Source organism: Leucopleurus acutus (assembly GCF_964270905.1).
Source record: "Leucopleurus acutus genome assembly, chromosome: 3".
Taxonomy (NCBI): domain Eukaryota; kingdom Metazoa; phylum Chordata; class Mammalia; order Artiodactyla; family Delphinidae; genus Leucopleurus; species Leucopleurus acutus.
Genome location: NC_139145.1, coordinates 4,881,023 through 5,007,136, shown reverse-complemented (window position 1 = coordinate 5,007,136; position 126,114 = coordinate 4,881,023). Strand labels below are relative to the sequence as shown.

The following is a 126,114-nucleotide window of genomic DNA, read 5'->3' as shown; positions in this document are numbered from 1 at the left end:
GTGCTTTATAATTTTCAAAAGTTTCACACACACGATTTCATATAATCCCATAATAACCCTTTTTTTAATCCTCTACGCCTATATTGCCCCTCTCCCCTTCCCTCTTCCCACTTGTAACCACTAGTTTGTTCTCTGTATCAAGGGTCCTCAACCCCTGGGCCGCGGACTGGCCTTTTTGGAACCGGGCTGCACAGCAGGAGGTGAGTGGCAGGCAAGCAAGCGAAGCTTCATCTGCTGCTCCCCATTGCTCCCCATCGCTCGTGTTACCACCTGAACCATCCCCCCCACCCCCAATGTCCTTGGAAAAATTGTCTTTCACAATTGACTAGTTTGTTGTACTTCTTTAGATTCCACATATTAGTGATACCATACAGAATTTGTCTTTCTGTCTGACTTAATTCACTTAGCTTAATACCCTCCAAGTCCATCCATGGTGCTGCAAATGGCAAAAACCTCGTTCTTTTTCATGGCTGAGTAGTATTCCACCATGTGTATATACACCACATCTTCTTTATCCATTCCTCTGTTGATGGACACTCTGGTTGCTTCCATATCTTGGCTATTGTAAATAACGCTATGAACATTGGGGTGCATGTACCTTTTCTAAATGGAGTTTTTGTTTTTTTGGGATATATACCCAGGAGTGGAATTGCTGGGTCATGTGGTAGTTCTATTTTTAGTTTTTTGAGACATAAAGATTCCTTATCCTTTTAGAAATACATACCGAAATATTTACAGATGAAATGAAAAGCTGGGATTTTCTTCAAAGTAATACAGTGCCATGGGGGGTGGAGGGGAGGGACGAATCACAATTGGCTGTGAATTAGTAATTCTTGAGTTGGTGTGATGGGTACGTGAGACCTCATTATCCTAATTTCTCAACTTTTGTATACATTATAAGGTGTGCACAATGAAAAGTTCAGCTAAATGTATCCGATGAATGAAGCCAAATTAAAAAGTCCTCTGGGGCTTCCCTGGTGGCACAGTGGTTAAGAATCTGCCTGCCAATGCAGGGGACACGGGTTCGAGCCCTGGTCCAGGAAGATCCCACATGTCACAGAGCAACTAAGCCCATGAGCCACAACTACTGAGCCTGTGTGCCTAGAGCCCGTGAGCCACAACTACTGAGCCCGTGTGCCACAACTCCCGCACGCCTAGAGCCCGTGCTCCGCAACAAGAGAAGCCACCGCAGTGAGAAGCCCGCGCACCACAACCAAGAGTAGCCCATGCGTAGCAACGAAGACCCAACGCAACCAAAAATAAATAAATAAAACAAATAAATTTTTTTTAAAGCCCCCTGAATTAAAAAAAAAAAAAGGAAATTGACCTCAACACACCCTCCAGCGACAGCCCGAAGTTCTCTGTTCTCCTTGACAGCAAAATTGCTTAAAAGACTTGTGTAGCTCCAATATTTTCCAGCCCCTTCTCTCTGGCTCCACTGCAATCTGGTTTTTGGCCCCCAAAGCGCCGAAAGTGTTCTTATTTATCCAAGGCTACTCGTGATTTCCGAGGTCCGAACGCCATAGCCAGTTCTCTGCCTGACCACTAAGTCATAGACATGCTGAGGTCTCCTACATTTTTATTTCCAACCCTGACCCCAGACTTACCCATCCCCTGGGATGTCTGGGGCACTTGGACATCAAACGTCCAAAACCGGCTCCTGATCGTGGCCCCCAATCCTGCTCCTTCCGAACTTTCCCAGGAACGTCTTATCTTTCCTTCCATCTTTCTAGCTGCTTTGGGCCAACGCCTTGGAGTTTTGGGAGATGACTTTCTCTCTCAAATTTCACATTGCAGCTGACAGCCATGCCTGTAGTTTTTGTTTTGTTTTGTTTTGGTTTTGGCGGTACACGGGCCTCTCACTGCTGTGGCCTCTCCCATTGAGGAGCACAGGCTCCGGACGCGCAGGCTCAGCGGCCATGGCTCACGGGCCCAGCCGCTCCGCGGCACGTGGGATCCTCCTGGACCAGGGCACGAACCCGTGTCCCCTGCATCGGCAGGCGGACTCTCAACCACTGCGCCACCAGGGAAGCCCCTTGCCTTTAGTTTTTATTTATTTGAAAAATTTATTATTATTATTGACTGCGTTGGGTCTTCGTTGCAGTGCGTGGGCTTCGCATTGCGGTGGCTTCTCTTGTTACAGAGCACAGGCTCTAGGCATGTGGGCTCAGTAGTTGTGGCGCACGGACTTAGTTGCTCCTCGGCATGTAGGATCTTCCTAGACCAGGGATGGAACCTGTGTCCCCTGCATTGGCATAAGGATTCTAAACCGCTGCGCCACAGGGGAAGTCCCAGCCCTGCCTTTAAAAGCTGGCTAGAATCTGACCTCTCTCACCACGTGTCCGGAGCCGTCAGCCTTCCTCTGGGTGATTACAAGTTTCCTCACTGGTCTCCTGGTTTCTGTGCTTGTCGCTCTCCACCCACCACTCTGTGGTTCCTTTTTGTTCTTCTTCTTGAAACTCTCTATGGGGCATCTCCCTCCTTGCTCAGACCTACCAGGCCTTTTACGACCTGTATTCCTCCCCTTCCTGCTCTCATCTTCTCCTCTCTCCCCCTCACTCTCTCCAGCCACCCCAGCCTCCTCGTGCTTCCGCCCATGTGCCAGCCACAGTCCTGCCACAGGGCCTTTGCACTTGCCATGCCCTCTGCCTAGACCGCTGTCTCCCAAGGTAGCAAGCTTGCTCCCCCCACCCTCTGCAAAGACCTCCTTCAGGTCTTTGCTCAAATGTCACCCTCTCAGCAAGGCCTTTGCAGGCCACCCCATCTAAAACTGTCACACACACACACACACACACACACACACACACACACACACACACACACACACACACACACACACACACACACACACACGTTGCATACCTCTTGCCCTGATTTTTTAAAAAACTGTCTACTCCCACAAGAATGTAGGTTTCTTCCAGACAGGGATTTCTGTGTTTTCTTCCCAGTAAGTTGCGGCCTCTGGAGCAGTGCCTGGAATGTAGGCTCAGTAGCTCTGCTGAAGTTAGGAAGCTGAAGGTCAGGGTGTAGGCACACGTGTGCCGTGGTGGAGGATGGAGGGAAGCCACCACAGCCGGGAGCAAAGTCTACAAAGATTTAATTTAAAATCACAGTGTCTCAGCTGGGATACCCACCCGGAGGGGCACCCCCAAATCCAGAGTTCCTCAAGGGTCCCCTCTAGGCTCAGTGTCGAGGGCTGGGCAGGCCTGGCGCCTCCACTTTCCTCCGGAGGGCGAGGGTGAGGGGCAGCTCTCAGGCTTTCGCTGGGGCAGGTTCTGCCACTGCTGCCGCCGCCGCCACCGGCTCCTTCTGCACCAGCTCAGGCTCGTCCTCACCGTCCTGGGGAGGGTGGACCAGAACCTTGTCCAAGATGCCAAACTCCTGGGCCTCCATGGGGCTCATGTAGCGGTCCCTCTCCATGGCTGACTCTGCGGGGGAAGCGGAAGTGGGATGAGGGTGGTTAAGAGTGGAGACCTGGGGCCACGTTTGGGTCCCTGATCCACCCAAGTCCTCCCTGTGTGATCTTGGCCTCCCTGTCTCTGCGCCTCAGTTTCCCCATCGGTAAAATACCTGTTTCAGTTGTGTGTGTGTGTGTGTGTGTGTGTGTGTGTGTGTGTTAACTTATTGATGTGTAAGTGCACATCCAGGAAAAGGTGTGGATCATGGAAGTGGACAGTGTGGTGATTTTCAGACTGAACCCACCCACGTGGCTGGCACCTAGATCAGAGCCCCCCGAAACCCCATCAGGGCCATGTCTAGTCACTAACTGTCCCCACCCACTACCCTAACAGTGGCCTGATGGCATGGATCCGTTATGCCAGTTTTTGCCCCTTAAACACATAACCACAGGGACTTCCCTGGTGGTCCAGTGGTTAAGACTCTGCGCTTCTACTGCAGGGGGTGCAGGTTCAATCCCTGGTTGGGGAACTAAGATCCCCGCATGCTGCGTGGCACAGCCAAAAAAGTTAATTAATTAATTTAAAAAGTAAATAAAAAAACACATAACCACAGAGCATTTACTCCTTCTTCCACTCAGCACTGTGTTTCTGAGATTCATCCAGGCTGTGGACCGGTCCTCATGGCGGTACAGCATCCCACCTCGTGACTAAACACCACCACTGACCACTCCTTCCCCTGCTGTCAGGCATTTCGGTATTTTCCCGTTTGGGACTATAGGAATGGGGCTGCATTCCTGACTACATCTTTGGACAGAAGCACTCAATTCCCTCGGTTATACGCCGAGCAGAACCACCACGCATCTTTCTGCGTGTTCAGCCTCAGTGCCTGACAGCTTTCGGAAGTGGCTGTATGGTTTTCACTGCCGCCTGCAGTGGATAAACGTTCCAGTGGCTCCACGCTCCCCTCAGCACTTGGGGGTGTCAGTATTTTCTATTTGAGCCGTTCCAGTGGATTGAAATGGTATCTCTTCGTGGCCTTGATTTGCCTTTCTTGATGATGTCATTATTAAACATCATCACTAGAAGTGATGAGCCTCTTGACTTCTGTTTCTTGACCATTTGGAATATTCTTTGTGGGAGACCCTGTTCAAAACCTTTGGACCTATTTCTTTTTTTTTGTTTTGGCCGCGCCGCATGGCTTGCGGAATCTTAGTTTCCCCGACCAGGGATTGAACCCGAGCCCTCGGCCATGAAAGCCCGGGAATCCCAACCACTGGAAAGCCCGGGAATCCCCCTGGACCTAGTTCAATGAAGTTTTGGGGAGGCTCCTGTAAATGAGTCTTTTTAAAGTGCTCACAACAGGGGTTCTCAACGGGGGTGGGTTCTGATCTCCAGGGGATGCTGGGCGATGTCTGGAGACAGTTTTGGCCGTCACAACTGGAGGTGCTGCTGGCATCTAGTGGGCAGTGCCCGGGGATGTGCCACACCTCCTACAGTGCCCAGGAAGGCCTCCATCACAGAATGATCCAGCCCTGGTGTCAGCAGCACAGAGGTCCAGAGGCCTGACCCGTACATATGTGTTGGCTACAGTAAAAGGGAGCAGCGGGGGGCCTGTGTGGGGCAGGAGGGTGCTCACCGATCACGTGCAGGCTCTGTTTGGTGTGCTTGGCGTAGATGCTATAGAGCTGCTTCTTGAGTTTAATGATTTCCTCCGCCTGGATGGCGATGTCTGTGGCTTGGCCCTGGGGGGTCGTCCCAAGAGGGAGAAGGTTGGGATCAGCATCTGCCACTCATGGGGAGACTGGAGATGGGACTCGGGAGCCTGCCCGGGGCGTTGGCTGCCAGTTTTCAAGCAGGTGGGACAGGGCTTTGTGAGTCCCTCCACAGCCTGCTTCAACCTCACCGCCTCCAGGAAGGCTTCCGGTATTAACTCTATGTTCTTATTTTCTGCAGCTGGGGCCTCCCTGACCAGGAGGAACAGCCCCTCCCAGGGCAGCTAATTCCTAAAGCTTTTCAACCGCTGTCCAGAGTACACTTTTCACGTGCAAAGCAGCCAATCCAAGCCCACATCCCCAACACCTCCTCTCTTCTCACACCCTGGGTCACCATCCCCCTGCCCCATCGCCCCAGGGTACCAGACAACTAGGGACAGTCCCTACAGCCCAGAGCCCACTGCAACTACTTACGCTAGCCAGTCTTAAGCCTTGCTCATTCCTGCCCGCACAAACCACAATGAAGGCTCTTGCCTGCACTCTCCTCCCGACCAACCCTGGTGCCTCTCTCTCTGCGTGGCCCCCGTGGCCTGGCACGCTCCCTCCTCTTGGGATCTGTGAGTAACAAACTGTCTTTTCAATGGCAGCCCTCTCCTGACCTCTTGGCCTCACTATACCTGCACATTAATAAAACCTACTTCTTTTGTTGTTGTTGGCCAAGCCACGTGGCTTGCGGCATCTTAGTTCCCCGACCAGGGATTGAACCCGCGCCCTCGGCAGTGAAAGCGTGGAGTCCTAACCACTGGACCGCCAGGGAAGTCCCCAAAACCTACATTTTAAAACATTCACACCCCCACGTGACTTCCGTCTGTCCGGCTGGTCCTTCTGTCTAGACCCCCACCCCCATCCCCAAAGCAGCTCACGGGGCCCGGCACTCACCCGGGCGCCCCCGGAGGGCTGATGGATCATGATGCGGGAGTTGGGGAGCGAGTGGCGCATGCCTGGGGTGCCAGCGGCCAGAAGCAGGGAGCCCATGCTGGCCGCCTGGCCCACGCACCACGTGCAGATGGGGTTCAGGATGTACTGCATCGTGTCGTAGATGGCCAGGCCCGAGGTCACCACGCCACCTGTGGGTGGAGGGGGGCAAGTGAGGGGCTGTGCCCTCCTTTCCCTAGGGCAGCCTCTGGCCCTGGGGAGGGCTGGTGAAGCCCTTTAAAGCCGGGGTCCCAAACACAAGTACTGCCAGGGATAGGAAGGTGACAGAAGCAGGTGACACAGGCCAGGTGGGAGCAAAAAATGAGGACTTGCTCCAGAGTGAGCTGACAGTTGCCACACGTGCATGTGGGCCCAGGGCGGGGGCCAGATCGGCCAAATTTTCAAGAGAAACTAGAAATTGGGAGCGTAGTGGCTAAGAGTGAAGGCTCTGGAGCCAGCCTGCCTGGGTTTGACCCCCCTTGCTGGGCAGTTTCTCATGTGTGACCTGGGGCAAGTTACTCAGAGTTTTGGAGCTACAGTGCCTCCTTGTAGATTGCAAATAACTAAATAGTATCGATCACGTGAGGTTGTGTGAAGATAAAATGAGTTAAATGCCTATAAAGTGCTTAGAAAAGTGCCTGGCACAGTAAACGATCAATCAGGATTGGCTATTCAGGGAACTCCCTGGCGGTCCGGTGGTTAGGATTTAGCACTTTCACTGCCATGGGCCTGGGTTTGATCCCTGGTCAGGGAACTAAGATCCCGCAAGTTGCAGGGCACGGCCAAACAAAACAAAACAAAACAAAACAAAAAGTTTGGCTATTCTCCCTTTTCTTGTGGGGGCAGGATGGAATCTACCAATTTAAAAATCTCGACAACCAAGTCAGGTCGGTAAAAACGTTATTTGTGGACTTCCCTGGTGGCGCAGTGGTTAAGAACCCGCCTGCCAATGCAGGGGACACGGGTTCGAGCCCTGGTCTGGGAAGATCCCACATGCCACGAAGCAACTAAGCCCATGGGCCACAACTATTGAGCCTGCGCTCTAGAGCCCGTGAGCCACAACCACTGAGCCTGCGTGCCACAACTAGTGAAGCCCACGCGCCTAGAGCCCGTGCTCCGCAACAGAGAGGAGCTACCGTAATGAGAAGCCCGCGCACCGCAACGAAGAGTAGCCCCCGCTCGCCGCAGCTAGAGAACGTCCGCGCGCAACAACGAAGACCGAACGCAGCCAAAAATAAATAAATTTATTAAAAACAAAACAAAACAAACAAAACACGTTACCTGTGAGATCAAACAGGCAGGTTCAGGTGCCTGTTTAAAAGCAAGGGAAGAGGCAGCTTTTGGAGGTTTCAAGGCATTTTGGGGGAATTCTGAAGGAAGCTCTGCACCCTTTCTTGCTCCAGAGAGAGGACATCCCTGATTGGGGTCTCAGTCCCCCGGAGGACCCTGGCACCGGGGGAAGGCCCTGCTCACCGGGGCTGTTGATATACATGTGGATGGGCTTCTTGTTGCTCTCCGATTGCAGGAACAGCAGCTGCGCGATGACCAGACTGGCGACACTGTCGTCGATCTGCAAGTGGGGCGGGGAGGGGTGTCCCCAGATAGGGGTGAAGGCATAAGGGAGGCAGTTATGGGTCGGCTGAGGATGAGTCAGGGCACCAGAATGGGGGTCAGAGCCCAAGGAAGATGGATCAGGAAGACTTCAGAACCCAGGAGGCGATGTGGTGCGGGGTGGGGCTGGGGGATCCAGACCCAGGTGGTTTGGCTTACAGGAAGGGTGGGGTCAGTACACACTGGGCCCAAGAAGGGAAGGGGTAAGGAGGCTGGGGAGAGTGATTGGAGCCCAGGATTGGGGAGGAGGGTCATTGGTGAGGGAGCGAGTCAGAGATTAGGAAGGGAGAAGCAGAGGATTTAAGGAAGGCGTAGAAAGGGTACTAAGGGCCTGGAAGGAGGATCAGAGGGTTTATGTGCCCTGGAAGGGGGGTGGGTGTGGGTGTCAGGTTGGGACAAGAGCGGAGCCTAGGGAGGAACGTCAAGGGGGGTAAGTCCGGGAATCAAGGACGTGTGAGGGGGAGGGGAGCAGGGGGTCTGGGCAGGCGCAGGGGAGGATCCGCGCACGGGGCACTCACCGGGCCCATGACGCACACGATGCGCTCCCGCAGCAGCCGAGAGTAGATGTCATAGGCGCGCTCGCCGCGACCCTGGAGGAGAAAGATGGGGGTGAGGGTCAGGGACCCTCCGTGCCCCAGCCCTCTCACCCCCGGGCCGTGTCCCCGCCTGGCCACTGTACCGTCTGCTCCACCACGATGGGAACGAGCGGGAGCGCCCGGGCCGCCGTCGCGTGCAGGCTCCGCTGCAGGGCCAGGCTGTTCTCGGGTGTCCGCTGCGGGGGAAAGCGGGCGGCGAGGCGAGACCCCAGCGCGGGGCACAGACCTGCTGCAACCCGGACCCCCCCCACCAATATTTGGGGCCACATCGCAGCGCAAGTTCCTCTGTAAGATACCGGAACTACAACTCTCGGCGTGCGCTGCGCCCACGGCGCTTGCTCAGGAGGCCGCCCACTTCCGGGAAGCGTGGGGGCACGTTTAGGGGTGGGGCGAGGGCGGGGCGGAACCTGAAAGGGTGTGGCCAGAGGAGGGACGCTGGAGCGGAGTCGGGAACTACTTTAAAGCCGCAGTTTGTGTCTCTTTCCCAAAGAATCGTCATAGTTTTCTGCTCTTCCTTGCTTATTTCAAAAATCAATTCCGGGGCTTCCCTGGTGGCGCAGTGGTTAAGAATCCGCCTGATAGTGCAGGGCACACGGGTTCGAGCCCTGGTCCGAGAAGATCCCGCATGCCGCGGAGCAACTAATCCAGTACGCCACACCTACTGAGCCAGCGCTCTAGAGCTCGTGAGCCACAACTACTGAGACCGTGCACCACAATAAGAGAAGCCACTGCAGTGAGAAGCCCGTGCACCGCAACAAAGAGTAGCCCCTGCTCGCCGCAACTAGAGAAAGCCTGCACGCTGCAACAAAGACCCAATGCAAACATCAACAACAAAAAAATCAACTCTGTGCTCTCACTGGGCCTGGGCCTCAGCAATGATCTTCTAGCCTGGTGGGACCGACTCCTCCTGAGACCTTCCCATCAGTCTCTGGTTACGCGTGGGACAGAGGGAGGGACCCCAGGATGCGGAAGCCCAAGGGAGGGAGTTGCGAAATTGGCCTGGAAGGTTGGCCTGGGAAGGCTTCCTAGGAGGAGCAGGCATTGGAGCTGGGCTTTGAAGGATGTATAGGAGTTTGTTAGGTAGGGAAAGGCATTCCTGGCAAGAGAGAAGACAATGGACAAAGGTGTGGGGGAGAAAGAAGGCTCCTGGTTACGGTTGGGACCTCTCTTTGCCTCCACATCTTCTCAAGGTGGATTCTTTTTCATCTTTCAGTTCAAATGTCACCTCAGAGTTGTCCCTTATTTTGTCCCCAGAGCCTAGAACCTTGCCTGGCACACAGTAGGTGCTCATAAACTACACTTTGAACCCAGAGATGAAGCAGTGATAAAGGAGGAAGGTTAAGAGCTGAGGGCTTTGAATTCAACTATACTTCAATAAAAAATAAATTAAAAAAATAAAAAGTTATTCCATTTAAGGTAACTTTTGGGGGTAAATTAAATATTTCAAAACTTAAAAAAAAAAAGTTTAGGGCTTTGGAGGCAGCTGCCCCACATGGCAAGCCTGACTCAACCACTGACTTGCTGTGTGATCTTAGGTGCATTGCTTAACCCCTCTGAGCCTGAAGTTTCTCATTTGGAAGATGGTGATGGTCAAACCAATCTCACAAGGAAGGATTTAAGGATACCTGCTGCTGAGGCAGCATATTGTCATCCCCTGAGTTTAAATCTTGGCTCCACTACTTACTAGTTGTGTGTCCCTGAGCCTTAGTTTCCTCTCTATGAAGTGGACATAATGATAATAACCTACATCCTAGGGTCGTTGAGTGTAAGGTCCTCAGAATGGGACCTGGAATGTAGCAAGTGTTCGATTTGTATTAGCTACTGATGTGTATTACTGTGTTAGATCAGCAACCATGGGCATCCAAGAAGTCCTCCCAAATGAGAGTCCATTTGAGGTGGGTTTTGATGCATATGTAGGAGTTCACAGGCAGACCATTCCTGATTGCTGGACTCCAAACTTGATGCTGGGTGCCCTAGATAAGGGTAGTTTTGTGCCCTCCGTGCCCACAGGGGATCCCATCCTGATGGGGGGATAGAGCAGGACAAAGACACTCCCTGCCTTATGGAATCAAGGGCAGGATAGAGGGAAGGATGTGGAAGTGGAAGAGTTTGGAGGAGGCCTTGGAGGCACCCCTGGTGCTGGGAGTGGTGTTTCCTCAGCAGTGACTGAAGAGGTGGGTGGGCAGCATGGGCCGTCCCAGTTTCTGCTGTGAGTGAGGTGGGGGCCCTGCCCAGCCAGTTCCCCTGAGGCCTGAGCTCCCGCCGTGCCTCCGGGGAGAAGGGCTGTGCCGTCAGTTGCTGCAGCCCCAACAGTCACCCTGCACTGACACTGCTCCACGCCCCCACCCTCACTGCTGTGGTTTCACCTGCTCTATCTAGGCACAGTTCAACTATTATACATTTCGTATCCGCCACCACCGTCCTCGTAACTACCCTCAATAAGGCCTTCGTAAGTGTCGCAACTTCACCCCTGCCCCGGCCTTGCTGTCGTTTCATTCAGCAGCCTGAGTGATCCTCGCCACACAGCTTGCAGGAGCTCAGTTCCCTGACCAGGGATTGAACCCAGGCCCTCAGCAGTGAAAGCACGGAGTCCTAACCACTAGAGCACCAGAGAACTCCCCAGAAGCTAATTAAACCATATCCCTCCCTTACCTAAAATCCTCCCCTTGGTTCCCCATCACCCCTGCTGACCTCTGCCCTCCTTTCCTTCCACCCTCCCTTCCCCGCTTGGCTCCAGGGACCACGCTGGCCAGCTTTCTGCCGTCCAGCCACCTGACCTCTGCTCGTGTCCTCTGCCTGAATCTTGTTCGTTCCCAAAAGTCTCCACTCAAACGCCACCTCCTTGGAGAAGCCTTATGAAATGATACTTATCCGTACTTTGGGCAACGCCTTCTGATATATTCTATTTTATCCTCTGCTATTCCATTTCTTTTAAACTGGGGTTTCTCCACCTCGGGACTATTGACATTCTGGGTTGCATGGTTCTTTGTTGGAGCGGGGCCGTCCTGGGCACCGTAAGATGTGGAGCAGCATCCCTGGCCTCCACCCATTAGATGCCAGTAACACCGTCCCCATCATAACAACCAAAACCTGTCTCCGACATTGCCAAGTCGCTGCCCTCCCCCCGCCCCTGGGGCAAAATTGCTTCCAGTTGAAAATCACTGATTTAAATTAAAGTGGGTGGGGACTTCCCTGGTGGCACAGTGGATAAGACTCCCCGCTCCCAATGCAGGGGGCCCGGGTTTGATCCCTGGTCAGGGAACTAGGTCCCACATGCATGCCGCAACTAAGAGTTCACATGCCACAACTAAGGAGCCCGCCTGCCACAACTAAGACCCGGCACAGCCAAATAATTAATTAATTAATTAAAGTAGGTGGTGACCTGAAATGAAAAAAAAAGCAACTTTGAACAGTACCTGGCATGTTGTAGGCACCCAAATATTTAATGAGTGCCTGATTTCTCCAAACTTTGTTTGCTCTGAATATTCCCAGTGAATGAATGAATGGGGTGGGGGAGAGGAAGGATCGATTCTGACTCTTGGCTGCAAATCAACCAATCCGGATTTTGTTACCACTCAGTGATCAGAGAGAAACTCCGATCACTGCTACCTTTTCTGGGGTGAACGCAAAACAGGCCTGTTGAATTGATAGGAATTGAAAATTTAAAAAAGAAACAGAAACCCTGAGGGCTGAAGAGGCTGTGGGTAAATGGATTCTCCCATTCAAAGGCTCACCGAGACATTGCTACAGCTTCTCTGGAAACAAAGTTGACACCAAATTTCAAATTCTCATAATCTACTTCTAATGACTCATTTTTAGGAAAGGATCAAAGGTAAGATTTAGCCACAGGGCTGTTTATGGCAGAACAGATCTTCCTTGGCTAATGATGGTGGTACATCTGATAAACCCATTGTAGGTTGAAAACATGGTAAGTCGAAAGTGCATTATGGGGAACTCCCTGGCGGTCCAGTGGTTAGGACTCGGCGCTTTCACTGCCGGGGCCCGGGTTCAATCCCTAGTCGGGGAACTAAGATCCTACATGCCACGCAGCCCACCCCCCTGCCAAATGCATTACAAACATCGTAGCTTAGCCCAGCTTACCTTAAATGTGCTCAGAGCACCTGTATTAGCCTGTAGTTGGGCAAAACCATCTAACACAGACTATTTCATAATAAAGTGTTGAATATCTCAAGTAATTTGTTGAATACAGATGGTCCCTGATTTACAATGGTTCAACTTACAAGCTTTTGACTTTACAGTGGTACGAAAGTGACATGCATTCAGCATTTCGAATTTTGAATTTTGATCTTTTCCCAGGCTAGAGGTAGGTCCGATACTATCTCTCTCTCTCTCTCTCTTTCTCTCTCTTTTTTTTTTTGGCCAAGCCCCACACCGCTTGTGGGATCTTAGTTCCCCGACCAGGGATTGAACCTGGGCCACCACAGTGAAAGCGCCGGGAGCTAACCACTGGACCACCAGGGAGTTCTCCCGATACTGTCTCTTGATGCTGAGCAACAGTAGGGAACCACAGCTTCCAGCCAGCCGCATGATCGTGAGGCTAGACAACCACACGCTTACAACCATTCTGTACCCAGACAACCATTCAGTCTCCCTGACAGTCTGGAGGTTGGCATGCAGGGTGGGTAGGGGGGTTGTGGACCACGAAGTCTCCAGAGACCTCCTCCTTCCAGCTCACACCTCAGCCATCCCTGGGCTGGGCCCCTCCTGTCTTCAAGGTCCAAAGTACAGCTTCAGCTAGCACTGAATTCCCATTCCAAGAAGCTGGATGGAGCAAGGGAGGAAAGAACAGCAAGGATGCATGCCAGCCAATCTTGAAAGAAGGCTGCCCCTCACCCCTCCACTTTTTTTGGGTTGCATAGCATTCCATTCTATAGAAGACCCTTAATTAATTAATTTATTTATTTTTTAAAATTAATTTTTATTGGAGTATAGTTGCTTTACAATGTTGTGTTAGTTTCTACTGCACAGTAAAATGAATCAGCTATACATATATATATATATATATATATATATATATATATATATATCCCCTCTTTTTTGGATTTCCTTCCCAGTTAGGTCACCACAGAGCATAAGTAGAGATCCCTGTACTATACAGTATGTTCTCATTAGTTATCTATTTTTTACATAGTATCAACAGTGTATATGTGTCAATTCCAATCTCCCAATTCCTCCCACCCTCCCCCTTCCACCCTTGGTATCCATACATTTGTTCTCTATGTCTGTGTCTCTATTTCTGCTTTGCAAATAAGATCATCTATACCATTTTTCTAGATTCCACATATATGCGTTAATATACGGTATTTGTTTTTCTCTGTCTGCCTTCACTCTGTATGGCAGTCTCTAGGTCCATCCACATCTCTACAAATGACCCAATTTCGTTCCTTTTTATGGCTGAGTAATATTCCATTGTATATATGTACCACATCTTCTTTATCCATTCCTCTGCTGATGGACATTTAGGTTGCTTCCATGTCCTGGCTATTGTAAATAGTGCTGCTATGAACATTGGGGGGCGTGTGTCTTTTTGAATTGTGGTTTTCTCTGGATATATGCCCAGTAGTGGGATTGCTGGGATATATGATAGTTCTATTTTTAGTTTTTTAAGGAACCTCCATACTGTTCTCCATAGAGGCTGTATCAGTTTACATTCCTACCAAGAGTGCATGACGGTTCCCTTTTCTCCACACCCTTTCCAGTATTTATTGTTTGTAGATTTTTTGATGATGGCCATTCTGATCAGTGTGAGATACCTCACTGCAGTTCTGATTGACATTTCTCTAATGATTAGTGATGTTGAGCATCCTTTCATGTGTTTGTTAGCCATCTGTATGAAGAAGACCTTTAATTTATTGAATCAGTCCTTTGTGCGTGGGTATCTTCTTGTGGTGATTTGTTTTTAATCTTGCCAATCATCAGATTTGTCTTATTTCTTTGGCCATGTTGCGCGGCTTGTGGGATCTTAGTTCCTCGACCAGGGATCAAACCCGGGCTCCGACAGTGAAAGCACTGAATCATAACCACTGGACCGCCAGGGAATTCCTAGATTTGTCTTTTTTTTATATATATTTAAAAAAATTGAAGTATAGTTGATTTACAATGTTGTGTTAGTTTCAGGTGTACAGCACAGTGATTCAGTTATACATATTTTCTATGTATATATGTGTGTCTGTGTGTGTATATGTCTATATATATATATATTCTTTTTCAGATTCTTTTCCCTTATCAGATTTGTCTTTTGAAGAGAGCCCCTGGGCTTGATCTTCTTTATCTCCATCCGATCTGCTCTGTAATCTCATCTAGTCTCCTGGCTCTAAATACCTGCGTACCAGTCCTGTGTTTCTCTCTCCTGCCCAGATAACTCTCTCTCTCCCAGACCTTCCTCCCTGCATCTACCGGGGAGGTCTAATCAGGCCCCTCAAAATGTCTGAGATGGGTTACTAATCTTATTCCTTGCCCCTGTGCACTGCTCCTTCAGCCTTACACTCATACTAAAAAACCCAGAGTCATCCTTGATCTCTCTCCCCAGATCTGTTGGCTAATCCAGTTGGTTCAACGTCCCAAGCTTACCCAGAACCCAGCCCCCTCTCACCAGTCCATGCTGCTTCCCTGATCCAAGCTACCATCATCTCCTACCTGGACAACTGCAGTCACCTCCTCCTCCCATTTTTCTCAGCTTCCATTCCTGTTCCCTTGCAAACTGTTCTCCCCCCAGGGACCAGAGGAATGCTTGTAAAACTTAAATGAGCTCATGTCATTCTAAGAACCCTCCTGTGGCTCAACTTGTAGTCCTAAGAATAGTCTGCAACTCTCTACACAATCATAGATGCCCCCTCCCGCCCCATGACTCCCCTCTTACCTCTGTCCCCCTCGCTCACTCCACCGTGGCCACGCTGGCCTCCTTGCTAGTCCTCTAACCAGTCAGGTACACATCAGCCTCAGGGCCTTTGCACTGGCTGTTCCTGCTGGCTGGAATGCCCTTCCCTCAGATATCTCCACGGCATCCCCGTCACCTCCATCGAGTCCATACTCACTGTCCCCTTCTGACACCTGATTTGTGACCACAAGCCCCACCATCATCTCCCAGCACACTGCACCCCCTTTCCCTGCTTTACTTTTCTTTACAGAACTTGTGAGCCTCATCCTTCCCTACTCAGAGTGTGCTTCACCGACCAGCAGCATCAGTATCACCTGGGCTCTTGTTAATAACACAGACTGGGGCTTCCCTGGTGGCGCAGTGGTTGGGAGTCCGCCTGCCGATGCAGGGGACACGGGTTCGTGCCCCGGTCCGGGAGGATCCCGCATGCCGTGAAGCGGCTGGGCCCGTGAGCCATGGCCGCTGAGCCTGCGCGTCCGGAGCCTGTGCTCCGCAACGGGAGAGGCCACAACAGTGAGAGGCCCGCATACCACAAAAAAAAAAAAAACAAAACACACACAGACTGTTAGGCTCCACCCAGACCTACTGACTCAGAGCTTGCGTTGGAACAAGATCCCCAGTCCATCCACAGGCACACTGAACTTTGAGAAGCGCTCCCATTGACTGCTTGTTTTGTTTACTGTCTGTCTCTCCTGATAAAAACATAAGCTCACCAGAGCAAGTGTGACCGAAAGTGGGGTCCGGCTGCTCAGCACTTGAAAGCCAAGGTTGGTGGAAAGGAAAGTTTTGGAGGCTGGCATCCCGGGGGAGAGGGCAGACTCATGTCCAAAGGCCAACTCCCCACTGACAATCAATGGGCAAGAGCTTTTAAAGGGGAGTTTCAGGGGGGTATAGGCAGGAGAGGGCTACATGCAGAAACAGCACAGTCATCTTGAAATTGGTCCTGCGGTGGTCCGATCCGTGTCATCTGGATTGTTTGAAGTACAGTTCGTCTTCAGTTCCACGGTGGGTTTGTCCCCATTTCCTTGAGGCCAGTTCTCAGAATCGTGGCAGCTTATGTCATGGCTACAGTCTGGTCATCATGTAGTTAACTTCTTTCACCTGGTGGTTTCAGTATCTGCAAAACAGTTCCAAGGACATGGCTTAGAATATTATCTATAGCCCTTGAGAAGGAACTAGAGGTTCCTCCTTTAGGAAGGACTGAACTATTATTTGACTTTAATGACTCAACTATTATTATTTGGTCCTGTTGGACTGTTTTCCTTTGCTTCTGCATTTTTCTCACTTCTCTGATTAGGCTTATTCTTTGGCTAAAGTTTTTCTACAGACAAAAGGCAGGCTGAGGACATGGGGCGGGGGGAAGGTCCTGCTCCATTGCACAAGGGTTTTTCTCCACTTTTTTCGCAGCTATACTTCAGCTTCTAGAACAGTGTTCGGCACGTAGTAGGCACTCAGTAAACATTTATTAAGTCCGTGAAGGAATGGCTAGTGGGTGGACAGTGGGTTATGTGAGGCAATGGCGGAGGCAGATGTACCAGCCAGGGTTGTAGGTTGAAAGCAACAGAAATTGTCTTAAGCAAAAAGGGAATCTTGTTCGGAGAAGAGGCAAATATGCCCCAGAAAGAAGGCAGCTGACAAGGGGAGCTAACCGCTAAGGAAGTGGACGTGAGGAGTACAGACGGCATCACCGGGTAATACAACACGCAGGATAGCAAATGATGACGAGAAACACCGTCATAATCTAACGTCGATTACAAGGGAAAGGGGGAAATCCTCCCAAGGGCCCTTTCAATCCTACCAAAGACCTATCTACTGAAACATTGCAAGTCAATGCTCTGAAGCAGAGGCATCTTTTTTTCTGTCCTAAACTACACAGATATCAAGGCAGTAACACTTGGAGCCGTGTAGATTTAAAGAGGTGGGAAAATAGGAGACGTTTAGAGCAGGACCCGAGAAGCATGGCTGACTCTGTGGAAATGGACCTGTATTTAGAGAGTTCTCACAGCAAAACTGGGACAATCGTGCCCTTCCCAGAGGTGCTGTGAGAATGATAGGTGAAAACCCTTTTAAATCGTTAAGGGCGAGCTGCTGTTACTATTATGGCCTAGTTGCTACAAAGGCCTCTGTGGGTGTTCATGTACTTCTCTAGCTTGCACCCCTCACTTTTGAGCCCCCCTTTCTCTTACCTTCTCTGCTTGGGTTGGGTTTTTTTTATTAGAAGATATCATATGTGCAAAGTGTCTGACCAAAAAAAAAAAACGGGGGAATCTTGTAGACACCAGAGGTTTCCCAGCATCTGTGTCAGTCTGGAATCTCCACCTTGGAAAAAAATAGGCAGAAGTTTCCAGAGGCTGAGCATTAGGGGCAAGTTGGCTAGGAGGTCACAGCCACCATGATGGACACTGCTACAAGGAATGAAGTCCCCCCTCCCAAAAGAAATAATTGGATGTTGGAAAGCCAAAAAAGAAAAAAAAAACCCACAAAAAATAAAAAGACATGACAGACATCTTCTACAAAGGGAGATCAGTGACAGGGCAGGTGTAGCCATTCAGAAGAGAAATATGGTGGAGGTACAATCTATAGGGGAAGGGGGATGGATCTGTGAAACGTTTAGGGAGAACAGACAGGGCTTGCAGATTGTGGGATCAATTATTCTCCAAAAGTCATACTTCTCCTTTAGCAGTTACCTACTGCTGTGTAACATGTTACCCCATAATTGAGTGACTTAAAATAATAACAATACATTAAACATTATCATTAAAAATAAACATTATCTCATAATTTCTGTCAGTCAGGAACCTACAGGCAGCTTAGCTAGGTGTTCTGACTTGGGATCTTTCCTAAAGTTGGGGTCGAACTATCAGCCAGGGCTGTAGTCATATCTAAAGGCTCAACTTGGGAATTCCCTGGCGGTCCAGTGGTTAAGACTTGGCACTATCACCGCGGTGGTCCAGGTTCAATCCCTGGTCAGGGAGCTAAGATCCCGCATGCCTCGAGGCACGACCAAAACTAACTAAATAAATAAAGTGTCAACTAGTTGAAGGGTTTACTTCCAAGATGGCTCACTCACATGGCTAGCAAGTTGGATGCCAGACAAGTTGGATGGCTAGCTACTGTCAGGAGGCTTCAGTTCTTCCCCATGTAGACCTCTTGGTTAATTGAGTGTCCTCACAACATGGTGGCCAGCTTCCCCCTAGAGCAATCGATCCAAAAGAGCACAGTGGAAGCTGTAATATCTTAACAACCTAGCTTTGGGAGTCAGACATTGTTACTTCCACAGTATTCTAGTGGTCACACAGGCTAGCCACAATTCAGTGTGAGGCCGGGGACTATGCCAGGGGTGAATACCAAGAGGTGGGCATCATTGGAGATCATCTCAAAGGGTGGTTGCCACACCTTTCCATCCTGGGACTGCATTTCTCAGCATTCCTTGCATCTGAAGAGTCATGTGATGAGTTCACCAGTGGACCCTGCAAGGAGATGATGTATGACCCTTCCAAGCCAAGGAGCTTTAGAAGCAGGTGTGACTTCTCCCCTCTCTTCCCCTTCCACCAGCTCTTGCAGCTGAATGCAGCGGCCTGATAAAGATGGCAGAACTGCAGAAGGAGCCTGGGGAGGGAGCCACCTGCCAATCAGGAACATACATTTTGTATTTTAGATGACCGAGCAACAAACTTCCATCATATTGGAGTCATTAAACATTTTGGGATTTGTCCGTTGTAGCAGCTACTATTACGTGATTAATTCAGGAGTGGATTGAATACGGTGGAGGAGGGGAGGGAAGCTTCAGATCTTTCTGGCTGGGGCCACTGGATGCATGGAGGTGCATTTTACTGAGATGGGGATGTAGGTTTGGGGGAAGATGATGAGTTAGTTTAGGGCAGGGTCTGTCAACCTTGGCACTACTGACATTTGGGGTTGAATAGTTCTTTGCTGTCGGGGCTGGTCATCCCACGCGCCTGGCCTCCTTCCACTAGGTGTCGGTAGCATCCCCCCAGTCATGTCGACCATAAAGGTCTCTAGGCATTGCCCAGTATCCCCGGTTGAGAACCACTGGGTTAGGATCTGGTGAGTTAGGGCAGCCTGTGGATATCCAAGTGGAGATTTCCAGGAAGCCGATGGTTCTGTAATTCTGGCACTCAGGGAGCGTGGGAGAAGGTGAGATCTCCTCTCCTCCACCCTGCCCCAGGACCAGGTTGGAGTGAGAAGAGGGAACCAGGACTGGGGGTGGGGGCAGTCACAGGTCCAAGGAGGAGAATGGGTCAAGCAGAAGAACGAATCTGGCAGGTGCACAAGCTGTTGAGATCAGCCATCAGCTCCTTTTTTTTTTTTTTTTTTTTTGGCAGTACGTGGGCCTCTCACTGTTGTGGCCTCTCCCGTTGTGGAGCACAGGCTCCGGATGCGCAGGCTCAGCGGCCATGGCTCACGGGCCCAGCTGCTCCGCGGCATGTGGGATCTTCCCGGACCGGGGCACGAACCCGTGTCCCCTGCATCGGCAGGCGGACTCTCAACCACTGCGCCACCAGGGAAGCCCCAGCTCCATTTTTTGTTTTGTTTTGTTGTTTTGTTTTTTTGGCTGGCTTTCGGGATCTTAGTTCCCCGACCAGGGATCGAACCTGGGTCCTCGGCAGTGAGAGTGAAGAGTCCTAACCACTGGACCCCCAGGGAATTCCCAGCCATCAGTTTTAGAAGCATCAGCTGCTTTGGGAAGCCATTGTGAGGGGGAGGGGCATTTAAATGAGGTGTCGGCAATGAAAATGATGTCGTGCGTTCATTTTTATTGACATGGAAAGAGTCCCATGGTGTATTTTTTTTAAATTATTGGAGTGAAACATACACTTAGTAAAGTGCAAACATCTTAACTGTACAGCCCAGTGAATTTTTTTTTAGATGGGTGTATACCCGAGTAACCATCACCCCGTCCAAGATCTAGAAAGTTCCTCCATGTCCCTTCTCAGTCAATACATCCTGGACATCCCAAGATAGCACCATTTGATTCCCTTGATGTAATTTGTAAGGGGGAAAACAAGCAGGTAATAAGACAATGCTGACACCACAATCTCATTGTTGCAAATGTATGTGGGTGGGACCACACACCCCTAGACTAGATGCTAAGAGTCTGTGAGTGCAGGGGTTCAGGTAATTTTTATTTTCTTCTTTTTATTCATTTGTGGGTCATATCATGAGCATGTTGTGCTTTTTTAAAAATCGAGGTGAAGGACTTCCCTGGTGGCGCAGTGGTTAAGAATCCTCCTGCCAATGGAGGGGACTTGGGTTCGAGTCCTGGTTTGGGAAGATCCCACATGCCGGGGAGCAACTAAGCCCTTGCACCACAACTACTGAGCCTGCGCTCTAGAGCCCGCAAGCCACAACTACTGAGCCCGCGTGCCTAGAGCCTGTGCTCCGCAGCAAGAGAAGCCACCGCAATGAGAAGTCCACACACCGCAACGAAGAGTAACCCCCGCTCGCCGCAACTAGAGAAAGCCTGCGCGCAGCAATGAAGACCCAACGCAGCCAAAAATAAAATAAATTAATTAATTAATAAAAAATAGTAAAGGGGTGGTGGAGTAAGGGGAGAGAGTCCTGGGTTCAATCTCTACCCCACTACTTATTTCCTGGGGCCTTGGGTGAGGATCTGAACGTTTCATAACTGCATTCTCCTCACCCGACAAATGGGGAGAATCCTCTTCTGGTCAAGTGATTAGGTACATCATAAAAGTCTCTCTCTGTTACTTTACCCCCTATACACACACACACACGCATGCACGCACACACACACACACACACACACACACACACACACACACAGGGTCAAAAATGCAGTCCATCTGGTAGACCAAGCCTTTAAAATTCGGTATTCATGACAGGAACACAATACAAAATGGTGGGAAACCATGAGGGTTTCTAAACTTAAGTCATTCAAATGTGTGCCAGCTATACAATCATGAATAATTTTATTCTAAATCCCCTCATTTAAAACATTTAAATACATTTATTTTAAAATAGAAAATTTAAATGACTGCCGTACATGGAAAAATGAAATGACATACAAGAAATTGAATTAAAAAGTACAGTGAAAGCAAAACACTGTTTTTAAGTGGGGGGAGAGGAGCCCCACTTCTCCATATGCTCCTGGTAAGCTGCCCTAGATATTCACAGCTGACTGCCTCAAAATGCCAGTAGAACCATCAGCTGAGCCCATCGGACCCCTGACCCATTTCTGCCAGTTTCTCAATGAGGCCACGACTCCATCACCCAAAGACCAGACCTCTGTACATCCCTATTTTTTACGTTCTCCCTTCCCTGTCCAAGTTGGTTTAAAGTCAACTCTATTGAAGTAAAATATCCATTTAATAAAATGTATCCATTTTAAGTGTACAGTTTGATGGGTTTTGACAAATCCGTGGTGTCACCATTACCCCAATCAATACAGAGAATATTTCCATCACCCCCAAAAGAATCCCCTGGGTCCCTTTGCAGTCAACCCCTATCCCATCCTCATCCCCAAACAACCACTGATGCAATTTTCTGTCCCTCTAGATTAGATTTCTCTTTACTAGAATTTCATATAAATGGAACCATATAGTATGTAGTCTTTTGTGACTGGCTTCTTTCATTCAGCCTGATGTTTTTGAGATTAACTCGCGCCTTTGTGTATATTCATTGATTCATTCATTCCTCTTCATGGCTGAATAATATTCCATTATATGGATGTACCAGAGTTGATCTGTTCTGGACATCTGGGTTGTTTACAGTTTGGGGCCATTACAAATAAAGCTGTTCTGAACATTAGTGTATAAGACCGTGTGGGGGAAAAAAAGAAAAGAGGGAATTCCCTGGCAGTCCAGTGGTTAGGACTCTGCACTCTCACTGCCAAGGGCCCAGGTTCAATCCCTGGTCAGGGAACTAAGATCCCACAAGCCATGGCGTGGCCAGAAAAGAAAAAGAAAAGAGAACTGAACTTTACCAAAAAAAAAAAAAAAAAAAAAGATTTTGTATGAGCATACATTTTTGCTTCTCATGGGTAAATACCAAATGTGGAATGGCTAGATCATATGGAAAGTGTATTTAACTTGGGAAGAAACTGCCACATCATTTTCCAAAGCAGCTGCGCCCTTTTCCATGCCTAGCAGCAACTTCTGAGAGTTCCAGTTGCTCCACGTCCTCAATATCGTTTTGTATGGACGAGTTACTGTTTTAAAATCTCAGTTCTTCCAGCAGGTGGTGTAGTGATATCTCATGGTGGTTTTCCTGTTCATTTCCCCAATGACTAATGCTTTTGAGCATCTTCTCATGTGCCTTGTGGCCATCTCTGTGTCTTCTTTTGCAAAGTATCTGTTCCAAACCCTTTGCCATTTTGTTGGTCTTTTTTTTTTTTTTTCGGCCGCGCCAGGTGGCTTGTGGGATCTTAGTTCCCTGACCAGGGATCAAACCCGTGCCCCCTGCAGTGGAAGCGTGGAGTCCCAACCACTGGACCCCCAGGGAATTCTCTTGTCTTCTTCTTATTGAGCTGTAAGGGTTCTTTATGTGTTCTGGCAATAAGCCCTCCGTCAGGTATATGTATTCCAAATACCTTCTTCCAGTTAATGGCGTGCCTTTTCATTTCTTAAATGGGCCTCCTCAAATCTTGAGATGCTTCCGTTGTGCCAGAAGTCATGGTCCTTCATAAGCAAAATTCCCTGTATTCTCAACATCTTCAGAGATCACTGTCTTTGCCTTCTCGCCCTAACAGATGCCTGGCTCTTTAAGAGACTGGAAGCTCTTAAGTTGTGGCTGTGTCTTCTCCGCTCTTTGCACTTTTGTGCCTCTTGTGACGAAGTGGGTGCCTTTGCCCCATCATTGCTCCTAACTCTCCCCTCAAACTCTGCAGCTTCGAATCTCAGGCCGCCAAACAATTCTCTCTACTACCTGTCCTTGCTGCTTTGTCCGTCAACCCTCTGGTCACCCCCTCCTTTACTATTTTCCCTCCTGGTTCTTTTCTTGAAAACTCCCCTGGGCATAATTCTTAGGGATTTCAGGATCCACGTGGGCCAGGCTTTCCCAACATTGGCACTGTTGACATTTGGAGATTAACAGTGTTGACATCCACGTCATTCTTGCTTGTGGGGTCTGCCCTGTGCATTGTGGGATGTTGAACAACGCCCCTGACCCCTACCCACCCAACGCCAGTGGAAAACCCACCACCCCTAAGTGTGACAACCAAAAATGTCTCTAGATGTGATCCAGTGTCCCCCGGAGGGCAGACTCGCCCTTCATGGAGAACCATGGAGCTTGATGAGCCTTCCAGGTGTGTGACTTTCAGATCCTTTAACTCTTCTCTCCCAGTGACCTCGCCCTCCCCTCTACCTCAGCCTCCAGCTCTCATGGTCTTATTTTAGACCTTGACGTGTACAGAAATTGCATCCCTTTCCGTATTCTCAAACACTCCACTCATTGACCCACACTTCTTTTCTTTCCATCTCACTCCTTTTGGTGTTCCTGTTCAAACAATCCTTTAGCTCTGCTAGGACCTGTCATCCATGGATCATTGCCCCCTTCCCCTGTGCCCTCACCCAGTTTAGAGCCATGGTCTGTCATTACAATCCCTCCTTGACGTATACCCTCAACTCCCTCCTCTATCTCTTCCTTCATCCCATTGACCTGGCTGGACTTAGTTAAAGCCAGCACTCCATCCACTCCTCACCTGTACCTGGGCAGTCTCGCACACAGCCGTGCCGACTGGTCTCCCTTGAGACTCTAGACCTCTAATCCGCTGCTCAGCACTCCTACCACATCCCCCAGTCCCTTCACTCGCCAACTCTGTCATAGGTTGATGTCCTACCTTCCGTCTCCCCTCAAGCCTCCCCCTTCCTCCTGACTCTCAGCTCTGGACCTCACCTCCTACCTTCTGCAAAAACCAAGCCACAGAAGAGAACTTCCATGGCATCCCAGAACACCTACCCATGTCCCTTCATCTGGGCTGTCAGCGTTGCCTTCTTCTTTGTTATTGTGACGGAGCTGTCTGTGCTTCCAGCCAAGGTCAACTTTCCACCTACACCCTGGATTCCATTCCACTAGAGGCCATCGCTCTAACAAGTCTCTGCTTTCTCTCATAACAGCAGACGTCCCCTCTCTTCTCCATTATTGCCATTAGCTTATAGACATGTGATAATTTCTGTGAGATATATATCTGTATATCTATATATAGATATATATTTCACATCTTCTCTATCCACTCCTCTATCCACTTCTCTATCCACTTCTCTGTGGACACTTAGGTTGCTTCCACATCTTGGCTGTTGTAAATAGTGCTGCCGTGAACACTGGGGTGCGTGGATCTTTTTGAATTAGAGTTTTGTCTGGATATATGCCCAGGAGTGGGATTGCTGGATCATATGGTAGCTCTATTTTTAGTTTTCTGAGGAACCTCCATACTGTTCTCCATAGTGGCCGAACCAACTTACATTCTGGGGGGAGGGGCACAATTTAACCCATAACCCAGCCTTTGAGAGGGGGCTGGGAAGGGACAGGCAGAGTCTCCCCCTGTGGACCACAGTGATCTCAGCTTTGATGTTGAAGAGAAACGTCGGCCTTTGGGGCTAGATTTACAAGTCTGAATCTTTTGAACCTTAAAATCTGGGAGAAATCCCAGCTGGCAATATGTCTCCTCAGTTTTGTCACCATTCCCCTGCAGATGAATAACAGAAGGTGTGCAAAAAAGGTTAATCTCAGAATAACCATTGGGGGTTAATGGATTTCGGAAGAGAAGGCACTGAAAGATACATTTCACAGAACTTTCTCACTCCAGGTAGGAACAGGACAGAGGTTTGGTTAGGGAGATACTTGCAAGTCAGTTGTCAGATTGAGCAAAGAAAAATGCAGAATGCCCATTTCGATGTGAATTTCAGATACACAAGAAATCATGTTTTAGCGTAAGTCCATCCCGCGCAATATAGAGGACACACTCATACTAAAAATCATTCACTGTTTATCTGAAATTCAAATTTAATTGGGCATCCTGCATTTTTTCTGGCAACCCGTTTCCAAATGAGTAATGGAGTTAATCCACGTTAGAAGGCTATTGTGATGGAGTTTTTGAAACTTTGAGGCCACTTCAGGGTGTGGGTGAAGCAGAAACAGTTCACAACACACACTGACCCCAGTGAAAACCCAGTGTGACTCTTACAAGGTGCAACCCCCCCTTCCCCCCTCTGAGGTGACCACTTCTCTGGACTTGGTGTTCACCATTCCTTTGCTTTTTATTTTTAAAAAAGCATTTTATCGCATATGCATGTCCCCCTAAACCTAAGGCAATATTAAAAATATTGGCCAGGTCTTAACCCTTTAGCTGCTGGGTCGTGAAGAAGTCCGTAGGGTCACAGGGGCAAAGCCAGGGTGCTCAGGAACGTGCTGGAGTGAGGGAGGCTGGGAGCAGCAGCTACCTACCAACCAGTTTTGCCATATTTTATCAACTGGTACATTCATACAGAGGTGTGCCTGCTGGGTAGCAGCCCTGCCCTAAATACTATTTGTTGAGTGTAGCCTTATTTTTTTTTTAATCATTCTATAAACAGATATACTGTTTTATGACATGGTTTAATTTCTTCCTTTTGTTTTTGTTTTGGCCCAGCACGATCTTGTTAGGAGTCATTCTCATTAATGTATGTCTCTGCTGTTCAGTATTTTATGTGCCACCCATTGAATGACTACCCCACCATTTATTCATCTAGTCTACAGTTCAGGGATATTCCAGGGTTTTGCTATGGCTAGCAGGGCTGCTCTGAATAATCTTGTGCATGAAATCTGGATCCACGTGTCAGAGTTTCTCAGGGGGACGTAAATCTGGGAAGGGAGTTACCAATCGCAGGATCCGTTCATTTTCAGCTTTACTGGACCTGTCACAAAGAGTCAAGCTCCCTTTCCACGGGGCAAGGTTGTTCCTGGGGAGCAGCTGCTGTGCCAGAGACTACATTTCCCAGCCTCCCTTGCAGCTAGTTGAGGTCCTATGACTTGTTTTGACCAATAGAAAGTACGCTAAAGTGAGGTGTGTCTTTCAGGACTGAGATGGTTAAGGATGCAGTGTGTCTTCCTCATGCCGTCCTTTCCTGCTAGGGCTGCTCTGAAAGCTTCATGCCGGGCGGGTGGAAGCCACATGTTGGGAATGGAGGCATCACAGACGGAAGGAGCCTGGACCACTTGACAGACTGCCTTCCAGGGTAGAAGCACACATTCAGTGGACTTAGCTTATGTAAGAAATAAACTTTCACTCTTAAGATACCGAGATCTGCTGTATTTTCTTATTCCAGCAATTGACTGACCCTGCCCAGTAATATATTAGATCATGTGAAATTGTTTTCCGAAATGGTTGCCCACCTCACATTTCTCTCAGTGAGGGATGAGCGGTTTCCTTGCTTCTCATTCTCACCAGTGCTTTTAATTTGCCAACTTTATTTTTATTTTTTTTTTCTTTTCTGGCCGCGCCACACAGTTTGCGGGATCTTAGTTCCCCGACCAGGGATTGAACCCAGGCCCTGAGCAGTGAGAACATGGAGTCCTAACCACTGAACCACCAGGGAATTCCCTTAATTTCCAACTTAAAAAAAAACAACTTTCTATCTTGAAACATTTCTGTTGCAACAGAAAAGTTGCAAGAAGAGTTCAATGAACTGCAGAGTAACTTTCACCCAAATTTACCAATCACTAACATTTTGCCATTTTCCCCTCCCCCCTCTCTATTTTTGAAGAACTATTTCAAAGCAGCTTGTGAGCATCACGTCCCTTCACCCCTAAATATTTAAGCATGTATCTCTTAAGAACTAGGCCACTCTCTTACATACCGATTCATTTATCAAATTCAGAAAATTTCTACAGATATAATAGTATTATCTAATCAACAGTCCGTATTCAAAGTTCACCAATTGCCCAGTCATGTCCTTCATGGCCTTGGGCATTTTCAGACTTTAAATTTTTGCCCCTCTGTGCCTGTAACCATGATTTATTTAAACATCATCTTTAAATGAATTCACTTTTCAAAAAGGTAATTACATACATTTATTTCAGGAGGCAATTTTACATTGCTCCCCTAAATGGAAAGCTAGACAAGTAAGCAAGTAGAAAGCAACTCTGAAAGCTTATACTAGTGTATATGCACACACACACACACACACACACACACACACACACACACACACACATCTCAAGAAAGGGAAGTTAAAGGCCAAAATGCTAATAATACGGAGGATATATCTGGGTAGTTAGGGTCCTCATATTTTCTTGTATTTTAAAATTTTTGATAGTAAGCTGCTTTTCTTTTTTTAAAAAATGTGCTGTTAAAATATATCTTAGAAATTTAAATTGCACTGATTTTAATTTTCATGATTGTGAGCTCTTGGTCAAGCTTTGTATGTGCCATATATATATATTTTAAAAACCTAATTATTAAATGAAGAACCCCAAAACAAAACAAAACAAAAATAAATGCTTGGGGCTTCCCTGGTGGTGCAGTGATTAAGAATCCACCTGCCAATGCAGGGGACACAGGTTCGAGCCCTGGTCCGGGAAGATCCCAGGTGCCATGGAGCAACTAAGCCAATGCGCCACAAATACTGAGCCTGCGCACTAGAGCCCGCAAGCCACAACTACTGAGCCCGTGTGCCACAACTACTGAAGCCCGAGTGCCTAGAGCCCGTGCTGTGCAACAAGGGAAGCCACCACAATGAGAAGCCCACGCACCGCAACGAAGAGTAGCCCCCTCTCCCTGCAACTAGAGAAAGTCCGCGTGCAGCAAAGACCCAACGCAGCCAAAAATAAATAATTTTATTTTAAAAAATAATAAAATGTTGTGTTAGTTTCAGATGTACAGCACAGTGATTCAGATATATGTATATATATGTATATTCTTTTCCCTTATAGGTTATTACAAAATATTGAGTATAGTTCCCTGTGCTATACAGTAGGTCTTGTTGTTTAAGTATTTTATATATAGTAGTGTGTATCTGTTAATCCTAAACTCCTAGTTTATCCCTCTCCCCTTTCCCCTTTGGTAACCATAAGTATGTCTTCTAGATTCCACATATAAGCAATATCATATAGTATTTGTCTTTGTCTGGCTTACTTCACTTGTGATAATCTCTAGGTCCATCCCTGTTGCTGTAAATGGCATTATTTCGTACTTTAAAAATTATTTATTTATTTTGGTTGTGTCTGGTCTTAGTTGCAAGCACACGGGATCTTCATTGAGGCACATGGGATCTTTTCGTTGTGGCACACGGGCTCTTTGTTGTGGCATTCGGGCTTCTCTCTAGTTGTGGCATGCAGGTTTTCTCTTCTCTAGTTGTGGTGCATGGGCTCCAGAGTGCACGGGCTCTATAGTTTGCGGCACTAGGGCTCTCTAGTTGAGACGCGCAAGCTCAATAGTTGTGGCATGTGGGCTTAGTTGCCACGTGGCACGTGGGATCTTAGTTCCCCGACCAGGGATTGAATCCATGTCCCCTGCATTGGAAGGTAGATTCTTTACCACTGGACCACCAGGGAAGTCCCTCATTCTTTTTTATGGCTGAGTAATATTCCATTGTATATCTATATACCACATCTTCTTTATCCATTCCTCTGTTGGTGGACATTTAGGTTGATTCCATATCCTGGCTATTGTAAATAGTGCTGCAATGAACATTGGGGTGCATGCATCTTTTCGAATTGGAGTTTCCTCCAGATATATGCCCAGGAGTGGATTGCAGGATCATATGGTTGTTCTATTTTAAGTTTTTCAGGAACCTCCATACTGTTCTCCACAGTGGCTGTCAATCACGCTGTTTTAAAAAATCAATATGGAGAAGCCAAAAGGTGATATTAAATTTCTAGCCCAGAAGGGGAGACCAAGAATTGTTAGAGAGGCTCTGAAGACACACTAGCATTCAACCGAGCTTTTCTCATTGGCTGAATCAGCCAGAAAGAGACATCAAAAGATACTGTCTTGGGACTTCCCTGGTGGTCCGGTGGTTAAGACTCCATGCTTCCATTTCAGGGGGCATGGGTTTGATCCCTTGTCAGGGAACTAAGATCCCGCATGCCGCATGGTGAGGCCAAAAAAAAAAATACTAACTGTCTCATAATGGGATCCAATGTTCTTTAAGGCCATTAAGGGGTGCATGTCCCACACTTTGGGGAACATTGTCCTCTCCTTGTGTGTGACTCTGGGGCAGGTCACTTGAACCTTTGAGACCCTCCGTTCTCTCATCTGTGAAGTGGGAAGGCACATCACCCATTTGAGGGGTAGGGACCTTGGTGATTAAGAACAGTTACTTTGTTTTGTTTGGTTTTTTCTCCATGACATGCAGCTTGCTGGATCTTAGTTCCCTGACCAGGGATCAAACCTGGATCCTGGCAGTGGAAACACCAAGTCCTAATCACTGGACCACCAGGGAATTCCCTAAGAACAGTTACTTTTTTTTTTTTTTTAATTTGGTTGCGCTGAGTCTTCCTTGTGGCTCGTGGGCTCCTTAGTTGTGGCATGCGAACTCTTAGTTGTGGCATGCATGTAGGATCTAGTTCCCTGGCCAGGGATCGAACCTGGGCCCCCTGCATTGGGAGCTCGGAGTCTTAACCACTGTGCCACCAGGGAAGTCCCAGAACAGTTACTTTGGAGACCCAGGTTTGGTTCCACCCCTGGAGCTCCTGGGGTATCTGAGACAATGAAATGAGATAATGCTTAGCACAGTGCTTAGAACTGCTAATAAACATTAGCCCAGCACTGTCCGGTAGAAATCTTATGTGACCTACATGTGCAACTTAAAATTTTCTAGTAGCCACATCTTGGAAAGTAAAGAGGAACAGCTAACATGAATTCTAATGACAACATGATGCTCGGTGAAATAAGCCAGACACCAAAAAAAAAGACAAGCACTAAATGATTCCACTTATAGGAGGTCCTAGAGGAGTCCAATTCATGCAGACAGGAAGTAGATGGTGGGGGCCAGGGGGCTGGGGGAGGGGGACAGAGTTTCATTTTTACAAGATGGAGAGTCCTGGAGATGGAGGGTGGGGATGGTTGTCCAACAGTGTGAATGTCCTTAATGCCACTGAGCTGTGCACTTAAAAATGGTTAAGATGGCAAGCGTTATGTTCTGTGTATTTTCCCATAGTTAAAAGCAGGAATAAAACTTAAAAGAATTATAGTGAAGAAGGCTTCAAGATATGGAAGGCTGTTAATGGCATTTTAAGTGAAAAAATTAGGAACGACATACAACGGCACCCAAATCTTTGTAAAAATAAAAATAATAATAATACGAATGATTGTTTAAGCCGAAAACCCTAGCCCAGTATTAACAGCAGTTATCTCTGGACTGTAAGGTTATCAGCGAGTTTCATTTTCTCAAGGCAGCTCTTTGTCAACCTCCTCACCACCCCCACTGGCATCTACCTCCCACCCTTTCAAGCCCCATGGGAACGGATCTGGGGTGAGATGCCCGTGTCCATCGTGGACAGAGTCCCATCCACTGCTTCAATTCCGATGAGGTGAGGTCCACAATCCCATCCCCCACCGTGCTGTCAAGTCCATCCTCATCCCCGAACCCATCCCAGTGTTGTTCTCCACCTCACCCGCAACGCTGTCCCTGTCCCCGTCCCCATTTCCATCCCCAACGCCTTCCATTTCCAATGCTGTCTTTAGCCGCATCTCCAATCCCAACTCAGCCTCCACCCTCCACCCCAACCTGATCCCCAGGCCAGTTCCCAACCCTGTATCCATTCTTATCCCCAAGTCCATCCTCGTGTCTATCTCAACCTCAATTTAGTTCAGCCCCAGCCCCCAGCCCTCTCACCCTCTTCTGTGAGTAGATGATTGGTTCCCTCCAAATGTCCACATCCTTGTTACCAAAACTTGGGAATATGTCACCTTCCATGGCAAAGGTGTCATTGAATTGAGGATCTTGAGAGGAGGAGATTGTCTCGCATTGTCCTCGTGGACCCAGTGTCATCACAAGGGTCTTTTTTAAATTTTAATATGTATTTATTTATTTATCTGGTGCACCAGGTCTTAATTGCGGCATGCAGGATCTAGTTCCCTAACCAGGGATCGAAGCCAGCCCCCCTGCATTGGGAGCACGGAGTCTTAGCCACTGGACCACCGGGGACGTCCCCATCACAAGGGTCTTTATAAGAAGCTCCAGGTCAGAGAAAAGGGGTAAGATTATGGCATCAAAAGAAGGGATGACGCATTTTGGTTTTCTTTTCTTTTTCCTTTTTTTTTTTTTTTTTGTCTGTGATGGGTCTTTGTTGCTGCACGTGGGCTTCTCATTGTGGTGGCTTCTCTTGTTTCGGAGCACGGGCTCTAGGCGCACAGGCTTCAGTAGTTGTGGCACGCGGGCTCAGTAGTTGTGGCTCGCGGGCTCTAGAGCGCAGGCTCAGTAGTTGTGGTGCACAAGCTTAGTTACTCCGGGGATGTGGCATCTTCCCGGACCAGGGCTCGAACCCGTGTCCCCTGCATTGGCAGGTGGGTTCTTAACCACTGCGCCACCAGGGAAGTCCCGGATGATGCACTTTGAAGATGGAGGAAGGGGCCCTGAGCCAAGGAATGCAGGCAGCCCCTAGAAGCCAGAGAAAGCCAGGATGTGGATTCTTCCCTGGAGCCTCCAGAAGGAGCCAGCCCTGCCCACACCTGGGTGTTTGCCCCATAGGACGCCTTCCGAACTCCTGATCTCCAGAACCGTACGATAGTAGATGCGTGTAGTCTCAAGCCACTGTTTGTGCTAATTTGTTGCAGCGGCCGTGGAGACGCATCACCCCTCCACCCAAGCTCTGGCCCTCCATACCTGCTCGCTGGTAGAGGGCGAGCGCCACCCCCTCAGCACCCACACACCTGTCTCATCGTCCTGTTGCCCCTGTGCGCGTGTGCAGTACAGGGTGATTTCCCAAACTCCAGGCTGCAGTGGGCGTGGGCACCTGTTACCACCTTGCTTCCGGCTGCTAAACCCTTAAGCAAGATCCAGGAGAGCCAGATCCTGATGGCTGTGTCCTCACCCAGATTTGACTAGGGAGGGACACAGGAGGCTGTCTGCTTCCAGCTGGGCTGGGAGAGGCTGGGGTGGCAGCGGTGGCGGTGTGTGTGTGTGTTTTAATATTTATTTTTTTATTTGGCCGTTCCGGGTCTTAGTTGCAGCACATGGGATCTTTAGCTGCCTTGCGTCATGTGAGATCTAGTTCCCTGACCAGGGATTGAACCCGTGCCCCCTGCATTGGGAGCCCGGAGTCTTAGCCACTGTGCCACCGGGGAAGTCCCAGTGGTGTGTGTTTGCTCTCCTGGTCCACCTGGGGAAGGAGTTTGGGGCCAGGGCTATGGCTACAGGTGGGTTTTTTGCTGATCTAGGGGAGTATAGAGCCAGGTCGAGCTTTTAATTCAGGCTCTGGAAACTTCTGTCACCTCTAAACGTGACGTCTTTCTCATCCCTCCAGAGGATCTTGAAGGCGGCTCTCTGCGTATCTGGAAGAGTGTGAACGTGGAAGCATTTTACACCGTGTAGATCAGGGATCCCCAACCCCCAGGCCGTGCTCCCCATCGCTCGCGTTAAAGACTGAACCATCCCCCTGGCCCCTTCCATGGAAAAATTGTCTTCCACGAAACTGGTTCCTGGTGCCAAAAAGGTTGGGGACCGCTGTTGTAGATGATGGTCATGATGATGATGGTTTAATAGCCTCTTTGTGCCAACTCTGGGCTGAGGCCTCAGCCTACACAACCTCAATAGTTCCCAAGTTTCGAATTTACAGAGGACCCTCGGGGTTTTCCTATATCCATCCCCCACCCAAACTCTTATTTACGTAAGATATTTTGTCAAATGACACCCCCTTTAAAAAGCTAAATTAATTACTTTAAAAAAATGTGGTGAAATATACATAACATGAAATGTACCACGGCCCGCGCACAGCAACGAAGACCCAACACAGCCAAAAATAAATAAATACATTTATTTTAAAAAGTGAAATAAATAAATACCATGTAAATAATATCAAGACAGTCTAGCTGGATACTGTTGCCTGCTGAAGGGCTTTTTAACAAACAAAGGGATTAAATGTTGAGGCATAAACATGTATTAGCACCAACTGAGCCCCTCTCCTGGAACTATTGAGAACTGAAAAGGGAGTAAGTAAATTTCTCGCCACACAGTTCAGTGATTCTCAATTCAGGGCCACCATCACCAAAAATTTTCTTCCTAGGGAAATGCTGTATCAGCTCATTAAATCTTCACAGTAGCCCTAAGAGGGAGGTACTATTATTATTCCCATCTTACAGGCGAGAAAGCTGAGGCTCAGAGAGGTGCATTCACTTGCCCAAGGCCACACAGCTTAGGAACAGGAGGAACTCAGAATTCAAACTCAGGCCTGTCTGACTCTCAAACCGGAGCTTTCCACAGCCCTGGGAAGCCAGGACTGGGGACCCCAGGCCTAGAACTCCACAGATTCCTCCCCTCAGGGATGCTTTGGTGGAAGCTGGGACACTCTAGGTGTATGAGGTCTTGTCCACCCAAGAGAAATGGCTTCAATCCAGCCTAGCCTTCCGTAGCACAGACAGGAAGACTGAAGCCCCCAAAGGAGTTTCTATCACCAAGGATTCCAAGGGAGCTGAGCGGAGTCTGTTGGGGCAGGTGTCCAGCTGTTGGCCCTAATCTGGGAAGCAGCAGCGTGGAGCTTTGGCGATGTGGAGGTAGTAAAGCCTAATGGTTAGAAGCTTGGAGTCTGGGGAATTCCCTGGCAGTCCAGTGGTTAAGACTTGGCGTTTTCACTACGGTGGCCCGGGTTCAATCCCTGGTCGGGGATCTAAGATCCTGCAAGCCTCACAGTGCGGTCAAAAAAAAAGAAAAAGAAAAAGAAAAGAAAAAATAAATTAAAAAGAAGCTTGGAGTCTGGAGCCTGCCTGTTTTCACATCTTGGTGTCATCACCTTGCATGCTCTGAGCAAATGACGTTGCTCTCTGCCTCAGTTTGCCCATCTGCAAAGTGGGGATGGCAAAGTACTCATCCCAGTGGGATCATCATCATCATTACTTTATTTTTTTTAAATATTTATTTATTTATTTGACTGCTCCAGGTCTTAGTTGCAGCATGCGGGATCTAGTTCCCTGACCAGGGATTGAACCCAGGCCCCCTGCATTGGGAGAGTGGAGTCTTAACCACTGGACCACCAGGGAGGTCCCCATCACCATTATTTTAAATTACTGTTCCAAAAAACAGTCCCCCTAACTCCCACTCATAGGGGGGCAGGGAAGGGAGGCCCCCTCCCCACTCACCCCTGCCCTGCCTGGACAGTGCCAACCCCTCTGCTTATGCCCAGGGCAGTGGCTGGCCGCCACCACACCGGGCAGGCTGTCCTGGTGCCACCAGGGAGCCGTCCAGCAGGCTTTTCCTCTCTGCCTGCTGTGGGGCACCCCACCGTCTCTTCCCCGCCTTGGCTGGGCCCGGCCCTCTCTAGGCTCCCGTGCTCCTCTCTGCCAGACGCAGCCAGCGGATGGCAGGCACCGCGTCAGGATGCCCAGCATCTTTGCCTACCAGAGCTCGGAGGTGGACTGGTGTGAGAGCAACTTCCAGCACTGGGAGCTGGTGGCCGAGTTCTACAACACGGTGAGGGCCGGGCGGGAGCCTCTGGTGGGACAGAGTCTCAGCAAACAGGGGTTCAAACCCCAGCTGCTCCACCTCCCCGCTGGGAAATCCTGCCCGAGCAGCCATCTCTCTGAGCCTCAGTTTGCTCATCTGTTAGGCAACGCCTGCCTTCTGGCTTTCATTCATTAGACTGTCTTTATTAGGCATGAGGCTCTGTGGTAGGTTTTGGAAATGCAGCCGTAACCTGGAAAAGAGCTGCCTCTGCCCTCCCAGAGCAGAGGATACAGGTGCGACTCCAGGTGTCCACAACCCAGGATGATGGTGCTGTAATGGGAGGCGCACAGGCAGCTTCTGGGAAGCCTAGAGGCAGCTCCTGAGCCATTGGTGGAGGGGTGGATCAGGGAGGGCTTCCTGGAGGAGATGGCTGTGTCTGCCTTGTCCTCAGCTGTATCCCCAGCCCAGGGTGACCAACTCATCCCAGTATGCTGGGACTGTCCTGGTTTTAGCACCATAAGTCCCGTGTCCCAGGAGACCCTGCAGTTCCAGGCAAAATAGGATGGCTGGTCATCCTTCACCCAGCCCCTGCTATCAGGACCACACTGGAAGGGCTCAAAACTCTTGGATGCCTCAACGGCAATGGCATTTAACCAAAGCTTGAAAGATGCAAGCGACCAGAGACACGTACAGTTATCCTGTGTGGGGTGCTGGGGACACTGTGGTGAATAAGGCAGTGGGCTTGCCTTCCTGGAGCTCCCGGATTGGTGGATAATGAGACAATGTCCTTTGCTCTGTGCCCTGCACGTAGTACGTACTCAATAAATGGTGAGCATGAATTCACGCAAATAATGGCCTTTACCGAGCACTTACTGTGTGCCAGGCATTGCCCAAAACATTTTGCCTGAGAAAACCTCATTTAATCTTCACCATGACATTGGGAATTAGGCAGCATGTATAGTATATAGAGTTAGTTAATCCCATTTTCCAGATTAAGAAACAGGCATTCAGGGAGATTGAAGGATATGCCCAGGGTAACTGTGGTACTTAGAGGTGGGATTTGAACTTGGCATATCCGGAAGAGGTGTTTTTTTGGGGGAGGGGAGCTCAGTGTCAGGTTGCTCTGACTCTGTTACCTTTGACCTCACCACTTCCCAGAGCTGGGAGGCAAGAGTTTGAGATTCAAAGGGTCCCTGAGGTCGCCCCAGCTTTTGCTTCTCCTGAGCCAGAGATACCGACCCTTTCTGGTCCTCGGTGGCCTTCCCTATAAAATGGGAGAGGGCTGAATGTGCTGGTGCCTGGAGGCTGAGAAGAGGGTGTGGGGTTCTGGACTCCTCCTCTCTGCATTCCCTAGTCCAGAAAGTTCCCTGTCCAGCCCACCCTGCAGAAGGCACAGAGAGAGGGCTGGCTCAGATGTGGGCTGCTTCCGCATCCGTGCGCTCTCATGCAAAATTCCCCTCCATGACATCCTCCTTCAACCTTTTTTTTTTTTTTTTTCCTGCGCCTCAGGGATTGTGGGATCTTAGTTTCCCCACCAGGGATCGAACCTGGGCCCTGGCAGTGAAAGCGCCGAATCCTAACCACTGGACCACCAGGGAAGTCCCTTTTATTTTTTTATTTTATTTTATTTTTTTGCGGTATGCGGGCCTCTCTCTGCTGTGGCCTCTCCCGTTGCGGAGCACAGGCTCCGGACGCGCAGGCTCAGCGGCCATGGCCCACGGGCCCAGCCGCTCCGCGGCATGTGGGATCCTCCCGGACCGGGGCACGAACCCGTGTCCCCTGCATCGGCAGGCGGACTCTCAACCACTGTGCCACCAGGGAAGCCCGGGAAGTCCCTTTTAAAATTGGAAACATCATCCTTAGCACATGGACCACACAAAAGCCATAACATTTTCACTAATCTTTGTAGGGCTTGAATAGATGTCAAACTACTAGGCAGCTTTTAATTTTTTAGTTTTAATTTTTAAATTTTATTTTATTTATTTATTTTTGGCTGCATTGGGTCTTTGTTGCTGTGCGCGGGCTTTCTCTAGTTGTAGCGAGCGGGGACTCCTCTTCATTGCGGTGCTTGGGCTTCTCATTGCGGTGGCTTATCTTGTTGCAGAACACGGGCTCTAGGCTCAGTACGGGCTCAGTAGTTGCGGTGCACGGGCTTAGTTGCTCCGCGGCATGTGGGATCTTCCCGGACCAGGGCTCGAACCCGTGTCCCCTGCATTGGCAGGTGGATTCTTAACGCCTGCGCCACCAGGGAAGCCCTAGGCAGGCTTTTAAAAGCATGCTTTTGGTCTAGGTATGTCAATGAAAGACCACATGTATAGCAGAAAAAAATTTTAAATCTGTTCACATGGATTTTGTCATGATCCACTTAGGAATCACAGCTCGTAATTGGAAAAGAGTGTTCTCTGAAGAATCTTTTGCTTTCTTGATCTACGTGCAAGGAGCTCTGGGCCTGCGGTTGGAGGAAGTAGAGCCCAGCCCAGCACACCGTCAGGGTACAGACGAAGGACGCACTGGAGGACTCGGCTTCTTAGAGGAGGGCACCTAGGCGTTGGCTTTTGAAGGATGAATAGGACCTCGCCAAGTAGGGCAGGAGCCTGGGAAAGAGAGCAGAAGATAAGAAAAGGGTGTGCTAAGTCCTGGAAGTAAAAGAGGGACAACCAGTTTGGGAAAGTATGTCTCTGTGGCTAAAATATGGGGAGAGAGAAAGATGAAGGTTTCAATGCTGAGTTGGAGTGTTTGAAATTTATCCTGTATTCACTGACGGACTCATTCATTCAACAAAAGTGCTGTAAACCAACCTGTGCTGGGTGATGCTGGGGTCCCAGAGAGGCTCAGTGCCCCCGGGTTGTTGGGCTGGTGGTTCAGAATTAGAAATGGACACCCCCACAGTTAGCTCGTGGCAAAGGGAGAAAAACAGGGGGCAGATGTGGGATGGTGAGGAACGGTGGGGTGGAGCCTGACGCCTCTGTTTGTTGAATGGGGAGGGAACCTTGATGCTTAAGGAATGAGTAAATGTTCTCTAAGGTGTATGGGGCAAAGGAAACAGCATATGCAAAGGTCTTGAGGTGAGAGAAAAGAACTGTTAGCTTCGAGCCAACGCCCAGGCTGCCTGCCTGAGGGAGAGGAAACGAAGGAGAGAAAAAGTGCTGATGAGGTTTCCAGGGGCTTAAATCAGGAAAGCAGGGCAAAAGAGTGTGTGCTGCATCGTGAGGGCACGCGGGAGCCATGGCTGACTTCGGAGCATGGGGGAGTTGATGATCTGGGGGCAGCTGGAACACCTGGCTGCGTTTCACAGTCTAACCGAGAGCCAGGAAGGGCGATCCAACAGGAGCAGAGGTCGGGGGTGTGGGAGGGGCTGGGGCAGGTGGGGCAGGGGGAGAAGTCAAGGTGTGGGCCGCTCTAGTTGGCACCTGTTTGCTTTGGCCTGGTGGCCTCCAGGTGTGGCCTCCTTCTGGGCTGCTGACAACTTAGGAGAGTTTCAAGTGGTGTGGGGAGATGTTTCAAGGCCCCCCGCCCCAGGCTCCCAGAGGCAGCCGTGCTGCTGAATTTCTTCCCTGGGATCCTGCCAAAGCTTCAGAGGCTCCGCATCTCATCCTCTCTAGAAAACTCCCTCTCAGATGCCCAGATTCAGAACAAAGGGATGGTGTGCCTGGCGTGGGGAACTGCATAGGAAAGGCACAGGAGTGGGGATGAGTAGGGGGAGTCTGGGGGTGGGTGGGTATCAAAGAGACAGGGAGATGAGAGCGGGGAGGGTGTGGGCTGCAGTGCACACCTCCGACAGCATCCCCACCTTCTTTTCTGATAGCCTTGGCGCTGTTGGCCTCTGCAGTGTGCTAGTAACTCCAGTCTCTCTCTTCCTTGGATGCTGTGTGACCCAGGCGGGAGGCCCGCCCCTCTCTGAGCGCCTGGCTGTGACCAGCAGGTCCCATGAGCTCTAAACCACACCTCCCTCTTCTGCCTTTCTCCTCCTCAAAACTCACAGCAACAGCAATTAATTACAGGGCACCTCTTGTATGCCAGGTCCCGCAGAACCGAGGAGGGCATGGTTCCTGCCCTCAGGGAGGAGAGATGCGATTAATTGAATAATTGCACGCATGAAACTGGTGACCATGCTCATGATACATCCCAGACCCAGACTCGATAGGTCCCTCTGGGCCTCTCTTCTCCTTCGGAAAAACAGGCAGCGCTGATCTGCAACCTGCTGGCCTCCCGGGGCTGACACAGGGGTCAGATTGAAATGACCCCTTTATTTCACTCTTCATTCATTGGGAATTGGTGCAGCCAGTCACTGTTCCAGCTCTGGGGACGCAGTGGTGATCAAAGCAGACAAAAATGCCTGCTCTCGTGGGGCTGGTGTCCTGGGGGATGGAGGAGACAGGCAATAAACAGGAGTCAAGAGTATAGGTTGCCAGGGGGTGGTACACGCTAGGGAAGAAAAACTCATTCATTCATTCCTTTTTTTTAAAATTAATTAATTTATTTATTTTGGGCTGCATTGGGTCTTCGTTGCTGCGCTCAGGCTTTCTCTAGTTGTGGTGAGCGGGGGCTACTCTTCGTTGCGTTGCGCGGGCTTCTCATTGCAGTGACTTCTCGTGTTGCGGAGCGCGGGCTCTAGGTGCGTGGGCTTCAGTAGTTGTGGCTCGCGGGCTCTAGAGCGCAGGCTCAGTAGTTGTGGCGCACGGGCTTAGCTGCTCTGCGACGTGTGGGATCTTCCCAGACTAGGGCTCGAACCCGTGTCCCCTGCATTGGCAGAAGGATTCTTAACCACTGCGCCACCAGGGAAGTCCCCATTCATTCCTTTTATTCAGCAAATATTTACTGAGTACCTGTGCAAAAAGGGGATTTCTGTGAGGTGCTAGTAATTTTTGACTCATAGGACGATGGAGAGGATGATACAGCTACTGGATGTCCCTAATGTCCATCAGTGGATGAATGGATAAACACAATGTGCTCCATCCACACAATGGAATATGATTCAGCCTTAAAAAGGAGTCAAGCACTGACACATGCTACCACATGGATGAACTTTGAAAACATGATTCTCAGTGAGAAACCAGACCCAAAAGACCACACAGTATGCGATTCTGTCGATACGAAACATCCAGAACAGGCAAATGCACAGAGACCGACAGTGGATGCATGGTTTCCAAGGGCTGGGGGAAGGGAAGGGAGAGTGATTGCTAATGGGCACAGGGTTTCCTTTTGGGCTGATGAAAATGTTCTGGAATTAGCAATGATGGTTGCACAACATTTGAATAGATTAGGTACACTTGAAAAGAATGAATTTGATAGTCTGTGAGTTATATTGTAATTTAAAAAATAGAGGTATTTAAAAAAACTCACAGCTCCTGGCACATCCTAAGCACTGAATAAGTTGAAGCTATTATTATTGTTGTTGTTAGAAGTACACATAGCACAGAGAAATGAGAAAGGTTTCATATATTAATTTTATTTGACATGAATTTTGTTAATGTCAAATAAAAGAGCACTGTAATCCTCATAAAATTCTTATTCTCCGCATTTTACAGATGGGGAAATAAAGGCTCAGAGAGGGTACATTTCCTTCCCAGGGTTGCACAGCATGTGACTTGCAAGCATGTGAATGCTGAGAGTGCCAGAGTTAAACCCCGGCCACCTAGTCTCAGAGTCTCTCACTTACGCACAGTGCTGTGAGGCCACTCAGTTACTGAGTGATTAACAATGTCGTGTGCATCTTAATTCATGCAAGTAAGTCCCATGCGGAGAGGGACTGTGGCTGGTGGTCCACGCCCCCAGCCCAGCACTGACACTCATGTGCATGAGTGGAATGGATGCATACGGGGGTCCTCGGCAGGTGACAGGGCCAGGGTTGGTGGTGGGAGTTTGAGCTTCGGCACTGGGGAGAAAGAGAAAGGGGAGGTTTGGCCTTTTTTTTTTTTTTTTTTTTTTAATTTTTTGCTGTAGTTGATTTGCAATGTTGTATTAGTTTCTGGTGTACAGCAAAGTGATTCAAATATACATATACTTAGATATATACATATATATAAAAAGAATATATACTCTTTTTCTTTTCTTTTCTTTTCTTTTTATGGCCGCTCCATGCAGCTTGCGGGATCTTAGTTCCCTGACCAAGGATTGAACCCGGGGCCCCGGCAGTAAGAGTGCGGAGTCCTAACTACTGGACCACCAGGGAATTCCCTTTTTCATGTTCTTTTCCATTATGGTTTATTATAGGATATTGAGTAGAGTTCCCTGTGCTGTACAGTAGGACCTTGTTGTTTATCTATTTTATATTCAGTAGTGTGCATCTGTTCATCTCAAACTGTAGTTTATCCCTCCCACCCCCGGCCATATTTCTTTCTTTTTTTTTTTTGTGGTACGTGGGCCTCTCACTGTTGTGGCCCCTCCCGTTGCGGAGCACAGGCTCCGGATGCGCAGGCTCAGTGGCCATGGCTCACGGGCCCAGCCGCTCCGCGGCATGTGGGATCCTCCCAGACCGGGGCACGAACCCGCGGCCCCTGCATCGGCAGGCGGACTCTCAACCACTGCGCCACCAGGGAAGCGCCCCGGCCATGTTTCTTGATTTGACCGAGTCAACATATTTTTCTCGAGTGCATGGCAGCCTACTGGGTGCCCAGCATGATAGGCTCTGGGGACACAGCTGGGGATAAAACAGGTGTTTCCTGTCCTCTTGGAAGTCACAGTCCGGTGGGGAGGGCAGAGATGATAAAGCAGTAAGCAGTGAAAAAGACTGAGGTGAGGCGTCTACTCAGGTCAATCCCCTTCCTTCCCTCCTTCCTTCCTTCCTTCCTTCCTCCTTCTCCCCACCTTCCCTCCATCTCTCCCCCTTTTCCTCCTTCCGGTCCTAAGGATCCAGCCACATCCACTTACCAGACGTCCTGCTGGGTACGGGTGATCAAAACATCAAAGCATTCTAGAATAATAGTCACCCCGTGGTACACAGCACATGCATCAGACACATATGCGCATTATTGACACGTATTCTTTGCATGCATTATTCGCTACCAAAATTCACTGAGCACCTACTGTGTGCCAGGCACTGTCCGAGACACCTGGGGTTTGTAGCAGTGAACAAAACTGCCGACCCCCCTGGTCCCGTGGCACTCAGTTCTCGAATCCTCACCGTGGCGCTCGGAGATAGGGACTCTGTTTTATAGAGGAGGAAAATGAAGCATAGAGCATCCCCCAAACTCTGACTGGACACACCGTAAAGGCAGTGACTTTGTTTTCAGGCACTGGTAAGGTCCTTGAGCACGTCGTAGGTACTGAAGGAATGATTGTTGAGCAAATGAATGAATGAATGAAAGTGAAGGCACCTGCTGGGGCTGGGACCCAAGGAATCCAGCTCACCTGTGTCCAGAGCTCAGGACTGGCCACGATCTCGGGCGGGTACCTTGCCTGCCTCTCTGAGTCTGGGTAGGGCCGGTGGTTGGGAAACGCGGGGGCTCAGCCCCAGAGGGCAGAGAGGGAGACGCTGCTGTCAGGGTGGTCTCTGATTCTATCACAAACCCCGGCGGCATTCGGAGCCCATTAGTTATAGGCGTTGCCTGTTGCTCTGTCCTCATTCTGCACGCTCAGGGACGTTATTGAGAACACCTGTCTTCATCCTGCAGCCCACTTAGCATGGAGCATTGATACCAACCACAAGCCTGTTATTATTATCTCCTTCAACAGTAACAAGAGCAGCAGCAGCCTTTGCTATTTCTTGAGCCAAAACCATGTCCCTGGCGAAGTAGCTTTTCAATGCCTGGCCTCATGCATCCCCCTCCACTCAACAACCTTCACGGTAGCATTGATGATCCTCTCCGACTTCACTGGCGCAGGAAAGGGGGACCCAGAGACACCAGATCACACAGCCAGGAAGCAGGGGAGCCCCCTCTTCATCTTCACCACCCATCTAGTCCTCCAATCTCTCAAAGCAGGGGGGTCAAAGCAAACTTTGGAGTCCCCCAGAGCTGTGCAACCTCAGAGAAGTCACTCCACCTCTCTGAGACTCAAGCTCCCCATTGCCAAACAAGAACTAGAAAGGCGGACCTTGAGGGGGTGTGCTAGGATTAAGAACAATCTGTAACGTCAGGCTGTCAATAGATTGGAAAGTGACAGTTGTAGCGCCTTCTATTCAGAAGTTTCTAGATGCAAGACCCTCTGCCAAGTGTTTTCATGTGTGTGACAGGTGATCCACCTGAATTCTTTTGAGATCCAGCCAACAGGATTTATTGAGCACCTACTATATTCTGGTTCCTGAGGTTATAATGGAGAAGGGGGAAGCCACAGTCCCCATTCTCAAAGCCAGGTTTAGCGGGAGAGCCGGATGGTTCCAGCCAGACAAGTGTCAGGAAAGTGGGACGGCACAGGGCCACAAAGGAAGGCCACCTGACCCTGCCTTGGGGGATTAGGAAGGCTTTAGGGAGAAAGTGATGCCCAGGTTAAAGGCGGAGTAATTGGCCTGGCAAAGAGGGGTAAGTGGGAATGAGAGTGTTCCAGGCAGTGGGAACAGTATGTGTGAACTCCTGGAGGTTAAAGGATGGCTCATTCAGAACTGAGTTATTCCTTCCACCCAGATTATAAAGTTGAAGGTGGAGAAAGGTGAGTCATGGAGGGAGTTTATAAGCCAAGCTTAAGAACCTGGATTTTATAGATGAGAGTCACGGACGTGTTTTAAGTGGAGGCTTAACAGTCTGGGAGGCTGGATGGCTCAGCATCTTCAGGCATGCCTGATTTGCCCAAGGGCTGCCGTTTGGTTGAAGACAGAGGGACCATCAGAGTTGTTTGGGGTTTTGCCCATTCAGTATCCATGGCCCCATTTTCCCTTCATCAACCACCTGGTTATGGCCTCAGTGGGATGGTCAATCAAGGTGGTCCCCCTCCTCTGGCCAAGGGTGGGATGTGGCCCAGGCTACACTCTCCAGAATTTGAAGCTTGGGCTTGGACAGAAGGACTGGACACTGTTGTTTTCATTCATACCCAAAATTGCCCCCTGAAGAGATTGTCCATTAGAGGGTCAAAGCTGTTCTGGTTTCTGGTTTTCCTTGTCCTCTGCAATTCCTTTGATTAATGAGCTCCCTATAATGAATGAATGAATGAATGAATGAATGATTTGGTTAATTAAATAAGTAACCACACACACACACACACACACGCACACACACACACACATTTATATTTATAGTGTAAGTTCACCAGAATCATTTTCTGTTGCTTGCTACCAAAGAACCCTAGCTAATATTACTAGTGCTGATGGGTTTGTTGGATTCAGGCAATAGAATGGTAGATTAAGCAAAAACCAAAACAAAGAAAGAAACCAAAGGGGGGCGGAGGGGGAGAAAGAAGGCGTTGGAAAGATTGTGGGATATCTTAGAAAATGGAAAGATGAGTTGTTTTGGGAAGGCTGTGACCCAGGTTAGGTGTGCAGGATTCAGAAGAAGGGCAAATACTACCCTCGAGTATTTGCTTTTTTTTTTTCTCACCCTTGTCTTCTCGTGGGTGGCAAGATGGTTGCCATATTTTAAACATCATGACAATATCCCAGGGCCTCTTTAGAGAGTTGCCAGCGGTGCAACACAATTATGGTGACTCCCAGGCTTTGTGTCTGCTCCAAGTTTCAAATTCACCAAAGAAAAGTCTGATATCCTGCTTTGGGATAGGTGTCTATTCCGGTGGGGTAGGGTCTCATGATACACACAGGGCAGGTCGGGGGTGTTCTGTGTTCTGGGCTAGCCACTGTGAACTGGGTGATCCTCCTGGAGATGTGTTTGACTCTGTCCATTGACAAACACCAGAGAACTTGGCGTGGAAAACAAGGACATAGGTGGGACCATGGGCTGGGGAACCAGTTTGCCAAGGCTGGGTTCTCAAACTGTGACCTTTGAGCTGGTTCTCCCATTGCCCCAGGAGAGCTGTGGACTGTCCTGGAATCAGGAGGCCTCCTGTCTTGGGAACCTGTACAGGTGCCCAGGACCTAGGCTAGTAGATGCTGACCTTGTATCAGGTGAATGATTTTCCGCACACCCACTACTGTGCCCTGTATTTTTGAGTCAGCGTCATTAATACTGGGGTTCTGAAAAATAACAGGGCATCCTAGTTAAGAGGGTGCTGTTTCTTCACTTTCTAAGATGGAATGCAGACAATTTAGGAGACCTTTACGAGGGGAGGATTTTTGGGGTGAGGGAAGGGTGTCATTGAGTGAGCAAGCTGGTTGACCTCAAATTGGCAGGTGGATTGAGGCCATGAGAATACCTGTTTCTGAGCCCATGTGAGATACTCACTGTGACCCCAACATATCTGGGGGAGACTTCGAGGGGCATCAAAGTCCTGCATCAGCAGTTGGGGACTTTGAGCCGTTGAAATTCTGGTGCAAATGTTCTTGTGACCTTAATTGTATTTATGAGTCCAGTGAGGCTTGGGGACCTTTGGGTCAACAGCATGAAGAGGCAGGTGGTGTTATGCCTATGTCAGAAATGCAGAGATGGCAGGTTAAGGGATCGAAGTTACCTTCTCAAGGCTCCACAGTTAATGAGCAAGGGAACATGTATCCAATCCCACACCACTTGGATCCCAAAGGTCGTTCATTGGAATGCTTTGGTTTCAAACAAAACAGCCAACTAAAACAGCTTAAATAGAAAGGACAATATCTTTTTTTTTTTAAATGGAAGTTGGAGGTAGATGGTTCCAGAATAGATTAACTCAGAGCCCAACATCATCAGGCTACTTGGTTCTTCCCATCTTTCTTCTCTGCTATCCCTGGAGAAGTGGTCCTCAAAAGGAGGACCCTGCTTGGTGTCCTTGAGACCCTTTCAGGGTTTCCTCAAGGTCAAAATTATTTTCATAATAATATTAAGGTATTATTTGCCTTTTCCCACTCTGATTCTCTCACGAGGGTACAATGGAACCTTCCAGAGGCTGCATGACGTGTGATGACATCATCTATCTGATGGCCAAACGAATGTGGGCTTGTGTAGTCACGTGTCTTGAAAGTTTTGGGGTTTTAGTTTCTAATAAGGTAAATCTTGATAGATGTAACTCACACAAGCAAAAGCTCTTCAGGGTCCTCAGTAATATTTAAGAATATAAGAAGATCTTGAAACCAAAATGTTTGAGACCACTGTCCTCAAGTATTTGTTTTTGCTGTCAACTTTGTTTCCTCATGGTTGCAAAATGGCTGCCACATCTGAAACATCACAACAATCTCCAAAGGACTTTTCACTCAGTCTGATTTCAGTAAAGAGAACTTTCCCAGAAGCCCCTCATCAGATCTTCCATCACGTTTCATTGGCCAGAATTATACCACACATTCATTCCTTAACCAGTCCTTAGCAATAGGGATGATCTATGCCCTGGGGCCAAATCCTGCCTCCCTAAAAGCCATGTCTTCCTGATGCCTGAACAAAAGTCTGGTTTATTTAACAAAGAAGGAAGGGGGTATCTGTAAGTTAAGACATAAGTCCAGCTGCTGTAGCAGAGACCCAAAATAATAATGGTTTAATGAAGATAGAAATTTGTTTCTCTCTTACATAACATCCAATTATAAGCTCCCCAGGGCTGGTGTGAGAGCTTTGGGGTACCAGAGATCCAGGCTCCTTCTATATGGTTGTTTTCCCATCTCTAGGCCATTGCTGTCATTTGTGTGGCTCAAGAAGCTATCCCACCACATCTGCATCCCAGTAGAAAGGGATTGAGGGGAAGGCACACCCCTTCCCTTTAAGAAGACAACCTGGAAGCTGTACTTATGTCTTGTGCCCATGTCTTACTGGCCAGAACTCAGTCACACGGCTGTGTGGAGCTGCAAGGGAATCTGGGAAATGTAGTCTTTAGCTTGGTGGCCTTGTTACATAGAAGAAGGAGAGAATCAGATTAGCTTGTGCCCATTGTTATTCCCCTTTGCCTCCCAAGAAGGATATGTCTTCCTAATACTGAACCAAATCAGTCTGGTTAAGGAGGAAGAAGGGAGGATGGTTGTTGAGCGCTCGATTCCCGCTGTCTGCCATAACTGCCATATTCTTAGTGGTCATTGTTAGTTATCTGAATCATGTGTTATTATCAAACATCGACTGAGGTCTATGAAGCAATTTCTGCTTCTGTGATAAACAGCACTCTGATTCTTGTCTCAAGAAACTCACGTGGGATCTCGCTTCAAATCCTGGATTCTCCAGTTACTGGCTGGGTGACCTGGGCTGGACCATTGGACCACTCTGAGAATCAGTATCTACTTCTATGGTGTGGTGATGCACAACCTACCTGGCAGGGTTGTTTTGAGGATGAGAAAAGATTCTGGGAATAATAAACCTTGCCTGGGCCCCAGAACATTGTGAATGTCTAATTATAAGGACGCAAATCACTAATCCACAGACAACATAGCTGTGCAATCATGGGGTTCTGGACAAGGCATAGCTGTGTGGTACCAGCTGGCCTCCATGCACCTTTCTCCTCTCCTACCCCAGCCCACAGTAATATTTCCTCTTTGTCTCAGCTAGCTGATGTTGCATAACAAATCGCCCTAAAGTTTAGTGGCTTGAAACAATGACCACTTATTTATTTATTTCTTTTTGCTCATGAATCAGTAATCTGGATAGGGTTTGGCAGGGACAGCTCATCTGTGTTCCACTTGACAACTGTTGGTGTGACTTGAAGGGGGGAAGGGGACTGGAATCATCTGAAGGTTCATTCACTTCTGTGTGTGGTAGCTGGGCTGGGAAGAGTCAAACTTCTGGGGACTGGAATAGCTGGGGCTCCTCCAGCATCTCTCTCGATCTCTCTGTGGTCTCTCCACATGGTCTCTCCAGCATGGCAGCTTTAAGGGTACCCCATCTCCTTGCATGGTGGCTAGAGCTCCAATGTCTCGTGCTCTGAGATGGCAACCGTCAGGTGGAAGCCACCTGATGGAAGGCTCCACAGGAGCCTGTGGGTGGAAGTCATGCCCCATCACTTCTGCTTCCTGCTGTTTTTAGAAGCGAGTCACTAGGGTATTACATTGTCTTTCCTTGTCTACAAGGCCAAGGCCAACTCATGACCACCAAGTTTGCATTTCAGTCCACGAGATGTAGAGTGCAAGCCTTAAGCTGCTTCTTAAGGACTGACCTGGAAGCAACAGATTCATTTACATTCCTATCCCATTGGCTAGACCAGGTCCCAAGGCCACAGTGAGCTGCAAGGAAGGCTGGGATATGTAGTCTTTCACTGAGTAGTTGGACGCCCAGCTCAAACTTGGGGAACACTATTGCCGAAAGGAAAATGTGGAAAGTTAGTAGCTAGACTTTGCCACATGCACTGAATGAATGAATGAACCCATAGAATAATGGATGGAGTTATGGATCTGCTGATGACTGGTTGGCTGTTAAATTCAGCTGAAAGATGGATAGACCCTGGGTAGATCAACTGCCTGAAAGGTGATAGGTGACCGACTGGGTAATGACTAAGGGCAGCCCCCCTCCTCGTCCTCTGTCTGACAACCCCCTCCCCGTATTTCCCCCTTCCTTCTCCAGTTCAGCAATGTCACCTTCTTCATCTTTGGGCCTCTCATGATGTTTCTCATGCACCCATATGTCCAGAAACGTTCCCGCTACATTTATGTCACCTTCATCCTCTTCACAGTCGTAGGTAGGTGGGGGGCTGGGACAGTACGGTAGTGGGGGCGGGAAGGGACAGTTCCCTTGACCACCTGCCTTTGTCTTTCGCTCCAGGTCTGTTCTCTATGTACTTTCACATGACACTCAGCTTCCTGGGCCAGATGCTGGATGAGATCTCTATTCTGTGGCTGCTGGCCAGTGGCTACAGCATATGGATGCCCCGCTGCTACTTCCCTGCCTTCCTAGGGGAGAACAGGTGGGGCGAGGGCCGGTCCTCTGTCGATCTTGCTGGAGCCCACCTATCCTCCGGGTCCCCTGCCCAGGCCCTCTTGGGGTGTTTGGAATCCTTCCCCTCAACACCCCAGGACTTTTTCCTGACCCTGCCTGATCTAACTGGACTTCCAGGGGCCCCTCTTCTGAGTGCACTTGCGACCCCTGGAAGTCCTCCCCTTATCTTACTGCTTATTTGGAATTCTTCCTCTGATCCCACCTGGATAGCTGGGACCTTCTCCAGACCCTGTCTGAACCCACTATGGGGTCCCAGAACCCCATGCCTAAGCTTACCTGGGGCCCACAGACCTCTTCCCTGAGCCTGTCACCTGGGTTCCCCTGAATCTTTCATTGGATCCTCCTGGGCCCTTTTTTTGACCTCAAGACCCATCTGAATCTCTCTCCTGACCCTGTGTGACCCACTTGAGCCTTCCAGGACCCCTCTCCTAATAGCCACTGGGACCCCTGTAGTTCCTTCCTTAATCCCACCCGGCTCACCTGAATCCCTTGCCTGAACTCACCTGGGCTCTGGAACCCTCTTCTGACCTGACTAAGCCCCCTTGAGCTTCCCTGAGACCCCCTTGTCATCCTATCCATCCCCTACCCCGGGACCCCCTTTGGACCCTGCCTGTGCCCACCTGGGTTCCCTGGGAAATTTCATGTGATCCTCCTGGGACCCCTGAGACCTTTTACTGAGCCCACCTGGGAGTCTTAAGACCATTTTCTGAGCTTCCCTTTTCTCATCCATCTTTGCGACAAGAGCACCCTATTGCTCTGCCTAAACCCCACAGGAACACCCCCCAACCACCCCCCCACGGCTGATCCCTTCTCTCCCCAGGCCCCAGTACATCTGCCTGGTCATCACCGCCACCGTGGTCAGTACCTTCCTGTCCTTCCTGACGCCCATGATCAACGCGTACGCCCTCAACAGCATTGCCCTGCACGTCGTCTACATCGTGGCCCAGGAATATAAAAAGTGGGTAGTGGCTGCAGGTGCCCGGGGTGGGGGCTCCCCTTTCCCTTCCAAGAACCGCGCCCCCCACCCCCACCTAAAAACCCCACAGCACCTCACTGAGGTGATCACCTTAAAGAGGTGATGTCCCTTCCCCAAGGTCATTCACCAAATAGGGGCAGGACCGGGATTTGAACCTAAGGTTGTCTCTGACTGCAGAGTTTGTCCCTTTTATTCTGAAAACCCCCAAACACACATACAAGTGGAGAGCATTGTATCACAAACCTCCGTGTGCCCACTAACCAGCCCCAGCAAACATTAGCGTTTTGCCGACCTGCGTTCTATGTTCCCCCCAGATTTCATATAATGTCACCCATTCACTGTTCAGGGTTTCACTCACCTGATAAAGAATTATTTTTAGCCCATACTAGGTCTTAGCAGGCTAGAGAGGGGACTCTCAAATGGGGCCCTTTGAGGAGAGTTGAATAAAACGTTTCCTTACAAAGGAGAGGACAGGCTGTAGGAAAATCCCTAGGGATCATTTAGAAGCTCTGTGTTAATAACGGCGGGATTCTATGATCATCGGGAGACCTGGGATGGGGAGTGAGGGGAGGGAGTGATTGCAAGAATCTGGAAGGAGAGAGCTAGCAGAGGGGGGTCTCCTTGGCAAGAGCTGTGGCCTCCAGTTGTTGGTTGTAGCCAGCCCGAGCCAATCCCACAGGGAGGTTGTGTGGACCAAATCCAGGGGCTCCCTTGTCCTTGGGCTTCCAGTTGGGTTGCCCAATGGTTTCCAGTTGGGTTGGCCAATGGGGAGCCCCAGTAGGGAACCAAAGGGTGGATGGAAGATACTGTTGGAATATTTATTTCGAGGTCCACATAGCTTAGCTCCCCTGCCCCTGCTGCCCTCTGAGGCACAGGGCAGAGTGGAGAAAGGCAGGGAAGGATCTAGAGGGACGAATAGAAGATCCTTCCTTAAAATAGCATCTAATACCCATTTTGCACTGAACTTTCCTCAGTTTCCCAAAGACATCTTCTTACACCTGGTCTTGTTTAAATCAGAAGGCAAACACAGTCTCTCAGACCTTCTTTATTCCATAGCAGTCCCTCCCTCCCTCCCTCCCCCCTCCCCCCTCCCCCTTTCTTCACACCTCTGATTTGATAACAGAAACTCGATCGATCGTTTGTCCTGTACAACATCCTGCATTATGGATTTGGCCGACTGATTGCTGTGGTTTCTTTCTTTCTTTTTCTTTCTTTCTTCCTTTCTTTCTTTCTTCCTTCCTTTCTTTCTTTTTCTTTCCTTCTTTCTTTCTTTTTCTTCTTTTTTCCTTCTTTTTTTATTTTTGTATTTCCTGAAAATTAATAGATCTAGATTTACATTTAATTTTTTCATTTCATGTGTGGCACTGGGTGCTGCTTGTTCCAGCCAATCAAGACCCCATGATGAATGTCCCACATTTAGTGCCATTAAGATTGATCAGTAGATTCGGATGTTGTCATCCAGACCCTTCATTGTAAAGTTTTCTACTGACCTTTCCCCTCATGATTCCAGCAGCTGTTTCATGCCGTCTCCATCCGTGATCTCATTAGAGGGTGCAAAAGGGTGATTTTCAGATTCTGTTATTCCTTCTGCATTGATTATCTGGAGTTCATCCATCCAGATAGAAGGACTTTTGCTCATCAACCTTGAAATACAGTTTGGACAGGAAAGACAGGATAGGGCACTGATTCTTTCCCTTTTAAAAATCAACTTCTAGAGCAATGAGTTGGTGCCTTAGCCATCTCTAGTAAGGACCAACGAAGTGGTTTTTTTCTTTAAGTATTATTATGAACTCATGGGTGTTTATATCTCTGAAGTGTTTCAATCCATTGCAGTCACTATCCTATATTTTTAACTTTTTATTTTGAAATAATTACAGGCTCAGAGCAAGTTGCCAAAATAGCGCAGAGTCCTGTGTACCCTTTACCCAGATTCCCCCCCTGCTCCCCCAATGGCAGCATCGGATGTAACCACAGTCCAGCCTCAAAAAGGAGGAAATTGACAATGGGACAATACCGTTAACTAGATCACACACTTTATTCAGAGTTCACTAATTTTAATTTTTTTTTTTTTTTTTTTTTTTTTTTTTTTGGCCACACTGCCCAGCATGCAGGATCTTAGTTCCCTGACCAGGGATCGAACCTGTGCCCCCTGAAGTGGAAGCGCAGAGTCCTAACCACTGCACCACTGGGGAATTCCTTAGATTTCACCAATTCTTATGATTTTTTTTTTTTTTTCGTGTTCAAACTGTCCCATTTTAGGCTAGCGGGCAGGGCTTGTACTTTTACCCATAAAGGAGTTACTGCCCCATTAATCCCTGATAAACTGTTTCCTAAGGGACAGTGGGTTAGCTCTGCTGTTTGGGAAACACAGATTCTAATCTTGAGTTGTCCTGAGACATGGCCTCAGAGAATACACCCTCCCCCACACAGACATATATTCTCATAGCCACATAGACATAAATTCTCCTGCACCGACCCACAGGGGCACACACACTTACACCCCAAAACACAAACACGGAAAGCCTTGTTGGTTACGGGTTCTGCATTCTGATAAACCTGAATCAGACCCCACTTACTAGCTGTGTAACCTTGGGGTGGGGCTGGGACATACTTAATCTCACGTGCCTCAGTTTTCTCATCTACAAAATGGGAATAATAGCATTGTTGTGAGGACCCGGCATCTTGTAAGTGCTCAGCAAGTGTTAGCACAGATCTGGCCCTCTCCCCGCTTGCCCCCTTGATCCTTCCCTCCTCCCAGCCTCATCTCCTTGGATGGAGGAGTTTCCCATCAGCCCCTTTGGGCCCTGCTAGCTGAGTCAGGCTCTGATCTCCCTCCTTCCCTCCCTAGGACCAGTAATAAGGAGCTTCGGCATCTAATTGAGGTCACCATGGTTTTATGGGCTTTTGCGTTTACTAGCTGGATCAGTGACCGCTGGCTTTGCAGTTTCTGGCAGTGGATTAATTTCTCCTACCTGCACAGCATCTGGTAAGCATTTGCCCTGTGGTCTTGGGCCTTAGAAGCAGAAACTCTCAGATGCCAGAGCTTGGAGCAGGAGCCTGGGGGCAGGGTGGGGAGGCACAGATACCGGGATGTGTGTGTGTATGTATGTCTGTGTGTGTTGGGGGACGGTGTAGTCAGGAGATCAGGTCCAGGAGGTCCTTTGGGATGGTCAGGATCCATGAGAGGTAGGGAGAGGTGGGGATGGGAGCATCAAGCTGGCTGCAGGGGCATCTTGTCCCGTCATCACCCTGTCACATAGGCATGTACTCATCAGCATCACCTTCCCCTATGGCATTGTCATCATGGCCATGGTGGATGCCACGTATGAGATGCCGGACAAAACTCTCAAAGTCTGCTACTGGCCTCGGGACACTTGGCCCATGGGGCTGCCCTACGTGGAGATCAGTGATGACAACAAGAGCTGCTGAGGTCCGCCAGCTTCTTGACCACCCAGCTACCTGCGTCCTGAGGACAGAAACCTGAATGGGGAGACTGAGAGACACTCGCAGTTCCACCCTCCAGCTCCATTTCCCCATCCTCCTGGTCCTCCGTGGCCCCATCCTGAGGCAGGGGATGGACTTCACAACCTCTCTGTGCTGTAGTCTGATGACCCTGGGCGGCTGCCTGGCAGAGCTCCCCTCCACAACCTGCCCCTGTTCTCTTTCACTTCCTCTTCCTGGTTCACTGTTGTCACGTGACCAGACTGGATGACCTGGTGCTGTGATTCTGTGGCAGCCACTGGGAATGACCTCAGGCTGGGGCTTGGTCCCCGGGCACCTTATGAAGAGTGGCGGTCACTATGAGACTCTTTGGACCTGTCTTTGGCTGTGCAATGTCACTGGTACTTGGGGGGCATCCCAGAGAAGGGACATGTTTTCCAGTCACCTCATTCTACACTCACACATGCGTGCAGAGACCTCACAGATCCTCACACGGGCTCACACCGGCTCCCATGGAGTTGTGGGGTTGACAGCAGAGCAACTTGGAGGCCAGGACTGGGTGATTTGGGTACTGTTGGGGCACGGGCATCAGTACGGGAGCTGCAGTGGCTGGTACAGGCTCTCAAAGCGAGGGGAGAAGGGGAGGGTGATTTCCATGGCGGTTAAGAGCCCAGGGCTTGGAGTCAGGCAGATGTAAGTTCGAATTCTGCTCCATCATCTCCTACGTGTATTATCCGGGGTAAGCGATTTTTTCCTGCCTCTGAAGTTCAAGGACCATGTCTGTAAAACATTCCTTCCTTCCTGGGATTTCTGTGTAGATAAAACAAGATAACATATAAAGTGCTTAGCATGGAGTCTGGCAAACATCCGTCCATCTACTCATTCTGTAATTTATCCATCCATTTATCCATCCATCCATCTTTTGAACTGTCATTGAACTATCCATCTAGCTCTCCTTTAATTTACTCATCCACTAATTTATTCCTTCATTCGTCCATCCTTTTATCTGTTATCCATCTTTTTTATCTACTGCTTATTCATTAATGTATCATCCATTCATTGAACCATCCATGCGTCCATCTACTCATCCACTTATCCACCCATCCATCCATCCATATATTTATTATTCATCCTTCCATCATCCATTACTCATTATCCTTCCACCCATCCATGTATCCAGCTGTTAACTATCCCTCCATCCATCTATATCTAGCCATCCATTTATTTTCATTTACCCTTCTGTCTAACCATTTGTTTAATTATTTATCCATCCATTCATCCATCCATCCATATTTAGCCATCTGTTTATTCATTTATCCATCCAAATCATTCAGTCATCCCTCCGTTCATCTATTTTCCCACCTGTTCATTCATTCATTCAGTCAGTCAGTCATTCATCTCTTCAACAAATATATACCGAGTTCCTACTATATGTTTGACACTAGTCCTTGGGGATATATGACAACAAAGACATGCAAAGTCCCTCCCCTAATGAGGAGACAACATTAGATAAATAAAAAGACACCTAACCAAGGCACTGATGGGTGCTGCAAAAAAGATAAAGCATGGTGATGTTCTCAAGACCATGGGGTGGGGAGCGCCCATTTCAAATGGATGATCAGCGGGGAGCGCACTTTCCAGCTGAGCCCTCAATAACAAGGAAACCAGCCATTCCAAGAACTGGGCAAGACCATTCTGGGCAGAGGGAATGGCAGGTATGAAACTTTTGGGGTGGGAATGAAGTGGAACAACAGAAAGGAAGCTGCTGTTGGAGCTCAGTAAATGAGAGAGAGTTCAGAGTAAGAGGTTCTTAACCTGGGGGGCCGGGACGGATTTCGTATCCATGAACCACTTGACGTTTTCTGCAGAAGATGGGCTTCTGGGCATGTTATCTAAGCCCCTGGACTGCATCACTCCAAAAGGAGAAGCAGCAAGACCATCTGGCCTGCTGGAGAGATGGGGACATTGGAAGGAGAGGGGCCCCTCATATTTACATGTCCCTGACACACAACATTGAACCTAATAACCCTCGACACCCCCCTCCAGATAGACAAGAATAGTTTCATTTTATAGATGTGGCTCAGAGAGGGCAAGCAACTTGCCCAGGCCCCCACAGCCTGGACTTGAGCCAGGACTGTCCTTCCCCCAAATTCCTTGCTCCACAGTGAGTCAGAAGAAAGACTGTATTTGGATCTCAGGTCTCCTGCTTCTGGGTCTTTCTGACTTTCTTGTTCTAGAAACCAGAATTTCTTCACCTATGGCCTCAGGATAGATTGTGGTGGGAGGAGGGGGTGGAGACGGTGGGAATTTCTACAGACTTGTGAATTGTCTGCAAAATGTTGTGTCCTGGTGTTTCTGGTGGGGAGAGCAGCTGTGCTTCCATGATATTCTCTAAAGGGCATCTGACACTCTGATAGTTAAGAATCTCAATTCAAACTCTTCTGGGGGCAGGCGGATAGAAAAGCATCTGCTTCCTAATCCTCTTGCCTCTATCCGTAAATACATGGCCATGATTTGTCCCCAGCTTCTGTCTCCTGGCCCCTGCTGACTCCTCCTTACAGCCTCCTCTTGGGGCATGGAGGCAGTGGGCAGGTAGGAAGGAGGTCTAGGTACTCATCCAGTGTGTAATTCTAACTAACCATGGGACCTTGGCAAGTCCCAGTCTCCATCATGGAGGACTCTGGGTGGCAAAGGACAAAGTGTTCAACTCTAGCTGGCTGGAATGACAAAAGGATAATCAGCATATATACCTTTGAAGTTAGCCTGCTGCAAGTGTGGCTGGATCTAGGCTTCAAATGATGTCACCAGGGCCAGGTTCCCTCCATCCCTCTGGTCTGCCTCATGGGTAGGAGGTGGCTGCCACTAGGCTTCTAGCCTTCCAAGTAGAAAAGTATACACTAAAGCTCCAAGAGCACATGAAAAGATGCTCAACATCATTAATCATTAGGGAAATGCAAATCAAAACCACAAATATCACTTCACACCCACTAAGTTGGCCATAATATTTTTTAAAGGCAGTAGATAAGTGCTGATGAAAACATGGAGAAATTGGAACCCTTGTGATGTGCTGGTAGGAATGTGAAATGGTACTGCTGTGGTGGAAAATAGTTTACTGGTTCCTTAACAAGTTAAACATAGAATCACCATGTGATCCATCAGTTCCACTCCTAGACATATACCCCAGAGAATTGAAAACAGGTATTCAAACAAGTATGCATACAGAAATGTTCATAGCAGCACTGTTGATAAGAACCAACAGGTGGAAACAACCTAAATGTCCATCGATGGATAAACAAAAGTGGTGCATTCATACGATGGAATAGTATTCCTCCTTAAAAAGGAATGACGCTCTGACACATGATACAATATGGATGAAGCTTGAAAACATGACACTCAGTGAAAATCCAGACACTAAGGGCACATATTCTATGATTTCACTTATATGAAATGTCTGGAACAGGCAAATCCTTAAGGGAGGGCAAAAGCAGATTAGTGGTTGCTAGGGGCTGAGAGGAGGGAATGGGGAGTGACTATTAATGGGTATAGGGTTTCCTTTCGGGGTGAAGAATAGGTCTTGGAAAACTAGATAGAAGTGATGGTTACACAACACTGGGAAGGTTCTAGATGCCCCTGAATCATACGCTTTAATACGGTTCATGGTTAGTTTTACGTTATGTGAATTTTACCTCAATTAAAATTTAAGAAAGCTCCCAGAGTCACTCTTGGCTGGTGTTAGGTCATGCCCTCTCGCAACCGCCTCCACCGATCCCGGTAGCGAGAAGGATGCAGCCCTTTGAGTGGCCAGACTTGGGCATGTGCTTCCTCTGTGGAGGGTGGGGAGCCTCACTCTGACTGTGAGTCTGACTGGGGGGAAGAGGGAGCAAGTGGGGGTCAAAGTCCTCTCTTAAGCTTTGTGCCTGTCATGAGTTGGCATCCTCCCAGGAGGGCTGCCATTTAAAAATTCACACAAAGGTGACTTACAGGCTCATACCGGAGGGAGCCCTCAGATCAGGGACTGTTGCCAGAAAATAAAAAAGGGAGAATGGGTCTTCCCTGGTGGCGCAGCGGTTGAGAGTCCGCCTGCCGACGCAGGGGACACGGGTTCGTGCCCCGGTCCGGGAGGATCCCACGTGCCGTGGAGCGGCTGGGCCCGTGAGCCATGGCCACTGAGCCTGCGCGTCCGGAGCCTGTGCTCCGCAACGGGAGAGGCCACAAGAGTGAGAGGCCCGCGTACCGCAAAAAAAAATAAGGGAGAATGATGCTAGGAGGGAGAAAATTGCAAATGTCCAGTGTAGTGCCCTTTTCTGGGGAAATGCCTTGTTGCACATAGTTTTGGTCTGCTCCAAAACCATGCATGGCTCCCCACTGCCTATGGGATAAGAGACAAGTGTCTCAGTGTGACATTCAAGCTCTGCTCTGAGTTGAAGTTAATCTGGGGTAGGTCTCCAACACCCCACTAGGCTCTGCTCCAGCTTGGTCGTATTCGATACTGCTATGAGTGGCTGTGTGTACATTTGTGGCTGGCAGGAAACGGGAAGGTACAGGAAACGTGCTGAAGGCCAGAAAGAGGGTTCCAAAAAAAGTCTCCGAGGGCTGAACCACCTACAAGGTGAAAGGTAGGGGAATTAATACGAAGTCCTCCCTTTGGGTGCAAATAAACTGGACCACTAGAGGGCGATAGAAACCTAATATAGCAGTTCAGTTACAGACTGGAAGCTAGACTCCCCAGGTCCAAAATGTTACTTTGTAGCTGTGGGACTTGTGCCTGATAACATGTATCAATCATGCATTCTGCCACATGCTCAGATTACTATGTGCTTTTTGTTTCTTAAGATCTACTCCCTTTGCTCACACTGATGTATTTAAACAGGAAACATTGGGTCACTTCCAGAAGTCATTTGTCATAGATCAAAAATAACCATAAAACTAGATACAGTAACAACAAAAAGTGTGATTAACTGCAGCTCAGTGATTTTTTGGCTGAGTTGGGTCTTCCTTGCTGCACGTGGGCTTTTTTAGAAGAGAAATCATCAGGAACTAACCTTCTCACGATGTGATTCACTATTATTTCATGTCATGCAACAGACATTTTTTTTGAGCAGCTACGATGTACCAGGCAGTGTGTTCAGGGTATAGGGAGCAGAGTGAGCAATGGGGAGATAGGGGAGGTCTGTGCCTCCCTGTCCCCCTCATCTGTGACCTTGTAGATATTTATACAGACTTTGGGCTTTACTTTATTTAACAGCAAATTAAATAAAGTTTATCATTATCATCTATAATTACCCAGGACCTGGTCTTCAGATATTGGAGTTAATAACTGTGGAAGACGGTATATTTTCCAGAATGGCTGCAACCACATCTCCCATTCCACATGTAAAGGAGTGACCTTTACGCTCCTCTGTGAAGGAGCCCTTGAATGTGGGTGGGCTTAGTCTATGGTGGAAGTGACTCCATGTGACTTCTGAAGCTAGTTCATCCAAGGCAATGCAGCTATCTCCTGATTTTCTTGGGACACTCACTCTTGGAACCCAGCCACCATGCTGTGAGGAAGCCCAAGCCACCCTGTGGAGGAGCCCACATGGAGAAGAACCAATAGCCGGCACCAACTTGCTGGTGTGGTGAGTGAGCTATGTTGGAGAGATTCTTTGGCCTCAGTAAGTTCACATCATGAGGGACACAGAGAAGCTGTATCTGCCAAGTCCTGCCTGAATTGCAGACGCTTGCAACATCGGGATAACGTATATCAATCATGCATTCCGCCAAATGCTCAAACTACCATTTGCTTTATGTTCCTCTTTAAATCTACTCCCTTTGCTCTTCCTGAAGTCAATAGGAAACATTGTGTCACTTACAGAAGTCATTTGCCATGGATCAAAAATAACCACAAAACTAGATACAATAACAACAAAAAGTGTTATTAACTTCAGCTCAGTGATTCTCAACGCAGTCTGCACATGAGAATCCCCAGCTGAACTTAAAAAAGGGGGGAGGGGGAGGTGGCCCTGTCTTACTCCAGACTAATGAAACCAGAATCTCTGAAGGTCCAACAACTGGGTCCCAACAATAAATGATTAGTGTTGTTCTAAGTCACTCAGTTTAGGGTGATTTGTTATATAGCAAATGACAACCAGAGCAATATTGTGCACAGTGCCACCTTCTAACTTACTATCTAAACATTCTGCATTCCTCCGAAAGAAATCAGAATTCACCTTCCATGCAATTCAAGTCTCAGTTTCAATCTCCTCCCCCCCACCACCACCAGGAAGTCTTCCCTGATATCCTTATTCAGCAAACGTGTACAGATGCTCTTGTGGGGGAGGCTGCTAGTAGGCACTAAGGTAAGACACAGGGCGGCAGATATGTAGCTCTGGACTCTTGGTGGGTCCCTGGCTCTGCCATATACTCAGCATGGGACTTTGGGTAACTCACCTCCTCTGGGCCTCAGTTTCCTCACCTGTGAAATGGGGGCAACGACACCTACCTCTTACAATTGTCAAGATGAAATGAGTTTAAAATTCATCCTCTGGAGTTTGTGTACAGCAGGTGTTGGCTAGGACATGGCCATGCTAATGACAAAATGGGGCAGCCCTCTGTTTACCTCCAGAGGAAGGAAAAGAGTGGTTCAATTTTAGGCAAAGGATGCATTTTTTTTTTTTTTTTTTGCGGTACGCGGGCCTCTCACTGTTGTGGCCTCTCCCGTTGCGGAGCACAGGCTCCAGACGTGCAGGCTCAGCGGCCACAGCTCACGGGCCCAGCCGCTCCGCGGCATGTGAGATCTTCCCGGACTGGGGCACGAACCTGTGTCCCCTGCATTGGCAGGCGGACTCTCAACCACTGCGCCACCAGGGAAGCCCAAAGGATGCATTTTTAACATTTTTACTTTTTATTATAGAAATGTCCCACATGCAGAAAAGGATAGAGACCAGTAATGAAATCCCATATGCCCATCACTTAGATTGAACAATTCTTAACATTTGCCATATTTGCACTGTCTAGTTTTTAAATTAATGTATTTTAAAGGCGATTAGCCTGGGGGCATTTCACCCCTATGCAGCTTTAAAAAATAAGGCCATTTTCCTACACAACCATAATTCCATGATCACACCTAACAAAATACAAGTTTAAACATAATGCAATATAATTCAAGTTCAAATGTCCCCAGTTGACACAGCTGGTTTGTTCAAAGCCAAGATCCAATGAAGTACCCAACATTGCATTTGGTGTGACACCATCTCTTTGAACTCTGGGCGGTCCTCATTTCTTTCCTCCCATCCTGTTGACTCCAGAAAGCCAGGCTGTTGAGAGTTACGCCTTCTGGACTTGTCTGATTGCTTCTCATGGTGTCATCTGCCATGTGCCTCTATCCTTTGTGTTTCTTCTGTAAACTGGAACTAGAGGTGTGATTCAAGTTAAACGTTTGGGGCATGAACACTTTTTTGGTGCTGTGTATTTACCATTGCACCTAGTAGGAACTTGTCATCTGCTTGTCCCACTGCCCTGCTGCTAAAAGTCACTGAACAAAGGTGGCAACGGTATGATGCTTCCATTGGAAAGTTATTTTTTCCCTCTTTGCATCTAGCAGGCAATCTGTGAGGAGATCATTGGTGGACCTGATACTATCCAGTCTCCCGTGAACCTTTCAGTTAATCGTGTTAGCATCCATTGATGACTCTTGTCTGTGATGATTAGTTCATTAGGGGTTTCAAAACAGTGATTTTTCTGTCATCCTTTTAGCATTATTTGTTGGCATTTTTCTGCAAAAAGGGCTTTCTTCCCTCATCAACTGGAGCTGGTTTCATGCTGTAAAGGCTTGGTAAGTGAGGAGTTCATACAATTGTCACCTTCGAAGGTAACAAATGTGCTTTGTTGTTTTAATATCACTATGGACTCATGTATATTTGTATGTTCACAGAGTTAAATGGTCCTTTTTTTATTGTGGTAGAAACATATACAACATAACATTTGCCATTGTAACCGTTTTTAAGTGCACAGTTTTGTGGTATTAAGTACATTCTTATTGTTGGGCAACCATCCCCACCATCCATCTCCAGAACTTTCTCATCTTCCCAAACTGAAACTCTGTCCCCATGAAACACTGGCTCCCCATCCCCCTCCCCCAGCCCCTGGCCCCCACCATCTAGTTTCTGTCTCTATGAATTTGACTCCTCTAGGAGCCTCATGTGAGTGGAATCAGACAGTATTTGTCCTTTTGTGTCTGGCTTATTTCAATGAGCGCAGTGTCCTTAAGGCTCATCCATGTTGTAGCACATGTCAGAATTTCCTCACTTTTTGAGGCTGAATAATATTCCATTGTATGGACAGACCACATTTTGTTTGTCTGTTCATTCATTGATGGGCACTTGGGTTGTTTCCCCATTATCCTTTCTAATACTCAAAAAGTTATACCTGATCTAGTCAGAGCTCCAGGGAGGTAGTTTTGAAAACCCCCAACAATTCAGAATCTCATCTAAGGATAGTTTCCAGATGAGTAAGAGGGAGGAGGCTGAGTTCCTGAAGCTTTTCTTTGCAACAACTGTAGCTTAAAGGTTCTTCACTGCCTGCTTCCTTCAGAGACAAATTTCTGCACTACCCCACCCCCAGCTGGCCACACACCCAGTTTCTGATTCCATAAATCAAGAGAAACCAGAAATTGCATTTGTAACAAAGTTCCCAGAGATGCTGAACCTCCTGGTTCAAGGACCACTTAGAACCACTGATCCACTTACATCCAGTTACAGGATTAAAAAAAAAAAAAAGTTAAAGTTGTACCCACATTAAAGTTGCTGCTGGGACTTCCCTGGCGGAGCAGTGGTTAAGACTCCGTGCTTCCACTGCCGGCAGCATGGGCTCGGAGAACTAAGATCCCACATGCCACGGCGTGGCCACAGAAAAACAAAACAAAACAAAACAAAAACAATAAATAAATAAACAAAATAGATGATGATTAGGTATAATTATGAAGAATATCTAAAAAAAAAAAAGTTGTTGCATATTTTCTCAGCATGACCTCCACCCTCCCCTCTCCCCCCACGAACCAGCTCGCCCTGCCCTAGATTAAAAAGTACGGTGTTACTATGTATTATGACAGTGATCTGGCCCTCTTCAGAGTTTTTGTTTGGACTTACTTCTATCCCAAAATAACTGATTTTCCAGCGCTGTTCTTCAGCGCAAAGCACAGGCCACACCACCTAATGAATACTTGCCTGACACTTAAATGAGAAGTGGAGGGGGGAAAATAGCCAAACAAACAAAAAACCCTGATTTCTATTTATAAGAAGGGATTTAAAATAACTGCACATCGTAGGTAGAAGTCCTAAGGTCCAAGAGACAAGTGGCTTACAGGATCCTGAAAAAGATGGGGCCATATGTTTACATTCGATATAAACAGTTTACAAGTCGCGGTATATTATCATGGGTAAATTAAAAAACGGTTTTTGGAGGGATTAGCATGATAAATCTCGTGGATAAAATGAGAACTTCTCGGTTATGTCAATGCAGCAGATTTTAGATTTGTATCATTCAGATTACCACGTACTAGCATCACACCGTGATGGTTGGTCCCCATTCTACAGACGCAAACTGAGATTCAGGGTAAGAAGGGAGTTGACCATGATACAGTTCCAGGATTGGAAAATTAATCTGCAGTTCCAGAGCCCAGGTGTCATTCCATCACACAGCAGCAACACGTGGCCAGGAAACAAAAGTGTCCCTGGGGATTCCTCCCTACCGGGGAGGTTGGGGCCCGGGGGAGGCTCAGCCCCGGGAAGCTCCGGTCACTGGGCAGCGGCCCCTGGGGCCACAGTGCGCAGGCGCGGCACTCCCGTCCCGCCTCCGCCCCCGCCCCCCTCCACGTGCGGCGCACACCTCGCGCTCCCCTCTGCGGGGCTCGCCTCGCGCCTCCCTCCCTCCCTCCTCCCGCCCCTCCGGTCCGGGCCTCCCATTGGCTGCGGTCTTCGTCCCTCCGACCGCAGCCCGGCAGGCCCCCGCCAGGCCGGAAGTCCCGCCCCACAAGTCGCCGTCCGCGTCGTCGACTGGCCTAGGCAGCTGTCAGTCCGGGCAGCGGGCCCGAGTCGGCGGCGGGGGCCCGCAGTCGGTGCGCGACCCGGGTTGGCGGTGGTTTCCGGTTCCGCGGGGCTGGCGGGCGGGCGGGCGGCCGGGAGAGGCGGCGGCGGCGCCTGACAGACAATGAGGGCGGCGCGGCGGCGCTGAGCGGCGGCGGCGGCGGCGAGCGACGCGGGGCCCGGGGGCGGGGCGGGGAGCCAGCCATGGACAATCAGGTGAGGAGCGGCCGCGCCGCCGCAGCGCGGCCCGCGCCGCCCGCCCGGCCCCCTGCCTCCTTCCCTCCCTCCCTCCCTTACCCGCCCGCCCGGCCGGGCCCGACCCTCCTCGGTCCCGGCCTCCCCGCTCCCGCTCGGCGCCCTCCCGCCCAGCTTTGTGCGCGCCCGCAGCTCCCCGGGCCTTTATGTGGGGCGGGGGCGCCCATCCCCCATCCGCCACCCCCGCCGGGTCAGAGCGCCGCGGACCCCCCTGGGAACCCCGGTCCCCCGCTGCTCAGTGTCCCCTGGGAAGCTCCTCGGAACCCCAGTCTGGCCCAGATCCCCGTGAGACACCCCCCGTGATCTCCATTTCAGCCCAGAACGCTCTGGGACGCTCCTCGGGACCCCGGCCTGGCCCACATCCCCTTGGGACGCCCCTTGTGACCCCAGTCCGACCCAGCGCCCCCTGGGACATCCCTCGGGATCCCGGCACAGTCCTGAGTCCCCGCAGCCCCCCCGGGGGCCCCTTAGATTCCTCTGATCCGGCCTGTACCCCCTTTCCTTTCTGAATCCAGGGCCAGTCGGTGTCTCCTGCCTCCTCTGGCCCCTTGGCCCTGAATCCTCTCAAACTCCCGGCATTAAACCTTTGCTGGGGTTTGAGTTCCCCACAACTCTTGGGGCCTTGGTCTGCAGCCTCCTCCTTCCTCGACCCCAGGCTCACGCTGACCTCTCTCCCCTCTGGTCCTGCCCTTGCCTCAGCCTGAGCATCTGTTCCTCCTCAAACCCTGGTAGGGTCCCGGGTCTTTTCCCACCAGGACCCAGGCCTGCATTGAGTGGCCCCCTTTTTTGGACCTGGGCTTTCTTGTTCAGATGCCTTTGACCCACTCTGCTGCTCAGCCCCCTCTGCTTTCAGGCCCTGATCACTCTCCCTTGGACCGCAGGGCCCCAAGGGTCTGTCTCTTCACCTTCAGACCCTCTTTGACCAGGTCCAGGGACCATTTCTGCTCCGACCTGGAGCCTCCACGCCCTTCAGACACCAGATGCCTCACTCCCCTCAGTTCGGGCCCTCTTTGCCCCTGTGACTCTGATTTACGCTTCCCCACGTTGTCCCCCAGTCCAGGTCTCCTCTCTCTGGTTCCTGTAACCATAGTCATCCTCCCTGCAGAGACCTGCAGTCTCTCCTGAACCCATGTGTCTCTCTCCTTACGTTCAGGGTCGCCCACTTCCTCCCAGCATCCCCTAGTCTGATGCTGTGACTTTGACCCACTACCCTCTCCCCCTAGCACACCCCATTTTCCCTGCCTTCCCCAGCATCTTGGAGCCGCCACCGAGAGCCTTGCTGCAAACCTAGGGTGTTCCCCAGCCTCCCTAAACTCTCCCCACGGCCCCTTTCCCTTCTATCTGGAAACCCTGAACCAGTCCTGGCGAACCCAAGGCTGTTCTCCTCTTCAGTACCCAAGCCCCTTACCCCTCCCCAAGCCCTGGACCATTGCGACCCCCGACATAGGATCATTTATTTCTTCACCCTCCCCTGCTGCCCCTGCCTTCCAGGGGCTCGAAGCCAGGAGAGGCAGTGTGGGGGCAGTGGGGCTGGCAGCTGAAATCCCCGCTGTTAGTCAGGGCAGGTTGGGGCATCCCTGGCTGCCGGCGCCACTCAGGCAGCTCTGGCTTGTAAGGTGCTGTGTGGCCGTAGGGTTTCAGGGTTGGGGGGTGGGAGACCTCCCCCCCTGCCCATCCCAGCCGCCTGGTGGCGCAGGATCACTGAGGCCTGTGCTTGGGGGCACCCTCTCACTGCGATTTCCTTTCAGCCTTGGTGTTGTACCTCTTTCTTGAGAAGTAGGGAATAGTTCATGACAGCTGAATGGGGGATTTCTGCAGAGTGGTGTGAGTTCATTTCCCTTGAAGGGACAGAGCTCGTTGCCTCCGATCTGTATTGAGTTAAGAAACAAAACAAAATAAACCTTCAGTGTCCACTTTCAAGGAAGCTGGCCCCTGGGGAAGTCTTGCTGGGCACCCTGTGGGCGTAGAGCATGGCTCCCGCCCCTCACCCCACCCGCCAGGCCCCCCGGGGAAACATCTCAGGCCCAGCTGTGTCCATTCCCCTTGTGATATGTGGCGCCCTGGCTGGTTGGGTGGCTGTCATCTGTATGAGCGGAGCGGTGAGAAGGGGCGGCGTTCCGGGTCGGTGACAGAGGGAGACAGCCGTCCTGCTGGGGGTGCAGGGAGCAGGCGAGCACCCTGGGCCAAAGAGAGGCACCTCGCCACTGCCCAGCGCGGCAGCAGCTAGCACTCGGTGGCTGTTTAAACTTGAAAGTACGAGAACGAAAAAGTCAGTTCCTCAGTTGCACCACCCACATTTTAAGTGCCCAGGAACCACCACTCCTGAGGTGCCGGCCACCTCATTGGGTAGCACGAAGAGGCGACCTTTCCATCAGGGCAGAAGGTTCCACTCGACAGCGCTGGTCTGGATCCTTGCACACGTATTGACAAGTGAAACCGGTCCCAGAGGAAAGCTTGAGCCACCCAGGCGTCTGACTCTTCATCCCCGGCTGTGTTCTCATGCAAATTTGGGAGAGGCCCAGGAGCTCTGTCCCTTCCTTAGGGGGCAGCAGCCCCTGGGGAGGCAGGAGAGAAGGGGCGGGGGAAACGCTGTGAATCCAGCAGAGTCAGCCTTCTCTGTCTCCCCCACGATGCCCCAAACCTGTGAATGCCTCAGTGTGATGGGAAACAACAGGGCTTCCCCCGCTCGCCCAGGCCCGCTTGCTCTGGGAGACTGGTTCTCTTGACCTTCCTGTTGTGTTCTCTAGAACTTCCAGGCCCAGCTGAGAAGGGGGATTCTGCATTTGGCTCTGGCTCCCGGGAAAATGTCATTCTGGTACCCTTTGCCTTGACCACACCCCCACCTGTTTGATCCCTTGACCTGTAGCCTGTACTTACACGTCTGTCGTCTGCGGGATTTGTATTTTTTTTTTAGGGGGGACATGGTGATGTATTTTGGGGGGGCAGGTCTTTGCTCACGCAGGGTTCGTGGCTGGGAGCCATGTGATTTATCTCCAAGGATGGTGGGGAAGGAATGGGCGTGGTTACAGACTGAGCAGCTGCTGAAAAGATGGAAAGGAGGCTGGGAAGGGAGCCTCAGGGGGCGGGGGGTTGCCTAGGGAGCTAGAAGTGGTATCAGCGTCTGGGGAGTCCTGTTCCCCAAAGGACCAGGGAGTCCTCCCTTCACAAAAGCATTGGGCCTGGCTGCGAGGTGGGCGGCCGACCCGCTGAGCCACATGGTTGAACTGACGCTGACTCTTCATCTCCAAAGTTTGGATTTGAGAACAGCTGCCTGTGACCATACTCTGCTGTTGCAGAAGGGAGGTTTGTTTCTCACGGGGAAGGCCCATTTCACGGATGTGCGAACGCAGGCCCAGGACAGCCCTGCAAGGAGTCGAGGCCTGGTGGGATGCTTAGAGGGAGTGCTCGCTCTTCCCCCAGACCTTGCATAGAGAACCTCAGGACTGTGCAGAGTGCTAATGAGAGGGTGATGGGGTCCTCCCCCACCTGGCTCTGAAGCTGTCACAGCAGGTCGATGCCAGGTTTTAAAGTTGTGAAGCATGTTGTAAAGTGCTTGAGAGCGGGGACCAGAGTTCTGCTCCCCTTTGGGTCCCTCGTAGTTTGTAATGCGAAGATTTGCACTTAGCTTCGCCAACTGTTGGTTAAATAAAAGTGACTAGGAATCACTGCCTTTGTCACCAGGCCCACCTGGCCTGGTGACAGATGCCTTTATTGGGCTTGTTCGTGTTCAAAATCTCCCAAGACTGCTCTCTGGAGAACTCTGGGGATGGCCGACGCATCATCTACATGTCTGTGTGCGTTTCCTACATGTTTAATGCATATCCTGTCCCAGGCCTCCCTGGTGGGCTGGTAGGGGTGAGGCTTCCCAGCAGCCTGACAGCCCTAAAGATTGTGGGTGTATCTGCACAGCCTCACGGTCTGCACACTTACCTTAGAGAGTTTCCAGAGGCACATTCATGGAGCCCCTTCTTGTCCCTTTGTCATTAACCTGGTGCCCTGGGTCAGAGAACTGAGGCCGGATGGAGCCCTAAGAGAGTGTAGGGGCAGTCGCCAGCCCCCGTGGGCCAGGCCTTAGAGGGCCAGGGCCTCCTGCGGCTGTCCTGGGAGGTCCCAGCCTCCGGGCAGGCCGTCTCCACTGGAGAGGATTCTGTCAGAGGGACGGCTGTCCTCTCCCTGTCTTGTGCTCTGGTTCAGTGGCTGCTCCCGGGAGCCCCCCGCGGCGTCTAGAGGGAGAAAGTTCTGTGAAGAGCGCTTACTTCAGGCTTGCGTGGCTGCCGCTCTGTGGGCCCAGCCCCTGTCCCCCTTTGTGGGTGTGTGGACCACGTTGCCAGTGACCCTGCTGGGTGTCATCAGACTTGGCAAAATCGTCCCAGGCTGATCAGGGAAAAGACCCCTGGGTGCTTCCTCCTCCTGGGAGGGGAGGGGATTGCGCATCTGAGGGAATTAGCTGCAGTAGCCAGACTCTAGGCCTAATTAGGCCACTTGGTAAAGTGGGAATTCCCGGGGTGGGGGGACGGCGGGGGGGGCATCTGGTAAAGAGAATTCCCACCAGAAGATCCGGGGAAATCTTACAGATACACTTGTTGAAGACCTGTCTCCTGGGGCCGGGCTGAGGGCAGGGTTCGAGGGATGTGGGAAGGATCCCGGGAAGCGAGGGCTGTGAGGCCAGCAGGGCTGTTGACACCAGGCTGGCTCTGTCTCTGCTGGGTGGGGCCTCCCCTTCCATACCTGCAGGGGTCTGTGCTGGCTGATCCGTCTGCCTGGCTCGCAGGACTTAGGATTCTGGCCCTTGGGTTCCAAGTGCCCGCCGCCAGTTGGCCTGGAGCGAGGGCAGTGCCCAGCGGAGGCCCTCAGCCCAAGCTTAACTGTCCCTAGATGGCCCTGGGAGCCCTCGTGCCACTCCATCTCATCTCAGGTCTTAGGGACGATTTCCCAGAGGTAGAATAGTTAACCCTTTCTGGAGCAGCCTGGAAAGTGCCCCTTTGTTCTGGGCTTTTGTGGGGGCAGTGGGTGGCGAAGTGGCCCTCAAGATGCTGGGACGTGGCAGTGACCAAGGCCGGGCCCTCCCTCTGGAGGCTCTGCAAGGGGCCTCCCAGCAGCTGCGGGGCAGGTGAGGGACGTCACTCCAGGCAGCGCGGGCTTTTTTTTTTTTTTTTTAATTTATTAGTTTTTCTTTTTTCATTTTGTTTTTGGCTGCATTGGGTCTTCGTTGTTGCACACGGGCTTCCTCTAGTTGCGGTGAGCAGGGGGGCTACTCTTCGGTTCGGTGTGTGGGCTTCTCATTGCGGTGGCTTCTCTCGTTGCGGAGTACGGGCTATAGGTGCATGGGCTTCAATAGTTGTGGCACATGGTCTCGGTAGTTGTGGCGCACGGGCTTAGTTGCTCCGTGGCATGTGGGACCCTCCTGGACCAGGGCTTGAACCCGTGTCCCCTGCATTGGCAGGCGGACTCTTAACCACTGCACCACCAGGGAAGTCCAGCTCGGGCTTATTAATCCAGCCAACAGTGAGCCTCTCCAGCAGGCACCCTTCCTGGAGAAGCAGCTGACTGATCTGCTTCAGTTCTCTACTTCTGCTGGACAGGGAAGGAGTCCAGGTGGAGTAAGGAAGGAGGGGGCAGAGCCTGCAGAGGTGGAATTGTCGGAGGTGGAATTACCGTGACTCACCGAGTCGGAGTAGTTGGCCAGGGCTCAGCTTTACTTGCCTCCGCTTCGGTGTAGCTTGAGTGTCCTACGGAATCAATGATTTCTTTTCTAATATAGTGTCCCCAAATCTGTGATATTCCACCATCTTTACTTCTTAGAAGGTTCCAGCATTCAGGGGAGACTTCTCCTGTGTGCACTGGCGTATGCAGTCATTGGCACCTGGGGTCTGGGGGTGTCGGGACTGAGCTGGCGCTGGCCCCTGAGGCAGAGATGCCGCCTGGGCGGAGCTTTGGGCACGGCCCGCCGGCTGCAAAGATTACCCATCGCGCTTCAGAACCTTCCTGTTTACTTTGGCCTCTGGAGCGTCTTTTTGGCGCTTCCGTTTTCCCCCTCGGATGGAACTGTGGTCTTCCCTTCTTTCACAATCACTGCTCTGCCGGGCTTGCTCATGTGCCCTGGGTAGGAACCCCACGTGATGAGAAATGCCGGGAAGGCAGCTGGGGTTGGAGCAGGGTTGTTAATCTCCGGATTGGTGAACAGCAGAATCTGAGGGGGCATCTCATCACCTAGGAGTTAACTCTGAAAGTATTGATACCAGAAGCCATTCAACAGTGTCCTGTTGTCATTGTGATTATGTGGATCTGGTTTCCCATAATCCAGGGATTGTCTCCCGACTCCTCAGTGTGAAAACAGGTCAGAGAGAAAGGCAGAGTTTGTTACACACCCGTAAGTGTACGGGGCGATTATGGCCTATTTGGGATCATGTAAATATTGTTGGGGGTTGTTTATCTTGAACATTGTCCATAAGCAGCGTTCTGCGGATAGAAGCTTGTGGTTGATTCGAGCATGACTTGTTTATCCAGACGTCCAGGCCTTTTCTCCAGCTGTCAGGGGGGTATTTCCCCCCAAATGTCCCCAAACCCCTACCCCCGCTCCACCCACCCGGGCTCCATGGGCATCATCACAGCCACCCAGCTGCCTGGTCGCCTGTCTCTCCTTCTGCATCCGCCCTTGGGTCCTCCCAGTTCTCCTGTTTCAGGCTTCTTTTCCAGCCACTCCCTCTGGTTGCCTCCCAGCAGGCTTGTTGTTGTTGGTCTGTCTGTCCTTTTTGCCTTCAGCCCAGACTGTGTACACAGTTGCTGGGGTGCTTTATCACTTAGATGCTGTTTCCTCCAATCCGTCACCTGCGTACGGTTGGCTGTCATATCTCTAGTGTGGAATCTAAATGCTCCATCCGGATCCCCACCCCTCCCCCGAGTGGACTGGTCCCGGGGCTCTCTGCTCTTTTCCCAAGCAGCCCCACGGGGACTGTCGTCCTGTGCCGGCGGGGTGGGGGGCTCCTGCCCTGTTTTTACAGTTGTCTCGCTAAGTACCCACTGCCTCCCGCCAGTCCATGCGTCCGGGCCACCCTGTCCTTATCTGTCACCTTGGCCCTTCCCTCTTGGAACCAACGCACCACTTAGAACTCACTGATCTAGGAAGCCTCTCTGGTTTAATCCAGTGTTGATGCCTCGTGCAGCGTGATTCCGGGATAGAGGTTAAAAGGACGGGTGGGATGTGGCCCTGGGGGAGACAGCAGTGAACAGTCAGGAGCAGGGTCGGGATGAAGTGGCACAGCGGAGTTGGTTGTACACAGACTGCTGTGGAGACCAGGGTCTGGTTGGTTTCCGGTGTGGATCTGTCAGAAGGGGCTCTGGAGAGAGTAGCACTTGAGCCAGGGCTTAAGGGACAAGTGGAATTCCAATCAGAGAGAAGTGAGTTAGGGCGCCCCCGGCTGCGGGCCGGAAGGAGCAGAGGTGGATGGGAGTGGACGTTCCCGGTATGTTTGGGGATGGCTGGTGTCTGACTGAGTTGGGATGCAGGGTGTGTGCGTTTTCCTGTGCTTCCTCGGTTCTCAGCCTCTAAGGCCTGGCCAGAACTTAGCAGCATCTTCTTTGTGCACGAGCATGTGTGTGTGCCCGTACAGGGGATTGCAGCGCGGGAAACTTGCACGGCTCTGTGACATACTCTTTGATGTTGGGTGAAAGCATGGTAAACGAGGAATACCCCAGACTTGAGGAAGCACAGGTGTGAGATGGGAGGTATGCTGAGGCCTGCGGACTCGATTCTGACCGAGAGCGGCGGGCCATGCTTTCCCGGCAGTGACCGAGCAACGAGGGGTGGAAGAGTGGGGAGTACGCCGGTGGTGGGTCTGAACAGGGTTTTGGAACCCAGAGAAGAGGCAGGTCCTGGAGGGACTGTGGCCCCAGGGGTGCCTGGGGTCCGGTGGTGAGAAAGAGAGTGCAGAGGGAGGTTTCTGGTCTGGGCCTGGGCTGTTGAGCCTGACAGGGGAGTTTCCTTCCGGATGCGTGGGATCCAGGCCACTGGCCCGCTTGTCCCTCGTTATCTCAGTACTTAGGAGCAAGTGTCCACTTGGCCTCTGCTTTCTTTGTAGCGTTCTTGATTTTGATACTAGGTGTCAGACTGTATCTCTGTGAAGTCCAGAGAGGGTTTTAACAGGCCAGAGCAGATGTGTACAGTGGGTCCCTGTCGGCGGTTTCAGCTGGCCTCACTGGTGCAAGTTCTACGAAGGGTTGGGGCTGCCTGCTTAGTGTGTGTGTGTGGCGGGGGGCCGGCACGAGCTGCTTCCTGTCTCAGGTGAGTGGCCAACATGTGTGTGAGGAGGGCAGCCCGAGGCCGCGGGCCCACCTGCACCTGTCCCCAGCTGGCTTCACACTTGCCCCCCATTCTCACTGTGAACTGCTGTTCTGCTTTGAAAACAAAGCCAGCGTTTGTGCAGGTGACTCAGGTGACCCCAGGGGTCTCTGTTTTCCAGGAGGCACTCTGTGGGATGGTGGAGAATGAAAATGCTTTAATCAAGGACGGCAGGATGGCACACTGGCCAAGGGAGTGGCCTTTGGGTGACACACACACACCTGGGCCTGAATCTCCCTACAACTCAGGCGCCTCGTGTGTGCCACTCAACAGCTCACTCTTGGAGCCTTGGTTGCCTCATTCGTAGAACGAGGTACAGTCTGCCCTCCGGATCCGTGGGTTCTGCATCCGCACATTCAATCAGTTGTGGATCGAAAATATTCGGGAAAACGATTCCCGAAAGTGCCAGTAAGCAACCCTTGAATTTGCTGTGCCCCAGCAACTATTTACATAGTACTTACATGTAGTTACACTATTTACCTAGCATTTACGTTGTACGAGGTATTATAGGTAACCTAGAGATGATTTAAAGTATGCAGGAGGATATCCGTAGGTTACATGTAAGTGCTAATAAGCCTTTTTACTTAAGGGACTTGAACATCCGTGGATTTTGGTATCCTCGGGTCCGGGAAGCGATCCCGCATGGGTACTGAGGGGCGACTGCAGTGGCACCATGGGTCACGCTGCTGTTTTCCAGGAGATCTTGGTGAGGGTTGCTACTCCGGGCAGGGAGCCATTTGCAGTGAGCCAGTGCAAGAGGAGAGCAGGCAGACTGCTAGCAAGATGATGTCTGATCATTGAGACTGCTGAGAAGACTGTGTCATAAAGAGCCATGGGGTGGTGGTGGGTGCTTTCAGGTTGGGTGGTCAGGGAGGGCTTCTCTGAGGAGGTGACAGTCAAGCCGAGACCTCGGTGACAGGATGGAGTCAGCCGTGGGGAGGCCTGGGGGAGAGCATCCGAGGCAGTGGGAACCACAGGTGCCAAGGCCCTGGGGCAGGGTGGGGAGGAGGCGCGGGGGGGGGGGGCCCTGTTGGCCTCCTGGGGAGCGAAGGCATGCACAGCCGTCCGGGCCCCGCCCACCTGAGCACGTGCAGGCTCCTGCTCCTGTGAACGCGCTGCCCCTTCGCAGACTCCCTTCACTTACGAGCTCTGTAGACCGCGGGGGGGCCAGGGGGAGGGCACGGCCTGCAGCACCCTGCCCTGGGCTCTGCGTTGACCCTGTGCCCGCCTCTCTCTCCCTGCAGTGCACTGTCCAGGTCAAGTTAGAGCTGGGACATCGTGCCCAACTACGCAAGAAGCCCACCACGGAGGGCTTCACGCATGACTGGATGGTGTTTGTCCGCGGCCCTGAGCAGTGTGAGATCCAGCACTTCGTGGAGAAGGTGGTCTTCCGGCTGCATGACAGCTTCCCCAAGCCCAAGCGTGGTGAGTGTCCCCACCCTGGCCGCCTGCCCTCTCCCTGGGGAGCAGGTGGCCTGTACCTTGCAGCCCGAGGTGAGAGCTCGCCCTCCACACAGGGCCTCCACCATCCCTTCTGCTTCTCCCTTGGCCGCGGACTTGGCTGTAGGGAAAACCCAGCGGAGGTGGTGACAGCATCTTGTGTCATCACTTAGACTCAGGCTCTGAGAAGCTTCCAGAGAATGTAGCCCTGTGGTTGAGGGTGGGAAGGGCGACTTACACCCCCTGGTGAGTAAGCAGGAAGCTGCTTACTGGGCCCACATTGGAGGAGAGATGCCCTTTAGAGAGCCCGTGGTATGTGGGGCAAAAGCAGAAAAGGCTTGCGTTTCGCCGCTGCCTCCTCCCTGGCTTCACCCCTCAGAGTGCCCGGCCATCTGCGAAGTACAGGGCGACATGCGGCCCGGCTGTCTGACGGGGTGGAGAGCCGGGAACTCACCCAGGGCGCGCGATCAGAGACCACTTCCTGGGGAATTTGGAGCGAAGTTGGAGGCGATGTTGGGAGCTCTGTGGGGGCCGGGCCCTGTCTCCTGTTTTTACCATTCGGTCCCCATGTGAAGCCCAGCCCGTCACAGGGGTCTTGAAAATAGTTCTCGAATGGATGCATTGATAAAGGAACAAAGGACTCTGTGCTCGGAAAGGGCTTCAGGGCTGGGAGAGCCATTGCTGGGCTGCTGCCCCCTCTACCCGCAGTAGGTGGGTCAGGGGGCCGGGGGTCATGCTGTGACAGCATGGAGCCTCGGGTGGAAGCAGGAGCCCATTCCGGGACCTGCTGGGGGCCTGGGCCTGGGCCGGCAAGTGTCTTACTGTCCAGTGGGGAAGTGACGTGTGTTACAGGAGTAGAAACTCCTGGTTCAGAAGTAGCTCGAGATTCTTTTTCTTCTGGATTCTTCCATCAGCTTTCCGCTGTTCCTTTTCCTTCGTTTCTCCTTTCCTGAGTCTTCAGCTTCTCTCCCTTTTTCCTTTTTCCGTCTCTGAGCCTCTTGGAGAGAGCCCATCTTGTTCCTGGCAACAGCAGGTATCTGTAAAGCACCTGCTAATAATAATAGTAGTAATACATGCCACTTATCAGGCACGTCCTGCTCACAAGCTCTTTTCGTTCACCCCGCGACCCTCTTTTACAGATGGGGAAGCAAGCTCAGGGGGCCAGGTAAGCTGCCTGTGCTTTAAAGCAGGAGTCTATGCTCTGTGGGCTGGATATGCCCGTTTTTCTTGGCGCTTGGTCACGCCTGTTCATTCTGGGGGAGCCCGTGGTCGCTGTGCCCGGACGCAGAGCAGAAGCCGGGCTGCCCCCTCCTGGCCCAGGTGCCTGCTTTCCCAGACAGCTGCCACTGTGGTTCCTTAACCACCACCCTCTCCCGTCCCTCCCTTTCTCTCCGGGAGGGGCCTCAGATGGTGACTCCTACCCACCTTTCAGCTGCTGGTTTCATCTTCCTCCCCTCCGGTCCTTAACCAAGCAGCCGCTAGAAGTAACACTCAGAGCGAGAGCGGCCTACGTTTGTCCTGCCCTCGCTCTGTGCTGTGCGATGCAGGGAGCCCCCCAGGATCCCCTCCCATATCTAGATGTGGAAACTGAGGTCCCGAGAGGCCCAGTCACCTGTTTGTGGTCACGAGGAAGCGGCACATTCTCTGAGCTCCCGATGTCTGAAACATGGATTTTGAGTGAAGCGCACTCTTTTGAAGTGTCGTTTTGCAGGCAGAGTTTCAGTAGGTGAATCGTGCGTGTTTGCAAAGTCGGTGCGGCCTGTACACAGAGGGCACCTGCGTCACGGGTATCGAATGGTAAATGCTCACTCGCCGTTTGCTTAGTGGTCAGTGAAAAACAGATCAGGTGAAGCAGCCAGTGAATTTCTTATAGGGCTCCAGCCTCTGAAATTATACTTTATGTGCTTAAAAAGTATCTTTTACACCACAATATGCACCCGTAACAGACCCAGCAGAGATGTGCCAGGTGGGATGTTCCCACCTCCCAACTCATCAGCGGTGGTATCACCCCAGGGGCAACATTTCTAGGCCTTTCTGGGTCGTGTCCTTTCTTAACACCTTAAAGCAGTAGAAGCAAATTTGCTTCTTATCTCTAGATTTTTCACATTTGTTTATTAACTTACTAGCGTGAAGGGTTAGACTTTCTCCTAAGCTTCTCCCTCTTTCATCCCCGACAAGTGAGGGGTTTGTGTCTGGCCATGTAGTTTGCTGCTGTATCCTAAGTAATACTTAGGTGCTTACTAAGTATTCGTCGAGAGAACGAATGCATTCTTCAATGCTGTCAACTTTGGCCAAGGTCTCCTGACTTTCCATTTAGGAAGAGAAGGGCAGGAGCACCCCGTCTTCCTTGAACCTTACACCCCTCCGTCTGAGAGCTACACTTGACTTCATTAAGGTTGCTCCACTCCAGGATTAGAGATTAAGTCTAGAAGTTGGTAGCTGGCAAAGGGCACTGACCGTAGCGACTCTCTCCATTGTCGGGCTGGTCGGGATCCTCTCTGAACTCTGGGCCACTCCAAGGAGAACGCTCAAGCTCATGTCAAGGTCAGATGGGCTCTTTTTATCATCCTTGGTTAAAATTTGGCCCCGTTTGCTGCGCTTCATATTTGACCCTTTGCTTCTCTTCCCATCCTTGCATTGTGTCTTTTTCATCAAAGGTGCTTTGCCTTTTTTCCATCCTCCCCAGCATTTCATTTATTCAGTGGAGTTTTTTCCCCTTCGAGATATTTCATTCTGGTCTCTTCCTCCTCTAATCAGAACTGGCTCCTCTTTAGCCATCACGCTGGGACTTTGCTTTACTTTTCTCCTGGGGGGATTTACCTAATACCCTTATGTTTTGGTTTATTTTCCTGTTTTACTAGAATAATGTCTCAAGAAGTTTCCCAGGAGATTAATTACTGAAGCAATTTCCAAAGAAAGGTGTGTGGGGAATAAACTCCTTGACTCCTAGTGTATTTGAAGTGCCCTTGTTCTGTTCCCACACTTGAATAGTAGTCTAGTTGGGTGTAACGTTCTAGTTGGAGAATTACTGTCACTTAGAGCTTTGGAAGTGTCGCTTCTTTGTCTTCTGAGAAGTCTGATGCTATTGGGTTCTTGTTCTGTTGCAGATGACCTGTTTTTTAGTTTTTTGTTTTGTCTTTAGAAGGACTTAAGATGGTTTTTATGACATTGTTTCCGGGATCTTTTTTGGTTGTGTGTTTGTTCATCATGTTGGACATGTGGTGTCCTTCATTTTATTTTATTTATTATTATTATTTTTAAAAATATTTGTTTATTTATTTGGCTGTGCTGGGTCTTAGTTGCGGCATGCTGGATCTTCGTTGCTGTGTGAGGGATCTTTGTTGCCGCATGTGGACTCTTTTAGCTGTGGCATGTGGGATCTAGTTCCCTGACCAGGGATTGAACTTGGCCCCCTGCGTTAGGAGCGTGGAGTCTTAACCACTGGGCCACCATGGAAGTCCTGGTGTCCTTCATTTTAGCTTCTATTTCTTTGACAATTTCTTTCCACCTATTTAATTTCTTTTTTCGCATTCTAGGATGCTTATTACATAACTTCTCTATGTTTAAGTCTTTTCATCTGTAAAATGGGAACAACTGCATCTGCCTCACAATGTTGTTGGGAGGATTAAATGAGTTAAATGTATAAAGTGCTGAGAATACTGCCTGGCATACAGTAGGTGCTTTATGAATATTAGCTGCTGTTGACATTTGTTTAATCTTCTGAGTTGTTTTTGCACCTCTCACCCTTTAAAAAAAAAGTCTTTTTGCTCTACATTCTGGGAGGTTCCATTGACTTTATTTTCTGGTCTTTCTGTTGAATTAAAAAATTGTACGTACTATATTTGTACTAAGGTCTAAGAGCCCTTTCTTACTCTCTAATTTTCCTTTTTAAAAGTATTTTGTTTTCATTTGTTGAGCAAGTCTTGCATCTGAGGGCATTGACTCTAGGTTTTTGTTTTTGTTTTTGTTTTCCTTTTCCCAAGTTCTCTTGTGGTCCCCAAAGTATTCCTGTTTCTTTGGCCTCTTTCCTCCAAGTGGGAACTCTTACGGAGTGCTCTGTTCAGGGCAGGATGGGTTCGCTTTACCAGCGGTTTCTGGTTAGGGACGTGGGTCCCCCAATTTCCTGACTGAGAAGGGCCTGACTCAGGGGGTGGGGTGGGGGAAGGTCGCAGGAGGGATACCCAGGGCTGTTGTTCCAGTCACAGCCGCTCTGTTTGGCTTTTTTTTTTTTAATAACTGCTTTACTGAGGTATGAGTCACACATGATAAAATTCACCCTTAATGTGTACGATCCTCATGTCTATTGTGTTCATACAGTGGCTCAGCCATCACCTCTCTCATTCCAGAACGTTTTCATCACCCCAAGAAAAACCCCTAGCCACCCGCTCCCCACCCCTGCCCCCCACTGCACCTGCGGATGCCCCAGCCCAGGCCTCCCGGGGCTCAGGCCCCCCCTGCAGCGCCTGTGCCATGTCCCCGGCTGCAGCTTCCTCTTCCTGTTTGCTTGCCCGGCATGCTCTCACCCACTTTCTGCCTTCCAGAAAGTTCTTGACTGCTCACATCGCCTCCCTCCCCGTTACTCTCCTGGCATTATTTGGTTTCCTCCTGGCCTCACTTTGCTTGCCATGGGCCCTCAGGTGGGACGGCAGGCAGGCCGGTGGCGTCTGCTCGGTCTCCCACGTCTGGAAGCCTGTACTCTGGCCCCTGTGCCCCGTCTCTGAACGGATAAGGTGGTTTTCAGCCTGGGAGTGCCCGTCCTCCGAGAGGCCTTTAGAGAGAGATTGAGAAATGCAAAGCAGGGTCCCTTCCCTGAAGGGGTTTGTCGTCTGGTAGAGAGATGAAGATCAGAGGTGACATGAGTGGAAGTAAGTGACCTGGGGGTCAGAGGCCGAGGGAAGCCAGGGCTGTCCCTGCGGGAGGGGGCCCTGACTCGGGCCTTCATGGCTGAGGGGATTCAGACTGGGAGTGGGTGGGGGGAGATGGACATTGGGGTGGAGGGTGCAGGCAGGTCCCCGGTCCCTCCCTCCTCTGCTGGGGGATTGTGCAGCAAGAACAGGCCACCCTTCCTCTCTGCTTCCTCTTTCCTTCCTGGATGCAGGTTAATTCAGCAAGCAAGCAGGTGCCCGGCCCTGTGCGAGGCCGGGGCACATGAGGCAGACTGCAGGACGCTCACAGTGGGGGGGCTTGGGCACTAGGTGGGCAGGGTTCATGCAGGTGGAGAAACCCCCCCTCACTCTGCTCAAACGGGATCGAGAGACTCGGGGAGAGGTGGGCCGTGACCTGGCCTCCCTGCCCACATTTCTTCCTGTCCCTGGACAGGCCTCTCACTTCAGTAGATGACCTGACAGAGGTGTGACATGTGGCCCGCTCAGCAGTATTTGACAGATACGTAGTGAATGTTTCCAAAAGGCCTGGCCATGGTGCTGGCTCTGGGGGTGTCACACTGCATGAACCGGAGCTCGTGTAGGATTGAGGAAGGTGGAGACAGTAAGCACAAGGAGTGCTGAGACCCAGTGATACAGGACGCTCGGGGCCGGAGGAGGGAACCGCAGCCTGGAACTTGATGGGGGACGGGGGCTGCTGCTCAGTGAAGGGGTCCCGGGGGAAGTGGTCTGTGATCTGAGAGGGGCAGCGTGGCAGGGCTGGTGAGAGATGTGCCTGGAGGGCATGGAGCCCCGTGCAGGCCCCCTGGAGCAGCTGGAAGTTGGTCCTGAGGGCAGTGAGGAGCCATCAGGGGACACAGATCTGTGATTCAGAGGGGTCCTTCCCGCGGCCTCTGCAGAAGAGGCCTGGGAGCAAGCCTGAGGCAGGCCGGCTGGTGAGGGGCTGGAGCGGAGGCTCAGGGCGCCAGGCAGCGGGGTGCAGCCCAGAGATGTTTGGAGGTGGCCTTCACAGCGCTTGGTGGCGGGCGAGCCGTAGGGGCAGGAGGGGCTGAGGCGTCCTCGGGGGAGCGGTGGACAGCTGGGGCCCTGACCTGCACGATGCCGGGAGCCGCGGGCTTCAGAGGGAACGAGGAGGTATCTTGGGGCGGGCTGCTTCCGGCATGCCCAGCCAGCACCGCCAGGAGGCTCTCCGAGGAGCAGCAGAGTAGGAGCTGGCTCAAATAGGGATTTGGGGCCGAGGTCGACCCCACAGTGTCCCCGGGCTGCCTGGGCCACCGCCCATTGACCCAGCCTGCAGGCAGGGGCACTCCTTACTTCCAGGTGGGCTGACCGTCAGACTGAAGGTGACTGAGCTTACTCCTGGGGACCAGAAGTGTCCCCTTGGCCTCTGGCGTCAGCCGGGCACCTGACACTGTCTGGCGTGGATAGTGGTGGAGTGAATGCACGAATGAGCGAGTGCAGCGTTTGGTAGCAGTAATGATTCTGTGCAGGCCCCGAGGTCAGGTGACAGTGCTCAGGGTGCTCAGCCGAGGCAGCCGGGCTACTGCTGCCTCCACGGGAGGCTATGCTGCGGGGGTGGTGCGTCCTACGGCCCGGTCGGGACGGCCCCCCTCGCCCCTGGCAGGGAAATCCGTCCAGCTGCACGCCTCAAGCCCCGGGCTGTGGGGGCTGGAGCCTGAAGCGCAGGCTGAGCCCTCCTGGGGGGCGTGGGGGGAGCGGGAGCTGGGCTTGGAGGGCAGTGGCTGGCGCAGGGGCAGGGGGAGCCCCTGGGGCCGGCTTACCTGCCAGTCCGCGCAGCTCCCTGGAGCCCCGCCCCTGTGGTTTGCAGAGCGGGGTCCTGTGCAAGGCTGTCCAGCCAGCCCTGGCCTTGAGGGTCCCCAGTTACTCTAAACCCACCCCCTCACCAGTTTTGTTTGCGCAGATAGATGAGACACGTGAGATATTTGAGGTATATGATATTTTAAATGATTTTTTTTAAGAAAAATCTTACGAGGTTTTAATTTTTTAAAAGTCATGTTTCTTTTTTAAAATTTATTTATTTATTTTTGGCCGTGTTAGGTCTTCGTTTCTGTGCGAGGGCTTTCTCTAGTTGTGCCAGGCGGGGGCCACTCTTCATCGCGGTGCGCGGGCCTCTCACTGTTGCGGCCTCTCTTGTTGCGGAGCACAAGCTCCAGACACGCAGGCTCAGTAGTTGTGGCTCACGGGCCTAGTTGCTACGCTGCATGTGGGATCTTCCCAGACCAGGGCTTGAACTCGTGTCCCCTGCATTGGCAGGCAGACTCTCAACCACTGCGCCACCAGGGAAGCCCTAAAAAGTCATGTTTCATTATGTTCCAATGCACTGTTTTCTGACAATTTCTGGCCCCCTTAAGAATTACAGTACAGACATACGTGTGTAAAGGTTTTTTCCTATTTTTTCCTATCTCCCGGTCTGGTTGCCTCAGGAGAGGGAGGGGCGGAGGACAAGGGGGATTTGATCTGTACAGTTCTGATTTTTTTTTCTTACATGCGGGAGAACAATATTGTTCTCAATGCTGTCATTGCATAATGACAGCATACCTGTCAAAACATTGACAGTTCATCCTGGAGGGTGAGACTGCGGGAGATTGTTTTACCTCTATTTTACTGTTCTTCTTAGTTTCTTTCTCCCCCTCCCTCCCTCCCTCCCTCTCTCATCACTCTTCACCTGGGAATGCTTTGCTTAGGTGCTGAGGTGGAACCCAGGCGAGCCCCCGCTGGGACCGGGCCATGTCCATCTCCATCTCCTGGCGTCCGTGTCCCTGGCCCCAAGCGGGGCCTCAGTGTCCATGTTTGAGTGGGCGATGGCAGGAGGAGGGCACAGCAGAGTGCCTGCCCTGCTGGGAGACCAGGGGCCCCCTGGCCTGGCACCTCGCTGAGCCGCACTGCTGTGCTGCCCTCAGTCAGTTGAACCTGTGTGGCCTGTGGCCGGTGCTGGCTGCGCTGCCGTAGGTGGTCTCGTGACCCTTCCCCAGCACTCTCCCACCCTGGCGCCATGGGGCCACCTTTCTCCTGCTCCGCTGCTTCTCTTCCTCTTGACCCCTTCGACATGGAACGGGGCCTGGGGTTTCCCACGCTGGGGGAGCTGGCCTCCTAGCGCTGACAGCGGTTTTCCCTTTCTTTTCAGTGTGCAAGGAGCCCCCCTACAAAGTGGAGGAGTCGGGTTACGCAGGCTTCATCATGCCCATCGAGGTGTACTTCAAGAACAAGGTAGGAGCCCGGGTAGCGGCAAGGAGGACGCACAGCTCACACAAGGGCCAGTGGGACCGGCAGCGCCGGGTGACAGGGTGGATGTTGGCATGTGTAGCAGAGACTGCATGTTGGGCGCCCGCGGGCGGAGCATCACGCGCATCCCTCCCGTGGTGGCAGGGCTGGGGAGCCGGGCACGTTGCGGCAGCAGGTGGGGGAGTACCGGGGCATGTCGCCATAAGTCATCCTGGAAGTGGCAGCGTCCCCGGCTCAGCCGCCACGTGCTGGGGTGGGGCCGGAGTCTATGACCTGTCCTAGAGGGGTTGTCACCTCGCGGGAGGAGGGGCAAAGAACTGGAAGTTATTAGACGTCTGACAGTGGGCTGTTGGTTGGATGCACTTATGCATCTTCTGAACAGAATCTTTGATGACCTTGGGGGAAAGAGCTTTTAATGCTGTTGAATGAGGGAAGCAAGTTATATGTGTGTCATTTATAGAAAAAAGGAATTATATGCGTGAGAGATGTTAACAAAGGTAATCTGGGCGGCAGGGCCACAGCGGGCTTTTGTATTATTTCTCTCCATATGTATTTTCTAAACATTTACAATGAAAAAAGTAGAAATAGTCATAGACCGTTCAGGCTGCTGTAACAAAACACTATAGACTGGACGGCTCATGAACAACAGAAATGGTTTGCTCAGCGTCCTGACGGCTGGAAGTCTGGGATCGGGTGCCGCCGTGGTCGGCTGAGGACTGTCCTCCAGCCTCTGGGTCACAGGCTTCTCGCTGTGCCTTCACAGGGTGGAAGCGGCGAGGGGCCTAGGGGCTCTTTCTGGAAGTGTTAATCCCATTCCCAAGGGCTCCATTCTCGTGACTTAAGCCCCTCCCAGCACCATCACGTGGGGGGTGGGAGTCAGCATAGGAATTGGGGGGGGGACACATTCAGGCCATAGCTTTTTTTTTTTTTTAAAGCCCAGTAACCAACATTTAACAGTTGCCTCCCTGGCAGCGTGCCTCTGCTGATCCTCACAGGTGCCACCAAGCGGCCAGCAGTGCCCTTCGCTGGCTCCAAGGTGGCCGGCTGGCTGCTGCTCCTCCACAAGTCCAGCTAGACTGGCTGTGGGCGGCTCTGCCATCTTTCAGGAAGGACATCCCCCTGGGGGGCCCGAGGGTGCCACCACTTACTTAACGAGCCCCTTGTTCTGAGAGCCCGTGGCGTCAGAGGCCTCTGGGGTGGAGCTCAGGTGGGCACCCGTGGCCCCCTGAGCACCAAGGGACGTCTGAGCGGGTGCGGCTCAGCGGGATTTGGCGGCGGGGCCTGTGGGTCATCGCGAGGCTCTCTGGGCATCGAGGCCTGAGAGTCCCGGTGACTGGCCACTGTTGAGAGGAGAGCCCAGCCTGTCCGCACGGGTGGGGGATGGATACTGCACCCTGAGGGGGCTGGCGCCCTGCAGCTTAGGGACCATGCTCAGGGAGGCCTCCTGCTGCCCCGGGAGTGTGGAGAAGGGGGCGTCCACGTGGGGCGGGGTGCCAGTGCTGGGGTGAGTCCTGGGGCCCCCCGTGGGGAAGCTGTGCAAACGGGATGCTGATTGTAGCCCCTCTGGGTGGTTGGGGAGACAGAGCGAGTCCATTGGGAGGGAGCGCTGAGCTGTGGGTGCCTTGGTATCTGCAGGGTTGGGTGCTGGGTCCGGCGTGGCCCCGTGAGCCCTTTCTCAGGATAAGTGCTGGGTGCTCTCCTGTGCCCTGCATCCTGTTACTAGAATCCTCTGTTCCTGGTGGGGGCGTTGCCCTCAGGGCTGTAGCGGGCAGCCCTGCGCTGCCAGGCCCATCGCAGGAAGGGCTGCAGGTCCTGTCACAGGTCCTGTGGGGTGCGTGTGCTGTGCCAGGCGCTCTGCTGAGCGGTGCTTATTACTTAGTACCCGGACAGGCCCCAGAGGATGGTGATCTCCCCAGTCTGGATGAAGGGGCGCCTAGATGCCCAGTTGTGTGGGCAGGGCTGCACCATGATTGGCGGAGCTGGGGTTTGGACCAGCAGAGCGTGTGTTCGCACATGCGCACCCATTGCTTCAATACCCGAGACAGGCGTGACCCGGGATGACAGCTCCTCATGAATTCTGTTGTTTACTTGCTTCTGGGTGACAGGGACAGTATTGTTTTATGTATCGTGTGGTACAGCTGTTGTCTAAATGTGGGTCCCTGTTGAGGGACGTGTGTGGAAAAGTGAGTGCCGGTTCATGGCAAAAGCAGCTTCTGTAGGCGTGGGATGCATGTGAACCAGGGACATCGTGAGAGCGTCTGCTGGTGACTTTTCCCCCCTGCCATAGGCAAGGGCTGCCGTTGGCTTTCAGCCCTGCCTTACTGTCCAGCTGTCAGTAAGGTGAGCTGGTCTTTGTCCTGCTAAGAAGAGGCGGGGCAACTGTGGACAGCCCACTTCTCTTGGCCCCAGTTTCTCTGTCCACGAGATGGGTTCCTAATTGTGTCTGCTTCTCAGGCTGTTGGGAAGATTCGGAGTGATGGAAGCTAGCGTGTGGCCCGGTACCCAGCACAGAGTAAGGGCTTCATCCACGTGTGTCATTGATGTCACTGCTGGGTCCACCTGGGTGAGCGGGGTGAGTGGAGCAGGCGGCCTCTGAGGCCTTCAGGCCCCAGGATGACATGTGGCCTCTCCGGACAGTGGGGGGATCTGCACCCAGAGCAGAAAGGACACTTTCTCAGACGCGGGATGTTTTCTCGTGTGAGCGTGAGGCGTTCTAGCCTCAGTGGCACTAGCTGGAGAAATTCTGTGTTATGTGGTGTTTGGCGCTAAAACTTATCTGAGGCCACGTTCCGTTTGACCTGTTGGCAGGATGTTCTTTTACAGGTAAAGCCCTCCTTTCCCCCAAGCGAAAAAAAGAAGCAGTGTGGGGGGTGGGTCTGTCTGACTTAATAAAAGTAATCTCTGTGTCTTCTTTTTTTAATACTTTAAAAATATTTATTTATTTATGTGGCTGCGCTGGGTCTTAGTTGTGGCATGTGGGATCTTTAGTTGCCGCACATGGGCTCTTAGTTGCGGCATGTGGGACCTAATTCCCTGACCAGGGGTGGAAACCGGGCCCCCTGCATTGGGAGCACGGAGTCTGTAGCCACTGCGCCACCGAGGACGTCCGTTGAGCGGTTTTTACTCACATGCTTCTGACTCCAAATGCACGGTGTCCTTCCCAGCACCTCTCCCCCGGCTCCGATTCTCCAGGCACCACTGGAGTGCCCAGCAGTTCAGTTCGCTTCTGACACTAGCCACTTGAATTAGCGCAGACCTGCAGGTCAGGGGTCAGCCCCACAGGGCTGTCCCCAGTTCAGACGACAGCCACAGGTCTGCGCTGCGCCTCCTGTACTTCTGATGGATCAGCTATCCATCGGGGGTTCCCACAGCCCCCTCAGGTTCTGGAATTTGCTGACAGCTCACCAAACTCCGATCAGCATTTTACTCCCTGTTTCCGGTTTAGTGTATGGGATGTAATTCAGGAACAGCCAGGTGGGAGAGAGGCAGAGGGCCCATGCACCGCCCTCCTGGCACCTCCACGCTCACCTGCCCTCCCTGAGGTCTCCGAACCCCATGTTGAGGGGTTTTATGGAGGCTTCGTTGTGTAGGCATGAGTCAGTCATTGGCCACTGCTGACTGACTCAATCTCCAGCCCTCCCCCTCCCCGGGGCTTGGAGGTCGGGAGGGGGGATGAGCTTCTAATCAAGACTTGGTCTTTCTGGGGACCAGTCCCATCCTGAAACCATCTAGGGACCCACCAAGAGCCGCCTCGGTAGAACAAAAGACGCTCCTGTCACCCCGTCACTCAGGAGATTCCAAGACCGGGAACTGAGGACAAATGCCAGATATCTTTCTATGATGCCACAATTGTAAAATAAAATTTTTATTGAGGTGAAATTCACGTAACGTGCAGTTAAGCGTTTTACAGTGTACAGTTCAGTGGCATTTAATGCATTCATAATGTTATGCAGCCACTGCCTCTCTAGTTTCAAATTTTTCGTCTCCCTGTCCCCCCGACCCTCATCTTCTGGGAGCCTCTAATCTGCTTTCCGTCTATGGGTTGCCTATTCTGGGTATTTCATACAAAACGAATCATACAACATGTGTCTTTTTGTGAGTGGCTTCTTTCACTTAGCATAGTGTTTTCAAGGTTCATTCAAGTTGTAGCATGTGCCAGTACTTCATCCCTTTTTATGGCTGATTGAAATATTCCACGGTATGGAGATACACACGTATATACAGTCGATTCTCGTTACTCGAAGTAGCTATGCTCTCTGTAAGGTCACCAGGAACACTGAGTTAGTGAAAACTGAACGGTTGCTACAGGGGGCCTAAAGGGTTAAGTTCCTGTGAGCCTCTGGTCACAGTTTTGTCAACTGGTGGATACATAACCTTGTTTCCTGAGTGCTTCTGTTTGAAACCTCCTTGTTTACTGTACACTGTTGGTTCATTAACATTGAACTCACAGCCCAGGCACCATCATTCATGCCTGAACCAAGCTTGTCCAGCAGACATATTTTCTCTGTAAGGCACATCACAGCCCTCCTGGGCTTGGGAACCCTAGACAGCACTTCAGCACTGTGCTTGGGGCCATTTCAGATGGCAGAAGCATAAAAATTTGGTAAAGATGGCACTACATACGTGGTGAAAAGGCCACTCGTTCAGTGTGAGAACTGCACAGGAAGGCCGAGTGCAGCTTGTTTCACAGCAGCCGGGACGAGCCTGCAGCCAGCTGCTTTCTCACCACTCGGTGCCTGTCTGCAAGTGGACATGAAAGCCACGAGGACTGATTTTGGGTTTATAGGTAATTTTAGTGAGTAGCTGAATACAGAAACAGGGAACGCACGAATATTGAAGATCCACTCTGCCACAGTTTGTTTATCCACTCATCTGTTTGTAGACATCTGGGCTGTTTCCGCCTGCTCGCTGCTGTGACTCATGCTGCTGTGGACGTGCGTGGACGTGTACATGTTTGCGTTCCAGTCTCCAGTTTTGTGGAGCGTATGCCTAGAAGTGGAATTGCTGGGTCATGTGGTAATTCTGTGTTTAACTTTTTTGAGGACCTGGCAAACTCTTCTCTACATATTCCCACCAGCAATGTAGGAGAGTTCCTATTTCTCCCCATCCTCAACAGTGCTTGTTATTTCCTGTTTTTGTTTTGTGGTAGCCATCGAAGTGGGTGTGAAGTGGTATCACGTTGAGGTTTTGATTTGCATTTCCTTAATGACAGTGGTGTTGAACATCTCACCTGCTGTTGGCCATATATGTATCTTTGGAGAAATGGCTGGATACATCTTTCGCCCATTTTTTTAATATTTATTTTTTTAATTGTTGTAAGAGTTTTGAATCTATTCTGGGTATTAAACTCTTACTGCATGTGTGATCTGCAAATGTTTTCTGCCATTCTTTGGGTTTTTATCACATTCTGATAATGTTCTTTGATACACAGAAGTTTTTAATTTTTATGAAGCTCAAGTTATCTACTTTTCTTCTTCTGTTACACTTTTGGTGTCAAATCTCGGACTCCATTGCCAAATCTGAGGTCATGAAGATTTACCCCTATGTTTCCCTATACTAGTTTTAGTTCTTATGTTTAGATAGTTGACCCATTTTGAGTTAATTTTTGTGTGTGGGATGAGGTAGGGTCTAACTTCATTCTTCTGCATGTGATCGTTCTGTTGTCCCCGCACCATTTGTTGAAGAGATTGTTTTCCCCTGTGGAATGGCTTTAGCATCCTTGTTGAATATCAACTGGCCATGTATGGTTGGTTTTATTTCTGGACTCTCTATTCCATTGGTCTTTATGTCTGTCCTTATACTAGTACCATACTGTTTTGATTACTGTAGTTTTGTAGAAAGTTTTGAAATCAGGATATGTGGGTCCTCCAACTTTGGGGGTTTTTGTTTGTTTTTTTTAATATGATTTTGGTTTTTGTGGGCCTCTTGGGATTACATATGAATTTGACACTTGGCTTTTCCATTTTTGCAAAAAAGGCCACTGAAATTTTGATACAGATTGCATTGAATCTGTAAATACTTTGGAGACATTACCGTCATAACAATATTGAAGTCTTCCAATCAAGAACACAGATGTCTTTCCGTTTGATTAGGTCTTCTTTAATTTCTTTCAGAAACATTTTGTACTTTGCAGTGTACAAGTATTTTACTTTCTTGGTTAAATTTATTCCTAGATATTTTACTCTGTTGCATGCTATTGTAAATGGAATTGTTTCCTTAATTTCCTTTTGGAATGTTCATTGCTGGTATATAGAAACATAACTGATTTTTGTGTGTGTTGATCTTGTACCCTGCAACTTTACTGAATCTGTTTATTATCTTTAGTAATTTTTTGTGGCTTCTTTGGGATTTTCTACATAAAAGATACCTGCAAATGGAGATAGTTTTACTTTTTTCTTCTCAGTTTGGATGCCTTTTTTCTTTTTCTTGCCTCATTGATCTGGCTAGGACTTCAATACAGTGTTGAATAGTAATGATGAAAGTGGTCTTTCTTAGTTTGTTCCCGATCTTTGAGGGAAAATGTTCAGTCTTTTACCACTGAGTGTGATGTTAGCAGTGGTTTTTTTCATAAATGCCCTCTATCAGGTTAAGGAAGTCCCCTTTTATTCCTAGTTTACTGAGTGTTTTCATGAAAGGGCATAACATTTTTTCAAACTCTTTCTGCCTCTGTTGAGATAATCATGTGGGTTTTTTTCCTTTATTTTATTAATGTGGTATATTAACAATGTTTGAACCATTCCTGCATTCCTGGGATAAGTTTCCACTTGGTTATGTGTATAAGCTTTTTTAATGTGCTCTTGGATTCGGTTTGCTAGTATTTTTTTTGAGAATTTTATATTCACAAGGAATATTGATCAGTAGTTTTCTTGTATTTTTGTCTGGCTGTGGTATCAGGGTAATAATTATGACTTCATAGAATGTGTTAGGCAGTGTTCCTTCCTCTTCTATTTTTGGAAAAGTTTGAGTAGAATTGTTGTTAATTCTTAGAATGTTTGGTAGCGTTTACCAGTGAAACCATCTGGTTCTGGACTTTTCCCTAATGATTTATGGCATTGAGCGTATTTTCATAGCTTATTTGCCTTTAACTTCTTTGATGAGGTGTCTGTTCAAAGTGTCTGACCATTTTTAAAAATTGGGTTGTCTATTTTGTTACTATTGAGTGTATAACTGTGATAGAGTGTATAATATATCGATTGTATAATAGTGATATTGTGGATATCAGTCCTTTATCAAACCTTCCTTTTGCAGATATTTTCTTCATCTATGGCTTGTCTTTTCAGTCTCTCAGTCTCTTAGTGTCCTGCAAAGAGCAGAAGTTCTTGATTTTGATGTAGCTCAGCTTGATTTTGTCATGTGTGGCTTGTGGTGTATCTGTGTCAGTAACATAATATTTATCGTTTTAGCCATTTTTAGATGTATAGTTCAGTGGGATTAAGAATACACACGATGTGAAATAAGCCAGACACAAAAGGCCAAATATTATGTTCTTCCACTTATATAAAGTATCTAGAATAGGCAAATTCACAGAGACAGAAAGTAGAATAGTGGTTACCAGGGACTGGGGGAGTTATGTTTAATGGGTACACAGTTTTCGTTTTAGACGATGAGAAATTTCTGGAAATGGATAGTGACAGTGGTTGCACAACATCGTGAATATACTTAATGCCACTGAATTGTACACTTGAAAATGGTTAAAATGTTAAGTATCATGTTACATATATTTTATCACAATAAAAAATTCACCAAAAAAGTAAAAAAAAAAAAAAAAAAGAAAATGCACAGTGTTGTGCAGCCATCACTGCTATCTGTTTCCAGAACTTTTTGATCATCCCAAATAAAACTGTACCGATTAAATAATAACCTCCTACCCTCAGTCCTCTATTCTACTTTCTGTCTCTGTGAATTTGCCTATTATGGGTACTTCACGTGAGTGAAATCATACAATATTTGTCCTTTGTATTCACAACGTTTTCAAGGTTCATCCACATTGTAGTGTGTGTCATTGTTTCATTCCTTTTTAAGGCTGAACGATATTCCATTGTATGGATATACCACATTTTGCTTATCCATTCATCTATCTTGGACACTTGGGTTGCTTCTGTGTTTTAGCTACTGGGAATAATGCTGCTGTGAACATGAATATACAAATATCTCTTTGAGACCATGCTTTCAATTCTTTTAATTTTTTTATTGAAGTATAGTTGATTTACAGTGTTGTGGGCTTTCAGTTCTTTTGGATACATACCCAGAAGTAGAATTGCTGGATTATAGATATAGTAAATCTATTTTAATATTTTGAGGAACCACCATGCTGTTTTCCACAGCAGCTGTACCATTTTACATTCTCACCAACAGTACAGAAGGGTTCCAGTTTCTCCACATCCTTGTCAACACTTGTTCCTTTCTCTCTCTCTCTCTCTTTTTTTTTTTTTTTTTTTGGATAGCATCAGTAGTAATGTATGAGGTGGTATCTCCTTGTGGTTGTTGTTGGCCACACTGCACGGCTCGTGGGATCTTAGTTCCCCGACCAGGGACTGAACCCAGGCCCTCGGCCATGAATGCAGCGTGTCCTAACCACTGGACCGCCCGGGAATTCCTTCATTGTGGTTTTGATTTGCTGCTTCTAATGATTAGTGATGTTGAGCATCTTTTCATGTGCTTATTGGGCATTTGTATATCTTCTTTGGAAAGATATCTATTTGAGTCCTTTGCCTATTTTTGAATTGGGTTGTTTGGTTTTGTTTTGTTGTTGAGTTTTATGAGTTCTCTATATATTTTGGGTAATAATCCATTATCACATATATGATTTGTAAGTATTTTCTTCCTTTCTGTAGGTTGCCTTTTCACTCTGTTGGTCATGTACTTTGATGAATAAACGTTTTTAATTTTCATGAAGTCCAGTTTGTCTATTTCTCCTTTTCTTGCCTGTACCTTTGGTGTCATATCCAAGAAATCATTATCAAATCCAGTATTGTGAAGCTTTTGCCCTATGTTTTCTTCTAAGAATTTTATAGCTTTGGCTCTTACATTTAGGTGTTTGGTCCATATTGAATGAATTTTCAGATACAGTGTTAGGTAAGGGTTGAACTTCATTCTTTTGGACGTGCATATCCAGTTTTCCTAACACCATTTGTTGAGAAGACTGTCATTTTCCTGTTGAATGGTCTTGATGCCCTGTTGAAAATCATTTGACCACATATATGAGGGTTTATTTCTGGGCTTTCTAGTCTATTTCATTGGTCCGTATATCTGTCTTTATGACCAGTACCACACTGTTTCAATTACCATAGCTTTGTAGTGTTTAAAAAAAAATTTTTTTAATTGAAGTATAGTTGATGTACAATATTAAATAAGTTACAAGTGTACAACATAATGATTCACAATTTTTAAAGGTTACACTCCATTTATAGTTATTATAAAGTATTGGCTATTTTTCCTGTGTTGTATAATGTATCTTCATAGCTTGTTTTGTACCTCTTAACCCCCACCCCTATCTTGCCCCTCCCCTCTTCACTGTCCTTACTGGTAACCACTAGTTTGTTCTCTATATCTGTGAGTCTGTTTCCTTTTTGTTATATTCACTAGTTTGTTTTATTTTTCAGATTCCACATATGAGTAGTATCATACAGTGTTTGTCTTATTTCATTTAGCATAATACCCTCCAAGTCCATCCATGTTGTTGCAAATGGCAAAATTTTATTCTTTTTTATGGTTAAGTAGTATTCCATGGTGTGTGTGTGTGTGTGTGTGTGTGTATACCACATCTTCTTTATCCATTCATCTGTTGATGGACACTTAGGTTGCTTCCGTATCTTGGCAGTTGTAAATACTGCTGCCGTATCTTTTCAAATTAGTGTTTTTATTTTTTTTTCAGATATATACCCAGGAGTGGAATTGCTGGGTCATATGGAAGTTCTATTTTTAGTTTCTTAGGAAACCTCCATTCTGTTTTCCACAGCAGCTGTACCAAGTTACATTCCCACCAACAGTGCACAAGTGTTCCCTTTTCTTCACATTGTTGCCAACATTTGTTATTTGTGTTCTTTTTGATGATAGCCATTCTGATGGGTGAGGTGCTATCTCATTGTGGTTTTAATTTGCGTTTCTCTGATGATTAATGTTGTTGAGCACCTTTTCCTGTGCCTGTTGGCCATCTGCATGTCCCCTTTGGAAAAATGTCCACTCAGGTCTTCTGCTCATTTTTTAATTGAGTTTTTTGTTTTTCTGATGTTGAGTGGTATGAGCTATTTATGTATTTTGGCTATTAACCCCTTATCAGTCATATCATTTGCAAATATCTTCTCCCATTCAGTAGATTGTCTTTGTCGATGGCTTCCTTTGTTGTGCAATAGCTTTTAAGTTTAATTAGGTCCCATTTGTTTAGTTTTGCTATTATTTCCTTTGCTTCAGGAGACATCAAAAAAATATTGCTACAATTTATGTTAAAGAGTGTTCAGCCTGTTTTCCTCTAGGAGTTTTATGGTTTACAGTCTTACAGTTAGGTCTTTAATCCATTTTGAGTTTATTTTTGTATGTGGTGTTACAGAACGTTCTAATTTCATTCTTTCACATGTAGCTCTCCAGTTTTCCCAGCATCACTTAATTGAAGAGACTGTCTTCTCTCCATTGTATATGCTTGCCTCCTTTGTCATAGATTAATTGACCATAAATGTGTGGGTTTATTTCTGGGCTCCCTATTTTGTAGTAAATTTTGAAGTCAGGAAGTGTGAGTTTTCCAAGTTTATTCTTATTTTTAAAGATTTTTTTGGCTATTTGAGGTCCCTTGAAGTTCCATATGAATTTTAGGGTAAATTTTTATATTTCTGCAAAAAAAAAAAAATGTCAATGGTATTTTTTTTTTTTTTTTTTTTTGCGTGGTACGCGGGCCTCTCACTGTTGTGGCCTCTCCTGTTGCGGAGCACAGGCTCTGGACGCGCAGGCTCAGCGGCCATGGCTCACGGGCCCAGCCGCTCCGCGGCATGTGGGATCTCCCCAGACAGGGGCACAAACCCGTGTCCCCAGCACCGGCAGGCGGACCCTCAACCACTGCGCCACCAGGGAAGCCCTGTCAATGGTATTTTGATCAGGATTGCATTGAATCCCTAGATTACTTTAGGGAGTTTGACATTTTAACAATATGAAGTCTTCTGAATTCATGAGCATGGAGTATTTTTTCATTTATGTCTAATTTCTTTCGGCAATGTTTTATAGTTTTCATTGTACAAATCTTTACTTCCTTGGTTAATCTCTAAGTATTTTATTCTTTTTGATGCTGTTGTAGGTGGAATTGTTTTCTTAATTTCCTTTTCACACTGTTCGTTGTTAGTGTATAGAACTGCAGCTGATTTTTTTGTGTGTGTTATTGTATCTTGTAACTTTGCTAATTTATTAGTTCTAACAGTTTTGTGTCTGTGTTTGTAATCTAGGATTTTCTATGTGTAAGATTATGCCATCTTCAATAAGAGGTAATTTTACTACCTCCTTTCCAATTTGTATGCCTCTCTTCTTTTCTTCCTTTTTTTTTTTTCTTTTTCTTGCCTAATGCTCTGGCTATTACTTCCTAGGTGTTGTATAAAAGTGGTGAAAGCGGGCATCCTTGCCTTGTTCCTGATCTTAGAGGAAAGCTTTCAGTCTTTCACTGTTGAGTGTGAAGTTTGCTGTGGGCTTTTCATCTGTGGCTTCTATTTCTAGTTTGTTGAGCGTTTTTCATATGCTCCTTCTACACTTATGGAGATATAATAATTATTGAGCAATATTACTTATAATATTGTTACACCTCAGATAATTTTATACTTGGGAGCAAAGTATTGAATGATAATAGGCCAGGGGCTGTGTTAGGCATTTTACAAATAGCTCCTATAACCCTCACACAATCTCTAGTGGGTGTGAAGTGCATCTCATTGTGGTTTTGATTTGCATTTCCCTAGTACCTAACGATGCCGAGCATCTTTTCATGTGCTTTTTGGCCATTTGTATATCGTCTTTGAAGACATGTCTGTTCATGTCCTTTGCCCAGTTTCGAATTGGGTAGTTTTTTTGGTTGTTGAGTTGTAAGAGTTCTTTGGGAATCCTGGATAGGTGCCCGCTTTTAGATGCTGACAGAATTTGCTGGGCAGAATGAATGTGTGATGTGAACTTCTCTGGGTTGCGAGCTTGAACTCGTCCAGGGGGATCCAGATGGTCACCCTCTGATCACATGTGACCCAGAAAACCCTACGAGCTGTGGCTAAGTTGTTCCTTTGGAAAGTGATCTGGGGTGTTGGTTGTGGCCTGAGAGAGCATGCCTGGACAAGACAGCGTGTCCAGGATGAGTAAAGTATCCTAGGACCAACTGAATGAACAGAGTCTTGCTGAAATGCTCCCTTGATATCTGTTCGTTGTCCCAGAAGTGTCCTGAGGTCCTTGAAGCCCTTCTTGTTCCAACAAGTGAATTATATCTTGTGCCCTGGCTGTCCAGTAGAAATATGTAAGCCACGTATGTAACTCGAAACTTTTTAGTGGCCACATTAAAAAAGGTTACAAGAAACAGGTGAAATTAATTTTAGTACTGTAACTTATTTAACCCAATATATCCAAAATATTAGCATTTCAACATGTGTAGTCAGTATTTTAATATTAGCAAGCTGTTTTATATTCCTTTTAAAAAATACTAAGTCTTTGAAATTTGGCTTTACACTTACTGCACATCTCAGTTTGGACACAAGATTTTATTGGAAGGACTTGATATGTCTTTAGGTTCCATAACGTTCACAGTCAAAGAAAGAGGTAGCTTTGCAAACCCAAGTTGCTCCAAGTGTGCATAAAGGTGTCTTGAGTAACCCAACCAGGAAGGACTGGCTCATCGTCACGAATTTTTTTTTAACTTTTAATTCTGAAATAACTTTAGAAACACAGAAGAGTTGCAAAGATCATACAGAGAGTTCCTCTCTACCCCACATCCAGCTGCCCCTAGTGTTAACATCTTATGTGACCACCGTGCGTGATCAAAACAAAGACATTAACATTAGTGCAGTACTTCCTGTTACTAGGCTTCATTTGGATTTCCCCGTTTCTGTTCTGGAATCCATCCAGGACCCTACCTTGCATTTAGTGGTTGTGTCTCCTTTTTTGCCTCCTTCCATCTGTGACAATTTCTTAGTCTTATCTTTCATGACCTTGATGTTTTTTGAAATATACTAGCTAGGCGTTTTGAAGAATGCTCCCCAACTTGGTTTTGTTTTTTCATGATTAGACTGGGGTTGTAGGTTTTGGTAAGAAGACCACAGAGGTGAGGAGCCCACCCTACCCACCCCCACCATGCCCCACCCCCATCATTACCTCATAGTAGGGTGGACCTGATACCAACTTGACTTATTACTAGGGTTGTTACCTTGATCTGGTTAAGGGGCATCTGCCAGTCTCTCCTGTGAAATTACTATCTGTCCCTTTCCGTACTGTTAGAAGTCAGTCGCTTATGGCCAGCCCTCACTCAAGGGCAGAAAAATTAAGCTCCACATCCTGGTGGGCAGAGTTAAATACACCACAGTAACTAATATCTATTTGGGGGAGATACTTTGAAACTATGCAGATCACTTGTTTTTTTTCAAGCTTCATCCACTAGTTTTGGCATCCATCTGTGGTGATTTCCATTTCACTCATTCCTTCTACATTTATTAGCTGGAATTGTTCTGTAAGGTAGTTGTCCCTTCTGCGTTTATTTATTTATTCAGCCCTTTATTTGTATCAGTATGGATTCATGAATCTTTGTGGGGTTTTGGGGGGGTTATAATCCAGGCCTATCGTCATTTGTTTGGTGGTTCCAACTGTTCTCACTCTGGTGGGTGGGGACTCCCTCAGGTTGGCCCCTGGGCCTTTGCATCATGTTCCTGTGCTTTTTGGGGTGCTTCCTCGCTTTCTGGCACCACAAGGTGCTCCAAGCTTATCTTGGTTTTTCCCCTGCACCAGCCCCAGAATCAGCCCTTTATCCAAGGAGCCTTGGCCCCTTTTCTTAGAGAAGGGTGTTTAAAACCAAGATCTGGGAGCAAAGCGTGTTCGTTGCTCCTGGGGCGCCACTGCTTTTAGGCCCCTCAGAGGGCAGGTCTGAAAAGGGTATGCATGTATACTAACCGCCCCGCCTGTGCTCATCCCCATGCTGTCTGTATATGTAAACACAAAAGTAAACACCAGTTCATGCCTCTGCCTCCACCTCCAGTCCAGCGCCACCAAGTTCACTCGAACACCCCTCACCCCCACCCTTGCTGATTTTAACGTCTTTCTCTGCAGGGAGACACCTGGCTCTCCTTACCTGCAATATACTTGCTTATTTGTTTAACCTTAGTGCATCTGGAAAGTAGTTTCAGAATCTCTAAGCCATATTCCTGTGAGAAGTAAAGTAACGGCGTCTGCATGCAGTTTCTGTCTTCAGCCTTCCAGGATCCAGTGAAAAGTTCTTTGTTGCAGCTCCTTTCCTCCATCGTTGCTGGTATGGTTGTGTCATTCGTGTGTATACAGTTAGATTCATTAGTCATTGTCTGCGCTCTGTCTGGGGTTCCCTTTCCCCACTCATCTGGTTATTATTATTATCACCATTTTAGTTGGTCTTCAGTGAAGTTCATTCTGGGTTTTGACATGATAGAGTCATGCATCCACCACAGCGTCACCACACAGAACCCTTCGCTCCTCCCCAGACCCCCTCCCGCTGTCCCTTTGAAGTCAGCTCCTCCCCCCACCCTCAGTCCCTCAAAAACACTCATCTGTTTTCCATCCTTAGAGTTTTGCCTTTTCCAGAAAGTCACATAAATAGACTCCTACAATATGTAGCCCTTTGTGTCTGGTTTCTTTCACTTGGTGAGATGCACTTAAGATTCATCCGTGTTGTCACATGAATGAATAGTTCATTCCTCGTTGTTGTGTGGATAATGCTGCATTTGTTTATCCATTTGCTGGTTGAAGGACATCTGGGTTGTTTCCAGTTTTTGGTGATTATGAAGAAAGTTGCCCTAAACGTTTGCAGACAGGTTTTTGTGTGGATGTAAGTTTTCATTCAGTCCCCTTGGGTAAATACCCAGGAGGGGGGTTGCCGGGTGACACCGTACCGGTAGGTTGGACTTTATGAGAAACTGCCCACTGCCATCTGAAGTGGCTACCACTTGGCACCCTCACCAGCAGTGGAGGAGGGTCTTGCTGCCCTGTGTTCTCGCCAGCACTTGATAAGCTCTGTTGCCTTTTTTTTTTTTTTTTTAAGTCTTCATTGAATTTGTTACGATATTGCTTCTTTTTTATGTTTTGGTTTTTTGGCCGGGAGGCATGTGGGATCTTAGCTCCCTGACCAGGATCAAACCCACACCCCCTGCAATAGAAGGCAAAGTCCTAACCACTGGACCGCCAGGGAAGTCCCCCATTTTGCCTTTCTAATGGGCAGACAGTGGTAGCTCTCTTCAGTAGCTTTATTGAGATATAATTTATATACAATATAATTCATCCATTTGACGTGTACATTTCATTGGTTTTTAGCATATTCAGAGCTAAAAACATACAGTGCAACCATCACCATGAATTCCAGAACATTTCCATCACCCCAAAAGAAACCCCGTCCCCATTAGCAGTCACTCCCCATTCCCGCCTCTGCCAGCCCCTGGCAACCACTAATCCACTCTCTGTCTCTGTGGATTTGCCTGTTCTGGATGTTTCACATAAATAAAATCACACACTCTGTGGCCTTTTGTGACTGGCTTCTTTTATTTAGTGTAATGTTTTCAAGGTTCATCCATGTTGTAGCATGTGTCAGTGCTTCATTCGTTCTTGTGGCTGAATATCTTCCATTCAGAGTGGATCACCTTTTGTGTATCCATTCATCGGCTGATGGGCGTCTGGGGTGTTTCCACCTGTTAGCTGTTTTGTGAACAAGTTTTTCTGAGCCTATATGTTTTCATTTCTCTTGGGCATATACCTAAGAATGGCATCGCTGGGTCTTTCGGTAATGCTGTGTTTAACTTTCTGAGTGGCTGCCAGACTGTGTGGCATAGCAGCTGCCCCATTTTACCTTCCCACCAACAACGTCCGAGGTTCCAATGTCCCCACATCCCGGCCCACACTTTCTGTCTCTCTGATTACAGCCATCCTGGTGGGCGTGAAGTAGTGTCTCATTAGATTCTGATTTGCATTTCCCTGATGGCTGATGACACTTAAGCATCTTGTCATGTATTTATTTGCAACTCATATATTTTCTTCGGAGAAGTGAAGTGAGTGTTCAGAATTTTTGTCTTTTTTTTTTTTTTAATTGGGTTAGTTTTTTTCTTATTGTTGAGTTTGAATAGTTCTTTATATACTCTGGATACAAGTTCTTTATGTGGTACATGATTTATAAATATTTTCTCCAAGCCTGTGGTTTGTCTTTTCATTCTCTTTAACAGTATCTTTTGCCCAGCAAAAGTTTTACGTTTTGATAGCCCAGTTTATCATTGTTTTTTCTTTAATGGCTTGTGCTTTGGGTCTGGCGAAGGGAATCTAAAAACCCATGAGTTTTGTTTTTGCAGCCCATCCACTGGCAGCGTGTTCGGAAACAGCTGTTTAAAGAGGCAGAAGGAAATTGCCTGTAGGAAGATGGTATCTAGAAGGCGGTGCCATTGTCATTTATTCTTTGCAGTTGAGGGTTTTGAGAAAAGTTTATTTATTTACAGTGAGGAGGGGGAATTGCTTTTCTCCTGTTTTGGGGGTGTTTTTGTTTTGTTTTTGCTGCAGTTTCATTGATTTATTCAAGCAGCAGATATTTACCAAGTCTAGGACACAATGAGGACCAAAGTGGATCCGGTCCCACGTCTGGTGGAGCGCCCAGACCGACAGCGCAAGAGGTGCTGGACAAGCAGGGATGAGGGCAGCGAGGTCAGCACCAGTCCTCAGTGCTGCCAGCGCGTCGCAGGGACCCACTTAGAAGGGGGCGGGGGGGAGGTGCCGAGAAAGGTTTTCCTTAGGAAGCCAGGCTTACTCAGAGCCTTGCGGGTGGGTGGGAGTCCGCGGGACACAGCGGATGGGAAGACACTCTTCCTGGTGAGGGTTGGGGCCACGCGGGTTCAAAGGCAGGCCGGGGTGGGAGGGGTGAGAGCGTTGGGGAGCATTGGAGAGATCAGCCCGGTTGTGTGTGATGCGGTCACGCTCGCTGTGTAAAAGACCCCTCAGGCCCGTGCGCGGCAGGTGGGTGTGCTCTAGACCCTCAGCGAGGGGTCGATCCCTCTGATCCTTCTGGGTCCATCTGCCTCTTTGCTCGCGAGATCTTTCGGCCTTGGCCTCAGACTCCGCGGTGAGGCGCCTCTCCCGGGCCTGTCCCAGGTTGTCTGGTGGCAGCACGGTCACATGACTGGGCAGACCTGGCCCAGGCCTTCCTGGGAATAACTCAGTGGCTGACAAGCGGGAAGTACTTGTCCGTGTCCTGGGGAAGCAGGGTCGGTGTCTAGGGCTTAGGGGCCCTGAAGTATCCACGTGAAGGGGGGCTTGGGGGCTTGGTCTCGGGTGGGAGCAGGTGCGGACGAGCTGATCTCATTTTTTTCTTTTTCAAATTAAAGCTGGTTGCCCCTTAGTCCTGAGTTTCTGGCTTGGAGCGATTGGTGAGACCAAGAGGAGAGAAGAGGGTCAGTGGCAGGGTGGGGATGAGAGGTCATCTGAGTTCAGAGACACCTGCTCTGTCATATCCCACGTCGGGCCGGCGGCCCTCGCTTGTGCCCTGCGGACGTCTGTTAGGGAGTGAACGCTGGCCTGGGCACACATGGGTGTGGAGCCCTCAGCTGGGCCATTTGGGCTGTGAAAACTTCCCCGAAGCTGACCTTGGCCCCGTTTCCTCTGGTCTCTGCCCCGCTTCATTGTGAGATGTACCGTCCGCTTAATGACACACTTCGGGAGGAGAAAGAGAACACATCATGGGTGCCTGCTGACTTCAGGACACAGCCCGATTTTCAGAAATGCAGAACGTGAAGAAGTTTGCTCTGGTGGCTTCTGCTAATATTATTGGACATCCTCCCTGCCCTCCACCCCGCCCCTAGCAAGCTCTTGTTGGACACTGAGCGCTCACCATCACTGACTTAACGTGACTTTTCTCAGATGCCGTTAGCTGAAGTCACAGAAAGTGCGTCTTGTTACGTTTTATTAGGAATTTTGCGTGGTTTTATTCAGAAAGGATTTTTTGTTTGTTTGTTTTAAAGTAAGTTGAAACAGCGAGGCCGGCTTCTGAGCCGGAAGCCCTCAGAGGCCTCGTCTTTGACGTTCCCGCTGACTTGTGCTGGGAGGACGACAGTGTGGGCAGCGTGGCAGAACCAGCGACATGTTGTGGGCGGTGCTCTGGCCCCCAGGTCCTCAGCCCCCCTGGGCAGAAGCGGCTCTGGGTGCCTGACTTGCTGGTGGCGGCCGGTCGGGCTTTCCCCACTTGCCCTCAGTGTGGGTTGAGACGGCGGGCGAGAGTGGGTCTTGAGTGATTAGGCCCTCGCCCCTGGTGGGACCACCAGCCCCGCACACCCCTCGGCTCCCAGGCTCTCTGGGGCCTTGCTGGGTTCAGGGGGCGGGCAGCCCTCGGCTGCTCTGCATCGGGGACAGTTGCTGGTCGAAGCAACGGGGGGGTCGGCCCCACTGGTGGATCCCCGAGGAGCCAGGACAGAGGGGACAAGATGGGAGGAGACCAGGGAAGAGGTCAGGGGCTGCCAAGTTGTGACAGGCCGCGTGGATGCCGGCCAGCTGTGCCTCGGTTCGTCTTTCTCTGTAGCATCCCTCTGCTCCTCCGTGTGGGACCCCAGAAGCATCTGCATTTCCTAGAGGGTGGGTGTGGAGCCCCGGAGAGGCACGCCTTGAAAGAGCGAATGAGTGAGAGAAGAGGTGCGGCCTGACCCACTTGTGTAACCGAGCCGTTTGCACTGTCGCCCCCCAAAGTGAGGGGGGTGCAGGCAGTGGGAGGGGCTTTTCCACATCAGCCCGGGTGCTCTCCTGGATGGAGCTTTGGCTCCGGCAGCCTCAGTCCCAGGTCGAGAGCTGATCCGCGTTTTTGCATACCTGGCTCTTGTGTCTCTTTGTCTTGACAGCACTGGGGATGGGGGCGGTCTTAGATGGGGGGCAGTGAGGTCCAGGGAGGAGACCAGCGAAGCCTGGGTCCCCTTGGGCTCCAAGCACTCATGGGCTCGTCCCAGGACGCCTCACCCTTTCTTCTTTTTTGTCTGTTTTGCTCCAGGTTTCCTTGTCAGATTGCCATTTTACGTGTGTGTTCGTGTTGCTGGCTCCTTCCTCACCCTTTTTGGTGTTCGCTTGGGGCCTAACCATTGTTAGGGCTCCAGATAATAGAAGCTAACTTTAAGCATAAAAGTATTTGTTTCCATACAAAGCTCTTTAAATTGTAGTCTTTGCCTTTCTGCTACATTGTTTTAATTTCTAATTGATTATCGATACACTGATATATTCAGAATATAGGTTACCCAAAATTCAGACGACACTGAAGCATGCAGAGCAAAAAAAAAGCGAAACTCTTCCCTTTCCATGTCTCCGTCCCCCAGCGTCTTTGCTCCTAAGGGGTGAGTGGTGGTGTGTGTGTCTCCAGCCGTTCCCCCGTGGGTTTTACATTTCGTGTGTGAGTGAGGCTTTGCTCTAGAGCAGTGGGCTTTCCCCCTGTCCTGGATTTGTGGGTTTGCTCTTGCTTTCCTCCACGGGCAGCGGGGCTTGGAGCTTGTCCACGTCGTTGTGGAATGATGACCAGCGTTTCTGGGGTCTGTTACTTCATTTCACAGGTGAGGAAGCTGGAGCAGGAGCTGGTGGTGTCACCTGCATGATGTCACCTGCTCGATGTCCCCAGCAAGTGCAGGAGGCAGCGGGCTCCGGAGTCTGCCCCCTGGGTCACTGTGTTCTGTCTGAGCCTCCCTCAGTGGGCATGCACCATTATGTTCAGATGTCAGAGGTACATTTTCAAGGAAAGAGAATGTCCCTGGCACCCCTGACCTCCAGCCGGGCCATCCTGACTGGCATCTCGGTGGTTTGCCTCTCTGGCTGTCTCCCGCAGCACTGCAGTGACCGTGCCCCGTGCAGCCGGCCCTGGCAGACACCGAGGTCACCCGCAGGGCGGCCTCCTGGCCTCCTGGGCCGCCCGACAGCTGCTGCCCATGCTGTGCTGCCAGCTAGTCACAGCCGCTCCTCCTGCCTTCCCTTGTGCACCCAGAACCCTGGGGGTTTATTTCCTCCTTTCACTGAGGCTCAGAGAGGTGGAGTGGCGGGTCCAGTGCCACACAGCAAGGCAGCGGTGTGACACCCGGGAGGTCTCAAGACCCCAAAGCCCACGGTTTTCAGCCCACATTGCACTGCTTTCCTTAATGCTTTTTAAAAGTTTTTCTCGTACTTCTAACTGCAAAGGTGATATGTGGAGGCTGCGAGGAATCCGGGTCTCCTCTCCAGCCTGTTTCCTTGAACGGGCCACTGTCACCACTGTAAGTCACCTTCCAGAAACAACATCATCTTCTGTGTGTATGTGTTTGAGTGAGTGAGGGGGAGGGGGAGGGAGAGAGAGAGAGAGAGATACAATTTCAAACTGAATATCTGTGGACCCTGCTGTGCTGGTACCCACAGCTCTGCCAAGTTCTTCGTGCTGTCTGCTCAGCGAGCCCCTCAGCTTAGATCAGCCATCATGGACCTGCCCTCCCCGGCTGAGGGCCACCGTCACTCCTGCGGGCTGCCTCAGTGGCCCTCCCTGAACACATGTTTACTAGGCGGGTAGGCTCGATCCTGGCAGTGGGATTTCAGGCGTTGCTTCCCTCGCTGTCTCTCCCGGGCGGTCTGCGATTCTCTCCTGCCGCCTGGAAGCCCCGTTCTGGTCGGCCTGGGCTGGGGACCCGCGGGCCAGGCCGGAGGAGCTGAGTGCACAGAAGCGCGGGGTCTGCACACGCCCGAGGCTGTGGTGTGCCGACCCAGTGTCCGGCCTTTATTGGTTCCATGTGGCGTTGGCAGTTGATTAAATGCCGCAAAACCTCAGTTTCCTTGCCCGAGGGGCAGTGAGAGCAGTGACTAACTCTCAGAGCTTTTGCAGGATGAAATAAGGCGCTGAGTAAAACCTGCCGCCTGGCGCCTGACCCCAGGGAGGGCTGGCAGGGCTGCTGGCGGCAGGGCGGCGGCAGGGGCGGGGGGATTGGGGAGACGTAAACCTGCGGCCACGGAGGATCTTGGGGACAGTGGGAGGGTGGCCGCGGGCCTGCCTGCACCCTTGTCCCCAGTACCAGGATACAGGCAGCCCACGTAGGTAGTCAGTAGATGCTCGAATGCAGAGCTGTGGGGAAGGCTGGGGGTGCTAGGCGTGTATATTTAAACTTTTAAATATAGAAAACCAAGAAACAGATGCAGAAGTAGAGAGGGCAGCAGAGCAAACCACCACATAGCGCCTACCACCCAGCTTCAGCACTTACTCACCTGCAGGCGGTGCTGTTCTCATCTCTGCTCCCAGCATGTCTTTTTTCTTTTCTTTTTTCTTTCTTTTTAACATCTTTATTGGAGCATCGTTGTGTGTTAGTTTCTGCTATATAACCCAGCATGTCTTGAATCAGGTGCTAGGCATCCTATTTTTTTCTACTCTGTAAATGTTTCAGCCCGTGTCTATAAAAGATAAGACTCTTGGGCTTCCCTGGTGGCGCAGTGGTTGAGAGTCTGCGTGCCGGTGCAGGGGATATGGGTTCGAGCCCCAGTCCGGGAAGATCCCACATGCCGCGGAGCGGCTGGGCCCGTGAGCCATGGCCGCTGAGCCTGCGCGTCCGGAGCCTGTGCTCCGCAACGGGAGAGGCCACAGCAGTGAGAGGCCCGCGTACCGCAAAAAAAAAAAAAAAAAGATAAGACTCTTTAAAAACAAAACAAAACAAACAAACCTAAAACAGTATTATCAAATCTAGAAATTAATAAATCAGTAAGTCTTTAATATTGTCAAATATCCAATAATATCAGAGTTTCCCTGTCTCACGTATATATATTTTAAATAATTCGTTCACATCAGGATTCAAATAAAGTCAGTACGTTGCTACTAATTGCTGTGTCTCTTAAGCGTCTTTAAATCTTTTTCTCTCCATCTCTTTCCCTTTCTCTCCCTTGCAAAGCACTTTCAGACGCTGTATTGTGGTCCCATAGGGATGTTGCTGACTACAGCCCTGTAAACTGCCAGTTAGGTCTAGAGCCATGGTCAGATTCAGGTTTACCTGGTTGTCCTTTAAGCTCAGCATATGCGACCCCCGGGGCCTCTCACAGGGAACGTCGAACAGGCCCGAGGGACCAGGGAGGGCAGAGGAAACAGCCCCAGGGTCCTCAGGAACCAGGGGTCCTCCTCGGCTAGTGAGGCTGCAGGAGCCTTCCATTTGACCTGGAGGTCCTCTGGGCCAGCCCTGCCAGCTGCAGCAGAGGGGGGCCCTGGAGATGGCCCCGGGGGTGGGTTCTGAGGAGGTGGCCGGGGCCCAATGCAGAGCTTCAGTCAGCCGGCCCAGGGCTGGGGGCTGCTGGCCCGGATGGGCCCCGTGGCCCGCACTCCCCATGCAGTGGACAGATGTGTGTGCTGCCGGCTTTGGGCGCTGACACCAGTTTGGCCAGTTCCTCCGCATCTTAGTTTGCTGAGGCTAGAGAGGGATGCTGGCCAGTGGCCAGTGGCCCAGGGCCTGGCCTGAGAACCCCTGAGGCCGGCCTCGGGATCCCGAGGGTCCAGGGGTCCCGCTGGAATGACTAAGGATGTTAGTTACTCTTGGGATTGCTACCCTGCACACCTTGAACTTGGCCACCCCTCACCTAGTGTGCTGCTGGCTCTTGGGGTGCCGTGGTGCTGCCTGCCTCTTGGCCTTCTCAGGAGGCTGGTTTCCTGGGGGCTGGGCAGGAAGTGGTCCGCCACCCTCTTGGAAGTTCCTAAGCCTCTCAGGCCCCAGGTCTTGTCCCGAGGGAGCTCTGATCATCAGTGTGCGCTGGGGCACATGCTGGGTGCTGGGGGAGGCCCCTGCCCAGCCCACATGCCACTCCCTGGCTCTGCTCCTCACCGCTCACCTGGGCATCCCAGAGAACTCCTCCTGGGCGCTGTCTCGGGCCAGCGCGTTGCCCTGTTTGGTTTGTGTGGGTGTGAGAAATGCTCCAAGAGCCAGGGGTTCCAGAGGATACCGCCTGCCTGGAGGGCGTCCTGGCTCCCTGCTGACCGGCCTCTTGGCGCCGGGCGTGTGCTCTGCCTCTGGTTCAGTTTATTCATCTGTGAAATGGGGACAGTAAGAGCACCTGTGCTTGGAAGAGTGCCTGGCCTCAGGGACACTCCACGGAGTTACGTTACAGAGCAGTGGGCGTCCTGTCAGCATCGCTGCTGCCCTGAGGGCTTCAGGACACTGGAGACCCTCCTCAGCCCTGGTCGTGCTGTGGGCACGTGGCAGGCACCCGTGAAGTTTCTGTAGGACAGACGAGTACGTGGGCGCATTCAGCAGACATGGGTGCCTGCTCAGCGCTGCCCCATAGGAACAGAAGGGGTCCCTTTGTCCAGAAGCGTGGTGGACAGAAAACAGACATGCATCCTGTGGACCGTGACAAAGGCTGTGATTGGGGATGATGGTCAGAGGAGGCCCTCGGAGGGAAGCCGTTGGCGGGCTTTAAAGGAGTGGGTTGGGGATGAGCCAGGAGCTGGTTCAAACTCCATGGGTTGAGAGGAGGCCGCAGCAGAAGCAGCTGGGTGGTAGGGGCAGCGAGTGGTCCAGAGGAGACGAGGAGGGGCTGGCTGAGGGGCCAGGGACTGGGGGAGTGGCTGGACCAGCCTTGCAGCTGCACCACCAGGCTGCGGCTGGTGGGGGGGGGGCGGGCGAGGGGGTGTCACCCAGAGAGGGCAGAGGCAAGAGGAAGTCCTGGTTCTGAGCCTCGGGCGCCCAAGTTTGGCAGCGGGGGTCCCATGTATGGGCTGCATCTCCACGTGCCCTCGTCAAGCCTCCGCTTCTTCCTGGTGAAAACAGTGGTTTCCGTCTCTTGATGGCGCAGAGCTGAGCCCTGTGGCTGTAGCTCATCCTCCCACCTTTACGGGTAAGGAAGCCGAGGCTCAGGAGGGCAGGCCTTGTGCAGGGAGAGACGAGCCCCAGGCCCAGCCTGACCCTGTGCCCTGCAAGGGGGACAGCCAGCTGTCTGCTGACCTCCCCTTGCTGACACACAGGTGCCCTCAGCTGAGTTCCTTCTCCTAGCCTGTAGCCTCACTGCCCTATGTCCACTCGGAAGGTGACCGGGGAAAGTTGGAAGCACCTGCAGGAGTGGACGGGGTGATGGGCTGGGCCCCTGGGAGCTGTCTGTGGCCTGCCGCCTCCTGCCTGCGTCATCTTGGAGCAGATCCCAGGCATCATCATTTCACGTGTCAGCGCTTCAGACTGTGGCTCTAAAAGATAAGGGCCGCTTCTTTCTTTTTTCTTTTTTTTTTAAAAAAAAATCAATTAATTTACTTTTGGCTACGTTGGGTCCTCGTTGCTGCGCACGGGCTTTCTCTAGTTGCCGTGAGCGGGGGCTGCTCTTCATTGCGGTGGCTTCTCTTGTTGCAGAGCGCGGGCTCTAGGCGGACGGGCTTCAGTAGTTGTGGCTCGCGGGCTCAGTAGTTGTGGCTTGCGGGCTCTAGAGCGCAGGCTCAGTAGTTGCAGCACACGGGCTTAGCTGCTCAGTGGCATGTGGGATCTTCCTGGACCAGGGCTCGAACCTGTATCCCCTGCATTGGCAGGTGGATTCTTAACCACTGCGCCACCAAGGAAGTCCCAGGGCTGCTTTCTAGTAGTGTAACAGTACCAGTGTCACGCCTGCAAATTATCGATTTTTTAATCCCCAGCCTAAAGATCTTTCCTGTCTGAATCAGGATCTTGGCCGGACCCGCACATTGTGATTCAGGGGGTTGTCTCCTAAGTCTCTTTGAATCTATAGATTCTCCTTCTACCTTCTTTTTTTGTTTGTTTGTTTCTTTGCACTTTATTTGTTGGAGAAGCTGCGTCATCTGTCCCGTAGAGTTTGGTACCGTCTGCCTTGTTGCTGCTTTCGTCCCCATGGTGTCTGCATTTAGCACAGTCTCCTGATCTGTGTCTTCCCTGACAGTGTGCACTTGAATCTGGAGGTGAGGTCTTCCCGGGAAGGGGGTCCGTGCTGGTGAGGTTGGCAGGGTTAACAGACAGCGCCTGGGTGACCGACCTGTCAGGAGTCACAGATGGGTGGTAATCTTGTTCCTTCTTCCTGTAGTAGCCGGGATACGTTTGTGCCATTTACCCCTCTTATCGTCTGTGTGTTTACCTAGTGGGAAAGCGGGACAAATGCTCGCTTCCACCCGCCTCCTTTGTTTGCCAGTTTCAGGCCCTGCTCCCAGTCTCGACAGACGTTCTGCCGGCCAGAGGCTGTTTATTCCCCAGCACACGAATCTGTGCTCTCTCTTCCCCAGCCTCAACCCCCGTAGAGCCCTCTGCCCCCAGGATGAGGCTCACCCTCTCAGTGGCGGCCAAGGCCCTTCTCTCTGGGTCCCCTGCTGCCACTGCTGTCCACCCTCCCCTCCAGCTGCAGCCACGTGGGCTCTCGGGGTCCCAGAGAGGACACTGTGGCCTGTGGCGCTTCTCTGCACCCTCTAGCTGTTCTCCAAGCCTGTCACAGCCTCCATGGGCCCTTCCTGGCCCCTCCCCGCCCCCACTGTTGGGTCAGGCCCCTCTCCAGCAGTGGTCTCATTTCATTCTTTTGGCGAATATATGGAGCGCCTCCCCAGGGCCAGCACCCGGGGAGGGGGGTGCAGGACAGGAGTCCCCACAGCTGCTGCCTCCAGCGGTTCCCAGCTTGGTGGGGACACACACCCAGTGTGACAAATGCCTCCATATGGGTGGACACAGAGGAGGGGCACTGGCTGCATGTAGGGGCGTGACAGTGGTTACCAGGGGCTGCTTCCTCTTCCTTAACAAGAAGTGGGAGGCAGCAGCTCTGTGGCACTAGGGCTGCCCGCCTGGGGTGCTCTCGGCTTCCCTCCACGCTTGTGCCGTGGCTGATGCTGGCCTGCAGGTGAACCGTGTACCGTCTCACAGTTAGGCAGGAAGAAGAGAAATGCTGAGACTTTCTTGCACTTTTTTGATTTGGAAAGGAAAGCCCTCCCTAGGCTGACCTCCCTTATCTTATCGCCTCAAACTAGGTCACTGTCCACCTTGGACAAGGGGACTGATTTCCAAGTCTCGTGCAGATGGGCGGGGTAGAAACCTATTCTTCCTGGGGCCAGGGGCCAGGGGAGGGGCCAGGTCGGTGTGGGTGGCGTCAGGTTGGCTTGAGAAGGCCTGGCAGCTCCTGGAGGGCAGGGTCTGTGGCTCCATCGCGTGACAGATGCACCTTCTACCTTTGTGGCCTGGATGGGGGGACAGAGTCGTCCAAGAGCAACTGCAGGACCTCACTCCTGTCCCCTTTGTTCAGAAGCGGGCGTGTGGCCAGCCAGGCTGCCGCTCCCTGCCTCACCAGCTCACCACGCGCCATCTGCCCAGGGATGGCGGGGCGGCCGGGGCCCTGGTGCACCACCGCAGGAGGAAGGGGCAAAGAGAAGCCAGCCCGGGAAGTGCCAGCGAGAGGGCTCAGCTGCCTTGCCCCTCCTTCCTGAGCCCTGCCGGACCTGCCCTCCTTCCTCACCTCCTGCGCACTGCTGAGAGGCCGCCACTGGCTCCCTGTACTCCTAGTTTTCTCTCTCCCACGGATAGCACTTTAAAAAATTGGGGCGTAATTCACATACCAGGAAATTCACCCTTTTTAAAGCACACGAATTTGGTGGTTTTAGCGTGTTCACAGTGTCGTGCAGTCATCACAGTTTTCTAGTTCCCAGGACGGTCTCATCATTCCAGAAGGAAACTTCATCCCTATTTGCAGTTAGTTTCCGCGTTCCCCTCCCCCAGCCCCTGCAACCATGAAGCCACTCTGTCTCTGGATATGCCTGTTCTGGACGCTTCGTGTAAATGGAATCACACACTGCATGGCCTTTTGTGTCTGGCTTCTCTCACTGAGCATCGTGTTTCTGAGGTTCATCCACGTGGTAACGTGTCAGTGCTTCATTCCTTTTTGTGGCTGGATACCATTCTGTTATATGGATGGACCACAGTATGTTTATCCATTCACCTGTTGATGGACACTTGGGTTTGTTTCCGCTTTTTGACTATTGTGAGTGATGCTGCTGTGGATATAGGCGTACAAGTTTTTTGGGTTTTTTTGTTTTTTTTTTTTGCGGTATGCGGGCCTCTCACTGTTGCGGCCCCTCCCGTTGCGGAGCACAGGCTCCGGACGCGCAGGCTCAGCGGCCATGGCTCACGGGCCCAGCCGCTCCGCGGCATGTGGGATCTTCCCGGACCGGGGCACGAACCCGTGTCCCCTGCATCACTGCGCCACCAGGGAAGCCCAGGCGTACAAGTTGTTATGTGAATGTGTATTTTCATTTCTTTTGGGTATACATCTAGGGGAGATATGTGGGCCATGCAGTTACTCTGTATTCAACATTCTGAGGAGCTTTCATACACTTTTCCAGAGGGACCACCATTTTACCTTCCTGCTAGCAGTGCACCAGGATTCTGGTTTCTCCACATCCTTGCCAAGGCTTGTTATTTTCCTTTTTAAAATAATTGCCGTCCTAGTGGGTGTGAGGCAGTATTTTGTGGTTTTGATTTGTACTTCCCTAGTGGTTAATGGTGTTGAGCATCTTTTCGTGGGCTTATTGGCCGCCTGTATGTCTTTGGAGAAATTTCCCTTCCAGGAAAGGGGCCGGGGGTTGAGGCTGCAGGATCCTGGTCCTAGAGCCTGGGGTCCGGTCTCAGCATTGTCACTGAGCAGCTGTGTGTCTTGGAGCGTCGTCCTCCCCGTCCACGGGCCGAGCACTGAGGGTTGAGGGGGATGTGTGTGCGGGGCTCCGCACACCATCGGCAGGACTGCTTCATTAACCAGCTGAGAATATCATCCTGATGATCTTTATTTCTGTCGTGGTGCCTGCTTTGCCGCTCCGCAAATAGTAAGTTGATTTGTTTTGCATGAGCGGAGCGATGGGGAGGCACACACACACAGAGAAGCAGACGAGGGTCCGAGGGGAGAGGGGGGCAGGCCCGGCGGCAAGGAGTGCCTCCGCCTGGTCCGTGGCTGCCCTGCAGCCTCCTGCCCAGCCCTCTGAGTGGACTTCCTTTTGTTTTCTCTGTTTAAGGAGGAGCCAAGGAAGGTTTGCTTCACCTACGACCTGTTCCTGAACCTGGAGGGCAACCCGCCCGTCAACCACCTGCGCTGTGAGAAGCTCACCTTCAACAACCCCACCGTGGAGTTCCGGTACAAGCTGCTGATGGCCGGCGGGGTGAGTGTGCCGCTCCACGTGCCCCAACATGGCCCCCAGCGCTGGGCGGACCTGGTGCTGAGGGCACCCGGGGCTCTCCAGTGTGTGGTTGGGCACCCAAGACCCAGAGGGGCAGGTTGCACGGGTGGCGCCCAGCAGCTTTGGAGGGGACCCAGGCGCCCTGAGTCTGCGCTAGGGTGTTGTCCGCTGCGAGTGACTAACTAGTCTCTAGTTACCCTGTAGCTTCTTATTGGCTGTGGGCAATTAGCACCGTCCTCCATGGAGGTGGGGCAGGGTGGGGGGAGGGGGCAGGCATGGGCGCGAGGCCAATCTGTCAGCTTGGAGCCGGAGCCAGTTTTAACCAGATCAGCAAGGCCTCGCGGGGGCGTGTCATGGGGGGTGGGGGGAGCAGTCCCGGCTCTGTAGGGGCTCCCTGCTGATGCGCGCTCCTGGCGGTTTTGTCCTGGTGACACAGGCTCTCAGAACTTAGGTCTCCGTAGCAAGTTGTGTGGCCAGTGATCCCCCTGCACGTGGCAAGGCCTTTGGAGAGCTGGGTCGGGTGCTCGGTCGTGGAGGAGGACTGGACTGCGCCGAGGGCGGTGGGCTGAGCACACGGACATCCCGAGCCTGGGATGGGGGAGCCGGGCTGGGGGCGCGAGAGCCTGTGTGTGCGCACGTGTGTGTCGTCGAGGCAGGCGCACCTCCCCAGTGCGTGCAGGGCGTTTGGCTTGGGTTTCTTTGGCTCTGGGGAGCAGTCCCTTCCTGTTCACTTAATTCAGTTGGGTCTTTCTATAAACTTTTTTAATAATATGAAAGCACTCACGCATTCATCGCAGAATACGTGATTAAGTTATGCTGTATTCCTAGCAAAAGATCAGTGTGCGGTTCTAATCTAGCACGTGATGGCTGACGGAGTCCAGTCACAGAGCCGGGAGGTGCAGCGTCAGCTTACACAGATGTTGGCCCTGAGTTTGCTGGGTTCAGCGGTCCTCCCCCAGCTCTGCTTCTCTACCTTATTTTCGCTGCCAAATATTTTCCAAAGTATTTCCCGAGGTGTTCCCGGGTGTTCCCCCAAAGCTTTCATGGTCACCTCTCTTTGGGAGACAGACACACAGAGCGTCCACGGGCCTCTCAGAGTCCCAGGACCCAGGCACCGAGACCTTGGCTCCCCACGTAAAGTTTTTTTTTTTTTTAACCTTTAGAGTCACATGGGAAAACTGGTTGTATCATTTATAGTCATTTGTTTTATTTTTTAAAAACTAAAACGTTTTGAAATTAAAAAAAAAAGATGTTTTCTTTGCTCTGAGGAGATGCAGGTTCAGTGAGCATCATCTAAACACATAAAACTGGAGGGCGGGGAGGGGGAGGCGCGCAGGGGCAGGGGAGGGGGGTGGGGAGGGCAGGCGGGGCCTGCAGTTTGGGAGGGAGGGAGGGAGGCCCGCGAGCTGCCACCCTGTGGTCTCTGCTGGCTGCTGTTCTGGCCCTTTGGGGCTGCCTGGAGAGCCGGTTGGCTGGTCAGGAACTTTCTCGCCCTTTGGGGCTGCGGGCTTCACGCCCCAGGCTGATGGCAGGGCAGTGCTTTCTGGTCCTAGGAGCTGCCCGAGACCTTTATGGGACGGTGGGTCCCGAGCCCTGAGTCCTGGTCCCTGTTTGCCATTCTGGGGCTCTGGGTCCCAGTGGCGCCGCCTTTGCCATCCCGTGGCGGATGGGCCCGGAGCCTGCCTGCATTGACGTTGATGTCGGCTCTGGACGCGCAGGAGGCCAGCACAGGAGGAGCGGGCCGTCGGTGAGCCCACGAGGACTGCTTTCTGTGCGGCCCCTTCTCCCGGGGTTGCCTGAGCCCTGCCGCTCCTCGCGTGAGGCTCAGACACCATCAGCGGTGACCTGAGCTGCTTCCCGCTGTGCCAGGCGGTTGCCCGGCCCCTCAGCTTGTGTCTCATCCTTTGCCCCGTCGGCAGTTGAGCTGCGCAGAGGTAGAGGCTCCTTCAGAGGCCAGGGGTGAGACGGGTCCCCGTGGAGCCATGTGCCCCAAAGGGCTGTGACAGACAGGCAGCGACACGGGAGGCCTCCACGCGTTGTCCTGGGATAGGGTTGGTTGGGGACCTTCATTTGAAGGGAGAGAAGTTGCAGCGAAAGTAGAAGAAAAAGGTCTGTGGGTGGACGCAACGCACTAAGGCATCCCGTGGCCCCGCCGTTCTCCTGGGCTGCGCTCTCCGTTGCTTCCCTGTGGCCTGGAGTGTGCGGGTCGCCAACAGCGTGATCCCGGGCCTGGTGGGGCAGGCGGCTTCTGGGTGTCTGGTTCAGAGCATGGTGGTCAGACAGGCTCCCGTGAGCAGCACCGCCTCGGGCTCCGCTGCAGGGCTTGGAGGGCAAGGGGCTCCACCGCCCTCCTTTCAACCCGGCGTCCCCGCAGCCAGGCGTGACCTTGGCCCCCCCCCAGGTGAAACACTGGTTCCTCGGGGAATCCCAGGCTTTCAGGGTTACTCGTGGGGCTGTTCTACCAGGCTAAATGCTTGCTTCTTTCTGTGTGTGTGCGCTTTATTCTTTTGTTCTGTCTCATCAGCGTCTGGAAGGCTCCCTCTGAGCGCTGACTGCTACTAGGGTCAATTTGCGGTGTCAGTATTTCAAGGACTTGCCCGCCGCCTTCTCTCCCTTCAGCCGGGGCCTCGGGAGCCTGGCTGGAGCCGGGCAGGTGTTTCCCCGTGCACCTCCTAGCAGGACCCTGGACCCTCCCTCCTCTGGGCCCCTCCCCCCACCCCCCGCGCCCACCCCACGCAGCTCTCCTCTGGCCTGGCCGCACTCTCCCTGTCTGTCCACCCCGCCCGCCTCACGGTGGAGGAGGACATCGGGCACACACATCCCGCAGAGGTTGCCCCCTCCGCCGCAGCTGCCTGCTCTGGGTGTCCGGCCGGCTTCCTGCCCATGCCAACCGTGCTTCTGGTCTGTCTGCACCGCCGCGTGTGGGGCAGCTTTGGCCACAGCTCCGCGTCTTCTCGGCCGGCCCGGCCCACCGCGCCCAGCCATCCTGGGACCCGGCTTCTCTTCGCTCTCTGCCCGGCCCCGCTTGGCTCCAGCGCTCGGCACTCGGCCCCTCCCGGAGGGAAGCTCCACAGGCCGGCTTCCTCTTGCCGATCGAATTTCCAGCCTGCCTCCTTGCTCGTTGATAACATCTGTCTCTTCTTTATCACTAGGTGATGGTAATGCCCGAAGGAGCAGAAACGGTGTCCAGGCCCAGCCCCGACTACCCCATGTTACCCACAATTCCACTCTCTGCCTTCTCTGACCCCAAGAAGACCAAACCATCCCACGGCTCCAAGGTTAGTGAGGCGGAAGGCCCAGTCATGTGGGAGCGCTGGGGCCCAGTGGCGGGGCCTGGGCTCAGGGCGCCCCTCCGCAGAGCTGGACCTTCCGTCCCCGGACTCGCTCCCTTGGCATCCTCTCTCGGAGCACATCTCTGCGCTCCGCCCGGCTGCTCTGCCCCTTCATCAGGAGGCTTGCCCTCCTGAACCGCTCAGACAGCCAAATGATCGCAGGTTCTTCCCCCGTTCCTCTTGAGGCCAGAGAGCCTGCCCCGTTCTCCCGTCCACCGAGTCTGAGGGCCTAGGGCCACTCGGACAGAACCCCAAGAGGCTGGCGTGGCTGGGGGCCGTGGACAGAGCGTGTCCACCGCTGCCTCCTGGGCATTACTGGCACTCCCCATCCGTAGGGGCTGGCGCTCCCTCCCGCGGCTGCTCCAGGCTCCGCTTCCTTCTTTGGCAGCAGCTCTGGGCAGAGAGAGCTCGCCTGGGGGAAGGGCCGGGTGGAACCATGTGGCGGAGCCAGCTGTTTCGCCTCAAGAAGAAACGTTTCCTCGTCTTCTCTTGGCCAGCCAGGCAGGTGGCACTCTGCCCTCCCGACACCTCTCTCTCTCAGCTGTCCCGGAGTGGCCTCCGGAGCCCTCGGGCTGGTCCCGCAGTGGACCTGGAAGCTTGTGGGCATGCGTCCTACGCTGCAGCCACCTACACAGCTGTGTCCCCGAGGCCAAGCTCTGCCTGGCTCTCAGGGCAGCTGCTAGTCGTCCGCCACCAACCCTGCAAGTGTATCCATTTCTCATCTTGGCAGTTTTCTTGCTTCACTCCCTATCCGGTGTCGGGGGCCTGGTTGAGGTGGACAGGTTGAACTCTTGGGCTGTCTTACAGCCTTATGCTCATCAGCAACCTTGGAGGAGGGCCACGTCAGCCAGGCAAGGTGTTTCTGGCACTTTCCACAAGGCCACTAGGTCTCTGAAATCCTCAGATCTGTCTGACTTAAGCCCTCTGGACGCGTGAGGCCAGAGTCTTCAAGTACAGAGTGCGGCTCCAGGGTCTTCCCCTCACAGGACTCCTAGGTCTTTCCCTGAACCTCACGGGACTTGAAGAAAAATTCTTGCTAGCGATCTTGGCAGCTTCTCGGAGCCACCCACGTTTTTTCGGAAGTCGGTGCAAAATAGGAAGAGTGGGAACTGCCATCTCTTCTGTACCTGTTGCTTGCAAGTCACCTGAGAAGTGCCCCCTCCCAGGTGGTGAGGACACTCCAGTGGCCGACAGAGCCACATCTGCTGGGGGTGCTGGTGGCATCTCTTGCCGAGGTCTTTGAAACCCCTGGGACCCCCCCAAGCCAGGGGGTGTATCTGCGAGGCTTGGGCGGCCTGCAGGTAGGGTCCTTCGTCTTCACCCCTCCCGGTCCAGCATCTTTCTGCAGCCCCTGAACGCTGTGACATAGGGGGTCCCTGCGAAGGTTTCTGCTGATGGATCTCTGACAGACCCCCTCTGCCCATTGTCACAGTCCTGCCTCTGAGTCATCGGCCTCTTCTTCCAGCTGAGGAAGCACCGGCTCTTTCCCCCAGACGGATTCTCCACTGCCTGGACCTGCAGAGGCTGACTGGCTGGACCGCATGCTCCAGGCAGAAGGGCCAGGAGGGAGGGGCGTGGTCCTTGTAGGGCCTTGGGGCCGCTGGAGAGTCTGGCTGTTGCAGCCCCAGGTGGATTGGTCCCTGTGGTTCTGTTTCTTCCCACAGACCCCCGGAGGGTAGCTTGGCAGGCAGGAAGTGGAGCCTCCTAGGAGAGGACCGGGACCCCCTGAAGGCTCACTGTGCAGGTGGCTGTTCCCTTTGTTCCCGCCGCCCCCTGGACTCGTGTGCCTATAGCTTCAGGGTGCCCTGCCTCTCCTTGTCTGATGTCAGCCAGTCGGCCTGGTGGGCTTTTCTCTAACACTTGGTTCTTAATCATTTTGGGTCCTCGACAGCTTTGAGAACATGACTGCAGTGGAGCTTTGCCCCAGGAACGTCTACATTATGCTACAGACGTAGTGTGTGACTTCAGAGGGCCTGTGCTCTTGGGTGCCCGTACAGAGCTCCGGGTGAAGAGCCGCCGCTCCAAGGCCCCTGCTAGTTGGGCAGGCCCTGGACAGCGGGGAGGCTCTGCCGCCCTGGGCAGGGGGCCGTCGGCAGTCGTGCCCATCAGGGGTGCTCCGCTGCACCTCTCGGGGCTGGGACCGTGCGGCCCAGGCGGGCTCATGGGCGCTGCAGGAAGAGGCCAGGATGGTGTGGGAGGTCTCTGCTTCTTGCCTCCCTCCTTGGGGGGACAGCGTGCTGGAGAGTGGAGCCTCCAGAGACTGGCCCCATTCCACACAGCAGCCTCCCAGGGGTGCCCCTTTACACAGGCTTCTAAAGGGGTGCTCGTGGTGTGAGCACCCCTTCCCGCTGCTGTGGTGACGTGACGGCCGGGGCCAGGGCACAGGGCCGACTTCTCTCCAGGGAGGTGGCAGGAGCCCATGGCCACGTGGGGCTGGCCCTGAACCTTTGGCACTGGTGTGGGTAGTGGATCCGCAAGAAAACGGGGACTCCAATAGGTCAGAGGTGGTTCTAGGCTGTGCCGTCTTCCCCTGTGGCTCTTTGCTGGGAGGCTTCTGTCGCTGGACCCTTGGAGACTGTGAGCGCAGGAAGCAGAGGCCCAGCTGCTGGGGGTTCACCTGGCTCGCCCGTCCCTTCAGCACTTGGGGTGAGCTGGTAGAGGGAGGCTGCTTTGGGGGCCCCGCCCAGGTGGGTCCCTGTGGTCTAGCTGCTGGTGGTGCCCAGCCGTGCACCTGTCCCACAGAGTTGGGGGCAGAATCCTGGCAGCGGACGGCAGCGGGCACCTGTCCCGCAGCCCTGGCTGTGCGGCGAGGTGGTGATGCGGTGTACACGGTGTTGGCGAGGAGCAGGCCCGCCAAGGTGTCAGACGGGGCTCCTGCCTGGGGGCAGGGTGACTGTGCGCTCGCTGTCCGCCCTCTCCGCCCTGCCCACCCTGCACTGTCGCCTGGTGAGGTAGGTGGTCTTGCTCCTGCTCAGAGGGAGCACAGGCGTGCAGGTTTGGAGGCCACCAGCCCGCCTTCCCGGCGGCCCGGTGCAGGGCCGCTCACTGCCTCTGTTGCCGGTGGGAGCCCCCCTGACCTGGCTCATCAACGCCAGAGTCCAGGCTCCACCCTCAACCCTTGGTTTCCGAGGCGGAGGTTGAGGCATTGCACATGGTTTAGAAAAGCTGCCCAGGCGGCTTGGGTGCGCAGTGCCTGGGAACCTGGCAGGCGCTCAGTTAATGCTGAATGTGGAGATTAAAGGGCGATCAAAGAGCTGCGGTGCTGGCATGCGTTGGGGCCAGGCCAGGCCGGGCGGAGCCGGGCCTTCCAGGCAGGGTGGGGGCGACCTGGGGAGGCACCTGGCTCTGGTGGGGACAGAGGAGAGGCCCCGCCTGCTGGCGCCCCCAGCCCCCGCGCCGCAGCAGCCCCGCGGGAAGCTGCAAGGCGCTGGAGCGGGAGTGGGTCGGTGTGGCTTGCCTGTCTGTATCTGACTCACCGTGTACTCTTCTTGAATCCCTCAGGGGAGTCTTAGCCTGCAGCCGCCTGGGACCTGCTGACACTTCCTAGTAGTTTAAAGGGACAGCTCCATTTAAAACTCTCACCTGCTGCCTTACTTTTTCGCTTTATGGAAGATTTTCTCTAGCTGAGTCTGAATCAGGTGGATTATACTTTGTAGGGGTCGTGGGAGGCGGAGCAGGGCGGCCCCGAGATGCCATTTGACTGTGTCCCCCTCCTGCCCGGCATTGCAGGACGCCAGCAGGGAGAGCGGCAAGGCCTGCAAGGCCCACAAGACGACCAAGGAGCACCGGGAGCGGCCGCGCAAGGACTCAGAGAGCAGGGGCGCCTGCAAGGAGCCGGAGCGCGAGCAGGCCAGGAGCGCCAAGGACGCCGCGCGGAAGCTGGGCGAGGGCCGGCCGCCCAAGGAGGACAAGGCCCCGCCGCCCAAGGCCGCATTCAAGGAGCCCAAGATGGCCCTGAAGGAGACCAAACTGGAGAGCATGTCCCCCAAAGGCGGGCCCCCGCCGCCGCCCCCGCCCAAGTCTTCCAGCAAGCGGCCGGCCGCCGCCGACTCACCCAAGCCCAGCGCCAAAAAGCAGAAGAAGAGCAGCTCCAAGGGGTCCAGGAGCGCCCCGAGCACCTCACCCCGCACCTCATCTTCCTCCTTATCGGACAAAAAGCCGGCCAAGGACAAGGGCGGTGCCAAAGCGGAGAAGGTCAAGCCTGAGAACGAGCCCAGGGAGATCAAAAAGCCTCCGGAGGCGGAGGAGTCCAACTCGGAGGACGAGGCCTCCTTCAAGACCGAGGTGAGGTGGCTCCTTCCCCCGCCCTTCTCCCCTTCCCACACCCCACCCTCATCCTCTCTCTGCGGGCTCTGAGCCGCCCAGAGGTTAAAAGGAGGCTGGGCGCCCACTTGCTCCATGTAGCTTTGGGCAGCCTCTGCCTTGCCAGACCTCAGTTTCCCCTTACGTTGGGGGTGACGAAACCGCCTCGCGAGATCTGTGTGGACGGTGCTTGGGATGAAGGGTCCCAGTTCAGCGTGATACTGGTACCTGCGTTCACAGCTCTTCTCGGGCTGCCCCCTGTGTGGGCCGGAGTCTCACTGGCCGCTTTGGGGTCAGGGTGGGCAATTGTGTCTCACCATGGAGTCTTTACCCGGCTGCCGCAGGCTCGGTCAGCCAGGGCACCCCCTCCCTCCTCTCGTGATGTGGTGTCCCTGTGTGTTTTCATCCCACTCTCTGGGTCGGGGAGCCAGAGGTTCTGGGTTTTTCCTGCAGCAGCATTTCCATGCGGCTCTGAATGTCACCATCAGAGACGGCTTGAGTCACAAAGGAGCTAGGGGCCAGATTGTTGACTGGGTAGCCAGACCTCTCTGGGCCTTGGAGGGCCATGTCATTTCTGCATGCTGTTTGGCCTCTGGTACTCAGCAAACAGGGACTTGGAGGGATGGATGGATGGATACATAGTTGGATGGATGGATGGATGAGTGAGCGATTGACCCCCTCACCTGTATCACCAGCCCCAGCCCTCAGTGGCCTTTTTTTAAAAATTAATTATTTATTTACGGCTGCATTGGGTCTTCGTTGCTGTGCGCGGGCTTCTCATTGCGGCGGCTTCTCTTGTTCTGGAGCACGGGCTCTGGGCACGCAGGCTTCAGTAGCTGTGGCTCGAAGGCTCTAGGCGCGCAGGCTCAGTAGTTGTGGCGCACGGGCTTAGCCGCTCCGCGGCGTGTGGGATCTTCCCGGACCAGGGCTCGAACCTGTGTCCCCTGCATTGGCAGGCGGATTCTTAACCACTGCGCCACCGGGGAAGCCCTCAGTGGCCTTTTGTAGTTCCCAGACTCTTATTCACTCTCAAAGGCAGAAGCTTTGTCTCCAGCATTGCTGCTCAGAGAGCCACTGGGACTTTGCAGGTGGTTCCCAGAGGTGAAGCCAGAGGTGGTTTGTGTCAGTAGCACCGATGTCGTGAGCGTGCGGCTTCCAGGGGCACCTCGTTGGAGGTGGCTGGGGGTGACAGTTTGGCTCATGGGTAACAGTGCATCCCCACAATTAGGGACACACACAGGGCTGGTGATGTCACATGCCCAGCGCTTCTTGTGCCCGGGAGACTGTCTGCCAATGAACCTGAGGATGGCAGGACCCCGGAACGTCTCTCTTACTTGGAGACTCCTGGGAGTCCAGGGCCCTCCCAGCCACCTCTCGGTTGCCGGAGGTTCTTTGGGTGCTTCATAGCGCCCCATCTAAAATCTTTCTCTTCCATCTGCTCAGACCCGGAGCTCTGGTCTGGTGCGCTTCCCTCCTGTCCGCCTCAGGTGCTTCCAGAGAGACCTTCCTGTGCCCAAGGCTGGTGCCCCTGTGTAGGGAAGAGGTGGAGGCCTCCCTGAGCCCTGCCTCCCCGGCTGAATGTTGGCGCCCTGGCCGCGGGTGTCCACCCGGACGTCCTGCTGTGATTGTTGTGAGCACCCGTGCCACTGTGGGCAGCTCCCTCCGCCTGCTCCGTGCGGGGGGGTGAGGCTGGCTGGGTGTCCAGTGTCTGTGGCCTTGGCCACCGCGGCCCTGAGGCTGGAATCGCTCAAGGAAGCCCAGGGCTTTCTCCTGGCTGAAGAGGCGCATCCCACGCGCTGAGAGACTTCTGAACGGCGAGTCTGGGCCATCAGCATGCCCGGGGGATCTCTAGGGCTGCTGGACAGTGACTCACATGTCCTGACCCTGGGACCTGGCGAGGCACACGTGGCCATGGCGAAGGGGGCGAGACGGCCTTCCAGACCCGGGCCTCCCCAGCTGCCCTTGCCTGTCTCCGGCCGTCCCACGCTGGAGGCTGAGTGGGCGCCACTGCCGGAAAGCTCTGACCGCTGCGTGGAGCCCAAGTCTCCTCCTCCCCCTCGGCCCCCAGAGGGGCCAGGCAGCTCCTCGTCTGAGTCCCGGGCCAAGCCCCCCAGCTCCTCTGGCTCTCCTCTGGCTGCTCCTCTGGGGTCTCCTTGGCTGTGGGGTTCCTAACACTCAGTCCCTTTCAGTCACAGGCCCTGGAGCACTGGGAGCACAGCAGGCCCTCCACCCTCCTTCCGGACGCCCCGTGTGGCCTGAGCCCCAGGACACGTCCGCAGCCCCTCGAGGGCTTTTGTGACCCCCAGGAACCATTAGGCTCTTGGGGCTGAAACCACTTCCCGATTCCCCCCTCCCCTCCACACCCCGCCTCTTGGATTCATGTGGAAGGAAAGGGGACGAGTGTGGCTGAGAAGCCCGCCTGGCCTGGGACCTCAGGACAGAGCAGGTGCTGCCCTGCCCTGGACCTTCCTGAGCCTGTTGGCCCGAGCCTGCGTGCTGGTGGCCTCCCAGCCAGGTCTTCCCTGCCCCGGAGCTCTGTCCGAATTCCCTGCCCCAGAGGTCGGAAGCGCAATCGGCATCGACCTCCGTGTGCTTAGCAGAGGCCAGCAGGGCAGCTCTTTTACAGGTGGGGAAACTGAGGCTTAAAACCACGGGCTGCCTTGGCCAGTTGGTGAGAAAGCCAAGGTCAGAAGCCAGGACCTCCGAGCCAGAATAAGAACTGAGGGATATGCATGCAGGGGGGACCGTGTGGCTCCAGGCCCGGTTTTGGGGGTGGGGAGGGTCACACACTGGTCTGAGTGGTACCCACCCAGTGGACAGTGGTTGATGGCAGTCTAGGCTGGTTTCCCGGGGAGGGTTCCTCAGGGCACACCACTGGCCCGTGTGAAGGTAGCAAGTCGGGGACGTTGGCAGGGGCGTGCTGGGAGGGCCCGGAGCGGGTCGGGCTGGGCGGTGGCGGACCCCAGAGGAGGGAGCCCTCAGCTCTTCAGCTGGGAAGCATTCTGTGCCCAGGCAGTGGGATGCTTCTCTGAGTCTGCTGAGGAGAGACCTGAGCCTTCCCGGGTCTCCTTCTGGGAGCTGGGGCTGCCCTCAGCCCATGGGCCAGCGGGAGGGGCTCCTCTCCTGGGGTCTCCTCTCCTGTGGCACGTGCCAGGATTGAAGAGACACTGCTGGGTGCCTCCGCCTGTCTCCTGGCCCCTTCCAGGTGCTCAGGCTGCTCAGCTCCCCCAGACAGTCCCCGAGGACAGAAGGCTGGACGGCGTCTGGGCGCCCTGGGCTGGCAGGCTTTCTGAGCCATGGACTGCCCACTGGAGCCCAGTCTGGCCCAGCCCCCGGCCCTGGGCTTATCACTCTGCTGCGCATACCTGTGCAGCAGCCTGTTGGTTTCTCCTGAGGGCCCAGAGCAGACGCCACCCAGTTCTGGCTCAGCCCCTTCCCCACGCGGGCCTCTCAAGTGGGAGGTGCTGCCCCACGCTGCTTAAGCCTTAGTATCCTAGGGCCTGGGCTCCTAGTTTGGGCTTTTACTGCCCCCTGGTGGCCAAGTCAGGGCTAAAGGAAGAGGAGAAGGGGGATGTGATCGGCTCTGGGTGCAGTGGGGCCAGCTGTGAGTCCACTGTGTCCTCAAGTGCTTGTCACTTGCCCACACACTCACTCATCATCACCTCGGGGGCACCCAGTGACAGGGAGACAGCTTGTTGTCGCTACTCAGCCTCAGGACAGACTGAGGAAATGAGGGGCAGGATGAGAACGCACCCACCTTTCCTGTTCGGACCTTCCAGCTGTTGGCCTCAGCGCCGCAGCGCACACCAGCCAGCTGTGCTCTCGCCGGAGGAGGGTAGGGCCCACACGTGAGAGCAGCCACAGTCGCCTGCCGCCCCGCCTCCAATCCCCCTGCGGCGAGAGCTTGCCTCGGCCCGTCCTCCTGTGCGGCAGGTGGGAGCACCAGGCGTGGCTGGAGATTTACCGTCCCTCAGTGGGAAAAGAAGGGTCATTGGTTGCATTTTGAATGCACACCGGCGGCATGCTGGGGCTGGGGGTGGAGGTGGGATGGGGTCAGGGTCTCGGGTGCCGGGGCCTGGCGCCTTTGGAGTGCGTATCTGGGGCATCCTGCCTGGCTGTCCCTGCCACCGGAGGGCTCCTTTTCTTTGGACTGAAAGATGACTGTTGTCCTCTCTCCCTGCTGCCCCCCGCCTGCCCTGCCGTGGGGTGAAGTCCGCACAGTCGAGCCCATCCAACTCCAGCTCCAGCTCCGACTCCAGTTCAGATTCGGATTTTGAGCCATCTCAGAACCACAGTCAAGGTGCGTGCTGGGAAAGGAGAGAGCCGGAGTGGGGACGCATGGGGCTGGTTTCTGGTGGAAAGGCTCACTGCTCTGGGAGCAGCCCCCTGACCTTCCCGGAGGCCAGTGGGGCACTGGGTCTGGTATGGAGTCCAGGGGTTCACAAGGAATCTCCCGATGTGGGCCTGCTCGTGCCCGAGTTTCAGCACACCCTGAGTCTGAACGCTGCCGCCACGGCCAGAAAAACCCGAGGGCAGGGCGCGAGGGAGGGTAGGGAGGCTTGGGCCTGGGCTGAGCTTGCCCAGGGTTTCACTTCAGGATACGCTGTTTGCCTGGACCGGGCCCTAGAGATCCGTGTCCACAGGTGTGTGGACGCTCAGGGGTCCGGTGTTAAAAGCAAAACTGGCACAGATGACCCGACCGCCAGCTGTCCGTCGCCTGGGCCCTCAGCTTTGCCCCATCTGTGCGACAGGGCTTTGAGCTGTGCGTTGTGGGTCTGAGGTGGAGGGCCCTGTTGTGACTTGGGCCCTGCCCTTGCCGGAAGCCTCCTCTCCAGCTCCTCCCAGATGGAGGCTCATTTGGCCAGCGCAGGGTCCCTTCCTCTGCCTCAGCCACCCAGCCAAGCACTCCGCTCCTGCCGCGTGCCTGGCCAGCACTCGGCCCAGGCCCCCGCAGCCTGCAGTGCTGCCTTTTCCCTGCAGGCCGCCTGGGGTACTTGTTGGGAGGCGGCACCAGACCCATTTCCTGCCCCAGAGTGGATAGGGCCCCCTGGCCCGTCGACCCCTGCCCACCCTCGCACTGGAAGCACCTCTTCTGGTGGATCGGATTGAGAATTTCCTCCGCGGCCTGCAGTCCCTTTTGGAGGGTGGGGGAGAGCTGGGGGAGGCGAGCGTAGTCCGGGGGCCTGACATAAAGACACGCAGTCCTGAGAGGGCTGGGGGATGGGGTGCTCCAAGCCCACACTCTCTCCAATGGTTCTTATCTACGGGGAAGGGAGGGGGAAACCTGCCGTGCACGGGATCACATGACCAAGGTAATTGAGGGCTTTGTGTCCCTCTGTTGCCTTGGTAACAGGAATATAAACCAAGATGCCGTCTGTAGGGGACTGGAACCGAGTGTCTCTGGAGAAAGGGGAGGACGGTGGGCCGGGAGCAGTGGAGGGGCCTGCCACGGGGCTGGGCAGGCCCGAGGAGGGGCGCAGGCTGGGGGGCTGGTGTTCTGTGGCCCATGCTGCGGGCCGCCTCGCCCTTCTCAGCCAGGGCTGGTTCGTCCTGCCTGCAGGCAGAGCTCTGATCCCAGCAGCCGGAGCCGAGGAGGGCTGATCCTTCCCTTTGCAATGGAGGGGCCCTGCGGTCCTGTCTTGGGCCAGGGGCCAGAGGCCTGTGAGGAGGGCCAGGAAGGTAGGGGTGGGGGGAGCCAGGGTTCTCTTAAGGAGGGGGTGGCCACAGGCGCAGTGCTTGGAGATAGGCGGCAGGCCCCACCTGGCCAGAGGAACCTCCGAGGTGGGTTTGCCTGGGTGTGTTTTGGGGGTCGTGGCGTCAAGGAGCTCCATGTGGCCCTGGGGGTGGAGGGGACTCTGGGGTGCACGTGGAGCCCTGAACCCCCTTCTCTCCCCCTCGCTCCCTCCATCCCTTCCTCGCGGCCCTCACCAGGACCCCTGCGCTCCATGGTGGAGGACCTGCAGTCTGAGGAATCTGACGAGGACGACTCTTCGTCAGGCGAGGAGGCTGCTGGCAAGACGAACGCAGGAAGGGACTCCAGGTGCCTGGGCCGGAGGGGAGGAGTGGTCGTGGGCGCACCGGGGCAGCTCTGCCTGGCCCTGCTGTAATCGTGGGGCCTCCAGGAGGTGGGCCAGGACGGGGGCTCCCCGGGGTGAGGCAAAGGGAGCCTCTGAGCCCACCGGGTGGTGCCCTGCCTAGGCATTGAGGTGGGCCTGGGGGCCTCGGGGGGCATCCTTCCTCCCCTCGCTGGAGGGTGTGGCTGCCTGGCAGGGAGGGGCAGGACGCTCAGGGAGAGGAGTCCATCACCACCCGAGAAGGGGGGCGAGGCGGTGCCCAGCAGCCCGAGGACCAGCCTTGGTCCCAGGCGTATGGGGCAGTGGGGGCTGGTTCCTCTGCTCTCGGGCTCGGGCCAGGGGTCCCTTCCCCCTTCCCCAGGTGCACTGGCCCAGGGAAGATGACGTGTGGCCTTCCCCCAGAGTGGGGTAAGCCGAGGCCCCTCCTTTGGACACCCCCAGGCCTTGGGAGCGAGCCCACCTCAGGGATGGCTGTGCGCTCTCAGCCTCCAGCCCAGCGCAAGTGCCAGCCTTGGCCCCAGGACTGTGGGGTGGGCTCAGCAGACTCGGGGTCTGGGCCCCGCCCAACAAGGGGCGGGCGTGGCGTCTGGTGTCACCACGCTGGCACCTGTGGCCCTCCCTCCCTCCCTCCCTCCCTCCCGGGGCTTTGGGCTCAGGCTGCCGCTGGCAGGGACTGTCCTGCAGGGTGCCGCACCGCACCGGCATTCTGAGCCTGCAGTGAGCAGCGAGCCCCGCCGGGATCCCAGAGCCTCTCAGAGCCAGCGTGCTCGTCTCTGGGTTCTTTGCTCTTTGAAGGCAGCTCAGATGCATTCTTTCTTTCCTTTTCTTTTAAGCTGGCAGTGACCGCCTAGAGCTGGCTGAGGGGGTCTCCTGAGCTGTAGGGGGAGCGCCGGGCGCTGGCCTGGCCCCAGGGAGGGGCCGAGTCCGTCCCAGAGCCCCAGAGCATTGTTTGCAGGGTGGGGCCCCTCCCCTGAGCACAGGGTGGCCTGACAGGGTGTCGTGTCTGCGTTCAGGTTGAGCTTCAGTGACAGCGAGAGCGACAACAGTGCCGACTCCTGCCTACCCAGCCGGGAGCCCCCTCCACCCAAGAAGCCGCCCCCACCCAACAGCAAGGTAACGTCCTAGAGGCCGGCTGAGGGTTGGGCCTGGGGTTTCTCCAAGCGTCTGAGGCTCAGGGTGGGCGGCACAGAGGAGGGTCATTTCACCCCCAGGCCCCAGAGATCGTCAGCTGCCCAGGAGGGGCTGCCCTTAGTGTTGGGTCCAGGGCCAGAGGAGGGAGGACAAGCAGGCCTGGGGCCTGGGAAGGCGGTGGCCCTGGGGGCTGGGGAATGGGGTGTGGGCTGGCGCTCACACAGACCTGGGGTCACCCTGCAGACGTCAGGCCGCCGGAGCCCGGAGCCCTGCAGCAAGCCCGAGAAGATCCTCAAGAGGGGTGCCTACGACAAGGTGGGGGCTGGGGGGTGGGGGGACCTACGACAAGGGGGGGGCTGGAGTGGGGAGGGGGCTGGGATGGGGAGGGACCTGTGACAAGGCGGGGCTGGGGCGGGGTGGGGGAGGCTATGACAAGGCGGGGCTGGGGGAGTGGGGAGGGCCTACGACAGCGCTGGGCGGGGGAGCACCAGCCTGGAGCTGACGTGGGTGTGGTCACAGGGCTACGCGGGGCCACGCGCTGAGCACCTCTCTGTCCCCCAGGCCTACACTGACGAGTTGGTGGAGCTGCACCGGAGGCTGATGGCACTGCGGGAGCGCAACGTGCTGCAGCAGGTACTGGACGCAGCCACCCACGCCGCGGCCCCCGGAAGGCAAAGCATCTCAGAGGAGTCCCGGGTGGGGTGCCCCTGAGGCCCGTGGGCTGCTGACCCCGTTAGGCAGCCCCAGGGAATCACTCTCCATTCTCCTCGAGGGCCTGGTGGGGGGCGGGGTCCACGCCAGCCTAGCGCCCTGTACACTGAAGCCACCTGCCACCACCCTCCAGATCGTGAACCTGATCGAGGAGACCGGCCACTTCAACGTCACCAACACCACCTTCGACTTCGACCTCTTCTCCCTGGATGAGACCACCGTGCGCAAGCTGCAGAGCTACCTGGAGGCAGTGGCCACATGACCCTGGGCCGGGTGCCGGGCCGCGTCCCCGGGGTCCTGGGAGGCCACGTCTGGGCCCCGCCTTCCCTCCTCTCTCAACTTGCCCGCCCGCAGCACTGCCTTAGTGACCGCCCTGTCCTCGGCCCACACGGCCAGCTGCACTTTCCTCGTCGGGAGCCCCGGGGCCGAGGGGCCCAGGCCGGCGCTGCTGCTCCCCGACACCCTGGGGCCGTCACCTGGGCCCCCCTTGGAAAGTGGCTTGTGTACTCCCGAGGGGGAAGAGACGTGCCCTGCAGTGGGGGCCTCGCTCCTCGGTGGGGCGTGTGGCCCAGCTTCACTGCCCGGGCCCCTCTGAGAGGCTGGGGCACTGCCTCCGGCCTCTCCCAACGGTTCGGAACACCCCGCCGCGCCCCAGGACCTCAGAGGGCTCCTGCCGCACCAGGACGGGCCCGGCTCGTCCTCCGCGTCAGCCAGACACGGTCCTGTGTCGGCTCTCACTGTGCTGGGACTCCGTGCTGTATAGTTCTCTCTCTATTATATATATATGTCTGCACTGTAGGTACCGAGCGGTGCCCGGGTGTGCATTTCCAGGGCAGCAGTGCACGTGGGGGTGGGGGGTGTAAGGCGGGACTTGTAGGTTGCGATGTCTCCGCTGCCCTGGCGTCGGGCTGAAGGCCGGGCTGGAGCGCCAGCTCACCCTCTCCAGGCGCAGGGAGGACGCCTCCTGCCGCTCCCGGGGCGGTGAACACTGCGCGCCGCCGTCTCCAGGAGCCGCCCTCCCGGCCCCCAGC

At 52.0% G+C, this 126,114-nt stretch overlaps 3 protein-coding genes across 3 annotated transcripts; 2 read left to right on the top strand and 1 right to left on the bottom strand.

Moving 5' to 3' along the window:
• Positions 1-3,086: 3,086 nt before the first annotated feature.
• On the bottom strand, positions 3,087-8,588 carry CLPP (caseinolytic mitochondrial matrix peptidase proteolytic subunit). Its single transcript, XM_082835783.1, has 6 exons — positions 8,376-8,588; positions 8,215-8,286; positions 7,559-7,655; positions 6,050-6,237; positions 5,035-5,140; positions 3,087-3,428 (listed from the first exon to the last, which is right to left on the bottom strand). Exons 1-6 carry the CDS (start codon positions 8,559-8,561, stop codon positions 3,253-3,255), a joined length of 825 nt encoding a protein of 274 aa, XP_082691909.1. The 5' UTR covers positions 8,562-8,588; the 3' UTR covers positions 3,087-3,252.
• A 26,095-nt stretch (positions 8,589-34,683) lies between these two features.
• Positions 34,684-53,004, top strand: ACER1 (alkaline ceramidase 1; the record flags this gene model as incomplete). Its single annotated transcript, XM_082835936.1, has 6 exons — positions 34,684-34,776; positions 48,228-48,342; positions 48,426-48,567; positions 49,420-49,557; positions 52,424-52,561; positions 52,836-53,004. 6 exons carry the CDS (start codon positions 34,684-34,686, stop codon positions 53,002-53,004), a joined length of 795 nt encoding a protein of 264 aa, XP_082692062.1.
• Positions 53,005-72,930: 19,926 nt separating this feature from the next.
• MLLT1 (MLLT1 super elongation complex subunit) lies at positions 72,931-125,543 on the top strand. The gene is made up of 10 exons (XM_082836101.1): positions 72,931-73,095; positions 81,139-81,221; positions 109,372-109,515; positions 116,595-117,149; positions 121,380-121,467; positions 123,099-123,207; positions 124,255-124,354; positions 124,616-124,687; positions 124,934-125,005; positions 125,217-125,543. Exons 1-10 carry the CDS (start codon positions 72,999-73,001, stop codon positions 125,343-125,345), a joined length of 1,449 nt encoding a protein of 482 aa, XP_082692227.1. The 5' UTR covers positions 72,931-72,998; the 3' UTR covers positions 125,346-125,543.
• The last annotated feature ends 571 nt before the right edge of the window (positions 125,544-126,114 follow it).

Bases quoted from the DNA above. Each gene is read 5' to 3' on its own strand.
- CLPP (XM_082835783.1), bottom strand. From the start codon at position 8,561: ATGTGGCCCCAAATATTGGTGGGGGGGGTCCGGGTTGCAGCAGGTCTG. The intron at 7,656-8,214 runs GTGAGTGCCCCG...CCCCACTTGCAG, and splicing joins TCGTGTGCGTCATGGGCCCG to ATCGACGACAGTGTCGCCAG. The intron at 6,238-7,558 runs GTGAGCAGGGCC...CTCCACCCACAG, and splicing joins CATGTATATCAACAGCCCCG to GTGGCGTGGTGACCTCGGGC.
- MLLT1 (XM_082836101.1), top strand. From the start codon at position 72,999: ATGGTGTTTGTCCGCGGCCCTGAGCAGTGTGAGATCCAGCACTTCGTG. The intron at 124,355-124,615 runs GTAACGTCCTAG...GTCACCCTGCAG, and splicing joins CGCCCCCACCCAACAGCAAG to ACGTCAGGCCGCCGGAGCCC. The intron at 124,688-124,933 runs GTGGGGGCTGGG...TCTGTCCCCCAG, and splicing joins AGAGGGGTGCCTACGACAAG to GCCTACACTGACGAGTTGGT.